At 34.7% G+C, this 106,283-nt stretch overlaps 2 protein-coding genes across 6 annotated transcripts; both read left to right on the forward strand.

Annotated features, from left to right (window-relative positions):
- The first annotated feature begins 5,171 nt into the window (after positions 1-5,171).
- On the forward strand, positions 5,172-100,684 carry LOC149776470 (CCR4-NOT transcription complex subunit 1-like). Of its 5 annotated transcripts, XM_089940904.1 has the most exons (21): positions 54,056-54,361; positions 57,521-57,686; positions 58,531-58,644; positions 59,915-60,127; positions 69,401-69,483; positions 74,530-74,645; positions 78,625-78,798; positions 79,863-80,008; positions 80,799-81,006; positions 81,393-81,460; positions 83,777-84,014; positions 84,277-84,513; positions 85,116-85,279; positions 87,511-87,628; positions 90,419-90,520; positions 90,801-91,058; positions 91,499-91,567; positions 92,550-92,733; positions 93,734-93,866; positions 95,923-96,057; positions 98,457-100,684. In XM_089940904.1, exons 6-21 carry the CDS (start codon positions 74,556-74,558, stop codon positions 98,698-98,700), a joined length of 2,568 nt encoding a protein of 855 aa, XP_089797030.1. In that variant the 5' UTR covers positions 54,056-54,361; positions 57,521-57,686; positions 58,531-58,644; positions 59,915-60,127; positions 69,401-69,483; positions 74,530-74,555; the 3' UTR covers positions 98,701-100,684. The 5 variants fall into 5 exon arrangements, with proteins under 5 accessions (XP_089797033.1, XP_089797030.1, XP_089797029.1 ...); XM_089940903.1 differs by lacking the exon at positions 69,401-69,483; XM_089940906.1 differs by lacking the exons at positions 58,531-58,644; positions 69,401-69,483.
- Positions 6,870-25,520, forward strand: LOC149776471 (CCR4-NOT transcription complex subunit 1-like). The gene is made up of 16 exons (XM_089942549.1): positions 6,870-6,926; positions 8,426-8,599; positions 9,212-9,357; positions 10,677-10,884; positions 11,267-11,394; positions 13,596-13,833; positions 14,107-14,343; positions 14,959-15,122; positions 16,777-16,894; positions 17,506-17,607; positions 17,886-18,143; positions 18,591-18,659; positions 19,123-19,306; positions 20,279-20,444; positions 22,448-22,582; positions 24,797-25,520. The coding sequence occupies exons 1-16, from the start codon at positions 6,870-6,872 to the stop codon at positions 25,518-25,520; spliced, it is 3,108 nt and encodes a 1,035-aa protein (XP_089798675.1).
- Positions 100,685-106,283: the final 5,599 nt, after the last annotated feature.

Consider the following 106,283-nt stretch of genomic DNA (forward strand, 5'->3'; position numbering starts at 1 on the left):
ATTCATGTGCATTAAAAGTAGACAAATCCATTTAAAGCATTCATGTGCATTAAAAGTACTCATATCCATTTAAAGCATTCATGTGCATTAAAATTAGACATATCCATTTAAAGTATTCATATGCATTAAAAGTAGACATATCAATTTAAAGCATTCATGTGCATAAAAAGTAGTCATATCCATTTAAAGTATTCATGTGCATTAAAAGTAGTCATATCCATTTAAAGCATTCATGTGCATTAAAAGTAGTCATATCCATTTAAAGCATTCATGTGCATTAAAATTAGACATATCCATTTAAAGTATTCATGTGCATTAAAAGTAGACATATCAATTTAAAGCATTCATGTGCATTAAAAGTAGTCATATCCATTTAAAGCATTCATGTGCATTAAAAGTTGACATATCCATTTAAAGGATTCATGTGCATTAAAAATAGTCATATCCATTTAAAGTAGTCATGTGCATTAAAAGTAGACATATCCCTTTAAAGTATTCATGTGCATTAAAAGTAGTCATATCCATTTAAAGCATTCATGTGCATTAAAAGTAGTCATATCCATTTAAAGCATTCATGTGATTGAAAGTAGTCATATCCATTTAAAGCATTCATGTGCATTAAAATTAGACATATCCATTTAAAGTATTCATGTGCATTAAAAGTAGACATATCAATTTAAAGCATTCATGTGCATAAAAAGCAGTCATATCCATTTAAAGTATTCCTATGCATTTAAAGTAGTCATATCCATTTAAAGCATTCATGTGCATTAAAAGTTGACATATCCATTTTAAGCATTCATGTACATTAAAAGTAGTCATAGCCATTTAAAGTATTTGTGTGCATTAAAAGTAGTCATATCCATTTAAAGCATTCATGTGCATTAAAAGTAGACAGATCCCTTTAAAGTAGTCATATGCATTAAAAGTAGTCATATCCATTTAAAGTATTCATATGCATTAAAAGTAGACATATCCATTTAAAGCATTCATGTGCATTAAAAGTAGTCATATCCATTTAAAGCAATCATGTGTATTAAAAGTAGACATATCCATTTAAAGTAGTCATATACATTAAAAGTAGACATATCCATTTAAAGTATTCATGTGCATTAAAAGTAGACATATCCATTTAAAGCATTCATGTGCATTAAAAGTAGACATATCCATTTAAAGCATTCATGTGCATTAAAAGTAGACATATCCATTTAAAGTATTCATGTGCATGAAAGTAGACATCCATATAAATCATTCATGTGCATTAAAAGTAATCATATCCATTTAAAGTATTCATGTGCATTAAAAGTAGACATATCAATTTAAAGCATTCATGTGCATGAAAGTAGACATCCACATAAAGCATTCATGTGCATTAAAAGTAGTCATATCCATTTAAAGCATTCATGTGCATTAAAAGTAGTCATATCCATTTAAAGCATTCATGTGCATTAAAAGTAGTCATATCCATTTAAAGTATTCATGTGCATTAAAAGTAGACATCCAGTTAAAGTATTCATGTGCATTAAAAGTAGACATATCCATTTAAAGTATTCATGTGCATTAAAAGTAGACATCCATTTAAAGTATTCATGTGCATTAAAAGTAGTTGTATCCATTTAAAGTATTCATGTGCATTGAAAGTAGACATCCATTTAAAGTATTCATGTGCATTAAAAGTAGTCATATCCATTTAAAGTATTCATGTGCAATAAAAGTAGTCATATCCATTTAAAGTATTCATATGCATTAAAAGTAGACATCCATTTAAAGTATTTATGTGCATTAAAAGTAGATATATCCATTTAAAGCATTCATGTGCATTAAAATTAGTCATATCCATTTAAATTATTCCTGTGCATTAAAAGTAGTCATATCCATTTAAATTATTCATGTGCATTAAAATTAGTCATATCCATTGAAAGTAGTTATTTTGTCCAATAAATCATTTTGTCTTGATCCAATACTAAATTTCATGACAGTAACATGTATATGTTTCGCATATTCTGATAATAACATGTATGTACTTCTACAAGGGCAACCACCAGTGTATTTGCATATTTATAAATAATTTCTTTAAACCAAAAAGCAATTTGTGGACATTTAATTTATGTAAAACAGTTCAATTTTAAGCATTTAGCCCAAAATTGTAATTATCTGTTGCTCCTGTGATAAGCACATCATTTGTTTTCAGGTAATATTTAATTAATATAAACTATGCTACAAGTAGATGTTCCTGATGTATTTGCATGTTCAAAATATTACTCTATTAGCGTGTGATGGAATACACCTTACAAAATGTCTTGATCATTAAGCTATTTGATTTTATTCAGAAAGGTATTAAGACTTAAATCTGCAGTGATAAGTTTGTGTTTTCAAAAAATATCCAATCTATTTACACAAAGAAAAAACAGTTCCAATTCTTATTAAGAGCATTGCAAGTATAAGTAAATATATATATTAGGGTTTACTCACTCAAAGAACTAAATCTGCATGCTCTTTAAAGGAATGATATTTTTACACCTTAGGGAAAAACAATTTAGACTTCCTAATTATGTATAAAAAAATTGAAATCTTTTATGTCCATTATATTTAACCAACACCTTGCACAAATATTTTGATTCAAATCACCTAATTAAAAACAATACCTCTTGTGTCAGACTGTTTGATCTCCTGCCTGTTTAGCAAATGACCTTGATGCAATTAAAAGACACAATAACTGACAAATTCTTAGCCTGGGGTACTCAGGAAGAGGGTCTCAATGACACCCTGTATATTTGCCCCCAGGTGTTTAGAGAAGCTCTCAAAACAGATGTAATTAATTCCATATGGCACCCCTAATACTCAATGCCAAACTTGGCATATTTATGTTTTGTTTAATAATTAGACCAGGGATATAAAAAAGAGTTTGCATCTTTTCTGTATCAAACAGTTGGATTATTACTGATGAAGTAAACAGCTGAATACAAAGAAAACTATAGGTAGGTGTTTTGATTGAATTTTTTGTTGCTGGGATGGGGGGGGGAATATCAAAAAATTTCGTAAAATAAGACAAAAAGGTGAGATAATGATCCAGCTTGGAAAGAATTGAGTAATCTGCTAAAATTAGGATGTACTTGTTTTGTATAGATGAAAATATTTGGCCGGTGCATCATACAAATACGAGTGTACAGACAATTGTGATTTTATTGATCCATTATGTATGTCACTGTGACCTACATTTAATATGTAACTGACTTTGGTTTCTTGTCTATTTATATGGTTATATATTTATGTGGATACTCTGTGTTATGTTTGAAACCATCTTTCCAAAATTCTCACTTGTGAAACATTCGAAACAAGGCTAATATGATGCTGGTAACAAAGTTCATGACCTTTCCTTTTTTTTTGTTAATAAAAGCTGAGTTAAAAACATCCAATCAGTCACAATATTTCCCTTGATTTGATGTGAATATTAATTTTTGGGAATTACTTGACATTTGCACAAGTTGTTGTGTGTAGCACCATTTAACAGATAATATTTACACACTTTTGGTGTTCTGCATTATAAACAAATGGAGATTAGAAATTTGTACTTGGAATTTTTCTTATTATTATTAGTGGTGTTTCTTTTAATAATGAGTTAAATTGGCTTAAACATTCTTATTATTATTATTAGTGGTGGTTTTTTTAACAATGAGTTAAATTGCTTTAAACATTCTTATTATTATTAGTGATGGTTCTTTTAATAATGAATTAAATTGGTTTAAATATAAATACTTTAGAAGTGAGTGTTGATTATACAAAGCTCTGACAACATAGTCTGTATTTTGTTTAATTTCTCTTTATTAGAATTCTTTTTTGGCTGTCAGTATAAAATGTTAATGGTGAGATGTGATATGTATATATATAATATACTAGTTATTAGCTGATTAGGATTATAAACTGAACCCAAATCTGTCACATTTGTTTCATGATCCATATAATACCATGTCTTTCTTGAGTACAAACTTGTACCTTGATATAAAAATTAAAGTTTCAAAATAAAACATTAAATGACCAGATGAGCTTTGTGAAATGGTTTAAGTATATGATGTTAATAAGTGGGGACCTATAATGTCCCCTTGTTGTACACCTTTACTGAAATTATATTTTTTAGCCTAACTAAATTTTCTTTAGTGTCAGTAAAACATTTGGCATTACTAAATTGATAAGATATACACAATCTATATCTCAGCTATGACATCAATTCATTCAGGAAATTGTTTATATCATTTGATTATTGCATGCCATTTTTTATGGTCACAGAATTGTGTTATAAGCCTCTTTTTAAAATCAATAAGGTCAGCATATATATCAATGGCATTTCATGCTTCATTATCATTGCTCTGCATGTCTTTTTAATAAGATACACTCAGATGTACACACACATTAAATATATCTTTGGAAGTATATTGATACATGTAGGCTAGATTTTAATAATTAACTGACAAATGTAAACACTTTAGGCCTCCACTTTATATTATTGGTTTGCCTACACTGTATTATTGATCACATTTCTAAAGTAGGCCATGCCTGGTCAGTTTCTCAAACATTCTTGTGAATATTAGGTGGCATATATAACACCATCATTCTAAAATCATGTTACTGTGACCTATGTTTCATGCATCATTATCTTGTTTATAATTTTTTTTATAATTAGGGTCTTGTGTACTATTGACTTTTATGCACATCTATTAATCATGTTGGGTAGTCTTGATGTAATACTCAATCACTGAAATGGTATTTTTGTTAGTAATATCCCATTCACCTGCTTCTAATATTTGCAAACATTTCAGTATGAAATAACTAGGTAACTGTTTCCCATATAGCTAGCAATGTTGTCAGCAAACTATTATGCAATGTCAATTAATTAAAATATTTCAAAATCATTCCCAAGCAAACAAGAATTTCCATAGAAATTGGTACAAACTGGTCTTGATCCAATGTTACCTGTACAGGCAATTCTTTTGACAGCTACTGTTGAGGTTATAACACATTTCTTGCAATAGGTATAATGTAATAATTTTCTTCTTATTTATGCAATATGAATATCACTAAGAAATAGCTATTTTTAGAACATCACTCATGGAAACATTTAGCATGCTAACCCTCTTGGAACTGAACTGATCATGGTTTCTTGTTTATTAAGGATTGGTGGTGTGACCTGTCAGCAGAATGCATCATATAGAGAATTCATTTGCAGCATCCCAGTGTTTTTTCAGTAACAGATATTGTCCTAGCATCTGGAATGAGAACCATGAGTCGGTAAGTGACCCAGTTTCCTCTCTACAAGCACATGAATTAATCCAGGTCCTTATTCACTTGCAGTAGACCATCATGATTTTGATACTCTCCATACCTTCTAAGAAGCTTCTTAGTCCTGGATGGATGGTTGAGCTATGGCCCCCACCCCCAATAAATCTTTTTAAACTTATTAAAGCATCACAAATATACTGGCCTGTTTGAAACAAGATATAGGGAAAAAACAAAGCAGATATTTAATTTAATTATGAAATGTCATGTTTATACAGTAAAATTATATCTTATATTTAAAGTTCTTTAATGCTGGAGTACAAAATCAAGATCATTAAGTTTCATATTGTTTCAAATACACAATAATGAAGCTTATTATATGGGAATTTATAATTAGTAACATTAAGTTTGTATTCTGACAGCATATTTCTTAACACATGATACAGTTGAAATTGAAATGTTAAATACACTGCAGAAGGATTTATTGCAATGGATTAAAAGTTTGGAGTTATGTAACTTCAAAATTATCCTGGTTCAGTTCCTTGTCATATTTAGCATGTTAGCTGCTACTGTAAAGCTGTTCAGTCTTTATGGCACAAAAAGCAAACTGATAGTCATGGCGTTCAGTTTTCATACAGATTGACCAATTAGATTCCCATCAAGTTTGCATTCAAGCTATTCTAATTGCTGCACATTTTTTAAATGGTCATTCAAACTCATCCTGTTGCTGTGTTTGGCAAGCATGCTCATTCCCATCAGTTTCCATTCATCAGGCAAGTCCCAACTTTTGACCAATCAGAAAGCTCTATACAGCAGTCATCTGATAACTAAGATATGGAACAATACCTATTAGAAGGAACATTGTCGAATTGGACTGGATAGGGAATTTAAAAAAGAAATAACAGTTTCGGAGATGATATTACAAAAGGGTCCATATTGAAGAAAATTAGATTCAGGTTGGCACAAAAGCAAAATTCCACTTTAAAATGGAAAACAATAGATCAATCTTGTTTGAGGGCAGTTAAATCCAATTCAAGTTGAAAACTACAATAACAAAAACAAAAAATTAGAACAATAAAATATCAAGGAAAGTTGTGGAAAGAAGTTATTTCGCCTAAAATGAACAATCAGATTACAGCTATCCAAAACAGGAAGTTGCTGAAAATCATTCAAATTGTGCAAGAGCAAAAAATAAATTATTCTTTAAAATAGAATAAGGTATCTTTTTTTATATCAATAAATTAATATTTATTGATGATTTTTATTTTTTTCACTATCTTCAGAAATTTCAGCAAAATCTCAGTGAAAACTCACTGAAATTTAGCAAAACACCATACTTTTGGTGAAAAAAAGACATTTGAGTGAATATCACTGAAATTTCAGTCACATTTTCACTAGGGTATGATTTTTATAGAGCATATTTTTATAGGAAGCAAAGAAACATATTTCTCAGAGTAAACATCAGATCAAGTCCAAAGTAGGCCTTGCACCAACATTTACCACAGATTCATCTATACTTGTAGTTCCTTTGATAAAGTTCAAAATTACGCCTTACATTTCTGCTGAAATCAGTCCAAAATCTGTCTTACAGTAGGAAAATGAACCGTCCAGTCAGAACTTTTCCATCTAACAGGAGGAATATCATCAGGGAAACAGTAAGCTTAACTATTAGACAGATTCAGTCATTCACCTTAACCGTATTCCCAGTCCACCTAAAATCCAACTGAAATTTAGTTTTTTTTTAGACTGAATTCACTTAAAATCCAGGATGAATATTCCTTAAATTTGTGTACAGGCTGAAATAAACATGTGATCCTTTTCATATATGTGGGGGAAAAATCCAACTTTAAAGAAACATTGCCACTGTTCACAAACTTGTCAATAATCATGAATTGAGATTAGCTTAAGCATTCATTCAATGCAATACATACAAACTGTTTGCCTACATGCATCCTGCATCTGTTTGATTGTCTATATTGGTTTGTTTCAATTCTTTGGGGCCCACGTTAGCAATGACTGAGATTCAAACCCACGCAGACAGAGCTGAGATGGTAGTGATCTGGAATGGTAAGCGCTTTAGACCATAAAGCGCTTACCATTCCAGATCACTACCATCTCAGCTCTATCTGCGTGGGTTCGAGTGTCAGTCATTGCTAATGTGGGTACATGCAAAAGCTTGCCAGTAGCTTCTCGTGGATTGGTGGTTCTTCCCGGGGTTTTCCAAGATTCTAACTCCATCAGTTAAACTGGCCATCATGTATAGCCTAGCTTGTGCTGAAAAATGTGGTGTTCAACCCTGCAACAGCACTTAACCCTTTATTACCCATGCAGATTACACACCTACTGCAGCAGGTTAGTGTCAGGACTGGTCGGTCTGGTGTCAGGATAATGTGACTGGGTGGGACATCATGCTACATGTCTGCGGCATGATGCCCCAGTGCTAGACATCACTATAAACTGCCACACTGCAGACATCATAGCGAATAGACTGAAAATTTGTTTAAGCTACGTTAAAAGTCCAAATCACACACACACACATACTGCAGTCTTCAAAAACACTAGTGATTGTGACTCATTTAAGTAAACTATGGAATTATGGATTATATGTGACCTCTATGACTTTTAATTGCCTTTATTTTCAATGCCAGAAAGATAGTTTTACATCAGATCCAATCATGACTGCTTACCTTCAAAACAATGCTACATGTACTGGGCATATATTTATGTGCTTACATTTTTGTTCTAATTTATACAAATAATTAATATTGTGTTTTTCAAAACACGACTGAATCAGTAGCTTGGGGATCAAAAAATATGTTTTTAGCATCACAAGCTATGTTATGGCAGGTCAGCATCTCAAAATAAATTTTGCATTTCATGAGCGCCATTAAAAAAAACAAACAATGAGTTCCTCACTTAAAATAAAGGATGGGTCCGATCTCAAGTTAGAGACCTGGGACATCATGTTGTTAGATTTTTAAGCACTTGTAATTATAATCTGACCTAGTTGGTGAGACGTCTCTATTTTTGTATCATCCACTCCATGACCATATCTTGCCACCATGGGCAGCACGCTTCAACGATGACATGGAGAGTATATAGCTTGTAGTACAGTTTTCTTTTTTTTATACTAAAGGAGCCTATTTTCTTTCAGCCAATGCAGCTAATTTTACACCAGATTGCATCTGAGATCAAGCAGACCATGGTTGAGAGGAGGACCATGTTTGGAATGTGCCAAATGCAGAGCCAGCTTCAATCCCTTCTTGAGGCTGTCATGCTTGCCAGGTTCACTCAAAAGTATGATGATATCGTTTTACTTCTGCAAATGGTATGTAGAACTGAGGGGAAATATTGTTTGTGTGTTCATAATATGTAGTGACCTTCTGACCCATTGCTTGATTTTGTAATTTAGATAATGACTACTAGTTGGTTAAAATATCTGGGAGGATGTATTGGTCAGTGAGATTTTCTAAAATCAATATTAGTAGTTTTAAAAACAAGAAAAACATTGTATTACAATTCTTTAGTGCATACAATTTAAAATACTAGTGGTGCCTCATTTGCTGTTACTATCAAAAATATAAAATCCTTGGACAGATTTTCTGGGTGCCTTAGTAAGAAGTAAATTGAATGGGCTATTGCCTTTACTTTTTTTTTCTAGCTTTTATCCTGTCTGCAACAAAATCTTTTGGATTTTACAGAACTGTTTACTGCTGACAAGCTTGTCATCAGGCATACATATGCTATGGATGTAAAAGAAGCACAACAAAGGTCACATTGGTCTGTTTTTAGGTATTTTAAACTTGACCAAATTGACCATTAATTCCCACCTAATTGAACATTAATCCCACCTAATTAGTGCTCGAAATCGTTTGAATTTTTGGATGAAATGTGTATTTTTCAAGGATGAAGGATGATGTATTTTTTTTTTTTTTTCCAGGCAATGGAAGGGTTTCTGAACAGCAACACAGTAACGGAAGACCATGATTTGTTGATGATCTACAGAGGTTGTTGCTTGAAGGTACCAAAGGGGCTGCAAGACTTGCATTTGTATGGACCTGTTTGGACCAGTACAAAGGTCACAGGGTTAGTTGTTATAGTTACACCTGCATTACACACTGTAGGCACTGTCCAGAAATTGTGAAGAATGTGTTAGAATGCATACATGTACCATGTATCAATTTAAAAATTAAAAGATCCAATACTTTTAGGAGAAATTACTACACTGTCAAGAACACACACAGTATGGTTTGTGTGCCTTCCAATCTACCATACATTGATTTCTGGAGAAACCCTAATTTGAAAAAATATACATGAATTTTAAAAAGTCCATATAATAATATATTGCTGAAAACTTTCTAATTACTAATATGGTTTAAGTTAATATTACTGGACTGTATAGTAAGTGTTTTAATAAAATGGTAGACTTAGGTTACATCATAAAAGTATGTTCAGCATTTTATTCCATATCTACTCTACAGTGGAGCAAGTGGCCGAGTGGTCTAAAGCGTATACCATTACGGATCACTGTCATCTGCATGGGTTTGAGTCTCTGGCTTGACCAATGTGGGCATGTGAGAAATCTTGCCAGTAGCTTTTTTGTGGGTTTTCCTGTGTTCTGACTCCACCATTTATACTGGCTGTTATGTATAGCCTATCTTGTGCTGAAAAACGGTGTTAAACCCTGTAGCAACAACATCAACTCTACAGCAAGTTTTGTGAATTGTAACAATACTTTTAATGGTTCTGATGTTAGCATTAAGGTCAAAGGTTAATTGAGGTTAAAATGTCGGCCTTATGTAGTGAGTAATTGAGGTTAAAAACAAATCCCAGGAAATGACAGCCTTGCTAAGATGGCTACTTACCCATACAAATGATATCACAGGAATTATATTCTACTGTACTTTTGCCAAATGCCCCCTTAGCAGTTTGCCCTATTCCTGCATTATTTCAAAGACAAATAAATACCCTGAAGAATATTATACAATATACAACTTCTCATGTAATCTGTAAACCAGTTGTCACTTGGGGGTACCTAACATTGTGATTATTTTAAACTGAACAGCAGTTTTGAATAAAAACAAGCCAGCACATTTTCCAGTTCTTTAGAAAAGCTTAGTGAAGCATTGGGAAGATTAAAAACAAGTATTTGTGATTTCTAGTTCTAATATTTTGCCAAATATAGAAAGGGGAATAATTTTCAGTTTGATAGCATGCATACACACAAATTCATTTGAAGAATTGTACCCCCTATTGACAGCCAGCATACAAATTAGAAACTAATCAATGACAGGTCAATTAGTGCATTTTGAAATCTCCTGGATGCCATTTATTTTACAAATTGGAAGAGGGGCGTACACTACAAGGGGATGAGGTGACTACTAATTTCTATTTTCTATATACAGATACATGCTGCAGCATCATGAAAATTGGAAATACAACTTTGAACTGGTAGAACTGCTGGTCAGCTATCGGCTGATTAACCTCAAACAGTATGACATGGGCCTTGTGCAGCTGATGGACAGTGGCAAGAATTCCAAGGCAGTCATGTTTGCCATGAAGCTGGTACAGTGCTACTGCATCGACAGGGGGATAGAAAGTTCTGTCTCTGTGGTAAGCTAGTAGTGTAGAAAGAACAGTTACTATACATTGGAAATATACCATAGTTCTTAAGTCATTGAGTCTTCAGATGTATTCCAATTTTGTTTTTCCTAACTGGTGTCAAAAATTGTGAATAAGCTTCTTAATAGATCAGAAATACATGAAATAAAATGGGAAATTTTTTTGCTTAAATTAACTTCCTGTTAGTAGGTTTATCTAGAGGTATAATATTTTCTTTCTAATTGAAAAAGCAAGTCTTAATCAGAATACCCTTTAAATACAAAACAGTAAATCATGTAAGTGCCTTATACATGTACTGAATTGATTTTACTTCCAGCAACTAAGGTTTTAAATTAAAAAAACCTGCTCAGATGTCTGCTTGTCTTCATTTCAGATCGATATTATTTGCACTATTGAAGCCCTGACACAGATCGCAGCAAACCCAATGCGAGCACCAGAGCCTTCTAATTTTTTTACTAAAGAATCCTTTGTGTTTAGAAAACAGTTGGGATACCTTCAGAGGTTTGTGCTTTCATATTAATATTTGCTCACCATGTTAAAAGATTCAGTGAGCTTATGGTTTTGTTCTGTGTCATCATTGACTTCTAACAATGGCATGGCATACAAAATAACCACATGGAACACCTATTTTTAGATTTCATAACAACTGTGCTGATTTTGATAAAACTTGGTTGGCTTGCCTCTTACCCCATACTCTTTAACAATTATTTTCTGAACAACTTCCATACTAACAATGTAGTGACCTTGGCAACCATGTAGAAAAGCTATACCAATGTTCTTAAAATTGCTGAGCCAAGCAGAATTGGTAGGAATATTTAATATGACATGAGGTATCAATTTTTTTTAGTCTGTGGCGGTTTTCATACCCATGTGGGAAACCTATTTTCACTCAAAACAGCGGAACCACCTTGGCTAGAATGTTGGAACATGCTTTGTGTCTCATTTAATAATGATGTAGATTTCTGATAAGCAACCAGGCAAGAAATCAGTTTTCAACTTTTCTGATCAACCTTGCCAATTTTTGATTATACTTGGTAGGAATATTAATTTCCCAGGCTGACACTGCAAGCAATGGTGTGGTCTCCATACCATTGGGTAGTTAGCTTACAGATGATATCAGGTAGAGATATTGATAATAATAAATTTAAACAAAGCTTTCATAGAAAAAAAGTTTTCTTGAGAACTGTCAATCATATCAGACTGTAGCACGAACACCTTTCATATTCATTCAAAGATGATGGCATGGCATCTAGTCAAGCTGAGATTATTAAAAGGTATGTTTTTTGTTGGCTTACTAATGGGGGGAAATACAATCAGCCAATAACTGCCAAATAGCTTGATATGGATGCCATTCAGCATAATGCACTTGCTACACCTGAGCCTTATCAGGTCCACTTTGATCTCTTGTTCATGTGTTCCAAAATTATGATAGGTACCTGGCTACCTATAGCAATTGGTTCCTTACTAGGATTAAAAAGTTGATAATGAATTTAGCAGCTTTTGTTGATTCATCTGCTTTGTCCAGATAAAATAAGAACTCTTTATTTTAGACTGTACATAGTCCATTCATCTAAATTAAAGTTAAAATATATATTTTAAAATTATTTGTTCTGTGTTCTCCTAAACTAATTGGATTGTAATTTTCCTCTGACCCCACATTTCCTCCATGTGGAATCACATTGACAGAAAGCAAATTTGCCAAGTTTCCAGCCAGTTTGTTTTAGTTGATCCCTCTATCCATGCACAGATATAACCTTGAACCAATAAAGATATTTGAATGAATCTTTTATACACATTGACTAATGTGTTCAGTCATTTCCTCTGTCCTTAGGTCAAATTAATAGCAAGAAATAATGGAAATCACTTGCCTGTTTCCTATTCATGGCTGTCACTTTTTATACTGCTAGTTATTTTTATCAAACTTTACCCAGTCTACACTGCATCATAGTGTAGTCAAATCCCCAGCTCAAAGCTCAAGGCTACAAGACATGCATGTACATGTGACACCCATTACGTCAACTTATGCAATTGCATCTAAAAGCCATTTATAATCAAGAAAAAATATTCATTTTGCACCATTGCTGGCACCATGTTTGACACGTATGTATTATATGAATGTATTTGTTTCAAAATTATACATAAATAATTTTTACATGAAAACTTTGAGCTAAATTTGCTCAAGAACTCCCTTAAATAACTTTTCGTTTACAAAATAAACTCATGAGTGCATCGTTGACATCAAGCATCACTAGTAGTGTACGTTTGTGGCACTCTTATTTGAGGATCTTATCAGTTGGTGAGGGAATAACTTTGCCAAGTATTTCAGATCCAATATTTTTTGAACTTTCAAATAATGTACATACATGCAGTCTAAGCTACAGGTGTCATTTTTAGAATGGCATTTTTTCTTTAAGCACAAATAGTTCATTTGGTGAAATCAATTTGAATAAAGTAAATTGATAGCACCACATATTTTGTGTATATATATTTTGCTTCATTTATGACTTCTGATGAACAAAATTCTTCGCTATGGCAACAATTACAAGATCCTTTTTTAAAATGGGTAATATTGCTGCAGTGTTTGTAAATTTTTGACTAATTTGATTTTTGAAGAATCGTTCAATCAGTCTTTTCACAATTTCTGAACAGGAAACATTCCCATTAGTAACTAATAAAAAAAAAAATCTTTACTCTCCTTGCAGCCTTACGAAACTTATAGAAAACCTGCACCAAACTGATGGGAGTTTTGGCATGCTGGACCAGCTGAATGGAGACCCCTTTGCCATGATGCAATCCAGTATTTCCCAGGCTCTCAGGATAAATGACCCCCCAGGGCTTCATTTAAGGATACAATTCATTCTAACAGAATGGGTCAACATGCAAAACTTCCTAGCTATAAACACAAATAGCAGACTGGCTTTATCAGTGTTCATGCGACAGGTACAGTATTTTAAGTCTGTACATATTTTGGACATTAGCAATTCATTATTATAATGGAAACTATATGTTTTGTGAACAATGAATTTAGTTATTATTCACATGAAAAAGTACCAGTCTTGCATTCAGGAGAAGAAATAGAAAAATGTGAATTGAATCTCATCTCATATTTTTTTCTGCTTGTGGAATTTTCACTTTCACTTTATATTCAAATTCATTTTAGTTCTCTAACAAATCTTATTAACAGTACTTTTTATTTACTGGTGCAATTTACAGACACATCAGCTTGGAATGCTACAGACAGATGACCTGATTACCCACTTTTTCCGTGTGTGTACCAGAATGTGTGTGAATATGTGCATCAAGACAATCAATGAACAATTCCCGAGACCCAGTTTCAGGAGGGACAAATGTTATTTCGCATTGGATGCATATGCCCATCTGCTAGCTCTGCTGGTCAAACATTCGGGAGGTGTTACAAACACTGAGACCAAGATCAATCTGCTGAATAAGGTACATCTTTGGGTGATTATTATTAAACATACTTATGTTATCCAGGGAAGACACATTACTCATCCATATAATGTTCTATATTTCATATATTTTTGTAAGAATAAAGATGGCCTTTGCAAGGTAAATGCAATAGGTCATTGTAATTAAAAAAGTTTTCAGGATAAAGTTAAAGGTTTGAGCTATAACTGATGAAAATAGTCTTAGTCAGATAGGATGTACAATTTCTCCAAGCTTGATAAAATGTTCCCGTAAATATTTTACTATTTCTGCATCACAGTGGCCTCTGTACAGTTATGAAAGTTATAATTTTGCATAACTGGAAAGATGCTGCTGTATTAATATTTACTTGGTCATCATTTTCATTGGTAAACTTTCAAGGGTTGGGTTTTGGACAGTACTTGAAGCTCCATCTTCCAACCAGTATCAAAGTAGTATTTGTTATCTTTTAGATGAGTTGGTTCCATGTCAAATTACTTTCTACGTGATTTTGATATCCAATTTATGTCAGCTTAGTGGGAATCTGCTTCACCCCAAATTTTATTATCTCAACATCACTTGTACAGAACATTTATCTGCTTCATCACAAAAAACTATGTTTTTTAATTTTGTTTCCAGGTGCTAGGTATTGTGGCAGGAGAGTTACTGCAAGATCATCAGGTCATGCAGACATCATTCCAGGATCTGCCATACTACGTAATATTCATTGGGCTTTTCATTAAACTCAACACTGAAGAGCCTATCCTTGAAAACATCAGCTTCCAGGTGCATACTGCCTTCTGGTATGTTTTTCCATTTTTTAATTCTTGGCAAATTGTCAATTTATTCTTCATCAAATATAACTGCATAGATGCTATCATTGTTTTACTCCCACAACATTGTATTTACTGGTACATTTGAGTTCAGAAAGGTTATTTAATTCTCTAATTATAAGTTGTCAACCCATTTTTTCCATCAATGCAAACACCATAATTTCAGATGGCCTTTTGAAGTGATTGATATCAGTGCAAACACCATCCTTCCAGATAGCCTTTTACAGTGATTATCATCAATGCAAACACCATTTCATTGGGTCTTTTATGTGATTGACATCAATGTAATGTTGATAATATCCTATATATTTTGTCATCAATAAATGATTCCTATCTCTGAAAGATTGGTATTTGCCAACACCTGATATTCAAGACCATCTTCAGATTGTAAGCCAGAAGAATCCTTTTCTAATAAGTGAATATCTACAGGAAAACCAAATTTACATAATGGACACTAAGGGAGAATATTCAGAGTTGTATTAAGAGGAAATTATTCTCTCCTGCTGTGAGAAAACATTAATGTGTAACTCATTAGCATATGGTATGGCCATGTGTCCATCACCCATTATGTGTCACCACTCTCAAGGTCCATATTTAATCCAGTATTGCTCAAAATTGGAAAATAGTTTTATATCATCGGTATGTTGTACAGATTTCGGTATGAGTGAGATCTATGCATTTTGCTGAGGTCATCTTGCATCTGCTTAGCTGATCTTATTACCACTCAGGAGACAATATTTATGATCAGATTTTGTCTCAGTCTTAGGAAATATGCATGTTTGATAAAAATCCGACAAATTTGAACAGGATCTGTGCTATTATTAGTATGAGAGGCCAACCATTCTGGACTACAATTTTTAAAATTTTACTTTCTGAATTATTGTGAGAATTTACTGTGGATACAAGTACAAGCACCATTATGATTCTAGCAGATAGAATAATTTCTCAGCACCAACAACAAAAAACAAATATGGTTTCTCTGTGTAAACAACTGAAAGCAGGCGATTAGGCTGCAAACAGTTGAAAAAAGGTAGCAAAATTTGCACAAAAAAAATGTTTGTTGTTGGGGGGGGGGGTCGCCAAAATGTTGCTGGAATTCATAGTTCCAGAATTGGCATGGATACATTATCTATTCTCACTGGACCATAACTGTTACTGATCATTTAGATCATGGTTGAGGCAGTAAATATTGAAGCACTTTGAGTATATGCAAGATGACATTGTGGTTAACTCATATGCAAGTAGATATTGTGGTGAACTTGTATGCAAGTAGATATTGTGGTGAACTTGTATGCAAGTAGATATTGTGGTGAACTCATGCAAGTAGATATTGTGGTGAACTTGTATGCAAGTAGATATTATGGAGAACTTGTATGCAAGTAGATATTGTGGTGAACTCGTATGCAAGTAGATATTATGGTGAACTCCAATGCAAGATGCTATTGTGGTGAACTAGTATGCAAGTAGATATTGTGGTGAACTCGTATGCAAGATGATATTGTGGTTTAAGAAGATATTGAGGTGAGCTTTCTCAAGTGTTCATTTAATTTGTTAGAAATTTCACCCTAGTGAGAGTAAGATTTGTAGATCTTCATTCACATTTGTTCATCCTTTTCCTTTTCAGCAACTTGTTACATGTTTTGAATCCTACTAATGCACCAGAATTTGCCCTTGCCTGGCTGGATATTATGTCACACAGGGTCTTCATGGGCAGAATGCTTGTTGACACTCCAGAACAAAAGGTATGGCCCCATTTTACCCAGATTTTCACTAAAATGTTTGTTCAGAGTGTATTTGACCATTCATATCATTTTAAGGGGGACTATGTTCAAAATCTTACTAATGTTGTTGATCAAGTCAACCTCCATAAATCTGAAATAGATTGTCTTTATTGCAACCTTTTCCTATCAGATCATCAGGGATGTGGTGTTGAATTATGTCTACCGACCTATCCATTTCTTCACACCTTGGCCAACTGAAAAATTAGACATGCAAAGACTAAGGTAATTATTTTGGGTCTTTTTGAAAATTGTTTTCTGTTCTCAACAAAATTTGCAAATCACAAAGACCAGTAATTTTGTCAGAAGGTGAGTAGGGGATTCAATTTAATCTTGGTCATCACATTTGCTGTGTTATTGTATGTCACATTTATTGTGTTAACTCACATGAGAATGATCTGGCATGGATTGTTAAAGGTGAAATACTAAGAGAGATATAAATGACATGGTATCCCAGCTATCAGTGAAATGTTTTCACTTCAATATTCTTTGGCTATTATAGATCTGAGAAGTGTTGTGAAAAGCATGATTCATTATTATGTAGTGATTTCCTTTAATGTGATTTATATTTTCAGAGTTGGGGGATGTATGCGCAGTTATTAATTGATCTCTTTGATTACCTGTCTCCATTCCTCAAGAATGACTGTCTTGAACGTCCAATACTTATGCTGCACAAAGTAAGCATTGCTAAATATGTGTCTCTCGCATTTCATTCTCAGAAAAATTAAAATTGTTATATATATCATATTATTTGATGCGTTCAAAGCTTGATCTCAGAGCATTTTTAACTGGCTGCCAGATTTACTTCAGGTTTAATCCTGCAGTGTAATAAAAAAAAGTCAATGGACATATTGATTGTCTTCATAATTTTCAAACATTTAGAAAGTTATTGAATAAGATCTCAAGAGACCATGTTCTTACATATAAACTGTATAACTATATCATCTTTTTACAGAGTACACTAAAATTGTTACAAAACCTGCTTTGTGAATTCCCAGAGTTTCTGTGTGAGTATCGTTATGAATTCTGTGATGCTATGTCGCCATACTGTACCAGGATGCTCAACTCAATCTTGTCTGCCATTCCACGTGAGATACCACAACCAAATCCATTTACACCTGGTCTGAAGGTTGACATGCTACCAGAAATAAGACAACCTCCACATATTAGCACCAGCTTTGTAAACATGATCGAGACAACACCTTTCAAGAAGGTAAGAGATATCTTCATTCACATTTCTCTCAGATTTGCAGATACCTGATAAATTCATCATTTGTGTAACAGTCAAAATGGTACTCATATACATTTGTGAAAGCTGATGAGTCAAGATTTTCTCATTGATAGCTATTGTATATATTTCTTGAAAAACAAGTTGAATGTACCAATTTTTCATCACTTATTGTTTTAATACATTGTGTGCAGTTGTGAATCTTCTGTTTTACTTGGTTAATAACATATTGAGGATCCCAGACATTAACTGTTATTGGTTTCCATTTACTATAAATTGTCCTTTTGGATATAACAGTTGTATGATTGTTTTCTTACTGCAGACATCTAATTCACTCAGAAATTCTGATAACTATTGCAAAACTGATAGGAAGAAAAAGAAAATCAGTGGCATAATGACTTGAATAAAAATACATGCTGTTTTTGTTCACAGGATTTGGATTTGTATCTGAGAAGAGGATCTCCAGTTACCTTCCTTTCTAAGTTCATCAGGAATATTAAGGTGAGCATTAACATAACTAACTCCATTATTACGAATGTGAAGTTATGGTTTTGTGTTTTATCATGTTCCTTACAGAAACAAACCCATTGTACATTATTACCTTTCTTACTCCAGAATTCTGGAATAAAAATTTAGTTTCTATAGCAAAATAGGACAGAAAAGCAGGTCATTATTTCTTTTGTGCTTTGTTTATGAAAATGATTGAACCCCTTTGGATCTGTATGACCACCACAATATAGTATAGTACAACACTTTCCCTTTGGTTTTGTATTCCATGACAATATAGTTTAGCACAACTTCCCCTTTGTCCACCACGATATAGTATAGCACAACACTTTCCCTTTGGTTTTGTATTCCAGCATAACAGTTTCCTTAGGAAGGCAATACAAATTAATCATGCAGTTTGCATAGCAGAATGTAGTTTTCTATCCCAAAACATTGACAGTGCTATTTTTTGTTTCAGCCAATTGTACAATACTGCCCTTTCAGCTACAATGTCCCACTGATCAATGCACTAGTGCCTTATGTGGGAACTCAAGCCATCGATTGCATCAACAGCAAAGGTCTGACTCCCAGCATGAGCACCATCGCAGACTCCAGCCACACAGAATTCTTTAATGATCTTGTACATTTATTGGATTCAACAGGTATGTAATTCTTGGCTAACTACTTGCTGTGATTGCCATTTATTTCATGCCAATTATGGCATATAGTAACAAATAGGTATTTACTATTTAGATAGAGGTGTAGCATAGTTTCAAAAGTTGTATCTATTATTGTTCACTGATGGTGTTCTTTGAAAGCTTTGTCACAGAAAAAATATGAAACTACATTATGTATAGAATCCTAGATGTTGGTGTATTGTTTGCTTATATTTAAAAGTGACATAACATTGCCTTCTTTTTGTTTTCTTCCTGCAAACATTAACTCATAAGAAAATCTTGATCCATATCCAAGATTCCAGGAAGTAAATTTGCTTACAATATTATTGTGACTCATTGCTTTCTAAACAGCTCTCCCTTGTTCAGAATTTATTTTGTTCCAAGGTACAGTTTTATCAGGTGTAATTTGTGCTCAACTAATAAATGTTTTGGCTTCCACAGTCGGCTATATTTGAGACCACAATGCATATTCCAGCAATTGGTTCCTTTCCATAAACAATTTCATATTGCTTCCACATTCATATTTTGATAGTAACGGCTTTGAAAGAACTTGCACCATAAAGTATATTACTGACCAAGACTTCTTGGCCAACCATAGATGTCAGTGAGATCAGCAATCTCAGGCCCACATGGGGCTCTTGATTCTTTATCATCTCTCATAGCCGTATGTCTGTTAGTATTCAAATTTCCTGGTTTCAGAGATTTGCATTCCTATTCAATGACTTAGAACAGTTCCAGGTTAGACCAATATGATTCAAGAATCTTCTGATGATGATGATTTCATGTATAAAGTAAATTCCTGGACAAAAGATTTGAAATTTGTTAATGATAAGCCTGATTTAGGGGGAAAAAATTCATATGTATGTTGTGTTTTTCTCTTGTCACTTTTTCTTCATTCATTGCTTTCAGTTATAGTTGTGAATTAAAAATTACTTACAATTGGAACTTTTTTCCCAGGTCTTCATCTGTTCCTTACTGCCATATGTAACCAGCTGACGTACCCTAACAGTCATACACACTACTTCAGCTGCCTGATGCAGCACTTGTTTAATGCCACCATTAAAGAGGAAATCCATGAAGAAATTGCCAGGCAAGTACTCCAACAACTACTGCCATTTTTCTTGTATGCGAATGCAATCTTGATTATCAGAAGTCAGAAAGATGATGAAATAATTTAGAATTATGGAAGGTAAAACAAGTGCATTATATACATTCACTGAGGATGCAGAACATGTTTTTTTAATGAAGCATAGGTTCTGACCATTGAATCTTTCCTGTAGTTTTCATCACTGAAATACAAAGTTCCAAGTATTGAAATAATGGCATTAAATTTGTAGATGCACCTCTTTAGAGAAATATTTATGGCAGACCAAAATCTCAAGGAAGCTCATGGTATGGCCTTGACATGTAATGTGTGAATCTATCCAATTGAAATGAAATGTGGAATATGGGTTTATATCATCAAAATAACTCAGAATTTCAATAATTAACATGATCGATGCATATCATTGAGGTGATCTGATTGGTTAACATTGTTTCCACTCTGAACACCATATTTCCAATCTAAATTTTATCAAAGACCTCAAGTGAATTCATATGACCAAAATCCACCCATGTTAGGTACATGTAGTCTTGTATTCATTACTGAAGCCATATGTCTGATTGTTTTTTGATACAATATGGAATATATGCTTGTCTCGTTAAGATATCAGGCAAGTTCAGTAATGATACTAATAAGGTAATCTTGCATCTGATTTCTGAGATTTTTACTGCACCAGAAAAAATATCTGATCCAGATTGGATCAAACTTGCAGTGTGGGTTTATATTTTCAAGATCAGAATGAGCAAACCTTGCATAGAATTGGCTTGACCGCTCAAGTGGCCTATTGGTTAGAGCATCTGCCTCAGATGTGGGAGGCTTTGGGTTCGATCCCTGGCCAACTTATACCAAAGACCTACAAAAATGGTAATAACAGCTTTCTCACTTGGCGCTCAGCATTAAGAGGTTAGCATTAGGACTGGTTTGCCTGGGGTCAGGATAATGTGACTGGGTGGAACATCATGCTACATGTCTGTGGCATAATGCCCCAGTGCTAGACATCACAATAAACTGCCACATTGCAGACACCATAGCAATATGACTGAAAAAGTGTTAAGTCTACATTAAAAATCCGAATCACACACACACACACACACAGTCTGATTGGCCAGTCTTCTTATCCCTCTGGAAGCCATATTTCTTGTCCAGTTTTTATCAAATTTGAAATGTAAGCTTATATCATCAAGATCTTCGAATGATTTTGATTTTGATTAAATTAGACATTGGCCTGTATCATCTTGGATGCGTTTGATAATAAATAATATCTATCCATATTAATGAGCCACTCTCTGGAAACCATATTTGTACAAAGATTTTGGTCAAACTGAATGTATGCTTCAGAACATATTAATGGAGACCTTGATAATGAAGAAGAATCAATATATTATGCCATCAACATTTATCAGAATTTATATCAGGATGTCATAAAAATGAAGTTTGCATGGTATTAATTTTTATACTAAGTCTGCATATTGAAATAGTGAAGTTATTTAGGCCAAGTGAATGATATGCCCACTTGGGTGTCTTGTTTATATATTATATATCTTATATTTATTTTGTATAACATTTAAATGTGCCAGGTATATATAAAAACCAGCTGGAAACTTTGGAGCAAGAATTTGTAGATAGAGTACAGATTATCCACTGACTTAAGTGATTTGAACTTTTATTTAATTTCACAGTAACATGTTTTCATTAATTTGTTTCGATTAAAATAATTAGATTATGTCTAAAAACAACAACTAACAATTAACTGGCTAAAATGAATGGTATTGAAGTTAATTGAATTACATATTTTTCAATGAAAATTAAAGGCAGTGAAACCAACATCAAGTAATGATATTTCAAATCATGTTCCCACTTGTCAAAATGCACCTATCACATAAGCTGAGGCTGTATTTTAGTTTTTGGACAGAATAACATGAAGTTTGTAAATGAATAGTACATTGTGGTTTACATGCATTCATATTCAAATCTGGTTGTCTGTCTTTGCATGATGTTAATAACATCCCCATTCTTTCCTACAGAGTAGTACTGGAGAGGATGGCAGTTAAAGGTCCTTGTCCATGGGGCCTGATTGTCACAACCTTGGAGCTTATGAGGAACCCTACCTTCGAGTTATTTAGTCATGACTATATCGAATTAAATTCAGAGACAGAAATGTGAGTACATAATATATAGGTTACATGTGTGTGATGTTAATGAGCTATATCATGCCAAGCTAACATTTTTCCACTAATGGTTTATGCAGTATTTTAGAGTTTGTCAATTGACTAATAATTGACAGAAAGGCCATGATGTAATCTTTGTCTATGATGTGGTTACATAATAGACCACGAAGTAATATTTGTCTGTGACAGAAGGCCATAAAGTAATCTTTGCACTACAATTATTTGATACTCCATGAAGTAATCTTCACTCCAGTTACATGATAGGCCATGAAGACATCTTTGTTTACACTCCAGTTACATGGTAGGCCATGAAGTAATCTTTGTGCTACAGTCACACAGTAGTTATACGTCCTGATTGGATAAAATTTCTTTTTGCACTTCAGTACCCAGAATGTTTCTAGTGTCATCAGTTGCTACTTTGAAATGTTCATTAGTTGCTACCTCGAAATGTTCATTAGTTGCTACCTTGAAATGTCCATTAGTTGCTACCTTTGATATATTCATTAGGTGCTACCCTGAAATGTTCATTACTTGCTACCTTGAAATGTTCTTTAATTGCTACTTTGAAATGTTCATTAGTTGCTGCCTTGGATATATTCATTAGTTGTTACCTTGGATATATTCATTAGTTGTTACCTTGGATATATTCATTAGTTGTTACCTTGGAAATATTCATTAGTTGTTACCTTGAAAGATGCTATTTGCATTTCATTTCTTGATACATATTGACAAAAGTCTATATACTTGTAATAAATGTATAGGTATATTTAGCTGCATTGGTAAAAAGATCAGAACAGTTTATTCTATGGTACATTGACCAGTTTCTGTCCATTAGCTGGCACATTTGTTTTCTCTACTGGTGATAAAGCATAGGTAGTTTTGTTATGAAACATTAAACAGTCACCCCAGGTTACAATATTTTTTATATTGAATTGTCACCCTTCAGACACTTTCACTGCCAAATTGGCCATTTTGACATTTTTCAAATCACTTCTTTTCCGGACTATATGGCCATATAACTATAGGCTTTTAAAAATGGTGTCGATCTGATAGCAGGACAGAATTAGCCACAAGGTGTAGGTTTAGATCCTACCATCAGGTCAACCCTGATCATCTGTTGCTGTGCTAATAAACACTAAACCAAACATATGACTACTTTTTCTGATTGGATGGTGGTACTCATGGGTTTTGTGGTTCCAATCTATCCTCACAAAATGATCACTATCATGAAATATTTGGTTTGTCCTGTACTGCAATGATGCAAATCAAACCACCAAAATGACTGCCTTGGCATACATCTATTTTGTTGGTTGTTTCTCCTGAACAACAGAGGTTTTCGTCTTAGGGTTTTGACTAAATAATCTTAACATTAGGACAGTATGTAGCTGGCTCTGAATGAAAAAGGCACCAATCTTACAACCAGCATAGCATCTAAAAAACAAATTGTATACTCCCAAAGCCAGTGAATGAAGTTGGGAGGGTGTACTTGACCACTGTTTTGAATATGTTTGAAAAGTAGACCTTTGGGTCAAGCTGTAATTTACTGCTTGCATTTGATTTATTCATTGAAGTTGTGAGTATAATGACCAGTACAAATACAAATGAATGTGAATGATAAACAAGTTGATAGCACTTATGATTTCATGTCATCGCTCTTGACTTTGTGGTGGCTTGTGTGCATGACATATAATTATTAGAACTAATTTTCTTCAGAATACCTTCATTGATGCAAGGCATCTGCTTTTTTAAATTAATTATGGACTTGATCAAACGTACAATGAAGGTAGTGTCTTAAATAAGTTAACAACACTATTATCCATTAAATTCCATGACAATGATTTTTGTACTGTATTTTGTGTAGTTTTGATACCAAACTTCCTATGTTGAGGTTTCTCAAAGAACATCTTACATGGTTTCAGTAGTTAAAATTAAAAGCACATTAAAAAACAACAAATTGACTGTAAATTCTGAAAGATTCATTTTGCCCAATAGAGGATCAATCATTTTCACAAAATTCTTGTTAAAAATAATTTTTTAAGAAAAAGATGCTGTAAGCCTATCACTTCCAGAAGTTAATGCAGTGGGAAATTGCAACCCATATTTTTTCATTTAGGTTGGTTTACATATGGCTTTAAAGTTGCATCATTTGTCATAGGTACACACTGAGTGCATGGCATGTAATTAACGTTTCTACTTTTGTTGCAGATTGTACATGCATGTGGACAAATTATATGAGGAGCCAATATCAAATCCTACTACACATGAACCAGAGACAAATGAGATAAAGCCCAAATCAGATCCTACCACACATGAAGCAGAGACAAATGAGATAAAGCCCAAATCAGATCCTACAACAGATGATCCAGAGATGACTGAGATAAAGCCCATATCTAATCCTACCACACATGATCCAGAGATGACTGAGATAAAGCCCAAATCTAATCCTACCACACATGATCCAGAGATGACTGAGATAAAGCCCAAATCTAACCCTACCGCACATGATCCAGAGATGACTGAGATAAAGCCCAAATCTAATCCTACCACATATGAGCCATTGACGACTGAGATAAAGCCCAAATCTAACCCTGCCACACATGAGCCATTGACGACTGAGATAAAGCCCAAATCTAATCCTACCACATATGAGCCATTGACGACTGAGATAAAGCCCAAATCTAACCCTGCCACACATGAGCCATTGACGACTGAGATAAAGCCCAAATCTAATCCTACCACACATGAGCCATTGACAACTGAGATAAAGCCCAAATCTAACCCTGCCACACATGAGCCATTGACAACTGAGATAAAGCCCAAATCTAATCCTACCACACATGATTCAGAGATGGCTGAGATAAAGCCCAAATCAGATCCTACCATACAGGAACCAGAGACATCTGAGAAACATCAAGAAAGGAAGAGATAGCTGTTTTAGTGACATTGTTTTAAGAAAAGCAGTAATGACATTGTACTAAGAAATAATTGTATGGGCTTGAATAAACTTCTTGAATTTATGAATGTAAACAGATATATTGTTGTTAGGCATATATGTCATGATAATTGATTTAACGCAAAGTGTTTCTGAGGAGACCCATTTTATTCTAAAATACATGGAAAGATATTTCAATAGTCATACATGTAGCTATATTTTCTCAGGAATAGATATCCTGTACTTTCTAAAATTATTTTAGATCTTTTTAGCACATACATGTTTTTCATTTCATTCAAATTTTAGGATTGCAGCAACATGAAGGGAGATCTGAGTTAATATCGACCTTTGAAAATGTCTTGTTAGGTTGGCTCTTATAATATTCATGAAATATCCATTCATTAAGGATGTGTTGTCTGATAAAACTAGATTTAAATCTAATATTTGTACTTTTTGTCCATCTTCCTGCAGGATACTTCATAATTTAATTTCATTAAGTATCAGGTCATATGCAATCGTGAGAGGATATATATATATATATATATTAAAGTCATGAAATCTTAGCATTCATTGACACATATAGAGTATATGTTTTTGTTAACAGGGCTCAAGAAATCAAAGTGATTATTCTTGTAAACTTTACACTGTTACCAACCTTTCTTTGTATTCATCTGAATAACATTACTTACCAAAAACATTTTTTGGTAACAACCAAATTATTTTGCCAATGTAGGAGTTGCATGTAAGGCTTCGAAAGATTTGGCATGTGACAAATTCAAATGGATCTTTCCAAAGTTGTTCCATATCAGATCAGTTTTGTCCTATCTTCATTTGTGTGAAAAATTTGTTTTCATGGATAAATCACCGTAAGTAAATCAGTCTAGATCAGGTTGTTTCACATTTTCTTAAGACAAAGAATGCCATATGGAAACAAGTTTAATTTCATGTTTAAGTATCTGTGAAATAAAATAATGGGCACAAATCTTAGATATTGACAAAATGTGTGTTCAGAGACATAATCCTATGTCTTGTCTGTGGTATTTTTGTTTGGGAAAGCAATGGTCATGTCTCTTAGTGCTTTCAATATGCTACTGAATTTGAGCTAGGCAACTAGTTGTCATGGTTGGTCCAATACACTATATGATTTTGCAATTTGTCAAACCCTGATCGGTATTGTTTTCATTTTAGCAAGTGTTGCTCACTGCCTACATTATCTCTCATTACGCTGACACTATGGCTCATACATATAACTGTTGTTTGCTGCATTGTTTATATATACTATAGATTTATGATATCAAAATATTTTTCATTGTGGTTTATTATGTTTTTCTTCTTCGCTCTAAACTTGAGAGAAAAGGCCATAACCAACAGCTGCAAGTGCTCAAAAGCCATTGAATAACTTGATAACATTGCATTATGATTTGTGTAAATATGATTTTATATATCAGCTGCACTGCGTATACATGTTTTATTGATTAGAAATATTTTACCTGCAGACGTCAGTGTTTCCATGATTTTGACAAATGTAAAACTTTGTAATAGCTTACCTGAGCTCTCGGCAGGGCCTTAGTGATGTTATTCCTAATGACACTGTAGGGGTAGATGCAGTTTGGGAAAGTGTATCATGATTGTATTGTAAATACTATATCCCTGTTCTTTAAATAAACTTTAAACTTTAATCAGACACAAAAAAAAGTTTAAAGTGAGTGGACTCGATATGGATTACCACTGTTTTTACTCCCTTTTCGTGAATATTGTTTTAAATTTTGTGTAAGATCATGGCGATAACTTTGTCCTCTGCAGTGTCTGCAGTGCTGAGTTAAATCATAAATTGTATGCCCATTTCTTGAAACAGTAACCCTTTTTTGCTCCCATAATGTAGACTTTGTTGCAAAAGTGAAATGTACCAACATGATTAATAGTGGTAAGATTATTAAGGGAAAAACAAGCTTGTCAAGTTTTGATATAATACCCAAGCTTAGCAGAACCATTATGAGTGCCTTTTGTAAACTATAATGAGGAGAAGACACAAAACTAGAATTAGAAAACATATATCTTATTTATTTTAATTATATAATTTGTTATATGAGTTCATTTATTATTATAGGTAAAAGTTATGTGTTTTGAGGTACAAGGTTGAGAATTACAAAAAGAAATATGATAACGAAACCTTTTGAATGGTTTACAACAATTATGATGGTGCAAAAGGTTTGATGTCTTTTATGGTGCAAACAATTTTTTGATGTGACCATTATGGATGCTTTGTGATTGTGTAACACAGATGTGACATCCATTGTGGGATTTTTTATGATGTTGTAAAACAAATTTATGTGACATCCAATTTGAATTGTTTATGATGGTGTAACAACAGATGTGACATCCATTGTGTATTTTTTATGATGTTGTGAAACAAATTTATGTGACATCCATTATGGATTGTTTGTGATGGTGCAAAACAGTTTAATGTGACATCCATTGTGGGATTTTTTATGATGTTGTAAAACAAATTTATGTGACATCCAATTTGAATTGTTTGTGATGGTGTAACAACAGATGTGACATCCATTGTGTATTTTTTATGAAGTTGTAAAACAAATTTATGTGACATCCATTATGGATTGTTTGTGATGGTGCAAAACAGTTAATGTGACATCCATTGTGGGATTTTTTATGATGTTGTAAAACAAATTTATGTGACATCCAATTTGAATTGTTTGTGATGGTGTAACAACAGATGTGACATCCATTGTGTATTTTTTATGATATTGTAAAACAGATTTATGTGACATCCATTATGGATTGTTTGTGATGGTGCAAAACAGTTTAATGTGACATCCATTATGGATGCTTGATGATGGTGTAAAACAGTTTAATGTGACATCCATTATGGATGCTTGATGATGGTGTAAAACACTTTAATGTGACATCCATGATGGATGTTTTATAGATAACTGGCATCCATGAAGTGCATTATTTAATACATGTTTGTAATAAATTAAAGTTTACTGGGTATCCATGTCTTTGTAGTTTATTTCAAGGTTATTCACACCTTTTTATTTATTTACCATGAAAGTTTTGCCCCTTCTGATGAATGCACATTGTAAGGCCATGAAAGTTTTGCCCCTTCTGATGAATGGATGATGTAAGACCATGAACGTTATGCCATTTCTGATGAATGGATGACGTAAGACCATGAAAGTTTTGCCCCTTCTGATGAATGGATGACGTAAGACCATGAAAGTTTTGCCCCTTCTGATGAATGGATGATGTAAGACCATGAAAGTTTTGCCCCTTCTGATGAATGGATGATGTAATACCATGAAAGATTTGCCCCTTCTGATGAATGGATGATATAAGACCATGAAAGTTTTACCCCTTTTGATGAATGGATGTCAGCTGGAATATTTGTAACAAAAAATTGTATGACATGAATGTTGGTTTAGTTATTATGTGGGTTGGTTGTACTGGCAATCTTTTATGACAGTCCTGATGTTTTTCTGCCAAATGAATTTGTGTAGTATGGGTTTACAGGTAATTTTGTCGTATAACTATACCAGATCCTGGAAGTAGGTAGTAGTTTGAGAGAGTGAGTGCAACTCATGTTGACACATAATTTCTTACAGTAATGGAACATTTTAATGCACTGCATGCAGTGAATTTCATCAACTTCAAATGATTGTCGATTAATGGTAATTTTATGTTTAAGTTTGCATGTACAAAAATGCAGAACATTAGCAATACCCTTTTCATCGTTATCATCATCTAAGATTTTGTTTCAATTTTTTTTATTACCTCATTCAGATGTAAGAGAATCTTTTTTGAGGGACAAATTTTTAAATTTTTGACCCTTTATTCTTTAGAATTTTTAACTTCAACTTTTATTTTACCTAAATTTTTTGCTTCAGATCTTTATCTTATAGTGTATAATGTTTTCTTTTTTATTTGAAATGGTATATCCCACAACATATTTTGGCAATTAAAAATATTAACATTTTTAGAATCTAGCTTTTAAACCATCATGTAGTCAGTATTGTGTTCATGTGCCATTAAATCCAGAAATATCTACCAATCCTTCACTTGTTTCTGGAGTTGAGCTCAAAAACTGTTATCTCACTGAACTTTGGTACACATAGTTTTGTGGTGTGGATATGCCTTTTGCAGTCACATTTCTTCGTTTCTTGGAGACAGTGAATTGCTGGATCTCGAAGGGATTTTCATACATACATACATACATACATACATACATGCATACATACATACATACATACATACATACATACATACATGTATGTTGTATATGGATGTAAAGAAGTTACATCTCACCCTATCAATGCTGATGTAATTTACATAATATAAATATCAACTTGTATAGTTACAAAGATACTTTTAAATAACATTATGCTTACCGGAGGAAAATTTATGACGATGATATAAGGAGCTTGAAGTAACGTCAACATCTTACTGATTTCCCATTGAATTAATACAAATATTTTGTCTGTGTCTGTCTGTCTCTAAAAAGCATATAATACACCCACATGAATAGTGTGAAATACTATCGCATGCACATGTATTTTCTAAGACAGCTCCCTTGAGCAATATTTCAAACTCTTGTGCACGTTATTCCCCTTTCTCAGCATACACATGCTGAATAAAACACATGATTCAATTTCTTCGTTGATCAGTACATTTTGTCGTGGTAGCACGACACATAAACATGAAATTGAACGTGTAAGCTAGGATTGCAATAAATTCATAAATTCTGCCTGTGAAGGTTGAGATATGCTCTATTTGGTGACATGATTGTATTTTAATTGAAGTCCATTTGGATAACGGTGAGACAGATAAGAGAGCAATGATTTAGCGGAGTATGAGAAAGATGAGACAACTTTGGGGCCATTTGAAAGTTTAGAGTTGTTATTAATATAGGTGGGATAGAGAGAATTAGTCTAGTTTCGATGGGTGTGTTACATTTTTGGAGGTTAGAGGACATTTATCCTGATTGGCTAAGTTCGACAAGGTGTGTGTGTTTCCCATAGAAAATTCAATGTTTTAAGTAATTTCCTTTACGAAATTTGATAGTCCAAGTTTTTAAGCTGAAAGGAAGTATGAGGAACTCCAAGGAAATGAACAAGTAATTCTTCTCATTAAATAAAGCATGGAAAGGAAGAGGGTTTGTAAGAATTTGAGAGACCCGGAACCAGAGAGAGAGAGAGAGAAATACAACAACTCTGACTTGTCACCAACAGTGATTCTGAAAGGACAGAAAATAACCAGGTCATGCTGACATGCTCATGCCTCAGGCAACTAATATGAACACCAAAAAAGGTCTCTCTTGAAAATCTTGTTAAATGCTGCAGTTCATGAACAGATTGGTCAATTAAACCCTTGTTTCATTATTTAGTTGGTTCAGAAAATAGAAGACATTTTAAAACTTTGCCATTCTTATATTCTTTATGTCCACCATAAGACAGCCTATCATGTTATACCAACTCTAAATCATTCTGCTCCTTATCTCATTTCCACTCAGTAGGTAGGGTTCTCCACCATTTACATCCAACTCCATTGTCCTACTGGTTAGAGTGTCCGAATCTAAACTCACCTCATTTTTTTCGTACAAGATGTGTCATTTATAAATCACTATTGAAGTTTCCTGGGATTTTGTTATTTTTCATTGGGGGGGGGGACATTTGCAGATATGGGTGTCATTATTTGAACAAAATTGTACAGAAAAATGTGTTCTTTTTTCCGACAGTTTAGCATGTGTAGAATGTTGTTGATGTGAGATTTACGACATGTACTTTCCAGAGTTGTCAGAAGTATAATTGGGACTCTTGGAAGAAGAGAATATCTTTACTGAGCATGCATTCTCAGATTTGACCTTGGTATAGTATCATACATATGATGAGATGTTAATAAACTTAGGCCTATATCATTATGTCTGTCTGTCTGGAACGGTAAATCCCAAATGCTAGGCTGAGTGTGGAGTTTATTTATTTTTTAAATAAGAGCTCAAATGGAATGGATTGTGTGACCCATGTTTTGTTTCAAATTTTTGTTCCAGATGTGTGTATCAGTAGGGACTGCTACAATACAAAAGATGCATTCTCTGTGACATGTACGATTTTCTAAACAATAATCAGGAAAAGGTTCAAACCCAAAGACAAAAGAAACGTACAAAAAATTAAGATGGATGCATCTTTAGCTACCATCCTTCCTACCTGAATGACTATCAGCCAAATAAACTACTCACCTTTCTACCCATTAACATACATACATACATACATACATACATACATACATACATACATACATACATACATACATACATGCATGCATGCATGCATGCATGCATGCATGCATGCATGCATGCATGCAGACAGACAGACAGGCAGACAGACAGACAGATGTATGACACCGTGTGTGAACTGAGACTATTAATGACATTAAAGTGACCTGACATAGAAATTCTTGAAGAGTTTAAATTATAAAATCATTGTTTATTTCATCAAAGTCAGTTTGAGATAAAATAAACAATTAACAAAACTCATTCTATATATTTAATAGCATCTGTTTATTTGCCATAAAATGAATTTTTACAGGTTAAATAATGTAAAATAAATACAAGGTAAATAATCTTTAAAAATGATACAGAAAACATTTGTATTAAGACCAATGTGAAAGTGGATAATCCTATTTTTGCATCAGGAAATGTTTTTGTGTGCAGTGAATGATGTGCTATGAACTGGATACATCAATGCCCTGATCACATATCATTTTCTTTTTTTTTAATTATTTCATTTGTTTGTTTGGGTTTGTTTTGTGTTGGGTTTTTTATACAAAATTTTTTTATTTTCTTTTCCTTTTATATGAACTGAAATAGTCTTACTGGACATGTGTGGGGCATATATGCAATATTATCTAGACTGGACATCATGAAAAAGCTACGATAATGATCCCTAGCGAAACCCAACAACTGTTGAGAATTATATGCAAAGCCTGAGTGCTTTTGATTCTTACTGAGTCTTTTTCAAAGGTAAATACAAAACATAGACAAGACAGACTAATAAACAGAAAAACTGTCGTGTTTGCAAAACTTTACATGACTATTTCTACAGGAATGAAACTTTTAAATTTATTATGTTGAAGTTGAAATAAACTATTTGAAACAATAAATTTAAAGGTTTCCTTGGAGAAAACACTAATTCAACTGCCTTGACATAATGGACTTCTTGTTGCACTGTGCCATAAAACAGAAAACCAAAATCGCTGTCTGTCTTATCTACATCTTTGTTTGTCTGAAATAAAACTATTTTACAATATTATATTTTTTTTTATAAAAAAAACATATTCTGCTCTAATTTATCTGTTTCACTGAAACTGGTGGTGGAATCGCTGATCTTGTATTAGTATATTTGTAGTGTTAATTGTTAATCTTGTGAGAATTGTTCAATCATGTCCAAATTACCAAATGAATTCGTTTTTAGGACAATAGCTTTTTAAGGTGAATGTTGCATTTCAGAATAGCTTTTTGTATATTGAATGATTCCTTTTTCAGTATAACTTGATCAGCTATGAATTTGTTAAGCTATCAGATTTAAAATGCAAAACAATAGAAACCTCAAATTATATACGATTTTGTTAATCCATCATTAAAATCACTTCTACACCACTGCAGGAGATTACTAATCTACCATTAACATCATGTCTGTATCATTGCTAGATTTTGTTATTCTACCATCAAAATTTATAATGTCTAGACCACTCCACAAACTTGTTAATATACCATTAAATATAAAATCATATGTAAACCAATGTGAAAGGTTTCTTTTTATTAAGGAATAAAAAACATTTCTTACAAATTTAATAATGTAAACAAGTACTTGTGATAGGTTTGAAAAATTGAGACAGGATTTTGTGCACATCTTGTTCAAAATTTACAGAGTGCACATGACTCTTTGGTAATGCAATGGTTTCTTTTATGTCTAAACTGTGTTATACAAATGACAATACTGATGTCTATTAAGTTCCATATCTCCACAAACATCTGCATCTTGAAAAGTGTTATACCTCTATAAATGACTACATCTTTAGTCAACCGCTCCGGTGGCCTAGTGGTTAGAGCACCTGCCTCAGATGCGGGAGGTAGTGGGTTCGATCCCCGGCCAAGTCATACCAAATCTTTTATCAAAAAAATGGTACTAACAGTTGCCTTGCTTGGCGCTCAGCATTAAGAGGTTAGTGTTAGGACTGGTCGGCCTGGCATCAGGATAATGTGACGGTGGGATATCATGTACATGTCTGTGGCGGGGCCCCGAGTGGCTGATTGGTCTAAAGCGCTCTCCGTTATGTATCACTGCCATCTCACCTCTGTCTGAACCATTTCGAGTCTCATATTCAGCCAATGTGGGTATGTCAGAAAGCTTGCCAGTAGCTTCTCGTGGGTCGTTGGTTCTTTCCAGGGATTTCTTCCTCCACCATTAATACTGGCCGCCATGTATAGCCTATTGTGTGCTGAAAAATGGCATTAAACCCCACAACAACAATAACAACATGTCTGTGGCATGATGCCCCAGTGCTGGACACTATAAACTGCCACACTGCAGACATCAAAGCGATATGACTGAAAAATTGTTAAAGCTATGTTAAAAATCCAAATCACACACACACACAATACAGAGACACTTGATTCTGGGGGAAACTGCTGCTGCTGAATCTCGAAGCAAGTTTCCCTAAACAACTGCCAAGATCCAGTACTAATGAGTGGTATAATGTCCTTGAGCACTTTCTGTGTTGGAACTGAAACAAAGTTGGTGCAACATACGTTACATAGATTCTGATGAACAAAGTTTCCATACCTCATATTAACTTTCCAAAATGATCAGACTATTATTAAGTCACAGACAGTGTAAGGCAGTGTGTTCTTATCAAAAGGTTTTCATCCATCATAAGCCTGATTATTTTACTTAAATTTCCAATTGCACCGATTCTGCATTCATGTTAATTTCTCATGAAATTTAGTGAGATTTTAGTGCCCAAAAGTCCCTCATTTTTTTCCCTCCTTGTTGCCATCTTAAGTAGCCAGATCAAAATTAAAAATGAAAGGCTGTTATTGTAACAGTAAAACAAAAAATAAATGTATGATATTGAACTGTGGACTTTGAGAAGGCCTTCGACAGCCTGCACCGAGCCTCTCTGTGGAAGATCTTACAACACTACGGCATCCCCCAGAAACTTGTCAACATCATCAGGTCCCTGTACGAGAACTTTGAGTGCAGAGTCATCCACAACAACCTACTCACTGAACCATTCAAGGTGGAAACCGGAGTGAAGCAAGGATGCATTCTCTCGCTGATCCTCTTCTCACTGGCCATTGACTGGATCATGTGCCGCACCAAAGAGGGCAGGAGGCAAGGAATACAGTGGACGCTGACCTCAATGCTGGATGACCTGGATTATGCTGACAACATTGGGTTGCTGGCAAGCAGACACCAGGATATCCAACAGAAAACACAACAGTTGGTATAGACAGCAAGCACCATAGGTCTTTGAGTCAACATAGGGAAGACACAAGTCTTGAGGAAGAACACTAGAGTGGGCGACCCAATCACCATCAACGACCAGCCTCTGCAAGAAGTAGACGAATTCACGTACCTGGGCAGCAAGGTCACCACGGATGGAGATTGCACAAGGGAAGTCACCACAAGAATCGGCAAGGCCAACCAGGCCTTCACAATGTTGAAGCCCATCTGGAGGACAACAAACCTCAGCGCCCACACGAAGATCCGTATCTTCAAGAGCAACGTGCTGAGCATCCTTTTGTATGGGTCAGAGTGTTGGAAGACCACTACTAACATAGAACGCAAGCTTGAAGTCTTCCAGACCAAGTGCCTGCGACGGATCATGAGGATCTTCTGGCCAAACATGATCTCGAACGAGGAACTCCAGCACAGAGCGGGCACAAGCACCATCGCTGAGACCATTGCAACTCGTTGATGGAGATGGCTCGGCCACGTCTGCAGAATGCCCCCTGACTCACTACCAAGGGTGGCACTGAGATGGACTGCACAGGGGAAAAGGAACCGTGGTAGACCCAAAGAGACCTGGCTCTGAACCGAGGAAGCGAGAACTCAAGACCGGAGGCCTCACCCTGCAGACCGCCCCCATAACAGCAGCCGACAGGCCAAAATGGTGCTCCCTTGCTGTCGCCTCAAGCACCAGATAGCGCAGAGAGGATTGATTAATTGATTGATTGAACTGTATGATATGACCCAACTCCTACCGACAGTTATGGATAATCACATAATACAAATTATACATGATCATGGACAAAAGCCAACTCACAATACAAATTAAATATACATTACACTAATGTCCCTGACCAAACTAGAGAATAATATATATATATATATATATATATATATATATATATATATATATATTGTTGTTGTTGTTGTTTTAGGGTTTAATGGCAGGCTTTCCCACGTACCCACGCTAGCCAAGCCTTGGACTCAAACCACCCACGCAGACAGAGGTGAGATGGCAGTGATCTGGAACAGTGAGTGCTTTAGACCACTCGGCAACTTGGGGCCCCACTAATATATATGAGTGTAAATATGTATGTATATCAGTATGTATTTATGTCTGTACTTACACACATAATCTTATCCATAGTCATGATCTAACCAAATATTAAGTCACAAAATTTGTAAACCTTTACCAATTTTTGCAAATAAGTATAGATTTTTTAACTTTTTCATAGGTCTAAAGAGGTATGTGGCATTTGTATTTTCTCACAATATGTATGGTGATTTGGGTCATTTCACACCAGTGCTACTTGCTCTGAATTTCCAATCTTTTAAAGAATAAAGAATGCCTAATATTTTTATCTTAATTTCAAAGCCTGATAAAACTTGTCCAACAGGATATACAGTATGTATGTATGTATGTATGTATGTATGTATGTATGTATGTATGTATGTATGTATGTATGCATGTGTGTATGTATGCATGTATGTATGTATGTATGTATGTATGTATGTATGTATGTATGTATGTACGTAAATACGTACGTATGTACATACATTGGTATGTATGTATGTATGGATGTATGTATGTATGTATGCATGCATGCATGGATGGATGGATGGATGGATGCATGGATGTACTTACGTACGTATGTATGTCTGTATGTATGTATGTATGTATGTATGTATGTATGTAATTCGTAGAATGCATAAACCTTTACTAATTTTAGCAGATAACTGGTATAGACTTATAGTTTTTAATAGGTCGAAAGAGGTTTGTGACAATCAGTTTGAGTCATTTCATACCAGTCCTACTTGCTCCAGATCTTTCAAACATTGCCATATAATTTTTATCTTAATTTCAATACAATGTGTATGTATGTAAGTATGTATTTATCTCTGTACATGTGAACATAGTCTGTATTCATTGTCATTTTCACCTACCCAAACCAAGATCGCAAGCTTATTTTAAGGTTGCAGCAAGCTTGCTGCAAGTTTGTTACATGACTTTGCAGCAAGTTTAGAATTGAAACTGTGGCAAGCTTTCAAAAGCTTGCCCAATTGCAAGCTTCCCTATTACTAGCTTGCGCAAGCTAGTAATAGGGAAGCTTACGCCAGTTTGTAATTGGTAAGCTTGCAATTGGCAAGCTTGTTATGTAAGCTTGCAGCAAGCTCAGATTCAAATCTGCACAAGCTTACCAATTACAAGCTTGTACAAGCTTACTAATACCAAGCTTGTGCAAGCTTGCAAACAAAGCTGACCTAGCTAGTTGCATCAGAAGAAATGATATGGCATCGATTAAATTACTATATACATGGTCACATACCTCTATTTTTCTAGCCCTTGATGTGCGAAAAGTATGTAATATCAAATATTAAAATGAAAATGTTAATATATGGTGAACATTAATTAGCATAAATGAGATCATACTATCACAATGAAAAAAAAAAGAATGAAGTCATGAAATCATTTAGTATTTAATCAGATAAAAATAAGAGCATATAAATGGGATCTGTGTGAGGAAACTTTTTATACTTTTGTTCTGTATATCTTTAGAACTGTTTTACTAATTTACTTCCATGTAGAAATCCATTTGGGAGAGGATGGTGTCAAATGGTTAGGTTCCCTCTCACATCTGTCAAAATGATAAACTGTTAGGTGAAAACAAGAATGTTTGCCATTCGAATTACTCTGAACCACCTCTTTTAAACAAACTCCTCAGAATAGAATTCTGCATCCTCCTCTGCTTCTGGTGTGATTCAGGTATCAAAATTCACAAAGCTCAATTCTTTATCGCGTGTTGGCAGAATAGGATGTATCTCTCTCTCTCTCTCAAAGTAAAACAAAAATTGTATATATTTTTAATTGTTATTTAGTAAATAAATAACTGACAATTATTTTTTTAAATCCTGGAAGCAGATTTTGTCATTGAAACAAATATATGATGATTCTTTCAAAACTTAATGCCAGAAGTTAATTTTACAAGAGTTACTGAGACTACATTTGATGGTGCATACATTGTCGGTAAATAGCATTTACAAGTACTTGACATCAAATATGTCGCTGCGTTAAGTTAGTCTGTAAATAACAATAAATATTGTTTTTATAAGTTATGTCCAGACTATCTGTTGTAATATACAAACATGCCCAAACATATCATTTCATAATATTATACACAACTATACTGGACAATTTTTCCACTGTTGTGAACCAAATAAGCTTTTCACTAACTGTTTTATAGACCCCTCTCTTTGGAGACAACTCCATTTTAAACAGACCATCTTCTCCAGAAAGACCAATCCATTTTTAAAATGGACCAGCTTCTCCTGAGAGACCACTCCATTGAAAATAGACAATCTTCTCCCAAGAGACCACTCCATTTAAAATAGACAATCTTCTCCTGAGAGACCACTCCATTTATAATGGACCATATTCTCCCAAGAGACCACTCCATTTAAAATAGACAATCTTCTCCTGAGAGACCACTCCATTTATAATGGACCATATTCTCCCAGTGGTCTAAGGTTGACATTGCCCGGGGTGGGAGTGGGAGACAAGCGCCCAATCCTCCAAAATGCCCCATACGGCCTGCGTCTCTTACTGCCTCTGTCAACTAAAATCCAGCTCCTGGCCTTCGCGAGTGGCTTAGATTTGAAGCCCGGCAGACCATGTTTTCTACTAACAGGAGAAGGGGTGAAGGCGGCCCACTGGCGCCTTAAAACCAGTTGCTTCGGGTAGATGGGACTCGTAAACCTTGGATGGTAGCTCATCTAGGAGAAGGAAAACTCTGATTCCAAACCTCTGCTGCCTTGTGGCTATACCCACTCATGGGAAAGGCTAAGGGAGTAAACCCCAACAGAAAATCCGGAGATGGAGTCCCTAAGGCGGTATGACATTGACTTCAACGTCATTCTGGCAACTCCTGCGACGCCGTTGGTGCCAAGCTGTATCGGCATTCGTTGTTCCCTTGGGCACACCAGCTGCGTGGAGAGGGGGGATCTGCTGCATGGGCAACAGCTGATTCTCCATACCACCCTGCCCAGGCTTCATAGCTCCACTGGAGAGGACACTCCAGCGTCGTCGTACGGCGTCGGCACAACACGAGAAGTAGCAGTTTACCGGTTCTAAGTCAAAGCTCGATTGGCGTAGAGCTTGGCGCCAGGGGTTACTTCTGACGGTGGGAGAGATCATCAGGTCTCACTGGACAGCTACCGCCCGCCTCAAGCTGGGCAGCTCCCAGTCAGTAAGGTGCTGCCCGCCATGGCCTGCCTGCTTCACAGGGTGCGTGGAGCTTAGAGAATCATCTCGACAAGTGGGCCACAAAACTCTGCACCAGGAAAGACTAAAAGAAGAAATAAAAAGACTCCAACTCTTCGTTTTGCAACCTGGAACATCAGGACCATGTGTCCTGGGTTGACCACTGACCTACAGCAGATCGACGATGCACGGAAGACTGCCGTCATTGACAGAGAACTCTCCCGACTGAACATCGACATTGCCTGCCTCCAGGAGACCCGACTGGCTGACAGCGGCACCATCAGGGAAGCCAATTACACATTCTTTTGGCAGGGGAAGCCCTTGGATGAACCTAGGCAGCATGGTGTAGGCTTTGCCGTCAAGAACACGCTAATCGCCTTCATTGAACCTCCATCATCAGGTACTGAGAGAATCCTTGCCCTCCGGCTGTCAACATCCTTAGGCCCGGTCAACATCTTCAGTGTGTACGCCCCAACCCTCTACTTCACCTACGAGGAGAAAGACAAGTTTTATGAGGCTCTGGATCAGGCAATATCCAGTATCCCCAACAATGAAAGCCTTTACTTACTAGGAGACTTCAATGCTAGAGTGGGAGCTGACCATGAGGCCTGGTCCACCTGTCTCGGCTTTTACGGAAGGGGCAAGATCAACGAGAATGGTCAGCGACTGCTGGAGATGTGCTGCTCCCACAGCCTATGTGTGACAAACACTTTCTTCAAATGCAAGGAGATCCACCAGGTGTCGTGGAGACACCCACGTTCACGCCACTGGCACCAGCTAGACCTCGTCATCACCACTGGCCTCCTTACCCGCAGCTACCACAGTGCCGATTGTGACACGGACCATTCCCTCGTGGCCAGCAAGGTGCGAATATTACCCAAGAAGCTACACCACGCCAAGAAGAAGGGTCACCCACGTATCAACACCTGCTGTGCAAGCAACCCAGAGAAAACACAGCAGTTCATCAGCAAACTGAAGGAAGCCCTCACCAAAGTGACACCTGATGACACCATTGATTCCAAGTGGTCCCATATCCGTGACTCTGTGTACAATTCAGCCATCACAGCTTACGGGAAGAGGGAGCGAAAGAATGTCGACTGGTATGAGGAAAACTGGGAGGAGATGGAGCCCGTGACTGAGGCAAAGAGGAAAGCCCTCCTGGCATACAAGGCTGCACCTAGCCCCAGAACACTACAAGCCCTCAGGATTGCAAGGAATAACGCCCAGAAGACCGCCCGCCGCTGTGCCAACACCTACTGGCTGAACCTTTGCAACAGTATACAGACAGCTGCTGACACCGGGGATACAAGAGGAATGTATGAGGGTATCAAAAAGGCGACAGGCCCCCCCCCCCCCAGCTACAAGACCGCCCCCCTCAAGTCCAAGACGGGCGAAGTCATCACAGACCAGGGGAAACAACTGCAACGATGGGTTGAGCACTATCTCGAGCCATATGCAACCCAAAACAATGTCACTGGAACTGCCCTGGACGCCATTCCAGACCTGCCTGTCATGGAGGAGCTAGACACACAGCCCACCCTGGAAGAGCTCGGAAAAGCCATCGATTGCCTTGCCTGTGGGAAGGCTCCTGGAAGCGACGGCATTCCGCCTGAAGTCCTCAAGAGCGGAAAACCAGCACTGCTCCAGCCCCTACACACACTCCTCTGCCTTTGCTGGGAACAGGGATACATCCCACAGGACATGCGTGACGCCAACATCGTCACTTTGTACAAAAACAAAGGAGACCGTGGCGACTGCAACAACTATCGGGGCATCTCCCTCCTCAGCATCGTCGGAAAGGCCTTCGCCCGTGTTGCCTTGGCACGCTTGCAGATCCTAGCCTCCCGCGTCTACCCAGAAGCCCAGTGTGGATTTCGAGCCGGCAGGTCAACTGTAGACATGATCTTCTCACTACGTCAGCTGCAGGAGAAGTGTCGCGAGCAGCGGATGCCCCTCTACATTGCCTTCATAGACCTGACGAAGGCGTTTGACATGGTTAGTCGGAGTGGACTCTTCAGACTCCTGCAGAAGATCGGCTGCCCCCCACGTCTGCTTGCTGTCATTATGTCGTTCCACGAGAACATGCACAGCACAGTGTGCTTCAATGGCGCAACATCTGAAGCATTCCCAGTCATTAGCGGAGTCAAACAAGGCTGTGTCCTTGCACCGACGCTCTTTGCCATCTTCTTCTCCATGCTTCTCCAGTACGCATTCAAGGACTGCAGCGAGGGAGTGTACATCCATACCAGGGCTGACGGCAAGCTGTTCAACATCGCCCGTCTCTGTGCTAAGACTAAAGTCACAGAGGTACTCATCCGTGAATTGCTCTTTGCCGACGATGCAGCCTTGACATCACACACAGAAGATGGACTTCAGCAGCTGGTATGCTGCCTCTCCCATGCATGTAAGGAATTTGGACTGACCATCAGTTTGAAGAAAACAAATGTCATGGCACAGGACACAGACTCCCCTTCCTCTGTCTCCATCGATGGGTACAATTTGGAAGTTGTCGAGAACTTCACATACCTCGGGTCTAACATCTCCAGCTCACTCTCCATTGATTCTGAGGTGGGCGGCAGGATTGCCAAGGCAGCAGCAGTGATGGCCAGACTTAACCAGAGGGTCTGGAACAACCCCAACCTCACAGAGAAGACCAAACTGCGTGTCTACCAAGCGTGCGTGCTCAGCTCACTTCTCTACAGCAGCGAAACATGGACCACCTATGCAAGACACGAGAGGAAACTCAACAGCTTCTACCTGAGATGTCTGCGGCGCATTCTGCACATCCAGTGGCAGGACAAAGTACCCAACACAGAGGTTCTAGAACGCGCCAACATGAACAGCATGTTCTCCATACTCAGCGAGAGGCGCCTTCGCTGGCTCGGCCATGTCAAGAGAATGGACCCAGGTCGCATTCCCAAGGACCTGTTATATGGGGAGTTAGCAGAAGGTGCACGACCAACTGGACGACCACATCTGCGCTACAAAGATGTTTGCAAGAAGGATATGAAGACAGCAAACATCAATGTCAACGACTGGGAGAGCTGTGCAAACAACCGTTCCAGCTGGCGTCTAGCTGTCAGGCAGGGAGTTCAAAACGCAGAGGAAAAGAGAAGAATAAAGCAAGCTGAAAAGAGAGCTAAAAAGAAGGATAAGCAAAAGCGTACTTTGGAGCTATGCCATCGTCTCTCGTAGACGGACGGATGCCAAGAAAATAGCATTTACAAGTACTTGACATCAAATATGTCGCTGCGTTAAGTTAGTCTGTAAATAACTTTGCAATCCGCAATCACTATCTATTTTACAGGATTTTACTAAATGGAATTCTTTATCCATTCTTCCATTCCCTGACAAAATGACTGCATAGCTAATTGAGTGTACTATCACTTACAGAATTCACTTTTTTATGCAAAAATACTCAATTATTTCTCTAAAGTGCATAATATTTGTAAAAAAATTCAAATGAGAAAAAGACTTTTGTAGAAAAAGTAACTTTTCATAATTTGCCTTGGTCAAGAAATAATTCAATTTATTTTGAAATAGTTCATAGCATTTTACAACACTGAAAATGTATATTATTTAACTCAAGTCCATTATCAGATGCGATAAATAAAAGCAAGATTACGGGTAACGTCTTTTAATTTGACAGTGTAGTTTCTTAATACTTAGCATGATCTGGTAGTCACACCATAAATTCTTCAGCATTTCAGGAAGTACTGATCACATGCATGATGAGAACCTCCAACTTTCAACTTTCGTGACCGATTATTGCAAGCTTGCGCAAGCTTATATAAGGTATTTTAGATTTTGCAAGCTTGCAGACTTGGAAAAAATTCCTTTTGCAAGCTTGTGCGAGCACCCTTACTAGCTTGCGCAACCTCAACTAGCTTCTCGTAAGCTTGCAGCTAGCTTGTCGTAAGTATGCATTTTGGTTTTGGTAGTAAGTCACAGAAAGTTTTTGAAGGTTTTAAATACATCTGTGACATAAAATAATAATAAATAAGGAAAATAAAAGAGTTTGTATTAATTATTATCTCCATTTATACTGACTTTAAGAGTACGGTCAGGATACGTGTTAGATTTCATATCCACCAATAATTCACAAATATCTTCAACCGTAACAAATTTTTATAAAGAAGATATTGATTGATACGGGTTTAAAAAAATACTTTTTAAACAGGTTGGAGGCATTACATTTTTAAATATAGAAAATACAAACATTAGTAATTAGTGGGGATTAGAGCAGTAACGAAATTCTAGTTATGGCTAAAATTCATCCCGTGTCATTAATGCTGGCTTCACCTATGTATTACTGCTATAATAACATGATTTAGGGCCATCTGGTACATTAACCGCCAGAAAAACATGGGTAAATCTCACCTCAACACAGGAAACAAGTTTGGCATCTTGCAATACACTTTGTCCGTTTGTCTAGGTATAAAATGCGTGTATCTTATTGAATATAAATAATATTCCAATTTATAGGATATATAATATATATTAATTTACCGAGTACATATATACAAAATAATCTACCTAATGCTTAATTATATTAACAAAATACACTACACGAAACAAAGTAACTGAATGTATGCCGCATTCCAGACTAAATACACAAGCGTATATTCATCATTATGGGGGGGGGGGGCACCAGACAGATACCCTCCTCACATTTCCCCCCAAAAATATAAAACGTATTTTATGTTTGTGTGTTTCCCCCTTAGATATGTTGTATGTTCTATTTAAACAGAATTTTGTATCAAAAATTTAAATTTAAATTTTTGGTGGGGTGTTTATTTTTCCCTAGTGTTATCTAAAGGGTCGTTCGTCCGAGCCTGGTTTTATTCGCCTTGCTCGAAGTCCCTTCCCTTGAAAATTGTGTGACCTTTGCTAGAGGTCGCCAAAGTCTCAAGCGCTTGCTATGTGTATTAGTGCTATATTGTGTGTAGGCTATATTTTCTGTATGTTTGAGACAGCAAGTATAAATCAAGTATTTTCCCAGTTGTCTTATTTCAATTATTTTGGATTTAGAATCCATTTTAATATACTTTATGTTTATTTCCCCATTAATTTATTTTTAATTTAGAATTTTGGCGATCGGAACTGTGCGATGTATTAGGTTATGAAAAAAAATTATAATGTTTTATTCGAGTGTTAATCTGTTTCGTTCCTCGCAAAAAGTGCTAGAATTAGAAATCGATAGGCTGTGCTCAAATCAAGATCCACGCTTCTTTATTCTCATTGTATTTCTCCTGAATCGAGTTAGGCCTCCTTTTATTATTTTATTAAATTATTTCTTTAAAAAAATACAAAATTGTTTGTATAACTACAGGATTGTAGATTGGCCAACCATACAGTATGGAGTTGCATGGTTTGAGATAAAGAAGGGGTCAGCGGGGTATTTACTATGTAGTATTCTCTGTTTGTATTTGTGTTTTTGTTTTGTCTGTTTATGTTCTATATATGGTGTTTTTCCATGACTCTTTCATAGGCCTGTCCAATTCGCGTAGCGCCATGTGACGTAGCCCCATGATGTCATCGCCTTGTACTTTCCCCATATAGATTCCCTGTGGATTCCCTGTAGTTTCGTATTTTTAGATTGAGTAAATTTTAAAATTATGTATATGAGTTTTAGTACAAAACAAAAACAGAAATTTAAATTTTTAAGACTTGAAATTTGGTCCTGTTGTTTGGTGGGGTTCATGTCTGGGTCGGGAAATGAGTTGGAGGCTCTGGCCTGCGCACTGACAGTATCACACCCCTAATGGGTAGCCAATCAAAGCTCTCCCTCCCATTCCCCTCCCCTTTATGTTCCCTCCTCTCCCCCAAATACCAATTTCTTAACAAGTTATTTCATAGTTATCTACCTTTCACTATTATTTGCCCACAGGCCCTCATTGTCCCAACAATGTAATCTGTAATTTTATAAAGTGTATTTTTGTCAAATTTCCCATCTAAAAATAAAATGCTTTCTCTTTTGTAATTGTCCTTTTTGCATATTTATTATTATATGCTCATTCTCTCCCCCCACCCGTGAACTTTACATTGTCAGAATCGTGCAGTATTACCCGATACTGAACCCGCGCACTAATATACATATAGCATTCACGTGCATAAAGAAACTACTTTCTATTGTAAACAAACAATGGACGCAGACGCCAGCACTTTTGATTTGTAAACAAATAATGTACACTCGCGTAAGAGGCTCTTTACATTGTGGTTGTTTAAATTTGTTTCTGAATGAACTAAAACAGATGTTTCGTGGACTGCTACATACCATCTGCTTTGGCACATTCCGCGTCGATACAATGTTTCGGATTTAGGCTAGCTACATTATACAACAGACGCAAGAAATGGTCCTTACAAGTAACGTATAAGTGACAAGTTATATACTGTCTTCTTTAGCTGGTAATAAGAATGACAAATAAAATATACTTACAGTTTTACATCCTGAATTTCCTCAAAATGTACTTTCTTAGTTCTGCAAATCCGAATTACATGAGCCATGTCATAGGTTCTCAATCTTGATTATACATTTCGAAATTGTACTGTAATTTCGATGATAAGTGCAATTAAATCATCCGTACTGGGTACTAGGACAAAATGGTAGCGGACAAAATGGTACGGAGAAAATGGTATGGACAAAATGTTATGTGGACATAATGGTACTGGACAAATTGGTATGGATAAAATGGTACGGACAAAATGGTACGGATAAAATGGTATGGGACAAAATGGTACTAGGCTTAAATTGTATGGACAAAATGGTATGGCTAAAATGTTGCAGACAAAATGGTATGGGACAAAACGGGATAAAATGGTATATATATATATTAGAATTTCGATTGCTAATGAAAATAATAATTACCTAAAATCATAATAAAATTTATTTTTTATACACATATCAAAATATCCACGCATCCATAATCTAACTGAAAATGATACCAATACAAATGATTTTCATTAAATTCGTGTAACTTCGGAAATGTTAATTGTATTTTATTTTTAAAAAATAAAGTGCAACTGCAAATAACTTATGCCGAATCTACAAAATGCAACGATACCAAATAGTAATTCAATGCAATTTTAATGACTATTTTTCTTTTAGGTACACTTCATTTTTGGTGTCCCGTCGTACGAGTGACATTTTCCGAACTGCGTGAGTTGAACCTAAATTATAGCCAATCTGGCGTCAGACAAGCTGACAGTTTAGAGTAGAATATACTGAACTGCAGTATGAGTTACAACAGTATTGTACGGCATATAGAGTTTATTGATCAAAGTATCAAAGTGAACTGCGCGCTAACGTCTGGGGTGCCTTAACTTTTGTAGTTTGAATCTAAAACTAAAAACAATTGCATGTCATTTTAAGAGGACTTTATTGTCTTGATTATTTAATTTTTAAACTTGTAAAAAAATGCATCATGTTAGAATCTGTTACTTCTCAAAAAGGGACTCGCAAGCTTGTATTTCAAGGTTATTTATTTACCAAGAACACCGATGGCAGTGATGGCAAGGAGCTCTGGTGTTGTGAAAGAAGAACGTGCAAGGCACGATTTCATACACAAGCGAATGTAATCGTTCTTGAAGTTGGAGTTCATAATCACACGGTAACGCATGGGCAAGTCGAGGCTGAAACAGCTCGTGCCAACATGAAAAGGAAAGCAGAAACAACCGAAGAAGCAACACGATCAATTGGTCACAATGAATTGCTGAGAGTTGCAGTTGCAGCCGCTCATCTACTTCAAAAACAAGCAACCTTATCACGAGATGTACGAAGGCATTGTCAAATGGCTGGACCGAATGATCAACAAGACATTATGGTTTGTTTTCAGACACAGAGCAACCACCCATTCATCCGTGTCAACCGAGATAACACGATCATTTTTGCAGCCGATGATCATCTGGATTTACTTTCGAGATGCCAACATTGGTTTGCCGATGGCACATTTCGAGTCAGCCCGAGTGGATACGATCAACTCTACACGATACATGGCTTTTTCAATGGCGAAGTTTTTCCTGCAGTGTATGCATTGCTATCCGAAAAAAAAAACGAACAAGCATATCAACAACTCCTTCAAGAAATTCTCACCTTGCATGCAGGTTTAGGTCCAGTTACTGTTGTATTTGATTTTGAATTGGCAGCAATTAGAGCTTTTCAGAAAATATTTCCGATGGCAACAGTAACTGGATGCATGTTTGAGAACGTTATATAGATGAATCTGATTTCACGCTTCTTGTCAAGCGTCTTCTTGCTCTAGCATTTTTTCCAACATATAGCGTCATAGAAGTCTTCGAAAATCTGACCGCAGATCCAGCATACCTAGAAATTGAAGTAATATGTGATTACATGGAGGACAACTTCATCGGAAGACCAAGGAGAGGAAGAAGAGGTACACCAAGATTCGCAATTCAGTTGTGGAACCAATATTCTAGATGCAAAGATAACCTACCTCGCAGCAACAATGCACTCGAGGGTTGGCACAATGCTTTTAACAACGTTGTTGGTCTTGCTCATCCGACTGTCACAAAATTGGCGCGAAAACTGCAACAGGATCAGCATAGCACTCAACTTCAGCGTCGTCAAATGGAACTAGGAACAACAACCTGAAAGAAGAAGAAAGCATATGTTCGCATCAACGAAGCACTTCACACGATAGTGGTCGATTACAATAACCGAGACCCGGTTACATATTTGAGAGATATTGCTAGAGTGCTCAATATAAATGTTATCTGACTGCGAGTAGGTTAAAAAAAGTTTGACCTCATATGATAAATGTTATTTGATTATGCCTTGAATGTGTGACATTTTTTAGTTCATTTTTTTCTATTTCTAAAATATTTTATAGTAGTCAGAGGTTTTGTACTTGTCTTATGTCATGTAGATTTATATTTTGCGATTTATTTTTCTTGAATTGCTTTTTTATTTTAAAATTGTTTGTACAGGTAATTATTATAAATCATCTATGGTCAGTTCACAATAGCAGCCTATTAATGTTATTTAGTAAAGACTTGTCTGTTTTTTTTTACATTTCGTATTAATAAAATTGTAGTCGTACCATTTTGTCTGTACCATTTAATCCTAGTACCATTTTGTCCCAAACCATTTTGTCCGTACCATTTTAGCCATACCAATTTGTCCAATACCATTATGTCCACTTAACATTTTGTCCATACTATTTGGTCCGTACCATTTTCTCCGCTACCATTTTGTCCGGCCACCCCGTACTGCACTCAAAATGAAATAAGCATTGAATTCCATGGCGTTTTTTTTTTTTTGATAATTGCAATTGAAAGACTTCATATTTTTCCCACATTTAGATTTCAAACATTCAATGATAGAAACAGAAACACATTCGCAGATGTCAACACGTTTCTCCCTAGCTTCTTCAATCACATGCATTTCATGTGGAATTGTCAACATACAAATCCAGTCCATAATCACGAAATTTCGTAGAATAAAAAAAAATAATACCAAAAATCTATTAATTCCAGATCAAACGGAAAAGTTGTTGCAATGTACATTCATTCACAATATGACTCCAAATTTCAATTTTAACTAGACACGCCATTTTCGTTCGAAAGTTATGTCGAGCGCGCGACTAAGTTCAAATTTATCTGGGCGGAGTTATGTGCGCAGAAATAATGTTGTTTTGTGTAGTGATGAATATGCGCTTGTGTATTTAGTTTGGAATGATACATGCATTCATTTACGTTGTTTCTTGTAGTGTATTGTGTTTATATAATTAAACCTTAGGTAGAATGTTTAAAAAAATGAGCATATAATAAAAAGGTTACTGCATTTGTGTGGGAAAATATGAACTCGATTTGTCGGAAGGATATACGGCACTCCCAAGGTCGTGCGGTATTCCATCCCAAAACTCGTTCATATTTTCCCATACAAATGCAGTAACCTATAAATGTGGAATTAGGCACGGACGACGAGAAAGCTCTGACCAAGGCTATTGAACAAGTGTTTCCTTCTGCTGGACGATATTTGTGCACAAAACATCTAAAAGACAATATTAAGTTTTACCTACAAAACAAGGTAGGAATTGACAAGGTCGAACGCGATACAGTCATGAGGTCTCTGATTGATATCAAAGGTATCGTGGATGCCAATACTAACATGGAATTTGAAAGCCGCGCTGAAAAACCTGAGCAATTAATAAAATAATAGTTTGACAGCTTCGAACAATACTATGTCACTTATCTAAAACCAAGACTTAGATGTGATGTGATGTGATGTGATTTGGATTTTTAACGTAGCTTTAACAATTTTTCAGTCATATCGCTACGATGTCTGCAATGTGGCAGTTTATAGTGATGTCTAGCACTGGGGCATCATGCCGCAGACATGTAGCATGATGTCCCACCCAGTCACATTATCCTGACACCGGGCCGACCAGTCCTAACACTAACCTCTTAATGCTGAGCGCCAAGCGAGGGAGCTGTTAGTACCATTTTTGTAAGGGCCGGGGATCGAACCCACTACCTCCCGCATCCGAGGCAGACGCTTTAACCACTAGGCCACCGGAGCGGTCCCCAAGACTTAGAAAGTTCGTGCTTCAACCGAATCGACAAAACAACGAAAACAAAAATTGGACCAATGGTAACGCAGAGTCCATCAATAATATTTCTAAAACTTCGGTTGTCTGGAAGCCTAAACATACTAGAGATTTAATAAACAAACTTTACGGCGTTACAGACTTGCATTTTATGGAAATCATCAACTGACTAATGAAGAATGAATTTACCGTGTTCACGATGCAGTCAGGCATTGCAAGTCTGAAGAGAAGAAAACAAAAACTCTTCCAAAATTTTCTCGTGGACTCAAAACATAAGCAAAATTCAAAATTCATAAAATCAAAAGATTGGAAATTTTCATTCATTTGTATCAATAAGGCGAAAGAAACTGCACGCAAACCGGGACAACAACGGAATCCCGTGAAATAAAGGACAAAAAATTCATGATTGTATTCTTTTGTGACTTCGTAAATGATATCACAAACGAAAATCGGTAATGAGATATGTACTCAATATTAACAGAAATGGAAGAGAAAAATAGAACAAACAAACAAAAAAAAAAGAACATCAATAAAACTGGGCCATGGAAAGAGTGCCACCTTGAGGTGTGGCCTGGATACATAGGGATAAATGAAAATAAAGTGAGAATTCAATTACTTTGCAGTACATTTGTTATTCATTTATCCATATGTAACAGAACGTGCTTATTCAGTACTTAGAATCAGATGCACGAACGATAACTCTTCACAACTGTGATGGACCAGGTCAGCTGAAAACATTTCTCTGCTTTTTAATTTTCAGTTTTCGGGTATTTAAGATTAAATTTATAAAACATTTGGTCAAGTGATACAGAATTTCAGCTGTAAAATATGACTTTAGGAGTCTTTGGGTGTCACGGGGTCTTTCCTTTGGCGAAGACAACTCTACTGATGTTAAATGGTAATTATACAATGCATAATTATATGAATTTTTTTAATTATTATTTTGTTTTAATTGTATAAACATATACTGGTTAGGTGAGAGTGTTTTGGAACAGTCATGGGGTGTTTAGTCGGACCGAACCTTTAAAAATTATTCTGTGTAAACAAGTAATACATAGCTAAATTATTCTCTATATTTATGGGATTAAAATCAGTATTATCATTGCCTCCACATATGTCATGATGTAGATAGCGAACTCATCAGAACCTTGGCTAGCGAAGATGCCAGCTGTCACTTCAGTGATGTTCGTGACATTGCTATGAAAAACCATGGTTCATTTGTTTGTGTACTGGTTAAGATGTACATTTTCCTATTCACAATTTTTCATTTTCTGCATTTTTTAATTTTCGTCCATCTTGCGCGTTTTGCGTATATTTGAGGTGATAGAGTTTCCAGAGCAAGCATCGAAGTGTAAGCCAGTCTCTGGTACAAATGTGTCAGAAGCGTACAACATAATTATTTTGGAAGCGTTAACGCCTGATGCGCTCAGTTTCTAAGGGATGTCAGTGGAGTTAAATTTCTCAGGATAACCCAACCATTTGATGAGACATTCTTTGCCTTTGGTGGAGATGACTTTTTTATATTCTGAACACATCGTGGATGGTTTTCTGTAATTTCTACTCATAAAAAGAACCCGTGATGGGTTCTCCTGAGGCAATCTTAAGCGTGTAGGTGAATGAGATGGGTTTCTTGACTGTATCTATCATGACGACTTCCTTGGTCCACTTAGGTCTGTATCCTTTCTCGAAAGTGGCTTTTTGTCTGCTGATTCTGACATTACCTTAAATTTTTGTCTGAAAAAAAAGGCACCCGTGACCACATGCTTATGGTCATAATAACCTTGTGAGGCATCTTCTGGAGACATTTTTATGTTTCGATGCCATGCATGATTATACTGGTCATCGATCGTTGGTTAAAAAAAATTATAAGTATCTGTTGGTGTTATTGCTGGCGAATCTTTCCACATGAGATTTGTTTAGTTCTGTTAAATCACTCAACAATGGTTTTAACCTGGTTTTGTATGCTGTACATGTCGATGTTAATTTTTTAAAGCCAACTTGATGCTTTGTAGTAAAATTTGCTGCCATGATCGATGCATAATTTTCTGGGTTTGTGTGGAAATGAAAGTTATAGGCTTTGTAATCTCTTATGTCAACGAGATTGGCAGACCATATGTCATCTACTGTCAGAGCAATGACTGCGACGTGGAAAATGCTTGCAAGCAGGTTTGTGAAGTTCTTTGGAAAGAGTCACTGGTGACTGTGTTGCCAACACCATCTCTGAGACTGGACAGCCATAAAACGTGTATGGGAAGCTCACTGCATGGATTGGTGGCAACTCTCCACAATAAGGTTTGCTGCACAGTGTCAAATTGTTGCATGTAAATTCGGTTTTGTTAAAAGTAAAAAATTTTGGGTAAATTAAGCCAAAGTATCTTCTAACTCGAGCATGTGGCACTAGAGGATGTAATTTTGGGCATCCAAATGAGAGCCACATTACCATGAACTTGACCATCGTCTCGAGCTCCAGTGCCACCACTGTTTGTGAGATCATCGTGTGTTTAACGTCTCTGAAGACCTACATATATCACGATATACTGTCGCCCTCTTAGCAAGAGGGGTAGTTAATTGGGTTTGGCTAGCGTTATCTAGAGGATGACCTCCGTCGATATCACAGCCCGGCGGGAGTTAAAGAAGAATGGAATTTCAACAGAGAACTGAGCAAGAATACTGCGAGCCCCTTTTGACAACAAAATAACAAATTTGTTCCACAAAAAAACCACCTAATAACGGCAATTCCAATTCAAGTTAATAGAATTTAACAGGTGTGTCCGATTTGGATTTATTTCATCATCATCATAACGAGAGGTGAAAAAGCACAATGTCCACGACCGATTTGCATCACCTTCCTGTCTCCTAGTTCATCCTTCCTAAGCTCTATGATTTGCCTCTTCATGGACTTCCTGTTTCTTTTATTCTGACAGAGTCCTTCTTTTCCCCGGACTTCTGTCTTCAGACTGTCTCGCCTCTTTTTCAGTAAGCTGTTCCTTAAAGGACAAAATTACCCCATCATTATGTATACAGTACTCTCTATAGGTACATACAATTCACTTAAGTTATTCAGACAATGTTGGCTCCACACACTGTGTAAATTCTGACTTAGTACGGTAGGACATTGACCTCGCGTTCCAGCGACAGGTCTTAAATTACCACGTGAGCATCTATCGAAAATTACCATAGCATTGTTCGTCTGCTACTACATGTTCGATTACTATTGAATGAAATTCACAAATTGTAACTCACAGCAATCCTTAACATACAAGATTATTCAAACATTACAAAATCAGACATAATTAGGTATGTATCGTTAACTCATGATATATGGAAAGTCCTAACAGACAAAAGAAGTTGTTTCATATAACCCTATGAAATCCTACACATGCAATCAATTCTACCAATGAACTTATAACTTTAAGATAAAAAGGTAAATTGCATAACAATTCAAGCATCAACATTTTTCATGAAATTAAATAAAATAAATTGCATAACAACTGAAAAAATGTATTGATCAGAGGACACCTCCCCGCTGCTCTGTACCCTACACTGGCTATCCATTCGATCCTGAATCAAACACAAAATGTGTTCTCTGTGCTACGTTTCACTGTCAGACTCTAGTCGAACATACCTATCCGACCTCACCCATGTGTACACAGCAGCAAGATACTTACGCTTGTCTTTTGACAATCGTATACTTATTATTCCCACTATGAAAACAAAGTCATATGGACAGCGTTCTTTGCATACCAAGGCCCAGCAACGTTGAATTGCCCACTGAACTTAGACACAAAGACCAGTGATCACATTCAAGAGGGCTCTCAAAATTCACTTATTTCGACTGCAAGAACAAACTTAAAGACCTAACAATGTTTCTTACCTTAAATATTCTCAGCATATTTTTTAATGTTTTTCTAATTTCATGGTGTTTGTTTTTGTAATCATATCATTGTATGTTTTTTTTTTATCTTATTGGTGTTGTCTAATGTTGTAAAGCGCTTAGAACTTCTAAAAGGAAGGCGCTATACAAAGTCCTCATTATTATTATTATTATCTGGGTTTCATCTTAAGAAATAGTGGACTTAGTCAGGGAACCGACGAACGTTACAGCAGTACCTTAGACTCTTTAAACTGCACATATTTGTTTGATGTTAAGCGTCTGCATGATCAAACTGTTGATCATAGAATTTGAAAAAAAAGGCGTCCATTGAGGGATGTATGTTGAAGACGAAATTAAGCTTCTCAGAAAGTTTTAATAATCAGCACAGTAGATTAAAAAAGAATATACAGATTCTTATGAATAAAAGCAGGAATGGGCACAATTACGTTTATTGGACATAATGTGTCAATTTGAGATGTCGTGTTGCAGGAGATATACTGGCGTCGGACCAGTGACGGCCACTTTTTTTGTTTTTGATCCGTTCCGTCTTCAAAATAGCGATATGAAATCCATTTCTTACCACCACAAACCTGGACATACTACGAACCTAAAACGTAATGAAAATTTGAAACACACTATAATATTACCATAGAAATAGGGATACTATATTGCTGTCGAATTCAGCATACGGCATCATATTCAGAGAACTCGCCCCATGAACTCGCCCCAACGTATCTGGAGATGTCGCCCCAGAGTGGTTGGAGAAGTCTCCCCAATTGGTTGCAGAAGTCACCCCAAAACCTTGTCACCCAGATAACCTTTTTATAAAAGAATTAAATCATCTTTTACGTGATTCATATTTATATTTTTATATATACTCGTTCACAAAAGAGACATTAACTGGTAGTCATAAAAAGCAATATCATAGTAACATCTCTAAGGACGAAATTAAGTCTTTATATAATCTAATGAATGACAACATTATCTAGTGATTAAAAAGGATGATAAGTCAAAACTATAATTATTATGAATCAAGGTGATTATGTTAAAGAAGGTGAACGTAAATTAAAGATGAAAAATACTACAAACATATTAACGAGCTCTCGTCAATAGAAATTGAATAACAAAACTTCAACATGTGTTAATGAGATCGCTAAAAATAATTCCGTATATGAGGAATTTGATACTTTCCCTCTTAACATACGTACACCTCCATTCTACATATTACCCAAAACTCATAAAAATCCTGACCATAATTTACCTTTAAATTTTCCAGGTTGTAATTCATATACTGAAAACCTATCCAAATTTATTGATAGTGTTTTACAACCTTTAATGAAATCACTTTCTTCATACATTAAAAATACAACTACTTTCATTAAAAAGTTGAAGTCTGTTCCACAGCTATCTGATATTTCAATCCTGGTATCATTAGATATAATATCACTATACCAACATTCTGCATGCAGATGGTATTGAAGCGTGTAAATATTTTCTTGATAACAATCCTAATAATAGCACACTTTCTAGTGAAGATATTTGTAAAATAGTTATTTTCAATTTAATAATACGAATTACATACAAATAATGGGTATGTAAATGGGTATTAAGATGGCTCCCTCATACTCTTTCCTTTCATGGGTAAATTAGACAAGGATTTTCTTCAAAACAAAAAATGTAATCCATCTCTTTGGTTCAGATTTTAGACGACATATTTATGATCTGGAAGCATTCAACTGAAGAGCTGAAAAAATGTATTGATCGCCTAAATCATTTTCACCTGACGATTAAATTTACTTATACTGCATCTAGTACGCATGTTTCATTGTTAGATGTAAATATAATTAAAAAAATATTGATAACACTATCTCTACAAATATTCATATCAAGGAAACTAATATCCACCAATATTTGGAATATTCTTCATGTCATTCCATGTCATGTAAAAACTGTAACATATAGCCAGTCCAAAAGATACCGACGCATTATTTCACATGAATGTCTATTACAAAATTCGTTGAATAATTTGCAAACAAAATAAAAATTATCCTACACTGTACATAGAAAATTTGAAAAATTGCAAATTTTATAGATTTATTAAGAAAATAGTTTGACCTTGACTTTTCAGTTGTAAACATCTTAAGGTGACCTAGCTCCCGACCTTGATTTCAGAAATCACTGAGACCAAGTAAACAACTTTTTATTTTTATCCTATTATTAGAGTAAAATGATTGGTTATTGTAAGGTCATACTGGGACTACGTGCTTTTATACGTAAATACTTCTTGAAGGTTCTGGAAAGTTTACCCTCTAGAGTTATTGTGTAATCGTTGTTTATAGAGATTTTTCTGTCAGGGATTTTACTTTACACTGGAAAGTGTCTGTTGTTTCAGTTGGAGTTACAATTAAATTTTTATTCGAATTATTTTGATTCTTAAGGATAATTCTTTTTCCTGGAAATATATGATTGCTCTAACAGAATTCTTGGACAAAGATATTTAACTAATTCAAACTCCGGATTTTTGTTTGTGAATAACGCAGAATTGTAGGCCTTACAACACCACAAAGACTTCAGTATATGTCATCGCCTTCCATCTTGGATTTTTCATTGGGACTCAAACTTGAATTCATTAGAACATTTCATTATAAGGACTTCCAAAATTTGATACATGGATTATTCTTGGCTTATTTTTGGATTTGATTCTTAAAACCGAAAGTTCCTAATTTTTTCTCTCATTTTTACAGCATTTTTCCAGGGAAATAATTTATTTGTTTAAATTATCAAAGCTTGTTGTTTTCACTCTTTCTTGTGTTACTGTTTATTCAAGCCTGAATACATAACGGATTAACTATTCAACCAGGAAAAAAATTGTGTTTGAACCAACTCAGAAAATAAATTTTGTGGGATTCTTGCTGGACTATACACAGTAACTGTCAGACTACCTTGAGATGAAGCAGTCTCATCGCAATCTGTTGTGACATACTGCAGAAATGAAACATAACTATTTCTGTATTGGCTCAACTTGTGGGAAAGCTTGTTTCTAGCAAACGAGGTGTAGAGTATGCAAGCTTTATATTATAAAGATCTAGAACATGAGAAAGATAAACACTTAAAGATACATAAAGGTGATTTTGATGCTTAATTCTCACGTTCGGCAGAGACCAGACAGTGTATATATATCTTTGTGGATATCTAATGTGTACTCCATTTTTAAAACCAAGACTCAACGTCTGACCAGTGACTGGTATTTTGGGGGGTGGGGGTGGGGGTAAATCATACAACCAAAGCTGAAACAGATGGTCATTGGGATCAAGAGGAAATTATATTAAGTTCTTGGAACTGAAACCTTTTTTTTATAACATTACAATCTTTGTTCTGAGGTAAACAACACTCAGGCGCATGTACATGAATAACTCTGTTGAAGTTTCATACGTGAACAAAATGGGCTGTATTTCTGATTTGCATACATTATTGTGTGATATCTGGCTGTGGAGTATCTGGTTAAGTGCTTCTTATTTGCTGGGAAGACTAAATTTGATGCAGATAGATTGTATAGATACATAAATGAGGATTCTGAATGGAAGTTAAGTTCTATTGTCTTTAATGCTATCATTAATGTGTATGGGCATATAGATGTGGATTTATTTTGCTTCTTGGCTAAATCACCAACTTCCACGTTATGTTTCATACAGACCTGACCCAAAAGCCATATAATTTGATGTTTTATCTTTAAAATGGAATTACAGTTGTCATGATTGCTTTCCATCTTTCAGTCTGTTGGGAACAGTGCTGTGAAAATTGGCGCAAGATGAAGCAGATCATATTTTGGTGGCACCACTATGGACAATATGACCCTGGTTCTCACACCTCCTGCATGCTGTTTGCAATGGGAACGAAGTAGCTCTGAACTATAGATGTCAGTGAATGGTGACAAATTAGGTCAGATTTCTTTTTCATCTTGCTAGAAAAGGTAGAGATGTTCTGATTAATGTTAGTGGGACTGGAGATCAGATTAGTTCACTCGTGTTTAAATTCAGATTAAAATTTATTGGTATATTCTAACGATGAAGCTAAAAGAAGCAACCCATATTGGCTGCATAAAACAGACAATGTATGAAGCAGGATATTTCCGAATGAAATGTTTTGCTTTCTGCAACATTCCTTGAAGGCAGGTTGTTGAATAAAATCTCATGATAATTACATTTTACATTTAAACTGTAACACTCATTCATCTATATATTGAAGACAACTGCTCATAAATTACAATATTTATTAGTTTTGCTTGCAAACTTCCATGTAAAAGACAGTGTTTAGAAAGGACAACATTTCAAGGTCACAAGATTAAATTTTCACAATTCATTGTACTTGAAAAGAGAAAGAAATCAACAGAGATGTTTACAACTTAATGCTCCAGCCATTAGATATGGTACATGGAATAACTACATCTGTTTCAACATGTAATCTATTCATTTTGATATATTGTAATGGTATCTTTGATTGTGATTACTGTTTGTATGCTTAAGAAATTAATACCTTTCATTCAGTGGCTTAAAGAGAGCTTAATTGAATTTCTCTGTATTTTAGACAAAGAAATATCTTGCTGATTTAAATTCCTTTTTGTTTTCTTCTTTATAAAGATTAACTTTATGGGGAATTTTTCATAAAATGTTAAATGGCAGTTTCATGTTTACTATTCCATATTATATATATATATATATATATATATATATATATATATATATATATATATATATATATATATATATATATATATATGATGCAGAAAGCAGCACCAGGCCGGGGCAAGAAACTGCTTCATTTCTACAACATGAGATCAGCCTTTAAGATGATTTTTAACTTAATCTGGCTCTTAATGAATGAAAAGCTACAAAGTTGGGTACGTTAATGTTTTGGCTCATATATATTATAGATGTAATATCTAAGAGGTTATGTAGATAATTAAAGATGAAAGATTTAATGAAAATAAAGAAGGAAATCCATTGAACCCATGAACTTACCAACTGATGTAATTATTCAAACAGCCAACCCATCAACTAACCTTGCTACATTAGACTAGCAGTACAGATAAGTCTTTTGATGTTTACAATTCTTATCTTTCAATATTCAATAATGTTTATGACCATTTGTTTATCTATCCATCATTCACACTTTCATTTCCAACTTGTGATGATTGCCATTTCCTTGTAAATATGAAAGCCCATATATGAAATCTAGAATCATTCTTTCTGAATGTCTGCTTATGAAATCTACAAAAAATCCTTCTGAATGCCTGTATATGAAATCTACAAGAAATCCTTCTGAATGCCTGTATATGAAATCTACAAGAAATCCTTCTGAATGCCTATGTATGAAATTTACAAGAAATCCTTGCAAATGTCTATGTATGAAATCCACAAAAAAATCCTAGACTGCTAAATTTTTTCATGCAGCACATGACTCATTTTAATTTTTAGTTCAGTTGGTCAAAGATCAGAAACTTAGGCCAGAAGAGCTTATTCAATGGCTTATATGCAGTGAATATCACTTATTTTTCTAGCAATTAAATATTATTGCTACTTCTAAACTATTTGGTTGAAAGGCACAAAACATGGCGCACAGTTATATTGTGAGGTCAAACATAGGTCATAAATGAAACTTGTGCCCTTGGGCATGTTTTCCAAGAGAGGATTGGGTTGGGATATATCTATGATAGATATATGTATCACTGCAAGCCATTTGTCCATTTTATTACCCCCCACCCTTAGAAAAAGTCTTTGACAGAAAGTAAAACAAAAATAGTTTCCACACAATAACTAGGCCTGAACTAAATTTTCCAGTCGGACTTGAGGCTGATTTCAGATGTTTTTTTTAAGCATTTTCTGTGTGCAATGGCTTGTCTACAGTGAATATCACTTGCTGTCATTGCTACTCCTAAACTATTTGGCTGAAAATCATGTTTGGAGTTGTGGACCCTTTTCAGTTTCTTACTTTGCCCTTGATTATCCGCATTTTTACTTTTAAAGGACTTCATGGATTGAAAATTTGTGTATAGCTTATTATAATAACATTAAATTCCAATTTTTATTTTAATGTTCATGGCAACTTTTATGAAGTTATGTCCCGTATTTAGCTTAGTACTTTTTATGACTTTTGATCTCATTTTTCAGCTGAAGATTTCTTTAAATTGTGTTTTGAGGGTTCGTAGCAATTATCACATTGCCAAATAGGATTTGACCTTAGAACCAGAGGAAAACAGAATGCGAGGAGCTGTATATTATGTGGTGTGGAGCCTGACTGCAGCCTTGGACTTGTGCACATGCCAGGAATTTGTGTACATCAGTCACCACCACCTCAAAAGTGCATTAGTGACCACACTTATGGTGAGTCAGTCTTGAAAAACCTATTTTTAGGTTGAACAGTATTTTAACTGTTAGTATATATATATATCGATATATATTGATATACAACAGATTAAAGTCTGTGTTTAAGGCTTTGCATATAGCTTTATGAAGGATTTCTTGTGCATCTAAATTTCAGCTTAATATATTAAATAGCTTGTGACTGCCTTTATTAAATCCTTTTTAATCCTGTTTTTGTCTCTAAATTAACTTAAGTAAGATACAGAGATAAGTTTTTGAATATTGGCATCAACGTTAAGTTTTTGCACTTCGCTTGAATTTTCTTACACTGTTGTGTACAGAGTCATGAAACTTTATGGGTTTATTGATCTTAGAAGACCCTATTCAACACTGGAAAAAGTAGGGTACAGTGGTCTACTTTTTGTGAGCTCGTGATTTTTCTATATTTGTCAGCGCTGTGTTAGAGACCTGACATACAATGGATTTATTATACTGAGTCTTTAAGCTCTGCTGGTCACAGACCAGAAGAACTTATGTCATAGTCTGTCATCCATCGTCCTTCCAATCCATTAGCACCAATTTTGTGAACACTGCTCCGGTGGCCTAGTCGTTAGAGCATCCGCCTCAGACGCGGGAGGTCGTGTGTTTGAACCCCTGCCATGTAATACCAGAGACTTGCAAAAATGGTACTAACAGCTGCCTCACTTAGTGCTCAGCATTAAGAAGTTAGTGTTAGGACTGGTCAGCCTGGTGTCAGGTAAATGTGACTTGGTGGGACATCATGCTATGTGTCTGCTGCATGATGCCACAGTGTTAAACATCACTATAAACTGCCACACTGCAGACATCATAGCGATATGACTGAAAAAATTGTTAAAGCTAAGTTAAAAATCCTAATCACACACATTACTCATCTTACAGTACTTGGAGAATTGCCATGAAACTTTACACACACATTCAAATCAAGATCTAGTAACAATAATAATAATAATCACTTTATAGGGAAGGTATGAAAACGAATCTAGCATGGTGGTGTTAAAGCATAGCCACTTAGTGGATGGGCTAGCAAACTTAAACGTTGTGAACTCATGTTATACCTGCATGAAAATATTTTCTCAGAAATAGCGAGTATTAAAATTGTTATATCTTTAATCTGCTGAAAGACGATAAAACTAATGTGTTGATGAAATTTGAGCTGGTACTAAAGATGATGATTGCTAGCCGCACACAGAATCTCACAACCGCCATTTTCAAATGTTGTTGTTGTTGTTGTAGGGTTTAACGCCATTTTTCAGCACACGATAGGCTAAACCTGGCGGCCAGTATTAATGGTGGAGGAAGAACCCGGGAAAACCCTAAATTTCCAAATGTGAAAAATGGGGTTGGAATATTCAGAGGAAACCCGGATTATAAACATTTCGAATATTTGAGCTGAACTTTGGTGCTAAACTATTACACAGTGACATGTGGCTTGATGCACTGGTTTCATATCTTACATGGAACACAGGAGAAATAGGAAATTGTTGTCCCTTTTCTTATATATTAAAAAAAGATAAGAGCCCGTGTATCATTACAGGTTTGGGGACTGGTTTATTGAACTACAAGAAGACAAGTTGATGTTACTGAAAATTCAGTCCTTGTTTATACAACAGTATATAATTTTCAAGGTCTTTTGTTAAAATTTAAATCATCCCTTTTGTAAATGTCTTTAAATTTTTAACCAAATCATCTTCATGAGTTTAGGTTGGTAGAAAAATCTTGTTTGAGATTTTATTGACACACATAAATTCGGGGTTAAACATTTTTCGTTACAAGATAAGATTCTAATACTTTGCATTTATTGGTTTATTTCATACTGTGATAGGAAATATTTACTTTGTATAATATGCACATATAATTAATGCTTTAGAATTCTTTCGAATTAAAGGTTTGAAAGGAAACAAAATAATTAATGTTCATTATGTTGTTTCTATGTAGCAACATAATGCAGGTCAGCAAAGTAAAGTTAGAATTTGTATTCTGTACATTGAAATGGCTTTAAATGCCAATTTATAGGTATATAGTAAAATTTGTTTCATGTGAGTCATTTTGTGGTTTTGTACCTGATCTTCTTTTCTGACATGTATGTTTTGGAGAGTCTTGAAAGATAAATATCTTCGGATTTTGAAAATGCATGTTTTATAATCCAAAATGTTCTTTAATTTCATTCAGAAATGGTCATATGTTAACCTTGAAAAAATTATTTTCATCTTGGAAGAAACCTGGAAAAGACCTGGAAATTTATGTTTAGTAAAGTGTGGGAACCATGTAGCTAAGAACTAATCTACCTTGAGGCCCTCATACAAAAGAATTTATTTACTTTAGCTGCATCGCTGAAGCCACTGGATATATTGGGTTTGGAAGAAGGAGATAGAGTGGGCATTTCTAATCTCAACTGGAAATTATTCCAGAGAAAAGTTTCAGAGTATTGGAAACTTTTTACAAATAATTCCTTATTTGGTTTGGGAATTTTATACTGTTTGGTAGACATGGATTGCAGGTGGGGAGTATTGCCAGGTAGCCTATACCGAATTAGTGATTGTAAATATTCAGGAGCACTGTTGGATATCCTGTACATTAATTTGGCTTTTCTCAAACAGATTCAGTCTTTAGTAGGTAATATTTTTAACTTACCAGCAAAATTTTCCTTGCTTTCTTTCAGGATTGATATTAGCCCAAATGCTCTTTTTTTAAGATTTGCCAGCTTTCTTATGTTTTTATCATTTGAATTACCCCATACTGTATTTGAGTAGTCTAAAAAAATTTATCCCTTGTTTTGCCTACACTTCAAAGGTGAGACAAAATCTGTTAAATATTTGAAAAATTTCTTGAAATAATAGTTAACTGCAGAAAACAAAAATATTTGTAGCTGTGCAAAGGTATATTGGGATGACTAAGATTTAATTATTTGACCAAATTCACAACCATTGTAACTGCGCTTAGTTTGTATTCATTGTTGTACTTGTTATGTAAGTGTATGCATATTTTCTGTAAAACCATTTGTACCATCATCAAGATCTTTCTTGTTGGGGAGACAGTGCTAATAAGCTTATCCTTTCTATTGAATCCCCCAAATCATGTTTGTAATTCCATTTTAAAAAGTTTTTCAAATAAAATTTGGTTGAAAACTAAAGCACAGTATTACCAGTATATCATGATATTTTTGGGGTAGGAAAAATGCCCCTTGATTGGGATATGACAAAACTTACTTAGGATAATGCTGCTCAGGACGACAACAAAAAAACCTCCCAGGCCTGCCGCAGATAATTGAATTAAGGTATTAAGTGGCCCAAGTTGCTTATATCAATGAAACATTAATCATTTACTTATAAACAATTTGTCGCCAGTAACTTTCACCAGTCAATAAAAAAAATAGCGCCACTTTGAACATTCTTTCACATTTGGCAACAAATGCAAAGTCAATTGGAGGCCCTGATTTATTATAACTTTAGTTGCCTATTTTATCTTGTAGACAACTTAGAATTGTCTGGAAACGAACTTTTGACCTTCATCCTGGTTCTATTTTTGTGTCTTAGTTTTTGTATAATGTTGTTTACTTGAGAAACTTTTCATTTGTGCATTTCACACCTGAGACAGAATCGGTCTTGTTCAGTATTTTATTTGGATGAAATTTTTTATGCTAATATTATTCACTGGAAATACAAAGTGCTCAGTTATGATATTCTTGGACAGGAACATTATTTTTTAAATAATAGTGAATTCAGACAAGAACATTTTTGGATTATTTTATTGTGATATAACAAAAGACTGTTTGCACATCATCACTTTTCAGGTCATTAGCACATTACCAAATTTAAGACTATGGACGTATCAACATTTTCAATATTGCAATTTAATTGGAATGCAACTGGAGATCAGTGAAACATTATAGATTTGGACTTTTGATAAATCTTTTAGGACTCTTTCGGATTTAATTTGGATTACTGTTTAAGTTCTTTTTAAACTTTTACTTAATATTCTTGGGAAATAAATCATTTGTTGAATTTTACAAAAGTTGTTGGTGTCCGCTCTTTTCAGTCACTTAGTTTAAAACCATAGAGTCAAAACAGTTGAGCATGTACATTTTATGTTTTCTGGTCCTCTCTGATAAATATCTACATGGGTAATGGCACCCCACTCAAAATTTCACAGCCAATTCTATTAATAGTGTGGTTAGAATATTGTATACTTCAGTATCAACACTTTCTATCAGTATAAATAGGCTCACTGATGTTTGTATCAGCACTTTCTATCTGTATAGATAGGCTCACTGATGTCAGTATCAACACTTTCTATCTGTATAAATAGGCTCACTGATGTCACTATCAACACTTTCTATCTGTATAAACAGGCTCACTGATGTCAGTATCAACACTTTCTATCTGTATAAATAGGCTCACTGATGTCAGTATCATATCTTTCACAGGATCAGCTATAGTGTAAGCTTAACCATCCCACTTTAATTACAGCTTTTAAATTAACTTACACAACAAGGCCAAAGCGCTCACCATTACAGATCACTGCCATCTCACCTCTGTCTGCGTATGTTTAGAATCTCCAATTCGGCCAATGTGGGTATGTGAGAAAGATTGCCAATAGCTTCTTATGGGTCGGTGGTTCTTTCCGGGATTTTCCTGGGTTCTTCCTCTACCATTTATACTGGCTGCCATGTATAGCCTATCTTGTGCTGAAATATGGCATTAAAGCCTATAACAACAACAACAACAGTACACAACAAGGAAAATACACAAAGCAAATTCATCTACCAAAATCTGCTGACCATTTCAGGCGAGGATGGCTGTGATATATTTTTGAACTCAGATATTTTTTTTGTCAAGATAATTAATATTTTTCCAAATAATATGGATATAATATGGTATTATGTTTGCTATAGTAAGATATTTTCCCACCTATTGACACTGCTCTGGTTGTCTGAGTGGTTAGAGTATCTGTCTTATGTGCAGGAGGATACAGGTTCAAATCCTGGTCAAGTCATAACAAAGACTTAAAAAATGGTACTGGCAGCTGCCTCACTTTGTGCTTAGCATTAAGAGGTTAGTTTTAGGACTGGTGTCAGAATAATGTGACTGGGTGGGATGTAATGCTACAAGTCTGCAACATGAGGCCTCTGCTAAACATCATGAAAAACTGCTACACTGTAGACATTGTAGCAATATGACTAAAACTGTTAAAGCTACATTAAAATTCTATAAATAAAAAAAACTCCCCAGCTATTGAGAGATGGAAATTAAACAAAAAAGTGTCACAGCCACTTGCTCAGAACAGTGAATTGTTGATCCTGAGATATAATTGCGGTATACCATGGTAAGTATCATGGTACATTCGGAAATACCACAGGACAAAATTTTTCATGGTACCCAGCTCTACTTGGGCCCATTGTCTTTGAATAACCAAAGTACCCTGGTATATATTTTTAAAATTGCCTTACCAGAGAACTTTGTATCATTAACTATGTATATTTAAATGGAACAGCCCTAATTGGGATAGCTGTTTCACATGTAGAAAAATATGCACATTGCCTTAATTTTAAAACAAAAACATTTTCCTCTGTTTATGCTACCGATTACTTTGGTTTTAAAAAAATTCAGTCTAAAATCTGAATGTATGTGACTGTTTTGGGAGTCTGTTTTCATTGCCCAATGCCATACCATAGAGACTTAGGCTGATCGGGTGGTAGGATTTGCACCTACATCCTTTCATTTGTGAGTCTGGTACACTAACCACTGAGCTACTGTGGGTCCTAACAAATTTTGAGCAATGAAGCATGATATACCATTTGCAACATTTTTGGAGCAATGATATCATACAAAGCAAAGATTATACATACAAATACATATCCATATTAATGAACCTAAGAGTGAAGCTTAAAGTCAATGATGTGTTAAATGCAGGTCACAGTGACCTAGTTAAGTTGAACACAGCATAATACATCCATAAATAAAGCCACATGGCTGAACATTCAAAGTTGCATCATTCATTAACCAAATGCTCAAAGGAGAAAAAGTCATGAGGAGTCAAGTGTAGGTTGCAGTGACCCAATTTTGGCATTACAGCATAACAGGTCAAAGTTGGATCCATACATTGAACTACACAAACCTTTCAGTGATGGTGCCTGAATACTGACCACATGTGATGCAAAAATTGTACTAAGGTTAATGTATGATGCAGAAATGGCCAGAGAGAAGGATCGGTAGAAATGAGGTGAACACTAAATGCTCCTTCTACATATGGAGCCCTAGGTGGTCAAGTGGTCAAATGTGATTTTTCAGATTAATGGCATCACATCTCTGTCCAAATGGGTTAAGCTTACATTAACAAGTCTAACAATGGCCAATGTTGGCAGAAAGATTGCCAGTAGCTTCATGTAGGGCAGTAGTTTTCCCTGTTCTTCCTTTACCAGAATATACTAGCTGCCATGTATAGCCTATCATGTGCTGAAAAATGGCATTAAACCATCAAACCATCCTTTCACATTTGCTGTGCATCATACAGAAATTTGTCTTTTGACTATTTGTAAAAAATTTGGCCTCAGTTCAATATGAAGGAGGACTTTAAAACTTGAACCTAATAGAGAAAGCTACAAAATGCAAAAACTTGTGTTAACATAAAAGGCATTCTTATTCAATGTGCAAGTCAAAAACACTAATTATGGTGATGGTACTTGGTCACTAGCTGAAATGTTTGTGGTGAGACCATTATTATTTTAGCTAGTGACCTTGACTCTAAGAAATAGTTTAAATAATTAAAGGAGGCCTAACTCAAATCAGGAGAAATACAAGGAGAATAAAGAAGTGTGGACCTTGAATCGAGCACAGACTGCCTATATATTTAAAGAACCTATTATGAGGAACGACACAGATTAACACTCGAATAAAACAATAGAAATTATTTTTTTCTTAAACTAATATGGCACACTGTTCCGATCGCTAAATTTCTAAATTGAAAATAAATTAACAGATAAATAAGATAAAATATATTATAATGGATTCTAAATCCAAAGATTTGAAATAAGACAACTGGGGAAAAATCTTGACTTATACTTGCTGTCTCAAACACAGAAAATATAGCATACACACAATATAGCACTAACACAAATAGCAAACAATGAGACTTAGGGGGCCTCTAGCAAAGGTAACAGAATTTTCAGGGAAGTGACTCCGAGCAAGGTGAATAAAACCAGGCTTGGACGAACAACCCTATAGATAACACTAGGGAAAAATAAATACCCCATCAAAAATTAAAACTAAAATTTTTGATAAAAGTCTTTTTAAATGAAACATACAACATATCTGAGGGGAAAACATAGAGACATAAAATACTTTCTTTTTTTTTTTTTTTTGGAGGGGGGGGCATCTGTCTGGTGCCCCCCCCCCCATTCAATATTGAAAATTATAATACCAAGGAGACATCTTAAAACAGATGTACAGACTCTAAAGGGTGCAACAATTGACAACATCACAGACAGAATAATGAATACTGACCTAACCATATACAACCAGATTATTATTTTAGTAGGTGGAAATGATGCTAATGATGGAGGGTCACTAAATCAAATCAGAACAGATTTTGAAAGTTTACTGTATGCTGCTAGGCATTACAGCCCAAATAAATGTAAAATAAGGATATCAGGACTACCTCCTTGTATGGACACCAGGGTGAAAGAAATCAATGATCTAATAATTGACCTATGTGAAGACTTCAACTTAACAGTACATTCCACAATACACATCTCTCTTTCTTCAGAACCAGGATGTCAACCTAAGCTTTACCAAAAGAGATAAAGTTCATTTAATTAGAAAAGGAACCTCTCAACTAATAAGAAATATTAACATATATGCCCCCATTTTCAGGCACTATAATGAAGAGTACTGTCTCTACTGTGGAGAAACTGGGCATGTGACAGGGGTATAACATCATGGCAAACAGATTGAGTGCTTCAGATGACATATATTTGGACACAAACAAAGACTCTGTCACTCAATGTATTACATATACTAGGAAGCTGGCAAAGAGGAGATGCCAGTGCTTCATTTATAACAAATCTAAATGTACCTAGTGAGACTCTTGACTCTAACTATTCAATGGACACTATTGTAAATACAAAAGTTAACGGACTTTCAGGATCTGTATATGACTTTGAAGATGCTAATATATTCAAACATTTAAATATGGAAATAGGATGTCAGAATGATAAAAGTGGTATGGAGACAATCTCAGCAAGTACCCCATTGCATGATGACATGCATATAATTGATATGAAACTAAATATGAAAGGTTTTAACATAGGTCACTTAAATGTACAAGGAAGTTATAGTGGGAAAAATAGACCAGATTAAGTTAATATTGCCTTCCAAGGAAAAAAATATACATGTTTTAGGACTCATTGAAACCAAATTAAATGCTAACCACAATGATAATCAATTTCACTGACAATGCTACAATAAACTGTTATGCAAGGACAGAGAGACAGCAGGGGGAGGTCTTGTTCCTGTTGTTTTTAGGTAATATTTAATTAATATAAACTATGCTACAAGTAGATGTTCCTGATGTATTTGCATGTTCAAAATATTACTCTATTAGCGTGTGATGGAATACACCTTACAAAAGTCTTGATCATTAAGCTATTTGATTTTACTCAGAAAGGTATTAAGACTTAATCTGCAGTGATAAGTTTGTGTTTTCACAAAATACCCAATCAAATTTACAACAACAAAATAACAGTTCCAATTTTTATTAAGAGCATTGCAAGTAAAAGTAAATGTATGTATTAGGGTTTACTCACTCAAAGTACTAAATATGCATGCTCATTAAAGGAATGATATTTTCACACCTTAGGGAAAAACAATTTAGACTTCCTAATTATATTTTTTTTAAAATCTTTTATGTCCATTATATTTAGCCAACACCTTGCACAAACATTTTGATTCAAATCACCTAATTAGGAACGATATCTTTTGTGTCAGAGTGTTTGATCTCCTGCCTGTTTAGCAAATGACCTTGCTGCAATTAAAAGACACAATACCTAACAAATTCTTAGCTTGGGGTACTCAGGAAAAGGGTCTCAATGACATCCTGTATATTTGCCCCAAGGTGTTTAGATAAGCTCTGAAAACAGATGTAATTAATTTCATATGGCACCCCTAATACTCAGTGCCAAACTTGGCATATTTATGTTTTGTTTAATAATTAGACCAGGGATATAAAAAGAATTTACATCTTTTCTGTATCAAACAGTTGGATTATTACTGACGAAGTAACAGCTGAATGCAGCATAAGAAATTTTCATCATCAGCTTTATACTGCATAGAAAACTATAGGTAGGTGTTTTGATTTTATTTTTTGTTTGGGATCGATATCATAAAATTTCATAAAATAACATAGTAAAAAAGGTGAGATAATGATACAACTTGGAAAGAATCAAGCTATTCGGCTAAAATTAGGTTGCCATAACTTTTTATTTTTAAAATGTTTTTCATCTTTTAGATTACTTAAAGTATATTTATGCAATGAAACATTTTAGGTGTACCAGTTGACAGATCTGCATTTTACATAAAATATTATTTTTTAATGAAAGTATTCAAAGAAAGGTGCCATGTGAAAGATCTTATTGTTATTAGTGGTGGTTCTTTTAATAATGAGTTAAATTGGTTTAAATATTCTTATTATTATTAGTGGTGGTTCTTTTAATAATGAGTTGAATTGGTTTAAATATTCTTATTATTATTAGTGGTGGTTCTTTTAATAATGAGTTAAATTGGTTTAAACATTCTTATTATTATTAGTGGTGGTTCTTTTAATAATGAGTTAAATTGGTTTAAACATTCTTATTATTAGTGGTGGTTCTTTTAATAATGAGTTAAATTGGTTTAAACATTCTTATTATTATTAGTGGTGGTTCTTTTAATAATGAGTTAAATTGGTTTAAACATTCTTATTATTATTAGTGGTGGTTCTTTTAATAATGAGTTAAATTGGTTTAAACATTCTTATTATTAGTGGTGGTTCTTTTAATAATGAGTTAAATTGGTTTAAACATTCTTATTATTATTAGTGGTGGTTCTTTTAATAATGAGTTAAATTGGTTTAAACATTCTTATTATTAGTGGTGTTTCTTTTAATAATGAATTAAATTGGTTTAAACATTCTTATTATTATTAGTGGTGGTTCTTTTAATAATGAGTTAAATTGGTTTAAACATTCTTATTATTATTAGTGGTGGTTCTTTTAATAATGAGTTAAATTGGTTTAAACATTCTTATTATTATTAGTGGTGGTTCTTTTAATAATGAATTAAATTGGTTTAAACATTCTTATTATTATTAGTGGTGGTTCTTTTAATAATGAGTTAAATTGGTTTAAACATTCTTATTATTATTAGTGGTGGTTCTTTTAATAATGAGTTAAATTGGTTTAAACATTCTTATTATTATTAGTGGTGGTTCTTTTAATAATGAATTAAATTGGTTTAAACATTCTTATTATTATTAGTGGTGGTTCTTTTAATAATGAGTTAAATTGGTTTAAACATTCTTATTATTATTAGTGGTGGTTCTTTTAATAATGAGTTAAATTGGTTTAAACATAAATACTTCAGTAGTGAGAGTTGATTATACAAAGCTCTAATAACATAGTCTGTATTTTGTTTAATTTCTCTTTATTAGAATTCCTTTTTTCACTATCAGTATAAAATGGTAATGGTGAAATGTGATATATATATAGTTATTAGCTGATTAGGTACAACACCAGATTATGAACTGAACCCAAATCTGTTGCATTTGTTTCATGGCCCATATATTATTGTTTTTCTTCAGAGTACAAACTTGTACATTGATCTGAAAATTAAAGTTTCAAAATAAAACATAGTAGAAAATGGTTTAAGTATATGATAATATGTGGGGGACCTAGAAAGCCCCCTTGCTCTACACCTTGACTGAAATAATATTGTTCAGCATCATTAAACTTCCTTTAAATAATGTCAGTAAAACGTGGTATTACTGAATTGATAAGATATGCACAATCATTATATCTTATGACATCAACTCATTCAGGAAATTATTTATAGTATTTGTTTGTTATGTACATGTATGCCATTTTTTTTGTGGTCACAGAATTGTGTTATAAGCCTCTTTTTAAAATCAATAAGGTCAGCATATATATTAATGGTATTTCATGCTTCATTATCATTGCTCTGCATGTCTTTTTTAATTAATTACACTCAGATCTACTCAAATACACAAACACACATTAAATATATCTTTGGAGGTATATTGATATATGTAGACTAGATTTTAATCATTAACTGATGAATGTAAACACTTTAGGCCTCCACTCTGTTATTGATTTGCCTGCACTTTATTATTGATGAGCTCATGGCATGTCTAATTAACAATTAAGATAGACTAGACATGCTTTACTCTTAGGTGGGGCCCCGAGTGGCCGAGTGGTCTAAAGCGCTCTCCGTTACGGATCACTACCATCTCACCTCTGTCTTTGTGGGTTCGAGTCTCAGATTTGGCTAATGTGGGTATGTGAGAAAGCTTGCCAGTAGCTTCTCGTGGGTCGGTGGTTCTTTCTGGGGTTTTCCTGGGTTCTTCCTCCACCATTAATACTGGCCACCATGTATAGCCTATTGTATGCTGAAAAATGGCATTAAACCCTACAACAACAACAACAACAACTCTCAGAGGTAATTCAGGTGTAATTCAGAGTGGTCATGTAGATTGATTTCCTCAGATTAACCTAAATCCTACTTGTTCTACAATTATTGATATATCTTAAACATCATCAAAAATTGTTCACCCTATGCACTTAGTTGGGTCAAGAAAATAGAACACTGAATATTTACCACTGATAATAAATGTGAATAAATACTTAATTTCAATTAATAATACTGAAAGGAGTAAGATGGCAAAAGTACAAAATTTTCTATTGCTTTGTCTCTGCTTATTTTTTTTGTATAAAATGGTCCCTATTTATATATTTAACCAAGTTAGCACAGTGGTCATCCTGTATAAATAAAACATTATTATTAGTAGTGGTAGTAGTAGTAGTAGAACAGACATGTGCTACCTTGAATGCAAATAACAGTTATAGCCACAAGTCAAGGACGGTTTCACCATAATTGTTATACATTATGATTCTTTCCCTATATATGTATTTCACAGTAAACAACTGTTGAAAGAAATGTACAAAGATTACAAAAAATGAATAGATAATTGGAAAACAAACCAGTATGTCCACATTACCATTATATAAATCATGGGCTGAGATGTTATAGAATCCTTTCAGACACTGTTAAGAAAATAGTTGATAATCATTCATACATGCATAACAAGTATAACTTTAATGCCAGTGTGTAATGAAATAATATTGATAAACATAAAGAATGTATTTATTATTAGCATGCAGAAAAATGCAGATAGGTACTAAATATTTAAACAGTTAACACAGATTCAACTGCTGGATTAATATATATTTAATTAGAGAACTACATCCATTGTCACATGATTAATAAAATGCGTTAAGTTACAGATTAATATTATTAATATATATTATTTGACAAAACAATACTAATTTTGCTTGAATACACGAATGCCATGAAATAAATATACTTTTAATATTAAAAATGATGTATTTGATTGTAATTGAGTAAAAAGATGCACCCAGCTTTGCTTAATGTTTATTAATGATTGCAGTTAGCATGCTGAATTAGAAACAACTAGTAACAGAAAGGGTGAGGGTTCAAATCTCAACATCCGATTAGCCCAAGTTAGCTATTTTGTTTTGTCTTTGGTGCATGGCTGTTAGCTCTACATAACCTACTTGTGTTATTGTGCTACTAACCCTCAAAACCTTGTTAAAATGTACATCTGTTTATAGATCATGGTCCTTATAAATTTTGTTGATCCATTTGTTTGAACTTATTTATGATTAAGGCTTTATCTAACTTGTATTTGCAGTGTTTATACTTAATATATATTTCTTGAGAATCAGACATTTCTTACATATAATATTCTCCACCTTGCACAATTATCTTCATTAAAATCACTTGTTTGGACATAAACAATGGCCAGTGACCTCAATACAATTAACACACAATACCTTCAAATTTATTAGGTTATGGTTCTCTGGACATCCTGTATATATGCCCCAAGGTGTTTAGATAAGCTGTGAAAAAAGATGTTATTGATTTCATATGGCACCCCTAACACTCTGTTCAATGCCAAATAAAGAAATAACCTTCATTGTGTAAATTTATATTAGATATAAAAAGTGTGAGATAGGGATCCAGCTATAATTTGTTTCTAATTTGGGATTTTGGTGAGTATGTCATACAACTGTGTACAGTCATGTGATTGTATTTTCTGTCCATCATCACATTTCTAAAGTAGTCAGTTTCATAAACATTCTTATGAGTATTATGTGGCATATGTGACACAATCATTCTGAAACATGTTACTGTGACCTGTGTTTTATGCTTCAATATTTTGTTTATAAGATTGTTTATAATTAGGGTCTCGTGTGCTATTGATTTTTTAGGCACGTCTATTAATTGTGTTGGTTAGTCAGGATGTTGTTGTGGGGTTGAACGCAATTTTTCAGTACACGATAGGCTATGCATGGCGGCCAGTATTAATGGTTGAGGAAGAACCTGGGGTAAAACCCCAGGAAGAACCACTGACACTTGAGAAGCTACTGGCAAGCTTTCTCACATACCCACACTGGACAAATCCGAGACTGGAACCCACACAGACAGAAGTGAGATGGCGGTGATCTGTAACAGAGAGTGCTTTAGACCACTCGGCAACTCGGGGCCCCCCAGTCAGGATGCAATACTCCATTTGAATCATTGAAAGAGCATTTTGTGTTTGTAATATCACATTTGAATCATTGAAAGAGCATTTTGTGTTTGTAATATCCCATTTGAATCATTGAAAGAGCATTTTGTGTTTGTAATATCCCATTCACCTGCTTCTAATATTTGCAAACATTTTATTATGAAATAACTAGGTAACTGTTTCCCATATAGCTAGCAATGTTGTCAGCAAACTATTATGCTAAGCCAATTAATTAAAATAATTCAAAATCATTGCTAAGCAAACAAGAATTAAATTCCATAGAAATGGGTACAAACTGGTCTTGATCCAATGTTACCTGTACTGACAAGTTAAACTGTCTTTTGACAACTTCTGTTGAGGTTATAATACATTTCTTGCAATAGGTATAATGTAATAGAATTTTCTTCTTTTTTATGCTATATGAATATTACTAAGAAATAGCCATTTTTAGAACATCACTCATGGAAACAGTTGGCATGTTAACTGTCTTGGAACTGAACTGATCATGGTTTTTTGTTTATTAAGGATTGATGGTGTGACCTGTCAGCAGAATGCATCATACAGAGAATTCATTTGCAGCATCCCAGTGTTTTTTCAGTAACAGATATTGTCCTAGCATCTGGAATCAGAAGAATGAGTCGGTAAGTGACCCAGTTTCCTCTCTACAAGTCCTTATTCACTTGCAGTAGACCACCATACCTTCTAAGAACTTCTTAGTCCTGGATGGATGGTTGAGTTACAAAATTCCCTATGGAAAAAAATCCTGGTCCCCGCTTAAAAAATGTATTTAAAAAAATGAAAGTTGGAACAACATCTCTTTCTGTTGTAATGTTTTATTAAACTTATTAAAGCATCACAAATATACTGGCCTGCTTGAAACAAGATATAGGGAAAAAGAAAGCAGATATTTAATTTAATTATGAAATGTCATGTTTATACAGTAAAATTATGTCTTATATTTAAAGTTCTTTAATGTTGGAGTACAAAAACAAGATCATTAAGTTTCAAGTGGTTTCAAATACACAATAATGAAGCTTATTATATGGGAATTTATAATTAGTAACATTAAGTTTGTATTCTGGCAGCATATTTCTTAACACATGATACAGTTGAAATTGAAGTGTTAAATACACTGCAGAAGGATTTATTGCAATGGATTAAAAGTGTAGTGATGCTAATGAAAGCAAGGTGAGAAAAATACATACACATGCTTGTAGAAAAGAATTATTAGGCATCTTAATCTCCTTCAGTTGAGAACTAACATCGAACCTACACTGTCATTTATCTAGTCAAGGGAAGCTGATGCAGAGCTTCAAAGGGCCCAAGCGTATTTACAAAGATCTATATTTGAGTTGCTTTGAAAAGTTAAGGAGGGTTTAAGTTTTCTGCATAAAACCATAACTGGAATTCAGGTGGATACAGGGCATAAGTTTAGGTGAATTATGCAAATTAGTTTGTTGTAAGTTTCCACTTGAAATAAAATCCACCTGAAATCCAATACAAAATTTCCAGGTGGATGTCAGATGGGTTACTTTTGCATTTCCTGCTAAGTATAAACTTAATAAAGCTTAGGCAGATTTTAAACAGACTTTAGGTGAGTTTCTGGTTGCTGCACATTCAAACCCATTTCCTGCTAAAAAAATTGAATTGCCATATTTGTCAAGCATTGCTCATTCCCATCAGTTTCCATTCATCAGGCAAGTACCAACTTTTGACCAATCAGAAAGCTCTATACAGCTATCATCTGTTACTAATATATGAAACAAATACCTATTAGAAGGATCATTGTTGAATGGGACTAGATAGAGAATTTATTTTTAAAAAATAACAGTTTCGGAGACAATATTAAAAAAGGGTTCATATTGAGGAAAATCAGATTCAGGTCGTGACAAAATTCCACTTAAAAACAGAAAACAATGAATGAGTCTTGTTTGAGGGCAGTTAAATCCAATTCAAGTTGAAAAACTACAGCAAAAACAAAAAATTAGAAAAATAAAAATAACAAGGAAAGTTGTGGAAAGAAGTTTTCTCCTAAAATGAACAATCAGATTATAGCTATCAGAAACAGGAAGTTGCTGAAAATCATTCAAATTGTACAAGAAAAATGAATTTTATTAAAATAAACTAAATAAAGTTTTTTTTATTATATCAGTAATGGAATATTTCTTATTGATATTTTTTATTGAAATCTGAGTGATGTTGCAATCACAAAATATGACTACTTTCAGAAATTTTGGCATAATCTGTGTGTGTGAGTCATTTAGATTTTTAACGTAGCTTAACCCTTTACCTCATACAAGCGTCTTTGGACGCCTCTACTCCATTCGCATGGAAGCGCCTTTTGACGCCTCTGCAAGATTCGCATGGAAGCGCCTTTTGACGCCTGCTGTAAACATCGGCCATTTTGAGCTAGTTTTCGTAGCGCCACCTTCGGGGAAAACCCCCCTATTAGATACTACATTCATTTCTGCGAATGATAATTACGTCAGATCACGTGGTCGCTATTCATGCACTGGTCGATATCTGCTATTTAAAGTAACTGGGTCATAATCTCCAGTCTCCAAAATGGCAGCCGCGGATTTCATTCAGTACGTACGAAGTTTTCACGCTTAGAATAACAACCACAAAAGATTCAATAAATTAGGTAAAGTCTCTGATATTGATGTAGGCAGCAATTAGTTTTTATAAATTATCAAATTCAGATGACTTAGTGATATAGACGCAGACGAAAAACATGTAAATTTCGAGTATGGGAAATGGCTGCTACGGTCGGTCACGCGGCCTCACTGACATGACGGTGAACGAGTTCTCTCTTGATTTTAACGCACATAAAATATTCTTCTGTGAAAAATAATTACACAGCTATAACAATCGGACTTTACTCTTAAATTTTTCCACATATAATAGGTGTCTATCTAAAACATAAAATGGTTAAAATTGCTGTTAAACGTAACATACACTACATTGCTTAACAGTTCACAGTCAGGCTATGCGTATGCGGTCGGCTAGGTAACAGGTGTTCTATTTATAGCGTGCTGCACTTTGTCACTATGCTCTATGAGGTAAAGGGTTAAACAATTTCCCAGTCATATCACTATGATGTCTGCAGTGTGGCAGTTTAAAGTGATGTCTAGCACTGGGGCATAATGCTGCAGACAAGTAGCATGATGTCCCACCCAGTCACATCCTGACACCAGGCCAACCAATCATAACACGAATTTCTTAATGCTGCATGTCTAGCGAGGCAGCTGTTGGTACCATTTTTAGAAAACATTAGTATGACTCAGCCAGTTATCCAACCCATGACCTTCCACATTGGATCCAGATGTTCTAACCACTAGGCCACCAATAAAACCTCAGTGACATTTCACCATAATTTTGTTGAAAAAAGGACTTTTGAATGAATATCACTGAATTTTCACTGAACTTTTCAGTCACATTTTCACTATGGTATGATTTTGGTAGAGCATATTATATTAGGAAGCAAAGAAACTTATTTCTCAAGTGTAAACATCAGATCAAGTCCAAAATCCGCCTTGTAACAAAAGTCCAAAGATTCAGCTATGCTTGTAGTTCTTTGATAATGTTCAAAATTATGCCTAACATTTCTGCTAAAAATCAGTCCAAAATCCATCTTAAGTAGGAAAATGAACTGGACAATCAGAACTTTTCTGTTTAACAGAAGGAATATAAGAAATAGTATGCTCAACTATTAGACGGATCCAGTCTCTCATCTAAACTGTATTCCGAGTTTGCCTAAACTGAAATTATTTTTTTAAAACAGATTACATCCTGAATCCACCTAAAATCCTGGTGGAATCTGCCTAAACATTTTGTACGGTCTGAAATAAGCATACATTCCTTTTTATATATATGGGGAAAAATCCAGTTTTAAAGAAACATTGACGTTGTTCACAAGCTTGTTAGTAATTTTAAGTAAAGCATTCATTCCAGGCAATACATTCAAAATGTTATTTACATACATGCATTTCACGTCTGCTTGATTTTCTATATTGGTTTGTTTAACTTAACTATGCAAAGTACACATTGGGCTCACCTACTGCAGTCTTCAAAAACACTACACTAGCGATTGTGACTCAGTTAAGTAAACTATGCAATGATGGATTATACATGACCTCTTTGCCTATTAATTGCATTTGTTTTCACCGCCAGAATAATATTTTTACATCAGATCCAATCATGACTGCTTATCTTCTAATCATGCTACATGTATTGGGCATATACTTATGTGTTTAAATTTTTGTTCTAATTTCTACAATTACTGAAAATTTTCAAATCACGACTGAATCACAGGTTTCGGTATTAACAATTGTTATGGCAGGTCAGCATCTCAATAAATTTTGCATTTCATCAGCGCAACCGAAGCTTTCTCATATAAATATATATTTATCACTCATAATAAGGTTGATGACATTTTGATCTGGGGTTCAATACACAGTTGCAGATTGTTACCTAGTTGGTGAGATCTCTCTATTTTTGTATCATCCACTTCATGACCATATCTTGCCACCATGGGCAGCATGCTTCAACATTGACATGGAGAGTATATAGCTTATTGTGCAGTTTTTTTAATATTACTAAAAGTTTATGTCGTTTCAGCCAGTGCAGCTAATTTTATACCAGATTGAATCTAAAATCAAGCAGACCATGGTTGAGACAAGGACCATGCTTGGAACATGCCAAATGCACAGCCAGCTTCAATCCCTTCTTGAGGCTGTCATGCTTGCCAGGATCACTAAGTTTTATGATGCTATCATTTTTCTTCTGCAAAAGGTATGTAGAACAGAGGGAAATATTATTTGTGTTCATAATATATAGTGACCTACTGAGCCATTATTGTTGCTTGATTTTGTAATTTAGATAGTGACCACAAGTTGGTGTAGGATATCTATGGGAGAATTTATTGGTCAGTAAGATGTTTATCTCCCAGTGGTATTAAGTTTTTATCAACATTAGTTAGATTTTAAAACAAGAAAATCATTGTATAAAAATTCTTTAGTGCATTCAGTTTAAAATAAGAGTGATGCCTTGGTAAAAAGTAAATTGAATGGGTTATTGCCTTTTCTTTTTTCTTGATTTTATCCTGCCTACAACAAAATCTTTGTGCGAGTTGTCGACAAACATGTAAACCACTTATGGGGTTACATAATTTATCCCTGTTAGTCTCTACCATCCTCTACAATTATTTTTCTCACCAATTCATTCATTTTGATTCCGATAATTATAATAAATTTACTTTCCTTCCAATAAGATTGTTCTTGTTGACATCATTCTTGAGGGTCATGAGTTACATGTATGCTAGTGTTGAAACTTGTCTGCTTCTAACTAGGAAATTGGGACAAGCAATGGGAGATAGATATCCTGAGAGAAGTAAATTATCACGATCACGTGAGAATTTTTACATATGTGAGAAAAAGTATTTACGATGTTAGTCCATATGTTGTCTATGCATTGTTCCATCTCCTTCTGTCCAATGTCATCTTTTGTGGTGAATTCTTTTTATTTACATTTTGAGCAGATGGTCTTTTGGATTTGACAGTACTGTTTACTGCTACCAGTACCATTGTCATAAGCTTGTCATCAGGCATACAATAATGTATTGCTATGGATGTTAAAAATAAAATCACAAGAAAGGTCACATTGGGCTGTTTTTAGGTATTTTAAACTTTAAACCAAATTGACTAGTGTACAGTGAAAGCATGTAGAATCTACATACCATATCCCTTATTAATTTCCACATAATTATTGCTAGAAAATTAATTTATGTCAAGTTTTTGAATTTCTGGATGAAATGTATATTATGGATGAAGGAAGATGTACTGCTGTGTTTATTCCAGGCAATGGAGGGGTTTCTGAACAGCAACACAGTAACGAAAGACCATGAGTTGTTGAGGCTCTACAGAGGTTGTTACTTGAATGTCCTAAAGGGGCTGCAAGACATGCATTTGTATGGACCTCTTTGGACTAGTACAAAGGTTACAGGGTTAGTTGTTATAGTTACACCTGCATTACACACTGTAGGCACTGTCCAGAAATTGTGAAGAATGTGTTAGAATGCATACATGTACCATGTATCAATTTTAAAATGAAAAGATCCAATACTTTTAGAAGAAATTGCAACTAGACTGTCAATAACCCCCACAGTATGGTTTGTGTGCCTTCCAATCTACCATACATTGATTTCTGGAGAAACCCTAATTTAAAAAAATATACATAGATTTTAAAAAGTCCATTCATCTGTAAGAAATTGCTGAAAACTTACTAATTTCTTATAGGGTTTGAGTTAATATTACTGGACTGGAAGTGTTTTTATAAATGGTAGACTGGGTAAATTATAAAAGTATGATCAGCTTTTTATTCCATATCAACTCGACAGCATCTTTAACTTTTAATGGTTCTGATGTTGACATTAAGGTCAAAGGTTAATTGAGTTTAAAATGTCAGCCTTATGTAGTGAGTATGTAGTGAGTTCTTAGATAAGCTTAGTGGACTCGAGCGATGGGATCTTTGGACTGCGCATATATGGAAAATTAAAAACAAATTTTTAATTTCTAGTTCTAATATTTTGCCAAAAGTAGAAAGGGGAATAATTATGATAATGATTTGGATAGCATGCACACAGATTCATTTGAAGAATTGTACCCTCTATTGACAATGAAAGGACAATTAGTGCATTTTGAAATCTCCTGGATGCCATTTATTTTACAAATTGGATGAGGGGCGTACAATACAAGGGGATGAGGTGACTATTAAATTCTATTTTCTGTATACAGATACGTCCTGCAGCATCATGAAAATCGGAAATACAACTTTGAACTGGTAGATCTGCTTGTCAGCTGTCGGCTGATTAACCTCAAACAGTATGACATGGGCCTTGTGCAGCTGATGGACAGTGGCAAGAATTCCAAGGCGGTCATGTTTGCCATGAAGCTGGTACAGTGCTACTGCATCGACAGGGGGATAGAAAGTTCTGTTTCTGTGGTAAGCTAGTAGTGTAGAAAGAACAGTTACCATACACTGGAAATATACCTTAATTCTTTAATTGTTGAATTTAGAGCCTTCAAATGTATTCCATTTTTTCTTCCTAACTGGTGTAAAAAATTGTGAATAAGCTTTTTAATAGATCTGAAATACATGAAATAAAATGGAAAAATATTATATTTAAATTGACTTCCTGTTAGTAGGTTTATCTACAGGTATAATATTTTCTTTCTAATTGAAAAAGACAGTCTTAATCACAATACCCTTTAAATACAAAGCAGCAAATCGTGTAAGTGCTTTATAATGTACTTCAGTGATTTTACTTCCAACAACTAAGGTTTTGAATTAAAAGAACCTGCTCAGATGTCTTCTTGTCTTAATTTCAGATTGATATTATTTTCACTATTGAAGCCCTGACACGGATCGCAGAAAAACGAAGGCGATCACCAAAGGGGTAAGTGTGCCTTCTTACTTTTCTACTATGCAATCATTTGGGATGCCAACATCAGAGGTTTCTGATTTCAAATTAATATTTGCTCACCTGGTTATATGATTAAGTGAGCTTTTGGTTTTATGTGCTTATTTTGATAAAATCTTGTCTCTTACCCCATTCTCTTCAACAATTATTTTCTGAACTTCTTCCATACTAACAATGTAGCTTCCTTGTAGAAAAGCTATATCGATATTTTTAAAATGGCTGAGCCAAGCAGAATTGGTAGGAACATTTAATATGACATGAGGTATCAAAATTTGTTATTCTGTGGTGGTTCTCCTAGAAATGGTGTGGCTTCCATATCCATATGGGAAACCTATTTTCACTCAAAACAGCTGAGAACCATCTTGGTTAGAATGTTGGAACACATTTTGTGTGTCTCATTTAATAGTTATGTAGGTTCCTAAGGATAGCAACCTCTAGAACAGTGCAGGAAAAATTCAGTTATAACATATAAGTATTGTTTGGACATGGTTTATATTTGTGACTCGTGTGGTATTTTAGAAGTGGTCTGGCATCCACAGCTGCAGTTTCCAGAACAATTCAGCCAGTTGTTCAAACTTGTTAGACATGTTCTTTACAGTGATCCCAAGCTAATATGTATGTCATGTGTGTCCCCAGACAGTGGTACAGTTTCCTTACGGCCAGGTGGAAAATCTACTTCTCCATCAATGTTGGAGAGCCAATTTTCAAAACATGGTAGAAGTGTTTCATGGGATAAGCTATGTGGCTTTCATAGCAAGCATATGAAAAACCAATTTTCAACTTTTGATCAACCTTGCCAATTTTGATTACACAGTTTCAGGAGGGACAATTGATTAATTGCCCGGGCTGACACCCCAAGCAATGATGTAGTCTCCATACAGTTGGGTATAATGCATACAAATGATATGTTTCCCGTCAGGTAAATCTATTGATACTAGTATATTTAAACAAAGATTTCATAGAAAAAAGTTCTCACAAAACTGTCAATCATATCAGATTGTAGCATGAACACCTTGCACATTCATACAAAGATAATAGTGTGGCATCTACTAAAGGTGAGATTATTAAAAGGTAAATAACTGCCAAATAGTTTGCCATTCAGGATAATGCACGTGCTTTATTACTACACCTGAGCCTGATCAGGTCCACTTTGGTCTCTTGCTGAGGGGTTCCAAAATCATGATAGTTACATGGCTGTCTGTATTACTTGGTTGTTTAATAGTATTCAAAACTTGATAATGGATTGATCAACTTTTGTTGATCCTTTGGCTTTGTCCATATAAGATAAGAATTCTTTATTTCAAACTACATAGTCCATAAATCTAAATTAAAATATATATCATAAAATCATATATTCTGTGTTCTCCTAAACAATAGACTGTAATTTTCCTCTGACACTATCACAATATAACCTTGAACCAATAAAGATATTTGAATGAAGCTTTTATACAAATCATCTAATGTGTTCAGTCATTTCTTCTATCGCTAGGTCAAATTCATAGCAAGAAATAATGGAAATCACTTGGTCACTTTTTAAACTGCTAGATGAGTAAAGGTCAAGGCTACAAGACATGCATATACACGTGACACTCGTTACACCAGCATATTCATTCACATCTTACAGTCGTTTATAATCAAGAAAAAATATTCGGTTTGCGCCATTACTGGGGCCATGTTCTGTGACTCACACTTGGCTCAAGTATGTATTATATGTATTATTTTGTTTCAAAACTTTGAGGTATAATTTGCTGATGAACTCCTTTACTTTACAAGTATTCTATGGGAAAATAACTTTTCATTTACACAATAAACTGGAGCATATCGGTGTCATCAAGCATTGCTTGTAGTGTACATTTGTGGTACTGTTATTTAAGGATCTTATCATTTGGTGAGGGAAGAACTTTTTGAACTTTGCAAAGTCTTTCAGATCCAATATTTTATCTTTCAAATACATACATGCAGCCTAAGCTACATGTGTCATTTTTAGAGTTGCATTTATTCTTGAAGCACAAAGAGTTCATTGGTGAAATCAATCTGAATAAAAGTAAAATGATAGCACCCCATGTTTTGTGTATATATATTTTGCTTCATTTATGAAATTTGTTGAAATTCTTTGCTATGGCAACAATTACAAGATCCCTTTTTTAAAATGGGTAGTATTGCTGCAATGTTTGTAAATTTTGACTAATTTGATTTTTGAAGAATCGTTCAATCAGTCGTTATCACAATTTCTGAACAGGAAACATTCCCATTTGTAACTAATAAAAAAAAATATCTTTACTCTCCTTGCAGCCTTACCAAACTTATAGAAAACCTGTACCGAACTGATGGGAGTTTTGGCATGCTGGACCAGCTGCATGGAGACCCCTTTGCCATGATGCAATCCAGTATTTCCCAGGCTCTCAGGATAAATGACCCCCCAGGGCTTCGGTTAAGAGTACAATTCATGCTAACAGAATGGGTCAACATGCAAAACTTCCTAGCTATAGACAGTGAAAGTAAACTGGCTTTTTCAATGTTCATGCGACAGGTACAGTATATTAAGTCTGTACATATTTTGGACATTATCAATTCATTTTGAAAATGGAAGCTATATATTTTGTGAATAATTAATGTTTTGTGAAATTTAGTTATTATTAACATTCAGGAGAAGAAATAGAAAAATGTGAATTAAATCTCATCTAAATTTTTTTTATGCTTGAGGAATTTTTACTTTCACTATATACAAATTCATTTTAGTTCTCTAACAAATCTTATTAACAGTACTTTTTATTTACTGGTGCAATTTACAGACACATCAGCTTGGAATGCTACAGACAGATGACCTGACTACCCACTTTTTCCGTGTGTGTACCAGAATGTGTGTGAATATGTGCGTCAAGACAATCATTAAACAATTCCCGAGACCCAGTTTCAGGAGGGACAAATGTTATTTTGCATTGGATGCATATGCCCATCTGCTAGCTCTGCTGGTCAAGCACTCGGGAGGCGTTACAAACAATGAGACCAAGATCAATCTGCTGAATAAGGTACATCTTTGGGTGATTATTATTAAACATGTTTATGTTATCCAGGGAAAACACTTTACTCATCTATATAATTTTTTATATTTTATATATTTTTGTAAGAATAGAGATGGCCTTTGCAAGGTAAATGTGATAGCTCATTGTAATTAAAAGTTTTCAGGATAAAGTTAAACGTTTGAGCTATAAGTCAAATCGGATGTACAATTTCTCCAAGCTTGATAAAATGTAACCATAAATATTTTACTATTTCTGCATCGCAGTGGCCTCTGTACAGTGATGAATGGTATAATTTTGCATAACTGGAAAGATGCTGCTGTATTAATATTTGCTTGGTCATCATTTTCATTGGTAAACTTTGAAGGGTTGGGTTTTGGACAGTACTTGAAGCACCATCTTCCAACCAGTATCAAAGTAGTAATTGTTATCTTTTAGACGAGTTGGTTCCATGTCAAATTACTTTCTACATGATTTTGATATACAATTTATGTCAGCTTAGGGGAATCTGCTTCACCCCAAATTTTATTATCTCAACATCACTTGTACAGAACATTTATCTGCTTCATCACAAAAAACTTTGCCTTTATGTTTTTTAATTTTGTTTCCAGGTGCTAGGTATTGTGGCAGGAGAGTTACTGCAAGATCATCAGGTCATGCAGACATCATTCCAGGATCTGCCATACTACGTAATATTCATTGGGCTTTTCATTAAACTCAACACTGAAGAGCCTATCCTTGAAAACATCAGCTTCCAGGTGCATACTGCCTTCTGGTATGTTTTTCCATTTTTTAATTCTTGGCAAATTGTCGATTTATTTTTCATCAAATATAACTGCATAGATGCTATCGTTTTTTACCCTCTCTCTCTCACAACATTGTATTTATTGACACATTTGAATTCAGAAAGGTTATTTAATTCTCTAATTATAAGTTGTCAAACCATTTTTTCCATCAATGCAAACACCATAATTTCAGATGGCCTTTTGAAGTGATTGGCATCAGTGGAAACACCATCCTTCCAGACAGCCTCTTACAGTGATTATCATCAATGCAAACACCATTTCACTGGGTCTTTTATGTGATTGACATCAATGTAATGTTGATAATATCCTATATATTTTGTCATCAATAAATGATTCCTGTCTCTGAAAGATTGGTATTTGCCAACATCTGATAATCAAGACCATCTTCAGATTGTAAGCCAGAAGAATCCTTTTTCAGTATGTGAATATCTACAAGAAAACCAAATTTACATAATGGACACTAAGGGAGAATATTCAGAGTTGTATTAAGAGGAAATTATTCACTCTTGTGAGAAAACATTAATTTGTAACTCATTAGCATATGTTATGGCCATGTGTCCATCACCCATTGTGTCACCACTTTCAAGGTCCGTATTTAATCCTGTATTGGTCAAAATTGGAAATTAGTTTTATATCATTGGTATGTTGTACAGATTTCGGTATGAGTGAGGTCATCTTGCACCTGCTTAGCTGATCTTATTACCACTCAGGAGACAATATTTATGATCAGATTTTGTCTCAGTCTTAGACAATATATATGTTTGATAAAAATCCGACAAGTTTGAACAGGATCTGTGCTGTTATTAGTATGAGAGGCCAACCATTCTGGACCTCAGTTTTTAAAGTTTTACTTTCTTAATTGTGAGAAAATTGCAACGTTTCCTGTGGATACAAGTTCAAGCACCATTATGATTCTAGCAGATATAATAGTTTCTCTGCAACAACAGCAAAAAACAAATATGGTTTCTATGTGTAAACAACTGCAAGCAGGCGATTAGGCTGCAAATAGTAAAGAAAAAGGTAGCAAAATTTGCAAAGAAAACTGTTTAGTGCTTGGGGGGGGGTCGCCAAAAATGTTGCTGGAATTCATAGTTCCAGAATTGGCATGGATACATTATTTATTCTCACTGGACCATAACTGTTACTGACTGATCATTTAGATCATGGTTGAGGCAGAAAATATTGATGCACTTTGAGTATATGCAAGATGACATTGTGGTTAACTCATATGCAAGTAGATATTGTGGTGAACTTGTATGCAAGTAGATATTGTGGTGAACTCATATGCAGGTAGATATTGTGGTGAACTCGTATGCAGATGATATTGTGATGAACTCATATGCAAGATGATATTGTGGTGAACTCGTATGCAAGTAGATATTGTGGTGAATTTGTATGCAACTAGATATTGTGGTGAATTCATATGTAAGTAGATATTATGGTGAACTCATATGCAAGATGATGTTGTGGTGAACTTGCATGCAAGACAATATTGAGGTGAACTTGTATACAAATAGATATTGTGGTGAACTCGCATGCAAGATGATATTGAGATGAACTTGTATGCAAGTAGATATTGTGGTGAACTCGTATGCAAGTAGATATTATGGTGAACTTGTATGCAAGATGATATTGTGGTGAACTCGTATGCAAGTAGATATTATGGTGAACTTAAATGCAAGATGATATTGTGGTGAACTCGCATGCAAGAAGATATTGAGGTGAGCTTGTATGCAAGTAGATATTATGGTGAACTCGTATGCAAGATGATATTATGGTGAACTTGTATGCAAGTAGATATTATGGTGAACTCATATGCAAGATGATATTGTGGTGAACTCGTATGCAAGAAGATATTGAGGTGAACTTGTATGCAAGTAGATATTATGGTGAACTCGTATGGAAGATGATATTGTGGTGAACTCACAAGAAGATATTGAGGTGAACTTGTATGCAAGTAGATATTGTGGTGAACTTGTATGCAAGTAGATATTATGGTGAACTTGTATGCAAGATGATATTGTGGTGAACTTGTATGCAAGTAGATATTGAGGTGAACTTGTATGCAAGTAGATATTGTGGTGAACTCGCATGCAAGAAGAGCTTTCTCAAATGTTCATTTAATTTGTTAGAAATTTCACCCTTGTGAAAGTAAGATTTGTAGATCTTGCTTCACATTTGTTCATCCTTTTTCTTTCAGCAACTTGTTACGTGTTTTGAAACCTACTAATGCACCAGAATTTGCCCTTGCCTGGCTGGATATTATGTCATACAGGGTCTTTGTGGGCAGAATGCTTGTTGACACTTCAGAACAAAAGGTATGGCCCTATTTTACCCAGATTTTCACAAAAATGTTTGTTCAGAGTGTATTTGACCATTCATATCATTTTAAAGGGGGCATTGTTCAAAATCTTACTAATGTTGTTGATCAAGTCAACCTCCATAAATCTGAAATAGATGGACTTTATTGCAACCTTTTCCTACCAACCTATCCATTTCTTCACACCTCGGCCAACTAAAAAATTAGACGTGCAGAGACTAAGGTAGTTCTTTTGGGTCGTTTTGAAAATTATTTTTTGTCTCAAAAAGATTTGCAAATCAAATATGTTAGAAGGTGAGTAGTGGAGTCAATTTAATTTTGGTCATCAAATTTTCTCTAAATATTGTGTTAACCAGACACGATTTTTCTCCGTTTTAAAGCGGAATTCCGCTTTTCTCCTGACTTGAATCTGATTTTTCTTGATATAGTCTGTTTTATTTTTTATTATGTCCGACTCAGGTTTTTTCCGGATTTTAAACGGTCTGTTTGGTCCCATTCCGCAACGACCCTTGTAACATATTCACTGTATATATTAGTTAGCCCACAACTCTCGTAAAGAGTATTCTGATTGGTCAAAAGTTTAAATTCATCCATTGAATCTTCGTGTAAATGAAACTGATGGCAATGAAAAGAAGAAGCGTGCTTACAAAAAATGGCATCCCGAGTTGTTGAGAGAGACCATGACACGAGAAGTTTAGATAAAGGTTTAAAAAATGTATGGAAATGGGAATGGCTGGAGTGGAAAATTAGTTGTTCAGTTTATAAGAAAACTGAATGCTAGAGGCATGGCTGCCAACCATCATGAATTTGGTGTGAATTTCACGACTCACGGATTCACGCCACAAGCCAAAAATTCATGAATTCTCCAGTCCTCAATTATTTTAAATCTTTAATAGAATAATCGATTTCCCGTTAAGCGCTAGTCATGATATTCACAGTTGCTGAAACAGTCCGGTAGTGCTGGTTACGATATTAGTAGATCTACAGCCGATTAGTACAGTTGGCCTGGTAGCAAGCATTTTAGCCTATTTTAATCTATATGTATAAGAGTAGTTTTAGAAATGCTTTTGAGAGAAACTGGGGCCTAACCAGAATTTTGCTCCGTGCATGCGTCACCAACACTGATTTGAGTTACTGTTCAGCATCGCATGTAGGATCTTGAAAATGTCTTCACCACCAAGGAAAAAGAAATGTATTACTCAAAAAGTGAAGTTTAATTTGGAATATCTCAAAAGTTGGCCGTGCTTTCTGCCATTAAAAATTGATATTCATCATGCTTTTTGCACACAGTGTGCCATTGCAGAGATGTGAGGAAGCACGTCAGTTGCAAAAAACACGTAGAAGTTGGGAAAATTAAGAATTCGCAGATTTCAGCTCTGGAATATTTTAAACCATTGGCAAAAGACATGCAGGCTACCAACGCTGAAGCATTATTTGTGAGTTTTCTTGTCGAACACAATCTATCTTTATCAGCTGGAGACCATGCTAAACATTTGTTCTGACAAATGTTCCCGGACTCGAAAATCGCTTCCAAATTTTCCTGTGGAAGAAACAAAAATGCTGCAGCTCCTGTGCATTCCTCACAGCAACAGTGGCAGCCAAAGAGTATTTTCTTTAGTGAGGAGAAATAAGACAGACTTTAGGGCCTCATTAGCTGCAGAAAATTTGTCAACAATTTTAGTCACCAAGATCAACCAGCAGGCAAGAAGTATGAACTGTTTAGAAAATAAATTTACGATCAAGCAGTTGAGGAAGTTAAAGTCTGCCACAGTATCATGTCTTGATAAATAAATATTACTGCATATATGTAGTGTTTTATTTTTATTTTGCGAACTTGATATAGTATAGTATATGACATTCAGAGTGGTCAGAGTGGATAGGGTTATTGTCATGATATTTTTTACGAATTCATGTCGAAATTCACAACTTTTTATCCCTTTTTTCATTAATTGTGAGCCTGGAAGGTTGGCAGCTATGTAGAGGGCTGGCATTTTGTGAAAAAGGCTGTCATTGAGAAGGAAAACAAAAAAACGATTGCACATTGAGCCAACACAATCATTGTTGACAAAAAAGAATAGCTAAAGAAATCTTTGATAAAGCCGCAAAACGAGCTCGACTGGCATATCAACAGGTTTTGTCCAGTGGACAAAAAGACATGTGAATATATGGGATTATTTGTATATAGGTGATGTACTTGTGTGTTTATTTTACAGATTTATTATGAAAAGAGAGAAGTGTAATATGTTGGCAGCAAAAAATGCCTAATTATTGACTTAATTATGATGTGAACACTGACATGCACATGAAATAACTTAAGCACCAATAGTATTGGAGAAAAAATTTATGTGACAATAAAGTTTATTGATTGTGAAATTGTTCAAGTTGAAAATATTTGGTAAGTTTTTTAGTTTTTCAAATGATTATTTTGTTATATATTATGATCATAAGTTGCACCAGGAGCAGCTTTTGTAAAATGCATTTTTGGTCGGAGGCCATCCCCCAAATCAGGGGGCACTGCCCCTCGAAACCCCGTTGGGGGAGGACCCCCAAACCCCCCTTTCAGATTTTCAGCTTTTTGGCAAAATTCTAAAAAAAGATATAAACGATATGGTATCCCTGCTATCACAAATATTGATAGGGAGTAAAAAGAACTTTTTTCCCTTTCTTTCAGCGAAAATGTTTTCACTTCAATATTCTTCGGCTATTATAGATCTGAGAAGTGATATGAAAAGCATGATTCAATATTATGCAGTGATTTCATTTAATGTGATCTAATTTATATTTTCAGAGTTGGGGGATGTATGCGCAGTTATTAATTGATCTCTTTGATTACCTGTCTCCATTCCTCAAGAATGACTGTCTTGAACGTCCGATACTTATGCTGCACAAGGTAAGCATTGCTAAATATGGGTCTCTCGCATTTCCTTCTCAGAAAAATTAAAATGGTTATATAGGTCATATTATTTGATGTGTTCAAACCTTGATCTCAGCATTTTTAACTGGCTGCCAGATTTACTTCAGGTTTAATCCTGCAGTGTAAATATTTTTAAAAAATCAATGGACAGATTGATTGTCTTCATAATTTTCAACCAGTTAGAAAGTTATTGAATTAGATCTCACGAGACCAAGTTCTTACATATAAACTGTGTAACTATATCATCTTTTCACAGGCTACATTAAAAGTGTTAAAAGACCTGCTTTGTGACGTCCCAGAGTTTCTGTGTGAGTATCGTTATGAATTCTGTGATGCCATGTCGCCATACTGCATCAAGATGCTCAACTCGATCTTGTCTGCAGTTCCACGTGAGATACCTGAACCAAATCCATTTACACCTGGTCTGAAGGTTGACATACTACCAGAAATAAGACAACCTCCACATATTAGCACCAGCTTTGTAAACATGATTGAGACAACACCTTTCAAGAAGGTAAGATGTCACATTTCTCTCTGATTTATAGATACCTGATAAATTCATCATTTGTGTAACATAGTCAAAATGGTACTCATATATTTGCGAAGGCTGATGAGTCTAGACTTTCTCTTTGATAAATATCGTATATATTTCTTGAAAACAAGTTGAATGTACCAATTTTTCATCACATATTTTTTTTTAATACATTGTGTGCAGTTGTGAACTAATAATCTTCTGTTTTACTTGGTTAATAACATATTGAGGAACCAGAACATTAGCTTTTATTGGTATCCATTTTCTATAAATTGTCCTTTCGGATATAACAGTTGTATGATTGTTTTCTTAATGCAGACATCTAATTTATTCCGATAACTTACGCAAAACTGATAGGAAAAAAAAAGAAAATCGGGGCATAAATGAACTGCATAAAAATATAATTCTGTCCTTGTTCACAGGATTTGGATTCCTATCTGAAAAAAGGATCTCCAGCAACTTTCCTTTATAAGTTCATGAGGAATCTTAAGGTGAGCATTAACATAACTCCATTATTAGGAATGTGAAGTTATGGTTTTCCTTACAGAAACAAACCCATTATTACATTATTACATTTAACCCATTGTACATTATTACATTTAACCCATTGTACATTATTACATTTAACCCAGAATTCTGGAATCAAAATTTAGTTTTGATAGCAAAATAGGACAAAAAAGCAGGTTTTTGTGCTTAGTGTATGAAAATGACGGTGTGAACAGTTTTTGTTGGTTATATGTCATACATAATATATTGGTTAGCAAACTACAGGGATTTCTTTTACAGTATGATTTTCTACATGACTTGATGGTAACATACCTACCATTTTTAGAGTTACATCCAGTCATAGATTACAGTATTGTTTGGTAAATGTCATATGTCAGGCATATGATGTATAAAGTCTGTTATTGTCTTCATCCTTGGAAGCTTTCTGTTGTGTTGTTCTGCAGGAGGCATAGAGCTCTCACCTTTAGTTATGTATTCCACCACGATATAGTATAGCCACAATATAGTATAGCACAACACTTCCTGTTTGATTCTGTATTCCACGACAATTTAGTGTAGCACAACTTCCCCTTTTGGTTTTGTATGCCCACCACGATATAGTGTAGCCACAATATAGTATAGCACAACACTTCTGTTTGATTCTGTATTCCACGACAGTACAGTTTAGCACAACTTCCCCTTTTGGTTCTGTATGCCCACCATGATATAGTATAGCCACAATATAGTATAGCCACAATATAGTATAGCACAACACTTTCCCTTTGGTTTTGTATTCCATGACAATATAGTTTAGCACAACTTCCCCTTTGTCCACCACGATATAGTATAGCACAACACTTTCCCTTTGGTTTTGTATTCCAGCATAACAGTTTTCTTAGGAGAAGGCAATAAAAATTAATCATGCAGTTTGCATAGCAGATGTAGTTTTCTTTCACAAAACATTGACAATGCTATTTTTTGTTTCAGCCAATTGTACAATACTGCCCTTTCAGCTACAATGTGCCACTGATCAATGCACTAGTGCCTTATGTGGGAACTCAAGCCATCGACTGCATCAACAGCAAAGGTCTGACTCTCAGCATGAGCACCATCACAGACTCCAGCCACACAGAATTCTTTAATGATCTTGTACATTTATTGGATTCAACAGGTATGTAATTCTTGGCTAACTACTTGCTGTGATTGCCATTTATTTCATGCCAATTATGGCATATAGTAACAAATAGGTATTTACTATTTAGATATAGGTGTAGCATATTTTCAAAAGTTGTATCTATTGTTGTTCACTGATGGTGTTCTTTGAAAGTTTTGTCACAGAAAGAATATGAAACTACATTATGCATAGAATCCTAGATGTTGGTGTATTGTTTGCTTACATTTAAAAGTGACATAACATTGCCTTCTTTCTGTTTTCTTCCTGCAGTCATTAGCTCATAAGAAAATCTTGATCCATATCCAAGATTCCAGGAAGTAAATTTGCTTACAATATTATTGTGATTCATTGCTTTCTAAACAGCTCTCCCTTGTTCAGAATTTTGTTCCATGGTACGGTCGTATCAGGTGTAACTTGTGCTCAACTAATAAATGTTTTGGCTTCCACAGTCGGCTATATTTGAGACCACAATGCATATTCTAGCAATTGGTTCCTTTCCATAAACAATTTCATATTGCTTCCACATTCATATTTTGATAGTAATGGCTTTGAAAGAAATTGCACCATAAAGCATCTTACTGACCAAGACTTCTTGGCCAACTGTAGATATCAGTCAGATCAGCAATCTCAGGCCCACATGGGGCTCTTGATTCTTGGTCATCTCTCATGTCTGTATGTCTGTTAGTATTAAAATTACCTGTTTTCAGAGATTTTTTATTCCTATTCAGGTTAGACCAATATGATTAAAGAATTTCCTGACGATGATTTCATGTATAAAGAAATTCCTGGACAAAATATTTTAAATTTGTTAATGTCATGCCTGATTTAGAGGGAAAAAATTCACATGTATGTTGTTTTTCTCAGCTACGAGTAAGACTCTAGTTAAATAAGAAAAGTAAATAAAAAATGGATTTCCACTTGTCACTTTTTCTTCATTCATTGCTTTCAGTTATAGTTGTGGATTAAAAATTACTTACAATTGTAACTTTTTTCCCAGGTCTTCATCTGTTCCTTACTGCCATCTGTAACCAGCTGACGTACCCTAACAGTCATACACACTACTTCAGCTGCCTGATGCAGCACTTGTTTAATGCCACCATTAAAGAGGAAATACATGAAGAAATTGCCAGGCAAGTACTCCAACAACTACTGCCATTTTTCTTGTATGCGAATGCAATCTTGATTATCAGAAGTCAGAAAGATGATGAAATAATTTAGAATTATGGAAGGTAAACAAGTGCATTATATACATTCATTGAGGATGGAGAACATGTTTTTTTAATGAAGCATAGGTTCTGACCATTGAATCTTTCCTGTAGTTTTCATCACTGAAATACAAAGTTCCAAGTATTGTGAGGTCATTTATTTCTATGGCTTCACTTTTACTGGTTTTGAAACAAATCAAACAAAATAATGGCATTAAATTTGTACAAAAATATTTATGGCAGACTCACCTGGCCAAACGCTCAAGGTAGCTCATGGTATAGAGTTCACATCATTGTATGTAATGTGTGAATCGTCAACAATTTATTGTTAGAGTCTGTTTCTCATCCAATTGAAATGAAATGTGGAATATGGGTTTACATCATCAAAATAACTCAGAATTTCAATAATTAACATGATCTATGGATATCATTGATGTGATCTGATTGGTTAACATTGTTTCCACTCTGAACACCATATTTCTAATCTAAATTTAATCAAAGACCTCAAGTGAGTTCATATGACCAAAATCCACCCATGTTAGGTACATGTAGTCTTGTATTCATTACTGAAGCCATATGTCTGATTGCATTTTGATAAAATATGGAATATATGCTTGTCTTGTTAAGATATCAGGCAAGTTCAGTAATGATACTAATGAGGTAATCTTGCATCTGATTTCTGAGCTTTTTACTGCACTAGAAAAAAATATCTGATCCAAATTGGATCAAACTTGCAGTGTGGGTTTATATTTTCAAGATCAGAATGAGCAAACCTTGCATACAATTGGCTTGACCGCTTAAGTGGCCTATTGGTTAGAGCATCTGCCTCAGATGTGGGAGGTCGTGGGTTCAATCCCTGGCCAACTTATACCAAAGACTTATAAAAATGTTACTGACAGCTGCCTCGCTTGGCGCTCAGCATGAAGAGGTTAGCATTAGGACTGATCGGCCTGGTGTCAGGATAACATGACTGGTTGGAACATCATGCTACATGTCTGGCATAATGCCCCAGTGCTAGACATCACTATAAACTGCCACATTGCAGACACCATAGCGATATGACTGAACAATTGTTAAAGCTACAATAAAAATCCAAATCACACACACACAGAGTCTTGATTGGCCAGTCTTCTTATCCCTCTGGAAGCCATATTTCTTGTTCAATGAGACATTGGCCTATATCATCTTGGGTGAGTTTGATAATAAATAATGTCTATCCATATTAATGAGCTATGCTGGAAACCATATTTGTACTAAGATTTTATTCAAACTGAATGTATACTTCAGAACATATTAATGGAGAACTTTATAATGAAGAAGAATCAATATATTATGCCATCAACATTTATCAGAATTTATATCAGGATGTCATTAAAATGAAGTTTGCATGGTATTAATTTTTATACTACTACATAAGTCTTCATATTGAAATAGTGAAGTTATTTAAGCCAAGTGAATGATATGCCCACTTGGGTGTCTTTTTTATATATTATATGTCTTATATTTATTTTGTATAACATTTAAATGTGCATGGTATATATAAAAACCAGCTGGAAACTTTGGAGCAAGATTTCATAGATACAGTACAGATTATCCACTGACTTAAGTGATTTGAACTTTTATTGAATTTCACAGTAACATGTTTTCATGAATTTTTTTTTCAGTTAAAATAATTAGATTATGTCTAAAAACAACAATTATTAATAACTGGCTAAACTGAATGGTACTGAAGTTAATTGAATTACATATTTTTCAATGAAAATTAAAGGCAGTGAAATCAACATCAAGTAATGATATTTCAAGTCATGTTCCTACTTGTCGAAATGCACCTGTCACATAAGCTGAGGCTGTATTTTAGTTTTTGGACAGAATAACATGAAGTTTGTAAATGAATAGTACGTTGTGATTTACATGCATTCATATTCAAATCCGGTTGTCTGTCTTTGCATGATGTTAATAACATCCCCATTCTTTCCTACAGAGTAGTACTGGAGAGGATGGCAGTTAAAGGTCCTTGTCCATGGGGCCTGATTGTCACAACCTTGGAGCTTATGAGGAACCCTATTTTCGAGTTATTGAGTCATGACTATATCGAATTAAATTCAGAGACAGAAATGTGAGTACATAATATGTAGGTTACATGTGTGTGATGTTAATGAGCTATATCATGCCAAGCTAACAAAGATTTTCCATTAATGGTTTAGGCAGTATTATAGAGTTTATCAATTGACTAATAATGTGACAGAAAGGCCATGAAGTCATCTTTGCACTACAATTATGTGATAGGCCATGAAGTAATCTTTGTTTATACTCAAGTTACATGGTAGGCCATGAAGTAATCTTTGCACTACAGTCACACAGTACTCCATAAAGTCATCTTTGTCTACATTCCAGTTAAATGATAAGCCATGAAGTCATCTTTGTTTACACTCCAGTTACATGACAGGTCATGAAGTAATCTTTGTGCTACAGTTACACACTAGTTCTACAGTTCTGATTGGATACAAGTTCATTTCTGTTTGCACTTGATATATTCAGTACCCAGAATGTTTCTAGTGTCATTAGTTGCTACCTTGAAATGTTCATTAGTTCCTACCTTGAAATATTCATTAGATGCTACCTTGAAATATTCATTAGATGCTACCTTGAAAGATGCTATTTACATTTTATACATATTGACAAAAGTCTATATACTTGTAATATATTTAGCTGCATTGGTAAAAAAAATCAGAACAGTTTATTTGTTTTCTCTACTCGTAATAAAGCATATGTTTTTTTGCTATGAAACATTAAACACACAGTCACCCCAGGTTACAATATTTTTTATATTAAATTGGCACCCTTCAAACACTGCCAAAGATGCCATCTTGAAATATTTGTTGTCACTACTTTTCCTGACTATATGGTCATATAACTAGAGGGTTTTCACACAAAAGTGAAAATGGTATCAATCTGATAGCACAACAGAATTAGCCACAAGGTGTAGGTTTAGATCCTACCATCAGGTCAACCCTGATCATCTGTTGCTGTGCTAAAAAACACAAAACCTAGTTTGACCCTCAACATGGCTACCATCAGTCTACCCAGTTCATATGTTGCTGTGCCAATAAACACAAAACCAAACATAGCTAGTTTGACCATCAACATGGCTGCCATCAAGTCAACCCTGATCATCTGTTACTGTGTCAATAAACACAAAACCTAGTTTGACCCTCAACAAGGCTACCATCAGGTCAACACTGATCATCTGTTGCTGTGCCAGTAAACACTAAACCTAGTTTGCCCCTCAACATGGCTACCATCAGGTCAACCCATTTCATCTGTTGCTGTGCCAATAAACACAAAACCAAACATAGCTAGTTTGACCATCAACATGGCTGCCATCAGGTCAACCCTGATCATCTGTTGCTGTGCTAATAAACACAAAACATATGACTACTTTTTCTGATTGGATGGTGGTACTCATGGGTTTTGTGGTTCCAATCTATCCTCACAGAATGATCACTATCGTGAAATATTTGGTTTGTCCTGTACTGAAATGATGCAGATCAAACCACCAAAATGACTGCCTTGGCATACGTCTCTTTTGTTGGTTGTTTCTCCTGAACAACAGAAGTTTTCATCTTAGGGTTTTGACTAAATAATCTTAACATATGTAGCTGGCTCTGAATGAAAAAGGCACCAGTCTTACAACCAGCATAGCAACTACAGTGGTCATCTAAAAAACAAATTGTATACTCAGAAAGCCAGTGAATGAAGTTGGGAAGGTGTACTTGACCGTCAGCATGTCCACTGTTTTGAATATGTTTGAAAAGTAGACCTTGGGTCAAGCCGTAATTTACTGCTTGCATTTGATTTATTCATTGAAGTTGTGAGCATAATGACCAGTACAAATACAAATGAATGTGAATGATAAACAAGTTGATAGCACTTATGATTTCATGTCTTGGCTCTTGACTTTGTGGTGGCTTGTGTGCATGGTGATATACAACTATTTTCTTAAAAAACTATTCTTAAGAATACATGTATCTTCATTGATGCAAGGTTTCTGGGTATTTTTTAAAATTAATTATGAAGTTGATCAAACTTACAGTGTGGATAATATCATAAATAAATTCCATGACGATGATTTTTGTACTGTACTTTGTGTAGTTTTGATACCAAACTTGCTGTGTTGAAGTTTCTCAAGAACATCTTACATAGTTTCAGTAGTTAAAATTAAAAACACTAAAGGACATTAAATAACAACAAATTGACTGTAAATTCTGAAAGATTCATTTTGCCCAATAGAGGATCAATCATTTTCACAATTCTTGTTAAAAAAATTTTTCAGATATGTTGTATATAGTTAGAAGTTACTATTGGTCTATCATTTCCAGAGGTTAATGCGGTGGGAAATTGCAACCCATATTTTTTCATTTAGGTTGGTTTACATATGGCTTTAAAGTTGCATCATTTGTCATAGGTACACACTGAATGCATGGCATGTAATTAATGTTTCTACTTTTGTTGCAGATTGTACATGCATGTGGACAAATTATATGAGGAGCCTATATCAAATCCTACCACACATGAACCGGAGATGACAGAAATAAAGCCCAAATCAGATCCTACAACAGATGATCCAGAGATCACTGAGATAAAGCCCAAATCTAATCCTACCACACATGAACCAGAGACAACTGAGATAAAGCCCAAATCAGATCCTACCATACAGGAACCAGAGACAACTGAGAAACATCAAGAAAGGAAGAGATAGATATTTTAGTGGCATTATTTGAAGAGAAATAGTAATAGAAATTGTACTAAGAAATAATTGTATGGGCTTGAATACACATCCTAATTTACAAATGTAAACAAATAATGTTGTAAGGCTTATATGCCACAATAATTGATTTAATACTATGTTTCTGAAGGGTCCCATTTTGTTATATAATACATGGAAGGATATTTCAGTAGTCATACATGTAGCTATAATATTTTCTCAGGAATAGATATCCTCTACTTTCTAAAAGTATTTTAGACCTGTTAAGCACATACATGTTTTTCATTTCATTCAAATTTTAGGATTGCAGCAAGATGAAGGGAGATCTGAGTCAATATTGACCTTTGAAAATATCTTTTAAATTTAGCTCTTATAACATTCATGAAATATCCATTCATTATGGATGTTTTGTCTGATAAAACCAGATTTAAATCTAATATTGTGTACTTTTTGTCCATCTTCCTACAGAGTATTTCATAATTTAATTTGGGATTATTTCGTTAAGTATCAGGCCATATGGAATCCCAGTATCTTGTTTAAATGAAAGGATACATGTATTAAATGAAATCTCAGCATTCATTGGAAATCTCAGCATTCATCGAAAGAATAAATTTGGCATGTGAAAAATCCAAATATATTGGATCTTTCCAAACTTATTTCCATATCAGGTCAATTTATTTGTATGAAAAATTGTTGTCATGGATAAATAACAGTAAGTAAATCAGTATAGGTCAGATTATTTCACATTTGCACATTTTATTAAGACAAAGTATGCCATATAGAAACAAGCTTAATTTCAAATTTAATTATCTATGAAATAAAATAAAATAATTGGCACAAATCTTTTCATAGAGATTGATAAACTGTGTGCTCAGAATCATAATCCTGTGTCTTGGCAGTTGTATTTTTGTTTGGGAAAGCAAAGGTCATGTCTCTTAGTGCTTTCAGATTGGCTACTGAATTTGAACTAGGTAACTAGGAGTTGTCATGGTTGGTCCAAGACACCATGTGATTTTGAAATTTGTCAGACCCTGATCGGTATTGTTTTTTATTTTAGCAAGTGCAGCTGACTGCCTACATTGTCTCACAATGCTGACATCATGGCTCATACATGTAACTGTTGTTTGCATTGTTTATATATACTATAGATTTATGATATCAAAATATTTTTCATTGTGGTTTATTATGTTTTTCTTCCTTGATGTAAACTTGAGAGAAAAAGCCATAACCAACAGCTGCAAGTGCTCAAAAGCCACTGAGTAACTTATTTGTTAACATTGTATTATGATTTGTGTAAATAAGATTTTACAGCAATTTAAATATATCAGCCGAGTTGCATATACATTTTATTTCTTGAAATGGTAACCCCTTTTTTGCTCCTATAATGTAGACTTTGTTGCAAAGTTGAATGTACCAACATGATTAATAGTGGTTAGATTATTAAGGGAAAAACAAGCTTGTCATAGTTTGATATACTACCAAGCTTAGCAGAACCATTATGAATGCCTTTTGTAAACAATAATGAGGAGAAGACACAAAACTGGATTTAGAAGCCATATATCTTATTTCTTTTTAATTATATAATTTGTTATACAATTAGTTCATTTATTATTATAGGTAAAAGTTGTTTTGAGGTACAAGGTTGAGAATAGCAAAAAGGAATATGATAATGAAACCTTTTGAATGGTTTACAACAATTATGATGGTGCAAAAAGTTTTATGTGATGTCTTGTATGGTGCAAAACAAATTTTTGATGTGACGTCCATTATGGATACTTTGTGATGGTGTAAAACAGATGTGACATCCATTGTGGATTCTTTATGATGTAAAACAAATTTGTGTGACATCCATTATGGATGCCTGATGATGGTGCAAAATAGTTTAATGTGTCATCCATTGTGGATGTTTTATAGATAACTGGTATCTATGACGTGCACTATTTGTACATGTTTGTAATAAATTAAAGTTTACTGGGTATCCATGTCTTTGTAGTTTATTTCAAGGTTCTTCAGCATTTATGACAATGATATAAGGAGCTTGAAGAAACATAAACATATTACTGATTTCCCATTGAATTAATAAAAATGTTTGTCTGTCTGTCTCTCAAAAGCATATCATAATGCGCCTACATGAATAACGTGAATAACTATTGCATGTACATGTATTTTCTAAGACAGTTAGCTCCCTTTAGCTATGTTGCAAGCTCTTGACTTAGCATGTTCCCCTTTCTCATCATCCCCATGCTGAATAAAACACATGATTCAATTTCTTCATTGATCAGTACATTTTGTCATGGTAGCATGACCGGTAAACACGAACTTGAACGTGTAGGCTAGGCTCGCAATAAAATCCTGCCTGTGAAGGATGGGATATGCTCTATTTGGTGACATGATTGCATTTTAATAAGAGTCCATTTGGATAACGGTGAGACAGATAAGAGAGCAATGATTTAGCGGAGTATGAGAAAGATGAGACCAGTCAGAATTTTGGGGCCATTTGAAAGTGTCATAAAATGACTTTTTAGAGTTGTTATTAATATAGGCGGGATAGAGAGAATTATTCTAGCTTCAATGGGTGTGTTAAGTTTTGTTCAATGTTTTAAGGTATTTCCTTTGCTAAATTCGACTGTTTAAGTTTTTCTGCCGAAATCGAAGTATGAGGGACTCCGAGGACATGAACAAATAATTCTTCTCACTATAAAAAAAATCATGGAAAGGCCGAGGGTTTGTAAGAATTTGAGAGACCCGGAATGAGAGAGAGAGAGATCAACTCTTCGGAAAGAACGGAAAGCAACCAGGTCATGCTGACATGTTGGCAATTTGCGTTCGATCTTTCACTGATCCTATGACAGAACGGCAAATTGCATTTAGCATATATTTTGTAATTCTGTTTCTAAGAGAAACTGTATTATTGAAATGTGTTCAATTTTCTTTTCTTTATGTAATTGATTAAATTGTTATATTTCACATATCACGGGGGATCGGATCCCTGTTATTCCATCCACTAACTTCTCTTCTTTCATTTTTTGGTCAATCCGGGCAATAAAACCATGGTCAATCGATTCCTAGATAACGATAATCTAAGTATCATAACCAGTGTGGGATCATACCACCTCAAACAAACAAACAAACAAACACACACACCCACACACTTATGCACATGCTCTATTAAAAGACCACCTGTCCCACACATTCCAATTGGACATCAATTAAATATCCATATAAGCGCACAAGTCTTGATGCCACCATGCCGCAAATGTCTATACCCAATAGCAATGATTAGCGATTCTTTGTGCATATGACCATATTAGGAATGAAAGCTGGAGAAAATATCCGTGGCGCGTGTATCAATAATATTTACATAATCACCACGCCATAAAGTGCGCAACGTACCTCTCTCTTATTTCATATTTTATATTCCACATAATTTGATTGACTTATCACATTTAGAATATATTCATTTAAGTATATTTTAATTAATATTAATTATACTATGAATTTGATTCACGCAGTTCATGCGTTTAAAATTAGTTAACCTCAATTACCCTTTAGCTTACGTTCTGTAAAATGTAAATTAGTTTATTAATTTTATAGGCATGGACGTAATTACAATTAATGCCATTTTATCTTGATACATTTTATCCTGCTCCGATAAAAGCTTCAGTACAAGGAACTATCATGATATAAACAGGAAGTAAAATGCATAATACGTTAGATAAGAAGTCACTTCCGATTTTAATCAGACTCTCTTATATGTGTAATACTTTAAACAAATTCTCTTATATGTGTAATACTTTGAACACTCTCTTATATATGTAATACTTTGAACACTCTCTTATATATATTTTGAACACTTTTATATATGTAATACTTTGAACACTCTTATGTGTAATACTTTGAACACTCTTATGTATAATATTTTGAACACTCTTATGTATGTAATACTTTGAACACTCTTATATGTGTAATACTTTGAACACTTTCTTATATGTGTAATACTTCGAACACTCTCTTATATGTGTAATACTTTGAACACTCTTATATGTGTAATACTTTGAACACACTCTTATATGTGTAATACTTTGAACACACTCTCTTATATGTGCAGTACTTTGAACACACTCTCTTATATGTGTAATACTTTGAACACTCTCTTTTATGTGTAATACTTTGAACACTCTCTTATATGTGTAATACTTTGAGCACTCTTATATGTGTAATACTTTGAACACTCTCTTATATGTGTAATACTTTGAACACTCTCTCTTATATGTGTAATACTTTGAACACTCTCTCTTATATGTGTAATACTTTGAACACTCTTATATGTGTAATACTTTGAACACTCTTATATGTGTAATACTTTGAACACTCTCATATGTGTAATACTTTGAACACTCTTATATGTGTAATAATTTGAACACTGTTATGTGTAATACTTTGAACACTCTCTTATATGTGTAATACTTTGAACACACTCTTATATGTGTAATACTTTGAACACACTCTTATATGTGTAATACTGTGAACACTCTCTTATATGTGTAATACTTTTAAAAAATCTCTTACACGTGTAATGCTTTAAACAAAACCTCATATGTGTAATGCTTTCAACGAAATCTCCTGCTTAATGCTTTGAACGAAATCTCATGCATAATGCTTTAAACAAAGTCTCTAATATGTGTAATGCTTTAAAGGAAATCCCATGCATAATGCTTTAAACAAAGTCTCTTTATATGTGTAATTCTCTAAACACAATCTCATGTGTAATGCTTTAAACACAATCTCATATGTGTAATGCTTTAAACATAATCACATTAATGAATGTGTAATGCTATAAACACAATCTCATATGTGTAATGCTTTAAACAAAATATCTTATATGTGTAATGCTTTAAACAAAACCTAATGTGTAATGCTTGTTATATTTCAGTCACATGAATACTGGTTAAATTTTGGTCAAAACAAATCTATTTATCTATCTATATATCTATCTATCTGTCCGTCTGTCTATGTGTATATGCAGTGTTTTGTTTCTTCTTATTTTTTCTTTTAACCCACTATCAGTTCTTCATGGGCTAATTTTAAAGGTCCATTACTGTTATTCCTTTTACAGAATCTTTATATATAAGAGTGTGAAGATCAGAAGTAACTGCATTACAATACGTATTTTCAACTACATTTATGATACAAATTTTAGTATTAAACCATTATTTTCAGTGTAGTGCGCAACATATCTCAGTGAAATCAAGATAATGTCAAGAACAAATTATAAGTTTATATAGCTTTTTGTATCAAATGTAATGCATCCTTTATAATATCAGTTTAAGTGCAGGTTATCTGTCAGTTAAATCAAATGTGCGTTTGTGTGTGTGTGTGTGTGTGTGAGAGAGAGAGAGATTTAAAGCAGCTCTAACAATTTTTCAGTCATATCGCTATGATGTCTAAAATGTGACAGTTTAGAGTGGTGTATAGCACTGGGGTATCATGCTGCAGACATGTAGCACGATGTCCCACCCAGTCATATTATCCTGACACCAGGCCGACCAGTCCTAACATTAACCTCTTAATGCCAAACGCCTTGCAAGGCAACTGTTAGTATCATTTTTATATGTCTTTGGTATGACTCGGCTGGGGTTCGAACCCGTGACCTCCCGCAAACGAGACCGATGCTCTAACCACTAGGTTAAATTCTGTGGTGTACAACATATAAAATGAAACTAGCGTTAGTTTTAAACCATGATGACTTTCTAAATGTTATTGATGTAAGCGCTACTTATGATTTCTTTGGCTTTCTTTTGTCTTGTGTTCGTATAAATAAAAAGTATACATAAAAAGAGGCTATCCTAATTGCCCCATACCAAATATAAATAACACGAGAGGTCAATTCCTTATCAGAGAGCACCGCTGTTCTTTCTAATTTATTATTGCGAAAGGAATGCCAATAAGTTTTAGTTGTGTTGACCAATTATAACTCAAACTATAAGAAATGTATGCGAGAACACATTTTGCTAAAATGTGTACTTGCACAATTTTTTTATATTTTATATCTGTCGACCATCAAAAACACATTACTAAAAATATGTACACGTACACATTTTAGATGCTTTGTATGCCGTTAATGCTCATGATACATTAAAATTCCACGATAGGCCAAAACATTACAATAACCCATGTAAATATGAACGACGGTAACATCGGCAAATTGGCAGTAAAACTTTCAAAAACAATTTTACCACACTTTTCCATTCTTTCGCACAATTTTAAGTCTTTCCAAAGGCTTTATTTTCTTCTTCTTTCCAAATGCTCTATTTTCTCTTCTTTTTATGAAGAAATGTTAATATCCCTCCTTTGTTAAAAATAAAATAAAATACTATTTTAGCTCACCTAGCCGTAAAGCCAGGCGAGTTTACGTACGCCGTGTGTTATGCGCCATACGACGTCTGTCAACGCTTGCGATTTTCAGCTTCGTTCTAATAATCAAATGGACCAATTTCAGCCAAACGACGTAGAGAATATTCTGGAATGAAATCTTCAAATCATATTAGTTTCTGATCTACAAACCGCAGTGGCTCTTTGGCTAGCGTATCAAACTTGAGACTGATGGTGGTGTGGGTTTGAATTCCATCATCGAATCAGCTCGTGTCGACTACCATGGTGTGTCCTTGGGATGAACACTTTAATCCAATTGTCTTGACTCTGTATATCATGTTTCTTGCTGTGCCATAACATACGAAGCCAAAATTGCTTTCAATCTTATTTACATCTGTTTTTGTCTGAAATACAATGATTTTCCTATATTTACAGACAACCCTACATATTCTGCTCTGATTTATCTCTACGTTTTACACAAAATGGTGGTGGAAAGACTGATCTCGTATTAGTATTTTTGCGATGTTAATTGTTAATCTTCTGAGAATTGTTGAATCATGTTAAAATTAGCCAAATGAATTCGTTTCAACGACTGGCTTTTTAAGTTGAATGATTTCAGAATAACACCTTTGTATATCATTTATCTCACACAAACACGATAATATTAATTAAAACTTTGTAGCTATTGGCTTATCTCTCTTTGCTATATATATATATATATATATATATATATATATATATATATATATATATATATATATATATATATTTCTTTCTTCAGATGCATATATTTATATGGAGCAGATTAGATAGAATGGATTTCCTTTATGTAAAAAAATGAATTTAATCAATATAATAGTTTTGAGTTTTGATATGATGCATTAAAAATTTGCTAGGATGATGTGTTGGTTTAAGATTAGAAAAAAATCCACAAACTAAAACAGACAGAATATGGTTATTTCTACAATGCAGAAAAATGTTTTCAGCAAATTTATTTTTCACTGATGAATTTACCTTCTCCTCATGTGCTCACGATGAATAAGTAGACTACAAATCGCGTTATATCACAGGTGTAAATGACCATTCAGCATGTCCTTCGGTCCCATTCGGCTGTTTCCGTCGACTGATCAGTAAATAAAACCGAGGTTCCATTTAAGGGCGAGTCATCTAATCAAAAAGGACCTTTGAAAAGTAACTTTCTGTAC

Source organism: Sinohyriopsis cumingii, chromosome 18 (genome assembly GCF_028554795.1).
Source record: "Sinohyriopsis cumingii isolate HCF-2022 chromosome 18, ASM2855479v2, whole genome shotgun sequence".
NCBI lineage: Eukaryota > Metazoa > Mollusca > Bivalvia > Unionida > Unionidae > Sinohyriopsis > Sinohyriopsis cumingii.

Excerpts from the sequence above, each read along its gene's own strand:
- LOC149776470 (XM_089940907.1), top strand. The coding sequence starts at position 5,194 with ATGCATCATATAGAGAATTCATTTGCAGCATCCCAGTGTTTTTTCAGT. Across the intron at positions 90,521-90,800 it reads CGATACTTATGCTGCACAAG|GCTACATTAAAAGTGTTAAA; the intron begins GTAAGCATTGCT and ends ATCTTTTCACAG. Across the intron at positions 92,734-93,733 it reads ACATTTATTGGATTCAACAG|GTCTTCATCTGTTCCTTACT; the intron begins GTATGTAATTCT and ends CTTTTTTCCCAG.
- LOC149776471 (XM_089942549.1), top strand. The coding sequence starts at position 6,870 with ATGAACCGTCCAGTCAGAACTTTTCCATCTAACAGGAGGAATATCATC. Across the intron at positions 8,600-9,211 it reads TCGTTTTACTTCTGCAAATG|GCAATGGAAGGGTTTCTGAA; the intron begins GTATGTAGAACT and ends TTTTTTTTCCAG. Across the intron at positions 11,395-13,595 it reads CAGTTGGGATACCTTCAGAG|CCTTACGAAACTTATAGAAA; the intron begins GTTTGTGCTTTC and ends CTCTCCTTGCAG.